Raw genomic sequence first — 115,807 nt, forward strand, 5'->3', positions numbered from 1 at the left:
GTTCAGTTACTTGAGATTGAATGGATCCAAATTATTGAGATTAACTTTGTATGGGAGAAAAGTGAGACTAATAATTGGTTGCACTATCCTGAAGTTTAATCGAATAACATCCAAGAGAATTCTAGTGAGTATCTAATATTAAATCAAACATTTACCATTAGCGAGAGTTTTAAATTTGTGATTGCTTGCTTTTTAAATAGGACAAATTATGATGTACACATTTTAATATGAACAATTATCTTTGATTGCTATTAATGTAATTTTTATATTTTCATGTATTATTTAAATGTTCCATAAAAATTATGATCAACTAAGTTTAATAATTAAAAAGGGTTCGTCACCTTAAGTTAGTCTTAAATGAATAATTTAGGATAATTCTACCTTATATAATTATTCTAGCAATGGTTAAACTATTGATTATTTAATTTCATATTAAGACCATTCATTATGTAAAGAATACGCAATACGGCAAAAAACCCTCGACTCGATTATTTTTAATTCACTGTATAACCACCGGTAGTCGATAGACCACGCAATACATAAATAATCATATTTTATAAAACTAAGGAATTTCAAGAATAAGAAAAACTCATTACACTAGAGCTAATTATATGTACAAAAAAATCCAGAAAATTGTGCTAATTATTTGCACTAATTACTGGAAAACTGGAAATGGACGCAGCAAAATTGGAAGAAGTGTTGAGGGTTTTTGATAAGGCTCTTTCTCAAATTAAATGGAGGCTTAAGCCTTCTTCTAAATCGCGGCTTCAAACCGGTAATTTCTTTCTTTTTGTTGATTTTCTGCTCAAGTTGATTGCCATTTGAAGCTCCGTGTTTTATTGAATTGATCAATTGATGGCCTGCTTGCTTTTTATTTATTTATTTAGTTGGTTTGGGGAAACTCAAAGTTACGGTTTCGTTATTGGTCCTTCGTTGTTTTTTTTGGTTTGAATTGGTGCAATTTTGTGGAATAGATGGATAATCCACTTTTCGTAATATTCATTTGCTGTTTTACATTATTAGTAGCTGAATTGAACTTGTGCTTTTTTAGTATGATTTGGAGAACGGGATATTTGGGCATGTGAGTGGTTGACTGTTGATATAATTTCTGTATGCAGATATTTTGGCTTTGTGTTCAAGAATGAGACCTTGCATCATGGTAGATTATGGTGGGAAGATGCCTGAATTGGGGAATAATCTTTGTGCATTTCTTGAACACTGCAAGAAGGTAATTCAGTGTTCTACCAGCTGATATATTTGGTTCATTCATGTGGTTACGAACTGTGATGTTCTATATTGATGTCTCCATAGAATAATTGACATATGGGAAAGATATCAATGAATGAATATTCCAGTTGAGTATTTTAGCACTGTTAACTATTGGGAAATGGCATGCCTCTTGTTTCAGCTAATTCTTGGGGCTTCTTTCAAGCTTATCGTCTTTATTTCATGTATATGCTGAACTCGCAGGAGTCCTCGATATGTAAGCTTTTGCACGTCTTGGTAGTAGATGATATGGTGTATCTGGTTGAGGCCAGAGCACTTGCAGACTTCGTCAAATCAAGTTTGGAAACTGCAGTGCTATTTGTGGACCTCGAAACTGATCCTCCAAAGGTAATATTATCTTCTGAAAAACTGTCATTTTTTTGGGTTTATCTTTTGTGGATATGGCATAACGCCCCGATTGTATGATTCCAGATGATGACACAGGCAGAGGAAAGCCCTGCAATGGTTCAGCTTCTGTCAGCTCAAAAGTTGTTCTCCTCTGTTTTTCACACGGATGGAGTAAACGGTGATCACTTTCAAAGACGAGAAACTCAGAACATTGGATCCTCTCTTGATGGACCGGCTGTTTTTGAATCTCCTGTGATGGTCGATCTAAGCCACTGCCTTCAGGAAAGTGATGTAACCATCCCAACGCTTAACGGGTAGGTAACTCTTTACTTTTATCCCTAATGTATGTTTTATCTGATTTTTATCTAATAATGCTGCCGTTTTAAGTTTATTGGTGATTCATATTTATCATATTATAAAAAAATGATTTTTAAATTACTTTACATTTTCCTGTTTAGGATGTAAAGTTGTTAGCATGATTAGCATACAAATTGCTTTTTTTTCCTACCTCCCCGTGAGTTTCATGGAGATTGTAATGCTACTACAGATGGCTGCTTGGTTACCCTGTTGTTTATTTGTTTGGGAAGGACCATATTGAGCGTGCTGTTTATAATCTCTCTTCCAAGTCTCTTCACATCTATCAAATATTTGTCACCAGGTATCGTTGTTCCCACTTTGATAATAGCTAGTTCTGAATTTTGTAAGGATACTCACTCTTCACCCAAGTAAAATTTCAGTTTCAGCACTAACTTTTGTATTTTTTATTAATATTGCAAATATAGTGAGAGCTAAGTTATGTTGTTGCCATTCATGGAAATATTGGCATAGGTCTAACTCATCAAGCAAAGGAAATCGGAAAGAAGAACTGATGAGGTGGGCGTTTTACTTTGCAATCTACATTTTGTTATATTCCCCGATGCATGAACATGATGAACTTATACCAGATTATTTTAATACAATTCCTTTGCAATCAACATTTTGTTTTATTACCCATTTTACTTTTGTTCTATTGTAGCATCACATAAGCCAATTCTCATGATGCAAGATGCTAAAAATGAGTTCTTCTTAGCTCCAGAGAGAGAGGTTCTTATGATCCTTTCTTTCTGGGACAGCACATCTCTGATTCATGAAGGCCTCAAACTTGAGTTCCTTCGAAACGTTCAGTAATTTGCCTATTTCAGTTTTACAGTGCCTTATGACTTGAGCCTGGAGGGAAGCAATGAACCATGGGCAAAGTCATTTCTGGCTGCCTTGAAGGAAAGGTGGGAGAAGTGCAAGCACATCTGGGGATCTCTACATATGGAGGTTAGTGGCTGTTATCCACAAGCAATAGCTCTTTGACAATATCACACATATTATGTATGTATTTTGCAGAAGATAGGAAGAGTTTCAGTTACTATTTACTCGTGCAACCGTTATGATAATCTAGATTTTTTAAATTGCCTATTGCATCTACCAAGGTTGGCTACTTATTGGAGATCCAAGTAAAACAGATCTTGTTGAGACACATAAAACGCAATAATGAAACTGATGAGCTTATGTTTCTTGCCTAGCAATGCCTTCTATTTTGTGCTATTTTGTGCAAAGAAGTAATCTGTCTTAGTAGTCTCTTATCTGCCTCCGAACTATAGCACTGACTTTTAGAGACGTGTTCTGCCACTATATTCGGCATTGGATGTGCTCATAATGATTACTGTACTTGTATAGTTTTATCAATCTGGTGAAGTTTGGTTGTGACATTTAAGGGCTGCTTCATGCCTTATTATCTATATAGGTATATCCTGGATTAGAATATTCTGGTATATCAAGATAACATAGAAATATTTCAGATGATAGTGATGGCTGAAACTTTGGATAAAATAATATACTCACACATATTGACAAGGACATCACTTTTGTCTTAATTGAATTACATGTGAAGTTTTTGCCTAATTAATAAAAAAAATTTAGTGACTTTTTGTCACAATTGAATTGCATGTGATGTTAGTTTGTTTATAATCAAATAATTGTAGACTAAACATCACATGATCAATGAAGCATTTTGTGTTATAATCAAATCATTGTAAAGTTTATGCAAATTCGTCTCAACTTTAAATTTATGGTATCAAAATTGTTGACAATGTAGTAGAAAAAGGCCGAAAATATATACGTTGCTACTTTTTATTTATAACTACTCACAGTTTAGGAATTGCCTCGGCATTCACTACAACGTGCGAAGTCTAAACTCAGGAATAGTAATATTGCGAAAGAGAAAATATGGTTTATGTTTAAAACCACCATTTCGAAACTCTAATAAACCAAAATGAAACTGTAATAAACAGACAGACATTCTGGTGCCTATTTTGCTCCAGTTTTGAGCACTTCAAGCACCTCAGAGTGGTTGGGGAGAGCTGGGATCGCACCCTTCTTGGTTGTGGTTATGGCACCACACGCACATGCATATTTCAACACTTCCCTCAGCTTCGCTTCATCCTGCACATGTTGCACGAGGGATGATTAGGGTCGGATCTAACTTTAGACGAGGGACGGACCTGTTATACTCGTACATATCGTGCAAGCACAATATATTGAAACAGGATTATGTAGTGGGGATTTACCTGAATGATGGAAAGATCATCAACTATCTTTGCGAGGAGGGATCCGACAAAAGAATCACCAGCGCCAGTGGTGTCAACTGCCTTGACACTAAAGCCAGGCACAGATCCTTTGAAGTTCTAATTCCCATAAAAAAGATTAAGAATTAATGATAGCAAGCGAAGTAATAATCAAGAACTAGATAAATAAATCATAATATTTCCAATATTAATGTTTATAAAGTGGCCCTTCTCATATGTAGTAATAGTCTTTGTTGAAAGGTTGAAATCAAGAATTGGGTATTGGGACATAAAATCACATGATTCACACCTTCCAAGATATGAGAAAACGAGAAGAAATATTATAGTAAACCTTCATTAATAAGTTTCAAAAACAGGGTGGCGAGTGGGACCAATATACAAAGAAAAAACCATGGCTTCTTGCATCAGTAAATTAAGTGCATTACTAGGGGCCATTTTCTCAATAATTATAAAACTATGCATAATATTCATGAGCTGCTTTTCATGTCCTTTTTAAATTGCGACAAAAGAAAACACCTACTACTTGTCTCCACAGAAAAGTGCATTATGACTAATTAATTAATTCAACTCTTAACCACGCCCACTACCAACTACATTATGAAGAAGGTTAGGTGAGAGCATACCTTTGCATAGTATTTGCAGCCCTTGTCTCCAAGTGTGATCAAAAGGAGCTTCAAGTTGGGGTGCCACAAAGACATTGCAGATTCATCATCAATCTTGCTGCTTCCGGTGAGGAACTCAAGCTCGTTGTCGCTGACCTTGATCAAATCCGCCTTGTTCCAGATGCTCAATATCTGCTCTTTGGCATACTGGGCCGAAGGCCACAGTGGCAGGCGGAGGTTGGGATCATATGAGAGAAAGGCCCCAGCTTTCTTTGCCTCCTCCATGGCCTTCATGTGGGCTGATCTGCATGGCTCCACAATCAAGCTGATTGATCCATAATGGAAAATCTTGGCCTGTACAAATCAAACACTTGCAATTAATTAGCTAGTACATCAATCAATCACACTTATAAATGAAGGATTAGGGCGGCCTAATTGGTGGAATATGGCAGTACCACAGTCACCAACTTTATCTGAGGGAAAAATTTAAAGTCTATTGCCCTTTTCAATGCTATACATAAAAGGACAAAAGGTTGAGCAATATTCTAACGCCACATATAAAGATATTCCAGAAGAATTTCATTGTCCAAGATAGTGCCCATTCTGATAAACACTGCCAAAACTAGATACAATGAACTCGGTGCTTATCTATATCATTGAAATCAGATATTTTGTGTGCAGCAATCAGATTTGAACAAAAACAGATGACAACAAATAGTTACTTATTTTCTTGGGGCAATTATGTGTGTGTGAAAAAGAGCTCACATAATCACATCACTCTTGGGCATTTTGTTACTTGTAGCCATCATGCTCTAATTCACACGCAGAGCATCGTTTTATACTTTTTTTTTTCTATTTCATTTATTCGAAGCCACATGCAGTCATGCACAAGTTCTGTATAATAGTCATGAAAATTTGAAAAGCTGTAAAATCTATAAAAATGAATAAAACAAGATTATGACTGCAGATACAAAAAGTCAGATCATGGATTAAGCTGATTTCATTCACAAAAGTAACAAAACTAGTCATTTATATTTTGTATTTACAATAACTAATGGATAAGTGGATATATTAGAACCAGAGGCACCAAATCGGTCAATAATATTCATGCCTAAAAAGGTTCACTCACGGCAAAGAAAATTGAAGAGATCTCAATTTCACCAACCAAATGTGGGCCCCATTCTTAATGTGGGTAACTAATCCAACCATTCATGGCCCAATTAATTAATACGAATGCTATTTTGGACCCTAATAAAAAGCAGTTAGTCAAAATTATGCACCGCATAGGAAAATCTGATGCGCGTGAGATTCACCTACCACCGTTACAATCCAAATCCAATACCAAAACCAAACAAAAATTGCTGGGAAATGAGATCTATTAATCCAAACAACCATGAAAAATCAAATTCAGCCAAGATCATAGCAGAAACACGTCTGTACATATAGGATGATCCAATAAATCAGATCCTTCTGATTTAATATAAAAAAAAATTGAGCATCCACATTCTCACACACACATATATTGTGTTGCAGTTAATTTGGATCAAATGAAATATACTCACAGATTTAATGAGGTTGAGATTCAACTCCTCCGGCTTGAGGAGCATGTCAGCGCTGGGATTCCTGTAGAACATGAACTCACGCTCGCCGTCGTTGCGTAGGGTCACGAACGCCAGAGCGGTGCGTGCGCCCTTGTCAAAATTGATGCCTTCGGTGCAGACCTTGTTCTCCTTGAGGATCCCGGCGAGCATTTGGCCGAACTCGTCGTCTCCGAGCTTTCCGACGAACGCGGCCTTTCCTCCGAGCCTGGTGATGGCGATGGCCACGTTGGCGGGGGCGCCGCCGGGAGCCTTGAGGAAGCCCGGCGCCTCCGCCAGCGACACGCCGGAGACCGTCGGAACGAAGTCGATCAGCATCTCGCCGAAGCTCACGATCAGTCCCTGGCCGGCACCTGATTTCGCCATTGTTCAACTGAGAGAGAGAAAATGAATATGTACGTAACTGTGTGTAATTGTACGCTAGAGTGTGTGTGTTTTAGACCGGAAAAAATGGATGTGGGAGACTGAAGAGAAATGGTTGTTTATATAGAAGGGTGTGTGGGGTAGGAGAATGAATTTTTTTTTTTAATTTATTTGTTAATGTGTTTTATTTAGATATTTGGTGGTTAATTGATTGGGTGGCGAAAAAGATGGATAATCCACTAAATATTTAATAATGGAATGTAAATTTGTGGGGTGATTTCTTGTTTATTTATCGGCTTGTGTTGCATTTCAAAAGGGTAGGAACTCCCCCAATTTTATTTTCATTTTTGGTGCAGATATTTTTCTAATTAAATGTTGACGAATGGTAATATAGTTGGGTAGTTGGTTGGAATGGAAAATCCCTTTTAATTATGTGTGTTGTCATTGACTTGTTGAATGATTTGGATAAAAAGATATAACTACGAGTTTTAGTATACCTGTATTTTCGTTTTTGAAAATATTATTTTGTCAATTTATAGAAGAAGAAAAAAAGATATCGGTATAACTAATATGGTTATACCATATCGGATAACTTTGGATAATTGGATATTTGCCTAGTCTTGCTTTAAGAAAGTTGTTATTAAGTTGAATCACTTTCTATTATTTATGGGATTGGCATTTAGAAATATTGGATACGAAGATATTCGATAAAAATATGGATTTCGTAAAGGAATGTATAGGTTATTAGGTTTAATTTGTAAAGTTGGACCTGAAGTAATAATGCTTCTTATTTTATGAATATAATTTGAATTTTATCTACTATGATATGGTGACAGGATTTTATACATGGAGACTGGAGTACCATTTATGGTAGAGATAATCATCTATAAATACACGTAATATTTACAATAATAAAATACGCACGGGTTAATTCTAGTATATCATTTTTCTGTATACTCGTTTGAAAGATTAGAAATACACTAGAACTGCCTAGTCCTTTTCAACTTGCTCTATTTTAATGAATAAAAATTGTACGAATATCCTAGTTGATTGATAATGGAGTTTTTTATGTCCACTTTATAGTACAACTAGAAATAAAATTATTCTTCTGCCATGAGCTGTTTCTGTTGGCTTATAGAAGAAGCCAATGGTTTTATTGGTTAGACAGTATTCTACTACTACAATGATTTTTAAAATATTTTGATGTCTGCTTGAAACGAATAACCCATGGAGTAATATAATTTTATTGGTTGATTATTTAACTATCAACCGGTGATGTGATAGCATACTACAACCAAACATAAAATAAAAGTTGTAGGATTAGATACCCAAAAAGAGGGCCCAATTTAGATTTGAAAACAAAATCTAAATAATACTAGTAATACTTGTAACTGTGATCTTGTTTTCAAAAAAACAGAGTAATTTTGATCTAAAAAGGTTTTATATACCCAAACATCAATTACCTACTAAAACTAAACAAAAGAAGCAATCCATGATTCAAAAAATAATCATAAATATTTCTATCACCATGCTAATTCATTTCATGTTCAAGCTGATAATCTGATGGTGATGACCTCAAACACTCAGTCATAGATCAAAACACTTGGTGATGACCTCAAACACTCAGTCATAGATCAAAACACTTATCTTGAATCGAAAATCAGTTCTCATCTGCACCTTCATCACAAGAAGTCAAATCTTCACTTAGCATGGCATCACCTTCACAATTCAAATATTGTGAAGACTCTTCGTCCTCAGACAGTTCTCGTGCAGCCAATGAAGTAGTTTTATTAGGATAACCTATGACCTTTGGAGGATCCAAGATTGATTTGGGATCTCTATCATTTGGACCACCGTAGAGTGCAACATGCCGGTAGTACAGTTCTAGCTCCTTCTCAGCAATAGCAATGAACTGTCTCACAGACTCGAGTGATTGTTCGTATTTTGATTTCTCCAGTGCCTGTTAAACATCCCATGCATTATTCTGCAAACCAGGACTTACTAAAGCAAGTAGTTCCGAGAAGCATACCCGTTTTTTTGAGAGTGTATCAATTGGTGACATAACCTTCGGCTGCACATAGTTTTTGCCACGATAGAAGATTATGGTGTTATCTTTGATGATTTGGATTGGGATTCCACCACTTAGCCTAGCGATTTCATCTGCATACTCGTGCACTTCGCCTGGCTTGCAAGGCTTGCAGATGACTTCAACAGTTTCATGTCTCTTCCAATGCATGTGCATATTTAGGATCACTCCTCCATAGACTCCTCTTCTTCCTACTTCAACATAGTTGGACCTTTTCTGGGCCATTTTCTTCATATAAAATCGCTCCTCGCCAGTCAATACCTCGGGTTTAACCATAGGTCCCTGAGCTTTGGAAACTTCATACCTTTTCAGCCTTTCAATCAACAAGGCTTCCTTGGTTCTAGCCTGAAATCAACTTTGCGTGTTATGAGATAAATAAGAAGACTTCGAGGGTGTTTTCCTGAGCTTATCGTCATTAAAATAGCTTATTAGATCTTAAAGCAACTGAGGAACAATCAAAATAGTAACACTAAATTGCTAAAATCAAATATAACAACCAAAATATTGATTCTTTAAGAAATGGTGGGCATATACTTGTTCAAGCTTGTACTTAATCCTTTCCTCAGCAGTGGCAAATTTTCTTTTTTTGTCGCCTTTGACTCCAAGCCGTCTCGGGTCTCTCTTATTGGCAGCCTTTCTCTTTTGCTTCTCTTTCATCCTTTGAAGCTTCAGTCTCTTCTTTGTCTTCCATTTCTCCTTCTTTGGGGGATCAGTTTCGTGGGTCTCAAACTTAGGCTTTCCTTCTGGTGATATTACCACGTTTACTGACCCATGAGAGATGCACCTCCGTTGCCAGCACCAAACTACGTGTTGGGAACTAATTGAGTGTGAATGCAGTTGAGATGGTTGCCTGACGAGAGTAAATATGGGTTCTTGTCTCCGAAGGATTTGCCTGATGGTTAAACAGCGATAACATAATACATGAAGAGAGCTTTTACTTATAGTGATGGAATGAATAAATATCATCAAAACAAATCCACCATTTAATTTGATGGATTGATTAATCTTGCACGTGTTCAACATCTTATCCTCAAATACTCAATCCTACATTTCATCAAAGTATCCCATCACTCATAGTAGACGCCCCCAAAGAAAACTAAGCTACAATAATCGCAGATTATAATTCGTATACATAGATTGGTGGAAAGAGAACTATACATGAAAGAAATAGTCAAGCCCAAGACTGAGGAATATACCTGAAACGGATTGAACAACGGAGAAGTGAAGATGCTCTGACGAAAGACCTGAGCACTGGTATTGCCATTTGACAGAGACATTAAGCTTTATGCCTACCGTTTCATCGCAGAATACCGAGTTTTAGTATTTGAAGAAGCCAAGGATATAAATTTTCAAGAATTCTTTAAATAGGACAGGCAGCTCGAGCTACAGAAGATATGGATCCCAAAATCATGAACTCTCCAAATACAAAAATGAGGACTAACTTAGTAGCAGGGCATTCTAACAAGCATTTCATCAAACAGTTGGTGCCCGAGACACATCATTATGAAATTATGCTACGGCTTTTCTTAACGTATTGAACTTCAAAAAATCGAAATTGACCATTTTCGAGCGTATTGAATTGAATTACGCAATCCCAAAATAACTGGATTTTGAATCAGCAAAAACATATAATCAATACAAAGCACGTTAATATTAGAGCTTAAAGGCGAAATTTGAGTCAAACCTTACAGTAACAGGATAAAGAGGGAAACGAACTTTTTTCGGTTTGTTTCTGGAAATCAATCATTTGTACTTCACGGACAATTGGGTTTGAATTAATTTTGAAGAGAGAAAGGGAGATTATTTTTCGTTTTACTAGGAGTACTATTATATATTTCAGTGCGTGCTTACATTTTATTTAATTGGATATTTTACTACTTTAACTATGACACAAATAAAGATTCTTAATTTACATAGAAATTTCAATAAAATACATCTTTATTATGCATATTTCCCCACCTTGCAGTACTTGAAAACTCAACTAGAATAAGTTAACAAAGCACATAACAATAACAATAACAATATGTACAACAAAACAAAACAAAACCATTTTACATCAAACTGCTTGTTAACGTTCGTCTAGGAGATGTTACACAGCAGCAAAAACCACTAGGATCAAATTCAAGCCACAAAAGCTGCTAATATATCCGATTACTGTCACAATATTAAGACAAAAACTAGAAATTCATTCATCAGAAACGAAAAAAAGTTGGCTACTTCTTTTTACCACCTTTTCCTCTCTTTGACTTGCCTTTATTCTTACCTTTTCCTTTTCCCTTTCCCTTGTTGCTGTGATCTGGCTTTACTTCCTCAGCTGCTGAATTCCCTTTCTTTGGCTTGTTTGTCTGCTTCTTCTTTCCTTTCCCCTTGTTGCTGGGATCAGATTCAACTTCGACAGCTGCAGAATCCTCTGTTTTACTATCTTCATCTTCAGCATCGCTGTCACAGTTTTTGTCATCGCCCTTCTCCTTGGAGCCGACAACTGCACTTTCATCGTTCCCCAATAGCAAACTTGCTAATGCATCGAGCTGAGGCCGCCTCGCCTCCATGCTCTTCAGAAGCTCCCCTATCTCTGTCATAGCTTTAGAATCAAACTCACTGCAAAACATTTAGTTTAGAGTTTATGAAATGTATCCAGCAGTAAACAAACTGCAGTAAGGTTAAATTGTTCGAAACAATTAAACACTACATACATAAAAAATGAAATGGTATTGACCAAGAATCGGCATTTCTTATTGTATGAATAATTGATGACATTACATATGACAGAGTTTGACATTCAGTCCAACAGATATCTTAAAAATGGATACTTATTATATATCCTCATGACAACTTGATCAACGGGAAGTAGTGCCACACCTGAGCTCGACTTGTCCTCGACCCTAACTTACCAGTATTAAAATTTGAGCGACCTAAGTTTTAATAGATGAATTTCTAAACTCCAAAATTTATTTGATTCAGTTAGATAAGCTATAGCAAAACTCTAAATGGCTAAATAGGATTGTCTGGTCGAGCTTGACAGTTACTCAAGTAGGCTCTAAGCTAAAGATTGGATTCGACATAACTATAACTCAACTGATTTCTTGATGCATTCAATTACTAAATGAATCAAGTATGGTTAGCTCGTCTTTTAACTGACCTTTTGCGAAACAAAGACAGAAGAGAGTATAAATCCTCGATCAAGCGGCAGGCATCTAAGGGAAAATCTTTATCTTCACCAGAATGAGAACTCTGTTCGCTTAGCCATTCAATAGCACGGGTAATCAAGCTTATATGTCCCTCGAGTTCCACCTGAAAAGTAGACTACAAATCAGCTACATGATTCACATTAGCCAAGAACTATGTGATCAAAATGAACTTCATATTACCTTCTTTCCCAGAAAAAGACTCTTCAGATTTTCATCATTCCTATTTGCACATGTCTCTAATGCTTTAGGAATCTCCCCAATAAGATCCCAGTTTATTAACAAATTCCCATATCCATTCCCTGAGCTTGAAGCAGTTGCAGAGCCTGTTTCTGAAGATTTTGCAACAATGTTCTTATCTTCATTGCTAACTGCAGGAGGCATGACTATGATGCTAGGCTCGGTCACATTTCTTTCACCCATAGTAGGTTGATCATCCGATGCTGATGTGCTTCTAGGAAACAGTGTCTTCATGATATCAGTTCTGCAAGAGAAGGATCTCAAGTCGAGTAAGACCGCATCAGGATAACTGAAGCTGCGATTGATGTCGCCCGAAACCACAACGACAAGAGGATCACCAATAAGCTTGAAAGCAGTAGCAACTGCTGAAACAAACTGAATATAACCTCGCCTTCTAGGTCGAAGAGCTTCATAGAACACCTTTGGAAGATGCTTTGTAATGTCATATCGAGACATCTTCTGATTGAATATATCAAAGCTTAAGCCCCAATTTATAGACAACATACACAGAATCATGAGCGATCTCAGAAGGAGAACAGGAAGATAAGAATTACAATTGATGCCAGATTTCGTTATCCATTCTACTGTTTCAATTCTGTTACAAAGAAATTGATCAACCACTTGGACAACAAAGTCGATCATGATACCAGGACGAGAATTGTTGTGTGTGGTCAAGCTAGTTTTTGGATTAGCATCCGGTGGCATACCTACCAAATATTCAACAAATGAAGATTTCGATGTGAAAAAGAAGCCGCTTGGATGAGGAGCCAGGATCAACATTCTTTCCACAAGATAAATGAAACAGTGTGGAGATATATAGTCATACATCCCCCACCTGATGTTATAAGTTTCTACCAAAGCTCTAAGCAGCACTTGACCCAAAGCTTCCCTTGAGCACCTAAGTTGAGATTCTTGCACACGTTGTGAATGTGATGCATTTCCAAAAGACTCGCCAGATTTAGATTCCTTGGCAGAATCTGACTCGATAGGCTGCCTGAGATTCTCGATGAATGACTTCCAAGGCGTTCCGTTTGAAAGCCTTTCAGAAATTTTATCATAGAAACCATGCTTTAGCTTGTCATTACCCAGCATTATCTTCACTACCCGTCCAATCTGCCCACTTGTAAGTTTCCCCCTTCCAGCAATATTTCTCATAACACTCTCTTCGAGTAGATTCCTGGAAAGTTCAGTTTCTCTCAAAGATATCATGTTTTCTGATAAGGACTCTCGAGGGTCCAAAGGGAAATTAAAAATGAAGTATTCAGTGCATTGCTCCACAAAACCCTGCAGCTTCTTGTTATCTCCAAAGTTCAAATGAAAGAACTTGGAATCGAGGAAGAACTTTGCAATGTCAAAAATGTATAGTAGACACATACTTTTGCAGTGCGTAGACAAGCGCTTCATCGTGGAATCATAAAGTCGTTGAAGAGCCTCCAACACTTTAAGTCCAACAAAAAATAATTCTTGTAGCCAGAATTTACAAGCCGCTGATGCACAATGACGAGCTTCTAAAGTCGCCACATTCTTGTTCCAACGAATGAAACCCTCAACAGGTTTTACCCAAGCAGCATCAGGATTCAGCAAGTGAAAGGCAAATCTGGAATTATCAAGCAACCTCAGTCCAAAGTAATGAAAACAGAAGCCAACAACACCTTGTAATTCGACGGAATCATTCTTTTCAAGTCTGTTGAGACATTCTAATATCTCTAAACTATGTACCTTCCACAAGTTCCAAAGGTAAACAAGTGATCCACCAGAGAGTTGGTTCACCCCTATTCTCTGAGAAAACGACCTTGGATCCAACAGAAGTTCATGGTTCCACTCATACTTGGTAGCATTCACTTGAAAATGTACTTCTAGAAGTTTTCGAACGACAAGAATTTCAATAATTGGAGTTTCATATTGCTTTGAAGCATTGTAAAAATGCAGCAATTCAGACAAATTCTTGTTATCATAAGACAAAAAGTTGGACTGTGCACAAATTGATGCATGATGGGTTTCAGAAACCTTTAGTGCAACTGACCTCATTCTGCTTAGAAGTTCCACTTTCTGAGGAAATGATTTTAATGGCCACCCTCGATTTCCAAATCCCCACAGGACACAAGAAATAACATAAGAAAAGGCTAATGAACAAGCATTATTAAATTGCCCCGCCTTTTCCAGCAGATCAACCTCACGCAGAGTATGTCCCAGACTCTTCGCAATCTCGGAAGCCTCATTGAAGTTTCCTAACTCTTCTTCCAGAACCAGAAGATCTTCAAGGCAATCCAATGACCTTAGAAAGTTGCGTTTGGAATCTGTGGAACAGAAGGCTCGAACAAACCTCATCAGTGATGCATCCTTTGCCTTGTGGCACTCTAAAGCACAATTTTCCAAAAACTCTTGCACAATTCTATCAATCTCCATAAATTTAGCCATTATTACGTTGTTTGACAGCGCGTCCTGCTTCCACTGCTCAATATACTGCAACCCGAGGTTAAAATGTTTCCCCCTGGAGCAAGCTGATAAGCAGTCTCTTAAGAAGTTCCCACTCTCATAAACTTTTGCAGCAAGTTCATATTTTCCAGCTAATGAGAAGCATTCACCAGCTTTTCTTAGTTCTGACTTACCACATTTGTCCCAATAGATCCTACCTGCATGGATGAATAAGCAAATATTTATCATGCCAAACAAATAGCAATATATTTTCATTGAATATTAAATTTTTACAGAACGTCCTGGTTCCATAGTCCACCAAGAGGCAAAACAGGTATTTTATTTTGGTTTTCTGTTCGTCCAGAACAGCCTGATTCCAAAATACTTTTTTAGAGAATTTAACAGCAAGAAAACATATTGCATAACCCTCAAAAAAACAAAAAAAATAACATGCTCATTGTGAATATCATCTGTAAAATACCTGCTCTTTCAAACTCCCCCAGTTCGTAGAAACATTCAGCTGCAGATTCAACTCGGTCGATTGAATCAAATATTTCTGCAGCCTCTCGAAGCACTGTAGCTGCCTCTTCAGAATTTGAACCGCGTAGACTATCAGCAACAGCTCGAAGACCAGAGGCCTTTGCCCTTTTCTCCCAAGTCTCATCACCTGCTTTTTCAAAGCACATTGTCGCCATCTCATAGTTCTTCTCCCAAAAGAGCTAGCACCAAAAATAAAAAGAGAGAAGAAAAAAAACACTTAAATACACCAATATTGAATGGTGAAGGAAGAAACAATAGATGAAAAAAGGTAAAGTACTAACTAACCTTGATACCCTGTGATTTCCACTCTTTTGGAGTGCTAGCCCTCTTCATGGCCTCCGCTAGAGAATCATCTATTTTCTTCACTTGCACAAGAGACAGCTTCCTCCAATAATCAAGCATTGGCTTGGAAACCTCTACATCGTTTTCACAAATCCATAATCTTTGCCTTGTTCGAGTTATCGCCACATATAATTGCTTCAACTCAGAGCATAGGAGATTGTGCTTTAACTGGCTAAAACTCGGGAAGGAATTCCCAGAATCCCCAGAAAGAAGATCTTTTTCATTCAAGAATCCGTACATGACTCTCCATTGGTTACTCAACGGCGAGGAGCCAAAGAAGTTATACAGTAGAACATCCTATATCCATCATAACATCAGTAAAACTAAAGGTGATTGTATTCTGACAAAATAAAGATAAAACAAATTGCTAACCTGAAACTCAAGGCCCTTGCACTCCACTATAGTCAGAATGAGAGCTTGATGACCAATGTACTCGGAAATTTCCTTCTTTGCTAAATCATCCCGTACTAGAATAACCTGGTCAGCACCAAAGCCCACCCATTTTCCACTACTCTTTCCGCTATGTCCAAAAATAGAAATGATCAAGTTATCATCACTTCCAGGCTCGAGAACAATCGGGGACTCACCATATATACGACTCGTCTCAGGGGGCAGTACATCAATAGAATGTGGGAAGAAATGGCATATAAGGTGTACAACACTTTGAGCTAACCTAAGTACTCCAGTATGGGTACGGAAATTGTAGGACAAATTAAACATATCGGATAAAAGTCCTTTCTCTTTCTTCCCTGACAAATCACGATTTTGAGATCCCATAACAAACTCTTTATAGAACAAGGATCTAATATCCTCAAACCTGAAGTCAATCCCTCTGGCAATGGTCTGTGCGGTATCACCAGAAAACATAAACCCTTCCTCAACATTGTAACAGATGTATCTGAAAAGGGAAATTTGCCTTGTTGTAAGGTCTTGAACTTCATCAATGTAGACAAAGTCCATTTTATCACCTGCGAGATCTTCTTTGTTGAGTCTGAGATGAATGTCACTCACAAAATCAGCTAGATCAAATTCACCACGTTCTAACTTCATTTTCTCGTAGTCCTCAAAAATATCATAAATTGCTTCTCTCTGTTCCACATATAAAGTGGATATCCTACTCTCAGATAATGATATGTAATCCTGTCTGCTTCGCTTGTAATCAGATGCTCCACCTTCCAGAGGACCTCCTTTAATATGTGAGATTATCTCAGTATAAACTCTTGAAGCATCCAGACTCTTTTTCAGCTTGGTATTGAAATGGGGCCAATATATAGAGGAAAATCGATCATAAGTGACCTCGTTATTCCTCAAGAAAGATTGTAGCCCCACTGATCTTCTGTCTCCGAATTGAGGGGAATCTCTTACCAAGGGAAACCTCTGAAAGTATGACTTTCCCAGACTGCCATCGAGCATCATCAGAAACTTGTGAAATGTAATGATAAGAGGGTATATTTCCTGTTGAATGCCAACAAAAGTATCTGGGATATCTTTAAATTCAGAAACCTCATCAACATCATCCATGCCAGTGAAGCTGTCATGTCCAGAGTTGTTTTCAGTAGAAATGCTGCAAAAAGTTAGACATATGTAAATCTCTCATGAGTTAAGTCTTTGAAAAAAGAATGAAGTAAATTCTGTTGCAGTGCTATTAAAAAATTGTCTTTCAGACAAAGTGCGGGGTGCTTGAACAAGGAGTCAATTTCAACAAGTTTAACTTCAAAAATTCAGGAGGATGTGTAATGTAAATGACTACTTCTCTTTTAAAAAATACATACAAGTATAGTGAAATGATATTCTGTTACACACATATATATAGGGATATATTAATATGCTAATTAATTTTAAAGTTTCAACGTACATCCAATCTCATGCTGCCACGTGGCACGAAACATGCAATATTGTAAACACTAAAGTGCAATATACAGCTCCTGTCTTCATGCCGCAAAAAAAATATGCTGCCAGTAAATGTTTTTGTACAAACTATTCATCACATGAGTGCTGTAAACAGATTGTAGCAGTGCAACTAGATGATACGGTGACAGAGTGGGATGAACACACCTTTTCATCTGAGCTACATTCTTTTTAACAGCATGACACAGTTTTGGGCTAACGGTGACAAATAGCTGGTGTAATACAGGATCTGTGGATCCACCGTGGCACGGCTCAACAGCAACTTCGTCAGTGATACTCATATTGCCACCATCATCTTCCTCTTCATCTTCATCTTCATCGGTGGTACCCACATTGTCGTCAGCTGCCACAGAATCCCGTGAAGCAACACAGTACTGCTGAAATGTCTTGTACAGCTTCATAGTTAGAATAGTCGTTTTCCCAGTGCCAGAACGACCTAATATGAAACTGCTTCTAGTAAAATGTACTATTTCCCTCTCCTCATCGGTAACTTCAAATGGAAGATCAACACATTTACCCTCATTATCCGAAAGCAAATGATTTACAGTACCACATGACAAGGAGTAGAATTTCATCAGCAACAGGCTTTCACTAACTTTTGAGTTTTCAACATAAGTTCTGCATTCAGCAGAACTAGTACTTGCACCTGAGACTGATTTCGTGCTACTAGGATTCTTAAAACGTGATGTATCACAGGAGAGTGGCCAACTCATTGGCACCTCCAAATTCCTAAACAAAAATGAAAATAACTTAAATAGGTCTAACAAAAATATGCTCATAAACAAAAATGTAATGCCACATGTACACTTGATATATTGCATAGAAATATTTCATACCACTATATATCCTACATATGCACAACCTGATGAGTTATGTACACACAAAATGCACATCATTAAATATCCTGATGGCATCCAACATCACATAACCAACTGACATACCTCTCAAATAACTTGTCATTGCAGTGGTTGATGAAAACATCTGTATACATAGAAGCTATACTGTCGATTCTTTTCAACAATTTTGTGGTGTCCGTCATAGGCAATATGTCCCACACTTTCAAAACTTGCTTATAGATCGAGTCCTTCATCACGTCAATGGAGCAAACAACATAGTATATATCAATCTTAAATTGTTTTATGATGTATGAAGAATTCTCACATTTCCAGTCCACATTTAATTTCCGAGGCCGCCAACCTCGTCCGAGTTTTAGTAACAAATTTATGACCAACTTCTTTGTACTTGAAAATCTCAGTTTCTGAAATGATTTCCTGAAGTTCTCACTGAACAAAACCTGGAGTAATGCACAACAGCAGGAAAATCAAAGGCTATAACATGGGAACATAACAGTCAGTGGCTCAGTATCAAAACCATAATTCACATTAAAAAACATATCATAGGAAAGGAAGAGCTTGAAGATCAATGCTTAACCAAGTAATAAACACCACAAATATTAATATCCAGAGAAGAGTTAGGCAGCAAGGTGTGAAAGTATGACTTATCTGAAACAATTCAACTTAAAGTAAGGAAGCTGTTTATTGATGCAATGATGCTGACATACGCAATTTCTGAAAGAGACTGACATAACGAGTAACATAAGATACTAAAGATGATATAAATAATCTAGTACCTGCCACTTTAAATTTTCGAAAAGTGTACTCTCCCCACTTAAAAGGTCATCAAGTTGATCCAACTCCTTTTTCACATCTATAATAGTTTTTCCAATGTCGCTATCATCAGCAGCATTGAAGAAACATCGCCGATTCTTGGCATCAGATACTATTTGTTCCCACACTGAATCACTTTTACACAACGTTCTCTCATTTCCTAATATCCACAGACAATGACTAGAAGAAAGGGAAAGCTTGATCATAATCTATTTTAAACAAAACGCAAAGTGACACAAAATAAGATGTAGAACCATTTTAATCCTTACCGGGCTCGTGTCAATGCAACATTGGTTCTTTTAGGACTACACAAGAAACCAATGGAACCACCTCGGTGAGACCTTACAGTTGATATAATTATAATATCTTCCTCACCACCTTGAAACCCATCAATTGACTTCACCTTTACTGTAATCCTCTCAAGGTTATCATATCTAGATCTGAGCTTATCTTGAATTGCTGCAACTTGGGCAGCATAGGGAGAAACTAAACCAATACTGAGATTTTCCTTTGAGCTATTCCATGCTGCTCATGATACATGTCAACAACAAATTGATAAGAAACAAGGATACACACATTTACATGAGACAGGTATGCTGGGGAAACAAAAAAGGAAAATAGGGTTTAATGTCACTAAAATACAGAAGGTGGTAACTCATAATCATGGAAACATCTGATATAAATTAGAGAAATGTACCTTTGAGGAGTTTCTGGACAAGCTTCACAACCACGGCGACCTCAACCATGTTTCTTTTGCTGACACCCACATCGTCTAACTCCTCTCTTCCACCACGAACATTTATAAACGAATAGGGACCAAACATTTTCCCTGGAAGATATGATCGTTCGTAGCTTTTGCTCTGCACATTAGGTCCATCAAGTATCTGGTGTTGATAAAAATTTGCATTCGGAAACCAACTTATTGACGGATGCATTCTGTACTGCACATTAAGTAGATGTTTGGGATGTCCCATTGAGCTTAATCTTTCAAACAAGCTTCTCCCAAAGCCAGCTTCTTCAGACAGCTGCATACAACCAAATCATTATCATTATTAATAAACATCCACTGAAAAAGAAATCAGTCAAGAGCAGTACAAATTATGCAATTAACAAACGAAGAAATCAATATAGAACCTTGCTTGATACAGTTGCTGGCAACTGAATCTCGTCCCCAACCAGGATAGCATGCCTCACATCTTTAATCTGAAACGCAATGGTTGTTTCACACTCCTTAACCTGAGCTGCTTCATCGATGACCAGTAACTGGAAGGGCTCCATATCAACCGAATGTAGCTTAAATGCGGATGATATAGTGCAAAATACCAGGGAAGCTTTCTGGAAGCAAAACTCTTCAGTTGAACTTTTACCAAATACTTTTGGAAAGCCAAGATTACTAAGAGAAGTCTGAAGAGATTTTATAATGAACAGACACTGGCTTCTGACACATTGTAAGGAAGTTGTATCAAGAAAGGATTCAGAACCGGTCATTATTTGTTGCATGAAGATAGTTTCTAAATCCATACATGTAATGCCATTGTTCTCAAACAGCAACTTTTCTAGCGAGTCAAGAAGAGAAAAAAGTTGCATTATCTTTTGGTGGTTCCCATTGTCAACAAAACTTCTTGGTAAATGAGTGACAACTGTCAGCATGCAATTTCTCAAAGGCGGTGCTAAACTTTTAAATCGATCTCTAGCATAATCCAGAAGTGAGTTAGTTCTAGACCGCACAGCTTCACCATCGCAATGTTCTTGGGAGTGGATCTTGTCATTTTCCACAAAGATCCTATGATGAGAGACACAGTTTTCAAGAAAATCAAGCATGGATTAAACACAATGCATCCAGCCAGTTAGTGGTACTAAGATTTCCGTAAGCCTATCAACCCGGTAATCTAAAAAGATTTCCTGGATGTCAGAGCCAACTTTAAGGCGATCATTGTTCCCAAAGAGGAGCATGCCTCCTAAAGGACAAGTCAACAAGCTCTTCCCACTTTCAGTTTTAACTGAATTTTTCAGGAGTGTCGTCACACGAGAAGCCAACTCTGTAATTGCAGTATTCGTTGGAGCACATATGAGGGTCCTCACATTCATTTCCAAGAGGATATACAGCAAGGTACTCAAAGTTGATGTCTTGCCAGTCCCAGGTGGACCCCATATCAGTTCCACAGAGGGTTGGTGATTGCATCCAATTCTGCATATGGAGGCCCGGATCGCCCCAAGTTGTGATTCATTTGACTTGGATAATAAAGTTGATCGAAATTTCTCCTCCACTTCATTGTGAAATTTTCGAGAGCACAATTCACAACTTTCCTTGGCCTGTTAAAAAACATACACACTAATTAAAACAGAGGCAAGCAGAGAAATGTAGATTTACCAAGTAGATTAATTCAATGCAGAGCTAACCAATAGAAAAACAAAATATTTAGAACAACACTATTAACATAAAGAAGCATATCTTTGTAAGAGCTCATAATGGGAGCATACTAAGAAACATCCGACATTTATAAGTGCCTGATCAGCTACTACAAAAACAGAACATCAAAGCATCAAAGATAGTTTGGAGATGAAAACAGAGACCTGAATATTGATTAAGAAAACCAAAGTACAACAAACTGCTATCACTATCATACGTGGTGTCTACTAGAAACCATACATCATTCACAGCAAATTAATTTATAAAAGGTATAATAACTTCAGAGATCCACAAAGCTTTTAGATCGGTAAAATGGCATACCAGGTCACTCTTCACTAATACTTTCTCAATGATCTTCAAATTTTGGCGTAGTCTTAATGCCATCCATATCCTTTTGTGAGTGGTTATGTTAGTCAAGTATACCACATAGAGAGACTTGCTTTTCTGATCAACTAAATCAGCCATGCATGTGGTTTTAAGTTTGAATTCACAGGATGAACTGTCACCAATCTCATCCTCAGAAATTTTAACTACGGATGCAAAAGTGTACACCGTTCCAATGCGTTGCAAGTCAGAAACACTTTCAGGTTTTGAATCCGATAGGAGTACAAGATCATTAGGCAATGTTCTGTAAGGCTCTTTTCCACGATCACTAATCTTGTTTCTCCAGCTGTCAACTTTAACATTATACAGAAGTGTGTCTGGTTTTGTCATTTTGAAAGAAACCACTTCAGCAAAAGGAGCTTTGTAAACAGTCTCCAAGGAAGTAGCGATTGCAGCCCGCATATCTTCTAACAGAGGGAAATCAAATGATGAAAGATAATGATCCACACTTTCAAAAACCTCTGGAATCTTCTCCACCTGTACATAAATAGTAAGTTAGTCAGTGAAATCAAAGGAGGTTAAAACTGAGGATTTAACATATCCATTCATCTCATGAATGTAGAGAAGCAGTATCGATCACGAGTTATATCTATTTATCAACAATCAAAAAGTGATATCATCTTCTAAGAGACAAAAAAGCAAGTAGTTAAACCTCTCTTCTTCATCCAAGCATACATGCATTCCTAGTACCGTAGTACAGCATATACAGTGCGAACCGGAGCTTCACCAGACAACAAGTTTAACCAACGTGTTTAACATGATGAGTCTTTATAAGCCAAGCAGCCATGAAAGAAGCATATTGAGAACATCAGCAAGACATAGTATCTTCTTAAGCCCTCTCATTTAGAACAATGTTTAACAACGCGAAGGACCACCCAAAAACATCCCTTTCACTAAGCACTAGCAGATTAAAATCAAACCAAAGAAAGCAAGCTCAAAAGTCTACACTAGCTGAGTAATAGTCCGATTCCGGTTATCCTGTGCTGAATACCTATTGAGAGGGCATTGACTACGAAACCAGCTCAGACTAAATACGTACTTCATACATAACTAAATCCGCTCAAAAAAAAGCAAAATTCATAATCCGTAGCTACAGAAACTCACACACCTGATGCTTGTAGAGATCCTCGTCAAAAATGTCTTTCAAGGACCACGAAAACAGCAAATCAGTAAAATCATTTTTACGCCATGAGCGCTTTTCAGTTCCCGCACTGTTTTCCTCCATTTTAGCTTCCATTTCTCAAACAGATTCTGCAGAAAATGAAGATTACCTCAGAAGACATGAACATAACACTTTTACGTGCATGAATGATAGTAGTTTTTTTTTGAAGGAAATTAGAGATAAAAACAAAATGCATTTCCTTCGTGCTGTGGAAAATGCTACCAACCAGAGAAAAGTTCCGTACGTATAGTTGGTTGAGCACGATCCTTCCACTACAAGAGTGAGAAATTGGATGGTTTTGATCATGGCTTAAAAAAAGTTGGGAAAATGAAAAGTCTGTGGAAAAGGTGAGAGAAATGTCTTGGAAAATGTAAAGGGCGGGTCTATTCAATTTCTTCTTTTTTCCACACGCGATCATGTAATTATTAGAATGTCTCCGATGCTTTTAGGCTAGTCCTAGGTCAGTCATAGGATAGTCACAAACTCCTTCTGTCACATTTTTAATACTAAAAATTTCTCCTGTCGCATCATTAGGACAAGTAATTGAACAAGCAACTAGCCACAATAAACAAAATTATAAAAAAACAAATAATTAACAATCACACAATACTGAATTAAATTTACAACAAAATTCAATAATAATATTTAAATTAAAAAAATACATTAATTAAAAAAATACATTAATTAAAAAAAATACATTAATTTTAAAAAAAAAACTCTCTTCCACACACGAGCCCCCGCCTCCGCCTCAATCCTCGTGGCTGTCGTCGTCTTCGCCGCCGTTGTCGCCGCTATTCGGGACCCCAAATCTGCGGCATCTGAGCCCCCCAACTGTACCGATGCGGCATTCAAATCGACCCGCATACTCTCGAGCATTGAGTGAAGAAACCTCTTCTCCACGGATCAGTTGCCGCCCTTCATTCCGCTAAGATCTTGTGCATTTGAGCCGGCGTTTGTTGACGCGCGAAGAAGGCAAGCTCGGTTGGCGACTTGCCAACACGGGGGGATGCCAACTGGACCTCCTGGGACCCCTAGGCGACCCCCCTCGCTACCCGTTGCGCCCGCTTTTGACCAACCAGGCGGGTGCGGCGAGTAAACGATGGAGGGGACGGGAACTCCTAAACATCCTCAGGGAGGTCGTGGGAACCACCGCTGCTGCCCCTGTAATCACCGGTATTGTTCAGTCGCTGCTTCTTCGGCCAGCCAGCATCGATACATGCCCGAAACTTCTCGGAGTCCATCAGCCCCTCATAGCAGTTCCTGTAGGTGAACTCCTTATAAAGCCCGGGCACAGGGAAGGCTTTTTCCGCTATCCTCCTGGAGTCCTCGTTAGTTTGGCCACTGGTCTACATGCCGAGGGCGTTGGTGTACAGGCCCGAAAATCGGGAGACCGCAGCCCTGATTCAGTCTCACCCCTTCCGGCACTCCTTCTCGCTGTGTGGCCTCCCCTCCGGATAAAATGCCTTGTAGGCTGCTGATATTTTAGCCCACAAGTTAACGATCCTCTGATTGTTCGAATGGAGGGGATCATCGCAAACACCCACCCAAGCCTTGGACAGCGGGACGTTCTCCGCATCCGTCCACTTCATCTGTGTCGGGCTGTCATCATCAGCCGGCTGCGACGACTCGCCGACCACCATTTTGCCCTTCCCCTTGCCCTTCTTCTTCTTTAGTGCACCCCGACCCTGATCTACTCCCCCGTTTGAATGGGAGTGTCCGCATCCTCGAGATCTATCCACAATTCCTATAAGGAGAAAGTATCATACCCAGTGAGCTGCGTCTCCGATTGGGTCAATGTGTGCGAAGAAGCAGTCAAAAAATCAAGACTGGGGCGATAGACATTGTCCCCCCCCCGGCGTCCCCTGCATCCCGGGTTGCATCTCCGGCATCATCTGCATCCCGGCTGCCCACCCCGGCATCATCTGCATCCTGGTTGCATCCCCGGTACCCCCTGCCCGCCCTGCATCCCATGCCATCCCGGCATACTACTCCCAGCTGCTATCTCGGGCATCATCTGCTGCCAAGGATACATGTTGTAGTACCCGGCCATCGGACCCCATCCACCTCCAACGGGTACCGTGGGAGTTTGAGACCCGCTCGTCACTGGAGTAGACTCGTTGTTGTTCTCCATTTTGCTTTATTGCTCTTGAATAGAAATTAAGTGAGAGAGAAAACACGTTAAAACAAGCGGTGCGAATGAAAATGACGTGCAAATCGTGTATATATAGTGTTTCGAAAAACTTTAAAAAAAAAATTAAGATGGTCGATCGCTCGCCGATCGGGAGCCTGCAATGGCGGCCAGCCGACCAACGAGCGGATCGGCCAGCGCCCGAAAATCGGCGTCGAGTCGCCGATTTTTTCGCCAAAATGGCGCTCGCCGGTTCCAATGGTTCGACGAGCGGACCGGCCATCGCCGGAAATCAGCTAGCCTGTCTGCTCGGCGCCATTGGAGATGCTCTAAAAGAGTCCATTTTGGGATAAATTATTTTATTAAAAGTGCATACAGATGATGAGATTCGTACTGTACAATTTTATTAAATCCATCTAAGAGCATTAGCAGTAGTGCGGATTCCCGACGGACATCTCCATGGACATCCAAAAAACACCTCCTGTCACGTCATACGGACATCCTACTACGGATGCCACCTCATACGGACATCCCACAATAATAAAAATTCACAAATTCACAAATTAAACAATTTCCGGAATTAAACAATTTACAGAATTAAAATTTTAACACAAATATGGAAAAAACCATTTAAAAAAAAAGTACATTTCACCAAATTGAAAAAAAAAATACATTTCAATAATTAAAAACTACATCAACGACGACCCCTCCGCTGCCATACTATAGATCGATGATGGATGGGTCGAGGTACCGCCGGCTCCAAGGCCGCTTGTTCCTCCCTATTCGCTGCCTCTTGCACACGTGCATGAATCAGCCGCATCATGTGTTCATAATGCTCACCACTACCACTACCACTACCACTACCAGCTATTACGAATATATAAAAGAAATTTAGAGAGAGATAAACTTGTTAAAACAAGTGGTGCGAATGAAATGAAGTTCAACTAGCCATATATATAGACTTTTAAACAAAAAAAAATTAAAAAATCGGGACGTACGCACGAACGTCCGTCGTGTCTCCGGAATGGCGGACGTCCGCGGAACGCCGCGGAACTCCGGTGTCCACAGCGGACGTCCGTATCCGTCTCGAAAATTTTCACTGAGCTACAAAAGAGTCAATTTTGGGATAAATAATTTTAATAGTATCCAAGTAATTTGGTTTTACACAGCTTCTAAGAATAGATCATGAAAAATGAAGTATGAGCAATGTCATTTGATCACTCTTTTACATATATTTGTTTGACTTAGTATATACTTATTATATTATATTGTGATTTTTCATCATAATTATCTCTTAGTTCAGTGATACATTATGATAAATGGAACTTTATTGAGCAAGTTGTTCCTTAGAAACTTATTAATGCCCTGTGCATTTAAGATTCTATACTGTTGACATTTAAGATTCTATTACATTTTGTTTATAAATTACGAACAACGCGCGTACATCCTAGTAAAATGATTCAATATTCTTTGTTGATGTACAATTTTTTATTGATTAAGATAGTGAAAGGGTACATAATTTATGAGTTTATTGATAATTGAGGGTATATTAATTGTTGCATGATAGTTTCAATTTCTATGCTAGTGCCTAGTGCTATGATAAAAGGAGGGATTAGTAGTATATATTTTGGTCCATGTATATTGAAAAGCATAGAAAGAGACATAACTATTTTTTCTTCACGATTAAGGAAGTTGAATATGCCTTACGAACAGTACATTCGAGCAAAGGTAAGAAAAATGGGGTGTGTTGGAAAACTCTCTTTTTAAACCTTACACCAACATTAACTATTACCTGAAATACCCAGCCATTTTTAAAATAGCACGAGTTGTAATACAAAAATTAGTAAAATAATAAAGAAATAGAAAGAAAAACGTGTTCATAGAAAATGGATCTCACCACATTAAAGAGAAAGAAAGTTTCTAAAATATAATTTTTTTATTCTTAAGGAATGGATAAAAAAAGAAGATTTTCTATTTTTAGGGTACCGAGGATATATATATTTATCTTTCGATTGAACTATAAAAATAGTTCATGAATTATGGGTTTATTTCGTCAATAGCCCATGAACTTTAAAAATATCTACAGTAGTCCCTGAACTATGAGTTTATTTCAAAATCGGTTATTTTGGCATTATTTCGCCAAAATCGGTCATTTCGGTCTACAATAGTCTCTGAACTTTAAAAAATGACCGATTTTGAAATAAACCCTTAGTTCAGGGACTACTATAGATATTTTTTAAATTCAGATACTATTGGCGAGATAAACCCATGGTACATGGACTATTTTTGTAGTTCAATCTTATTTTTCTTTCACATGCATAACCTCCAATTGAATATAACTTCTACTTTTAAAGTTACTCTAATCTAACTTAGTAAAATATTTCCTTTTAGTATAATCTCAATTATATATATGATTATAATAACTTTTAATGCGTAGTATAATAAAACTGTAACTATTATTTATAAAATATAGGAAAGAGAAGAGCATGCATTTTATAGTACTCTGTAAATTTGTATGAGGGGAAATGTCACAAGTAAAATATAGGAGTACTACATCATGATTGTATACCTTATAAATTCATCGTTTTTCAGAATGTCTGAAATTTTGACTTCGTAAATTTATGTGTATGTGTCACTAACTCGGTTTATCATATAAATACGAATTAATTTTCCTGTATCAATGATTCAATATATAGCTCGAAAAGGCCTCCTCATGTCTTTTTCACTCTACCAATGGGCCTATATAAACTTTAGCTATAGTTTAAATTACATCTTATGTAAAATTAATGTGGCCCTACAAGCCTACTACGCTGAAAGCCCAACGTTTTATTAGTACTACTACTATTATTTATTTACTATTACTCTCCCCATTTCCAATTAAAAAGACACACTTGACATGAGTTCTAAAAAATTATTTGAGTTTATAAAAAAATGAGTAAAAGTTAGTAGTATAATGTAGATTCTATTTTTATATATTATTAATTTTATAGTAAAATGTGAGTGTAATGAGTTAGGAGAGTACGAGCCTATTTATTAAAAATACTAAAAAAAAGATAGTTCTAAGAAATTATTTGACTTTATAAAAAAAATGAGTAAAAGTTAGAAGTACAATGTGGATTCCATTTTTATATATTATTAATTTTATAGTAAAATGTAAGTGTAATGAGTTAGGGGAGTATGAGTCTATTTATTAAAAATATTAAAAAAAAAGATAAATATGTTTTAAAGTAGCTAACATCTCAAAATGTTAAAATGTACGTATCAGGTTTTGATGGACGTAAAAAGCACTACTACTACTATAACTATTATTATCATTATTTATATTATTATTATGGGCAGGGTAACATGGGTTGTTCATAAAATGAATCAGAAACATAATTTTGTGTAAAAATACGAATTTTATTTGAACTATCGCCATCCGGTTAATCATTCAATCACCTCGGGTATGATGATGAAATAGCATGTAAGAAGAAGTGAACCGTTGTACATTTAAAATGTTGAAAGAAATGTGTAGAATTATCAAGCAATATCTTCAATATTTAATTTTGTTATCTAATTATAGAAATCTGATGCAACTGATGATGCATTCTATGTAGATCAATTTAGTAAAGTGACAAATAAACTCAAAAAAATTATATCTAAGATGCAAATTTAACAAATTCAACAAGGAATCCGAAAAAAGAAGTAAATTAAGCTTAATAATTTAAAGCACTTCGCGTTATAATTTTGCTTTACATGTTACGTTAATCCTTCTATGTATTGCAAATCCAAATGAGTACAAATTTGTTGGTCAACTTATGGTCAACATATTTGGCGCCGAAAAACGTTCAAGTCATGAACCAGATTATGAGACAAAGTATAGCCTATTTAAAATATTATTATCAATTATTATAAAATGAAATTTCCTATTTAAAATTTTCGAAAATTAAGACTACAAAATGGACTTTGCTTGAAAATGAGACTTTAAACTATAATAACCCTACATATAATTGATAGCTACAGTTTATTTAAAAATACGCAGAAGCAATATCTACACTACTACACTGCATTTTATCAATATATATAGTATATTGATCAATGCATTACTAATTTTAAATTCAGAAGTGAATATAGTATAAAATATTTGGGATTATGATATATAGCTACGGAGAAGATTCCAAATTCATTTGATTTTATATTTATTAGATTGATGGGAAGTTTTGTAATTCACGCGAAAGTTGTTATGGCTATTAAAACAATCGCACTCCCTCTATGTGGCGAGTTCTCAACCCTTTAGAGAACCTTGAACATGCAAGCGTTATGCATAAATAATTATTTTAAGGTCGAGATTTGGTGTTTTGAAGATTTTCTTTTGATTGCAATAATCATCTTTTTGCATTTCCAAAATGATATATTTGTTTCTTTCCTAATATTAGAAAATCTATCATGATTCATGTCTTTATATAAAAATGTAATTCTCTGCATTTTAATATATGTATTTCTATAAAGATAATTTTAAACATCCTAAATTATTCTCGCACTGTGAACAAGGATCACTACCTGGACTATGTGCTCATAGCATAGTAATATAGACTATTTTGATATCTGATAAACAGTCACGAGACGAATCTATTACAATTTGGATAATTTTACATTATTCTAACGGTTTAAATTTTTTTGTTTAATTTACAAAACAATAGGATGGAGGAATTTAAATTGTGGACGTATTGAAAGTGACACAGCATCGTTTTTGTTAATATGGAGTATATTTTACCCAAACTTTTGGTTTTTGATCTTATTAATTACTCTATATTTTTAGATCTATGCATGGAATTTTAGGACGAAGGAAGTACTATTTATCTTCCGTAACTTCTTTTGCGCTACCTTTAATCAGTTTAAATATGTACTACCAAGTAATACAAGTTTTGTACTTTAAATTTAAACTAGCTAGGCTTGATAAGGACCATAAGGTGCAACAATTTTTTTTAATTATAATAGTGGATACAATGTGAGTAGAGAAATTATCTTAATTTAGAAGATAACGATTAATGAATAATAATGTAAAATATACGATGAATCATGTTATACTAATAATAAATAAATTAAAATAGTAAAGATAATATATTTTGAGATATTATAAATGAAATGAAAAAATAAAATAATTGAGTTTGATGGTTTGTGGCGAGTCAAACGGTGGTACAAAAATTGTATATATATGTATCACTGGATTCAATTAGTTTCCATTCAAAGAAGCTTTCTTTCTCAAGGCAGCAACATTTGTTCTTCAAGCTCACTAACACATACAAATTATACAAAAAAAGCCAATGCCAGTAGCGGTTGTCTTCGTTGGTTCCTCGGTCGCCCTCCACCGCCAAGCTCCACCACGGCTAGTGATACGAGCATTATTTAGTTAGTTAAATTAGAGATTTGCGTATCTTTTCCTCCAAGGCATCTTCGCTCTCATCCTCCTCCTCGAGCTCCTCTACTTTAGCCCACTCAGGTTCCTTCTGTCTCTCCAACTCTTTCTGCCCCTGCTTCTCCTCCTCTCCCTTTCTCTCCATCTCCAATTCCTTATGTGTTGGAACACGAAGATCATCAATCTTCCCATCATATGCCCCGACGAGCACTTGCCGCGGCGGATTGTCGGTCTTGACGATCGCTTGTAGGGGCTCGTCTGGATAAGGAGAACAAACCTTGAGACTGGAAATATTGGGCAGACCACGCTGCTTCCCCGAATCAATAAACTTGCTGGACTGTTGAGGCGGGTGCGTGGCAACGGCAGACAACGGAGCTGTGCGGTGACTCAGACGTCGATCAGACTTCGAGGGCAGCAAGGTCTGAGGGCAGCGATTGTTGGGCGGATCCCCACGACTAGGCGGACCCAGTGGTGGCTGATCATAATCCGAATATCCACGCGATGGTTCCCAACAAGAGGGCTGCCACGACTGTGGTGGGTCGTAACAAGTGGCTGGCCGATTAAACTGCTGACCATACCCGCCTATTTGTTGACAATGTTGTTGATATCTTGGAGGGTCCCAACATGAACCCCTGTCATTTCTCCCCTCGCGACGATATCGATCTCTCTGCCTATCAAAATTGTGTCGCACATCTTCCAAAAATTCGTGCCACGTGACGCAGTCAATATTTGCACAATAATTAAACACCCACTCCGAAGCCGGGGGGTCGAACAACATAACCGCGTAGTGAAGGCGCTGAGCATCGGGTATCATCATATGATTAAAATAATACTGAACCCTGGGGATCCAGTTTGTCGCGTCGCTACCATCAAACCGAGGCGGCTTCATAGCGATCTGATTCTTATCAAACTCCGCAGCAGTCGATCGATAACGCTGGGGTGGATCCCAACACGACGTCTCGAATTGCTGCGGAAAACCACCGCCATGTGTACGAGCGAATCGATTTCTCGGTGCATCCCAGGCCGACGCACCCCTGGTCCTCTCTCCGCGACGTCTCCTGTCGTCCATAGACATATCGCGCATGCAAAAATTAGGGTGTCTGGCACGACCCCCTTTCTCGCTCGCTTTCTTTCGCCTAAATTCCTCATACTCCGCTTCATCTCCATCCTCAAACCCTAGAGGGGGTTCCGTCTCCCTCGGCACGATCGGATCCAGATACTCGAAGCGTCGATCCGCCTCCTCCCTCCATAGATCAAATTTATCCAACTTATCCAGTAATCGATCCAACTTCCCATTCATGTAATCGTCATGCATCGACTCGTCGTTCGGACGAATCTCCAAGTCTCCGTCATCTAACTGCGGGCGATGAGGGACCCCAAAATTGCGACGTTCAACGGGTAGTTGACGGCGCGGCACACCAGGCGTGAATGAGTCAGGGCTGTGATTCGATCGGCGTGTTGGAAGGTGAGATCTCAATGAAAGCACCAATTTGATAGGATAAACCTCCTATCGGGCTGATCGGCGTTCGTAGATCGGCGATCGATAAATGTTTGTCGCGGGCGAGTGCCCGTCGAGCACGACGGTTTTCTCACTTGGAGAAGAGAATGAACGATAATATTGATATTCTTGATTGCTTTCTCAAATGATTACAATAACTCCTATTTATAATGCTAATAACTAACTTACTTAATAAGAAAACAAAGATATGGAAAAGATACGCAAATAAACAAAGATGTGGAAAAGATACGCAAATCTCTAATTTAACTAACTAAATAATGCTCGTATCAGCTAGTTTCTCGCTCCCTCTCATATCATATCAATTTTGTTTCGTTGTTTTATGTATTATGTTGAAGTTCTATCAAAGCTACTGTGAGACTGAGTGTGTGGAGATATTCACAGTTACATGCTTGAATTCGGTATCTTGCTTAATAGTATTGTATATATGAATTGATTCGATGGATCAGTGATTAAGTGATGAACACTAGCATAAGTTAATTTGATGGATCGGTGATTAAGTGATTAAAGAAAAAAACTGATCTTATTTCCATCCATTTTCTGTTGTGCAGCTCTTAAACAAGATTTGGCTGTTTGTTGAAACCAGACACCTTTTTTAAATACTGCACATCTGATCTGGAGTGGTTTTGGTTGATATGAGATTCACTTGACACAGACTTAATTGCTATTTGCTTTGCTAACAAAAAGATGTGTGAATAAGATATGTTCGTGTTTCATGATAATGGTGTGCTCTTACTTGATCCATTATGCGGTGATGAATATTTTTTTATATTTGGCTATTTAATATCTTAAATTTATCATGTTTGCAAGTTTTACTAGAGATAAATTACACTTGTCAATATGTTTTGTGTTTCATGATGCTGGTTGCTACTATTATCAAATGACATAAGTTATGAGGGTCTTTTTAGTGAACATTTCTATATTTGGCAAAATGAGTTCTGCATCTTCCTTTTTATATGGAATATTGTTTATCTATTTATAGATACTAGTAATTTGATATACTCCTATGATTTTGTTTTGAAAATTCATATCTCTACATTTTTCTATTATTGAAATATTCAACATTATTTTGTTTTGAAAATTCAATTCTCTACATTTTTCTATTATTGAAATATTCAACCTTTTGGTTATCAGATCTTTCAACTTCTAAGTTCAGTCCAGAAGCTGCCAATTAGACTTGTCCAAGGGAATAAGTTGTGGTTTTAACCGTTTGGAAAGAGTTTGTGGTTTGGGATTGGGAGATATGGTCTCAATTTCGAGAGGATCTACACTAATAATGGGATTTTGGAAACTATCTAAAATCGGTTTCATTTTGAATGTCTCAAAAATCCTCTAACATTTGCTTGTTTCCGGATACTATTTACTCGATCGGTATTTGTAAGTTAAATGGAGGTAATTCCACGGGGCTGGATGGAAGATATGGACTTGGCACAGATGGAGGTTTTTGTGCAGACCATGAATTTGGATAATTCAGCTAATAATGTTGCTGAAGTGATGAATTTTGCTGCACAATCTCGATGGTGTGACAACTCTTGTAATTTAGTTGACCAGATGTATCCTCATCCCGTCTTGTCCCCAACTATGTCACCTTTCACTGGGTTGAACTCCAGTCCACATGATTCAGGAAATCCCATAGTGAATGGGGATATCATGGGAAGTTTATCCTATTGTAGAGATCCATTAGGGTTTCCTCCTAGTGAAAACCAATTGCCTCTTCCTACAGATTCTACTGATCACAATGCTAGTTTGATCAGAACTCGGTGCCATCAATATATAGTGGGTGATCTGGGGAATATCGCCATCCCAAGGTCTCCTATGCTATTACCACTGGCCGAGAGAATGCTCAAAGCAATGTACCTACTCAAGGAGTCGTCTACAGAGGGGACTCTAGCCCAAATTTGGGTCCCAGTTAAGAGTGGGAACAAGCACATCTTAAGCACGCGTGAACAACCTTATTTGTCAGATCACCAACTTTCTGGGTACCGTGAAGTGTCTGAGTTATTCACATTTTCAGTAGAACCAAAATTAGGTTCTTTTCTGGGGCTCCCTGGTCGTGTTTTTACATCAAGGACTCCAGAGTGGACTTCAAATGTGATGTACTACAATAAGACTGAGTACATGAGGATGAAACATGCAGTTGATCATGAGATTCGAGGGTCTATTGCCTTACCTATTTTTGAGGATGATTCACTTGGAAGGTCGTGTTGTGCAGTGTTAGAGTTGGTTACCAAGAATGAAAAGTATAGTTTTGATTTGGAAATGAAAAATATTTGCCAAGCATTAGAGGTCAGTTTATCTCACTCTCCATATATGATAATATTCCTTATATGATAACATATCATAGGATAAAGTTTTAATGGACTGATGTGTAATATCATGATTTATTATGAAAAGATAATTGAATCGTTATGATTCTTGGTACTTATTTAGCTATATGTTTTTTTCTTTTTACTATAAGAAGTTGTACTGTATTTGTTATACATGTCGAGCCTCAAAATTCCTATGGTTATAACAAAAGATGCAAGTCATAATCTAGTTAAACTTTTTTTATAATTCCCCTTTATTGATTCTACATAATTTGAGATATATGTGGTTATAATATATTGTGATTATATTTTAATACTTGCGTCCAACCTTTTACAGGCTGTGAATCTAAGGACCAAGGTGCCTCCTAAGATTTGTCCCCAGGTTTGCCTCCAACCTTTGTTTTGGTTACTCATACATTTTTTCAGAAGCATGGTGGATTAAGTTATGTAACAAAATGTTTATTCCAGGCTCTTTCCAGGGACCAAAGGGCCATTTCAGCCGAGATAAAAGATGTTTTACGTATCATTTGTCAAACGCATCAGCTTCCTCTTGCACTAACATGGATCCCATGTAGTTACATAGAAGGGACTAATGATGAAACTATGAGGATGTCTTCTAGGAGATATAGTTCAGGCCTTAATGAGAAATATGTTCTTTGCGTTGAGGATAATGCTTGTTACGTAAATGACAAAGATATGGAAAGTTTTGTACATGCATGTGCAGAACATTATCTTGAGGAAGGACAAGGCATTATTGGAAAATCCCTTCAATCAAATCAACCCTTTTTTTATCCAGATGTGAAGGAATACCATGTTAACGATTATCCACTTGTTCACCATGCTCGTAAATTTGGCCTAAATGCCGCTATAGCCATCAGAATAAGATCCATGTACACTGGTAACAATGACTATATACTTGAGATCTTTCTACCCATCAATATGAAAACAAGTGTAGAGCATCAACTCTTGCTTAGCAACCTCTCGATTACCATGCAGCAGATCAACAAGAGTTTGAGGATTGTATCGAACACTGAATTGCTCAAGACAGAGGATTCTAAAATTGAAACCTTGGATAACATGGTGGAAACTTCATCAGAAAGAACACTGTCTAGGAGTTTTGAACGACCACCTATCGACGGAAAGTCGACTTGTGTTGATGGTCTAATGGGAAATGCACATGAACCGAAAAAAGCATATTGTCCTCGTGAGAAGGTATGTTTGTATTTGATCTTCTTTCCTTTGCTTAAAGCATGTTGTGATGTTTTAGCTAGGATGATGACACATATTAAAATTGCTAAGTTAAAAAGGTTTTTTGTCATATGATTCAATTGCAAGACTTATATATTTCTTATCACGTCTTATTATTGTTGTAGCCAACTGCTCGATTGAAGAAACAGATAGAAAAGAAGAAAAGCATGGCTGAGAAACATGTCAGTTTAAGTATTCTTCAAAAATACTTCTCGGCGAGCCTTAAAGATGCTGCAAAATGTTTAGGTGGTAAGTCGTCATGTTTAGCCAGAAACATCGATAGTATGATCCAATTCACAAAGAGCAATAAGCACACACACGAACACCCAACAAAGATGTGAATTACTTGATGTATGTGTAGGACTTATTGCAACATATGCATGATTATAAGGTTGAGACTATATCTTCTTGTTTCCACAGTTTGCCCTACTACTCTCAAAAGGATATGTAGGCAATACGACATCCAAAGGTGGCCATGTCGTAAGATAAAAAAGGTGAGTCGATCTTTGAGAAAAATACAGAGTGTTCTCGGCTCTGTTGAGGGTGTGGAAGGAGGACTTAAATTTGATGCAACCACTGGAGGCCTTGTGGCAGCTGACTCAATCCTTCAGGAGGAAAAACAAGTCATACTTCAAACAAAAAATCCTCAAATTGGAAACTCAGGTTTGGTAATCCAGAATATGTTACCCTCTTGTTTGAATATAGATACGGCTACCATGGAAATGGAAGGAGAGACCAACAATCGTTTTAGAAACTACAATTCCAGATTAGCTGTGATAGAAGCCAAGCTATCGAAGAAAGAGGATCCCAAGTCACTTTTCACCTTTAAAAGCTCTAGCCCTATAGCATTTGCTGTTGACAGGGATGACATAGTCGAATATAGCAAGTCGACTTCCTCTGGTATGACAGACTCAACCAGTGGATCAGGATCCGCTTCAATTGTAAAAGGCAGTTCGTCAAGCTCCAGAATAAGACCGATCACAACAACGGATACATGCGTTGGTGATAGTTGGTCAAAAGTTACCATAAAAGCTACTTATAAAGATGATACCATTCGATTTAAATTTGAGGTTGCTTCTGGATGTTTCCATCTCTACGAGGAAGTAGCATCGAGGTTCAATCTACAAACATGGCAATTTCAGCTCAGGTATGTTGACGATGAAGATGAATTGGTGATGCTGGTGGGTGATTCTGATTTGCTCGAGTGCCTCGAAATATTCAATTTTATGGGCAAACAGAGCTTGAAGATCATGGTTCGTGACATCCCTGGCATCCCGGGGAGCTCAAGTGGTAGTACATCTTGCTAGAATCTATGAGGGGTCCGCTGATTGGAATGTTGTGCGATCGTTGATTCGACTTTTTGAAACTTGGGAGAATATGAAACTGGTGAACTTGGATTTGGTTGGATGGCTTTCTTTCGTTGTTCATGAACATTCCTTGACACTTATGTAAAGTTGGATGGTTATAGCTAATGGAATAAGATAACACTCGGTTTAGTGTCTAGCTTTGCTTAAGTTTGTTGAGCTGTTGAAGTTAAGATTGTTGAGCTGTTGACATTTTAATAGTTATCATGATAAAGTATTAGAAAATGATGAGTTTTTTGTTTTTCTTTTACTTTGAGGAAATACAAATAAAGTTTTTAGTTATGAAAATAGTTTGTCTAAGTAGAATTGATTATTTATTTGGTAGAAACGACATTAATTAGCTATGTTTTTCTTACATACTTTTTCCATTTTAATTTAAAGAAGCTTAATAATACTTCCTCCGTCGAAAGTGTGTCACACTTCTTTTCTGTACTCGTTTTATAAAAATAATAATAAATAGTTAAAGCAGAGATTAAAAAGTAAAAGAGAGAATAATGTAGAGAAAACTATTAATTAAATTATTTTCTTTCTTACTTTATACTCTCTCCATTCTAATTATTTATTACTCGTATTATTTTTACAAAATGAGTATAGAAAAGAAGTGTGACAAACTTTTAGGGACGGAGGAATATGAATTAGTTGTCTCTGTAGTTAAAAATTATTATGTAGGTAAAGATCGCTATTATTCGAATTCGTATCCGGTTAATCTTTATCAATGAACCCATGCTTTACCGTCTATAGTGTTTTATTTTTAAAAAATGTAGAATGGAATGAATAGTGAATAAAGATTTCATTTTTATATATAATTTTATTTCATTTAATTTTCATATTTATTAGAAATTTAATACTCGTAATTAATTTTAACTATAGTGAACACTTGAACTTCCAATTTTCTCGAGTCAAATAAATTGATTACGGCGGCCGGAGATCCATCTCCGGCGACATACAAAAGGTTTATCTAGTGTTTCAAAGTAATGCATTCTGTCAAGTCTGACTAACACCATTAATTCTAATTACATTATACATACAAAATGTTTCATAAATGTTTCAAACTAGTACAAAATGTTTTAAGTTTACATGAATCATATCATTAGTGTTTTAAGTTATTACATTTCGTTAAATATTTTAAACATGGTTAGTTAGTTTTGTAATCAGTCCAACTTATCAACATAATAGGAATAATAATTAGAGATTAATACAATTAATCACTCCAAAAAAATAACAGTCAATATCAATTCTTCCAGCACTTGCTCGTGGTTTAAAAAAATTTATCTCTCAATATTCAACTTTTTTTATTGTATTCTTTATAGAACATATATAAAATAAGTCCATATTTCATCTTCACCAAATGGCTAATTTGAGCTCCGAATAGTCAATAAGTAAATATTTAATTTTTACGAAAAAGAGTCAATATTCTTTTGGTTTTATTCTCCATTGTGACTTAAGAAAGCTTCAAACAATAAAATGCAATCTGCTAATTTGATGGTGAAGAGTGATGATTTTTTTCTATGTATTTTCATTTTTTTGAGTAATAACTTATAAAACTATAAAAGTAATTGTATTTGAAATAATTAATGGAATGTTATAATTTAAAATTTTGTGTACGAATGTGAAACATTGGTGAAACTTTTTGTATGTATGATATAATTGGAATTAACGGTGTTAGTAGGAACTTGACGGATATATTATTTTGAAACACTAGATAAACTTTTTTGTATGAAATAAGTGAATTTAATATTTTTTGTACTAACTTGAAATAAAGATGAAATATTTTGTATGAAACATGTAATTACCCGCTTAACGGCGCTGAAAATGAAACGCTTCTAAAACAGTTGAGGCACGTTTGATGTAATTTAATTTGTGTTTCCATTTTCCAATCTCTTATTGCTCTGATTTTCTGCTCACTATGATCTGTTTATTGACATAGTTATCATAGCCCATAAACAATTGTTCTGTGCAAAGTTGCCCATAAACAATTGTTCTGCTACTTTGCACAGAATGTGTTTGTATCTATGCCAGAAGTAGCTGTTTGTGCCTGTTGTCATTTTCAAGCTATTAAGGACGAAACATATTTTATTGTGGAGTTTTGCAAGTTTGATTGTATTATGCAAGTGAAATTCTCATGAAAGCTAATATATTTAATCAACTACAAAATTGATGCAGCTGCAGAAAGAAGTTTTTTTTATTTGGACATCGGGAAAGATTCTGTATATGGCTAGCTCCTCCATGCTTCTAAATTCCCTTTAAGGATGAGATTTCCTACCCTTTCATCGATGACAAATCTCCAAAATATTTGTCACAAAATCAAAGATACGTCATCAGTTCACAGATGGAAGGAAGTGTTTTCTCATTATAAAGAGATAAGGAAGGGTGAATTTCAACTGATAGATCACACAATCTACTCTCATGTGCTCAAGGCTTGTTTAGCTTGCTCATCTAGACTTGGAGAGTCCGTTCACTCCACATTGAGTAAGCAGGGATTTGACTCATTCAGTTCAGTGGTAAATTCAGTGATGGACTTTTACTCAAAATCTGGTGAATTGAGCTCTGCATATCGTGTTTTTAATTCCATGAAGAAAAGAGATTCTGTGTCGTGGAACATAATTCTCCATGGGCATCTAGATCAAGGTTTTCTTGAAGAAGGAGTTGATTTGTTTATTCAAGCTAGAGTATTTGGATTCGAACCCAATATCTCTACCTTGGTGCTCGTAGTTCAGGCATATCAAACCCTGCAAGCTTTTGATGATGGACAGAAGTTTCATGGGTACTTGATTCGGAGTGGTTTGTGGAGCCTAACTTCAGTTCAAAACTCTCTTTTGGGTATGTATGCAGCAATTAGGATGGACTATGCAGAAACCCTTTTTGATGAAATGCATGAGAAAGATGTGATATCATGGAGTGTGATGATCACAGATTCACAGGATATATGCATGTGGATGATAACGTATTTGCTTTGTTGTCATTTAAGAAGATGATTTCAGAGTTTGGGATTGAACCGGATGGACAAACCATGGTAAGCGTGCTTAAAGGCTGCACTCAGTTAGGAGAGTTAAAAACCGGAAAAACAATTCATGGCTTTGTGGTCTCAAGGGGTTTGAATTGTGATTTATTTGTAGGGAACACTATTATTGATTTGTATTGCAAGTGCGCAGATGTAGACTCTGCGATAGCAGCATTTTGGGAGATGCCTTATAGGAATATAGTGTCATGGAATTCTCTTCTTTCCGGGCTTGTTCGCAATGAGAAGCATGCTGAATCATTGAAATTATTTGCTTCGATGGAAAAATCAGGACTTGAGGCTGATGAGGTGACTCTAGTGAACCTACTTCTAGTATGTAAAGTCTTGGGGGATTTGCATCAGTGCAAGTTGATCCATTCTAGAATAATACGGAGAGGTTTCTATTCAAATGATATGGCTCTGAATTCTTTGATTGATACATATGCAAAATGTAATCAGATTGATCATTCGTGGAGACTATTCTGCCAAATCAAAAAACCCGATATTGTGACCTGGAGTACAATGATCTCAGCTTTCACTCGCTGTGGCTTGCCTGATGAGGCAATTTCTCTATACCGACAGATGAGGCTTTCACAAGAAAGGCCGAACCCTGTTACCCTACTAAACCTTCTTGAGGCGTGTGCACTTTCAGCTGAAATTGGAAGATCAAAATGCGCTCATGGCATTGCTATTCGAATGGGCTTGGCATCACATGTAGCAGTTGGGACATCAGTTCTCGATATGTACTCAAAATGTGGGGCAATAGAAGCATCGAGGAGGGCCTTTGACCAAATCTCACTGAAAAATGTAGTTTCCTGGAGTGCAATTATTGCAGCATATGGCTTAAATGGACTCCCACATGATGCTGTGGCTTTGCTTTCTGAAATGGAAGTCCACGGTGTAAAGCCTAATTCAGTAACAATCCTTGTGGTGTTATCTGCTTGTTGCCATGGGGGATTGGTCGCTGAGGGACTAACTCTCTTCAAGGATATAGTGAACAAGCATGGAGCTGAACTAAAGTTGGAGCATTATTCATGCCTTGTGGACTTGCTTGCCAGAGCTGGAAAACTTGAGGATGCATTTCAACTGATTAAATCCATTCCTGCTGCCATGAAGCCCGACGCCAGTGCTTGGGGTGCAATTTTGAGTGCCTGTAGGACCTATGAGAATAGAAAACTCACGGAAGGTGCACTCCCTCAGATCTTTGAATTGGAGCCATCAAGTTCGGCTGGTTATTTACTTGCATCTAACACGTTTGCTGCTGGAGGTTCATGGACAGATGCGTCTAGGATCAGATGTTTGATGAAGGAGAGAGGTGTGAAAGTTGTGGCTGGTTACAGTATGGTTCATGTGGGTAAAAACGTACGTACTTTCACCGCCGGTAATAAATGTCATTTGTTGTCTCATGACTCATATGTTCGGTCTAGCTGTTGAGCAATTGCATTCATGCATGACGATTGATCCAATGGCAAGAATACGGGTTCTCCAGGATCCAGAGTAAGAAAGTTTTACAGTCTTGGAAAGCCGGCGTCTTTATCTTTTTTGAAGGGATGCTTTCTTTGTCGGAATTAAAAATCGATTTGGTCAATGATCATCGCATTTCTATAATGACTAAGACACAAAATGATTCTCCTTTAGGTACACAGATACTGAAAAACATCACACCTTTGGGCAGGGGTCACTGGTGACCACAGGTGATGATTATTAATGTTTTCTTCTCATGCTCATTGTTTATGATACATAATAGTCAATTATAAAGGAACTTCTATAATGCCAGGCTGTTAGCGGATGCCTCCACAAAAAAAATGAAGTTGCATTCTGATTCAAGAAGATGCCTCCATGACTTAAGGAGCGTGCAATGGGTTGACACCTGATTTCTAGCTGTTGCAGGCAGGCTGAGCTGCCATCTCAAGTGTTATGATTCTATTGATAGGGCATTAAGGTAAAGAACTGAGGCTACTCACCATTTTTGTTTGAACCCATTGGCTGTGTTGACATTTTTGTGTGTTACGAAGGTCAAACAACTTGAGAATTAATCCATAGCACCTTTAGCAACTTTGACACATCATATTTGGAAAAAAAATTGCAACCCTTCCTCTGACTGTGGTAGATTAAAAAATGTCTATAACGGAACTCTAGGTTTTTTCTGTAGCGGATTCATTAGCTTTGTCTTCAACCCCCCCAAGTCCCAAATACTCTGCTGAACATACACACTTCTTGCTTTTCAACACCGAAAATTTTGATCAACTGGTAACAATCGAAAAACACGGATGAGTTCTGAAGAATTTCACGAATAAAACTATAGAAGTATAGTTGATGAATTATCTGAGTTTGTTAGAGCCCTTGGGTTTTTAACTCTATAGAAGTACTCAAGGGGTTAATATTTTTCCACTGTACTACTCTGCTTTTTTGCATTCAGCATATAAGTGAACCAAGTCTAGGGAGCTTCATTTTGCTAGAATCCTCTTGAAATTTTGTGCACACATTTTCTTTAATAGTTGTCTGTTGCTTTTGTGTAAAAAATGATACAGTTCATCCCTACTACTCTTACCAGTTATGTACATTCTATATGTTCACAATCAAAAGCATAGATTCACAATCTGAATTGAGAAAAATTTGAGTGCTAACTACTATAGCAGTAATACTGTTGACATTTGATTTCATCATCGGCTAAAAAGACTCAAATAGCATGAAAAAAATATACTCCAGTAACAAAAACTAGGTGACAAAAATCAAATCAAATCAAAAAACAAAACATAGGCCAGAAAGCCACGAATTACTAGAATGAATAAAAATGTTCCCTTTTTTTTGTTTTCCTAAACTTAAGCATCCCCACTTTGAGCCATTCATAAGAGTATCTTGCTATGAGTCCATGATCAATGCTTCACTCCCTTCTCATCTTTTTGTCTGAATGACTGCAAAATGTTGCACATACAATATACAGCTTTCTGTATTAACACTTTGTTATCAATGGATCCTTCGCAGATGGCTATGTGAAGCAACATATATCAATCTTTGGGTTCATATGATAGAAATACATATATTCTTGTGGCAGATTAATGGAGAGATAAGAAAAAACCAAGATCTATGTACACTGCAGTCTACGAAAATCACCCTGCTGAAAACGACGAGATCGAGATGGCCGCATCAGTTGCCTAATGCAACGAAGCTGCCTTCTCTCATCATCTGCTTGAACTCATTGAAGTCGACTCTTCCATCACCATCCGCATCGACCTTGGTGATCATTTTTTTGCAGTCCACAGTGCCCCTCCCTTGCTTGAGGCCGAGGGACGCCAGCACGGAGTTCAGCTCGTCAACGGTAATGAATCCATCGCCGTTCTGATCAAACACGTTGAATGCCTCTTTCATGTCCTCCTCCTCGTTGGGCTCGTCCATGATGGTCCGATACAAGGTACCAAACTCGTCAATGTCGACGCAGCCATCTCCGTTGACATCCACCCGGTCGATCATCTGGGACAGCTCGTCTCCCGGGATGAAGATTCCCATGTTCTCCAAGGAGCCGTTGAGCTCAGTCTTAGTGATCCGGCCGTCGCCGTTCCTGTCGAACATCTGGAAAACCCGTCTCAGCTCTGCAGCATCCATTCTTTGAGGAGGGCGGAAAGACGGGGAAGATGGGATGGGTGAAGAGGAGAAGGACGAAACAGGCTCGTTCTTGATATGTTGTGGTTGTTCCGTGTACGAGTACCAAGAAGCTGGGAGATACGCTCTGAGCTTCTTAGGAACCAAGTACTGGAAAACTGTGTAGAAGAGGTTGTAGATGAGGAAAATTCTCAACAAGATGGTTGGCATTGTGGTTGGAGGAGTTGGTATTACGAGTAGTAGTACTATATAGATAGAGAGAGGAAAGTTGAAATGGAGTAGGAAGTGGTGGTGCTAAATAAGTAGGCGGCCGAATTTAGAGGAAATTATTTTATGTGGGAGTTGAAAAAGAGCTGTCTTGATGCAAATGGATCTGTCAAAATAGTGGATTCTTGAATCGTGCAATAAATTAGTGGCTATTTAAATCGAAAAACGCGTTGTTATAATGAATGCATTTTAGGTTTTGCAATAAACTAATAGTGGCGGGGCCGGGCCGGGCCGGGCGGATTTGGAATTATAAAAAGGTCTTGGTGAAAAGGAGAGAGAGACCGTTGATAACGGATCTAAAACAAACGTTTAGCTTGAAAAGGCCGGCTGTTCAAAAATTATTTATGTTGCTTTTGGCCTTTGGCGTAGAATGAGTACTTACTACTCCACTAGTATTTGCTACTCCTATTTCGTTTTTCAAATTTTTACATTTAAACGAAAATGTTTCCCACCAAGTCCCAAGAGTCTGCTTCAATTGCAGCTGTGAGGTGGCTATATATCGGGGAAGAAGACATTTGAAGACCAGAAGATGAGATTTGAAGATAAAGTTTCTGAAACTGAACTAATCATTGATGGACCAAAAAACAATACCTGTGGGATCGGACATAGAGTTCTTTCTATTTTTTTACTAGTAATAAAATTCCATTTTAATGAAAGAGTGTAGTTGTCTTTCGACTTAGGGAGTGACGCATAACCATTATGCGTTTTTATTAATAAAACGCATAACTCTTATGCGTCTTTGGATAATGGCGCACAACCATTATGCGTCGATAAAGACGCATATGCGTCTTTCAGTCAGGTTTAACAGACCATGGAAGGCAGAAGCAGCGCACATAATACACTTTCAATTCCTCTCTCGGGTGTAGGCGATTTCCGGTGATTTCCGGCGATTTCCAACGTTTTCTCCATAAGATCCGGTAATTGTTCTTCAATTTAGGTACATTCATCATTATTCATGTTTATTTTGCTTTCATTTGTTAGTTTTACCCAATTTATTAAATTAGGGCTTGTAGGAAAAATGTCCATAATTGTTAGTTTTTTGAAATGTTTTTTATGCAGAAATCATGCAAGTATTTGTGAGCTTGTATTGGGGTGGTAGAGTAGTTCAACTACCACATATGGGTATTGGTTATGAACCACCTCGTGCGAGGAGCTCCATCATATTAAATTCATGTGTTTCTTATTCTGAATTGGTAGCAATGATCTGTGATGCGATGAGAATAGATATGAACCAACACACAATTGAATTATTATGGAGACAATGTATAGTCTTTGCTTCCGGTATGAGTTATACATGTTCTGTGATTTGCAATGATGAAAGTGTGATGTTTGCGTCCAGCCTCGTGTGCCTCGACAAATGACCAGCACACCAAATAAGTGTCGTACAGAAATGATGCAGTCGAATCAATGCAGTAATCGGGCATGATACAATCTGCATACGGTGTCCACAGAAACTACAAAAAAATAATATAAAAATCACAATTAATTTCATACTATAGTAAATTCATTAACTAAAACAACAAAAATAAATTTCACCTAGCCAGGACGAATCAGTGATAATTGATCACGATAATGAGCTACTGAATGTCGTGGAGCATTTCCAATTTCAGTAACTCCGTGCCACCTATACATAATATTAATGTCAAAAGTTACCAAGAAAATACATAATTAAGTGAGTTAATGTAAAAAATACATTACTTGGCTCCACACGGGGTATACGGCGTGTGCATAGGCGATATAAAAAAGGATGGCCTCAATGTGGGCATTCTTTCCCACGCCCACAGCTGCAAAAGAACCATAGGTCCACCCACATCTCTTTTCTGCCTGCCTACAGAAGCCTCGCACAAATAATGATACATAAATGCTAAAGCAGCACTACCCCAAATGATAGTAGACACTTCTTCCGGATCGTCAAAGACATTTAACCACATAAAAGGGACCTTGCACCCTGTGGTGTCTGGTATAATAAGCCCCCATAACAATATCAGAGCGTGTATACGTGCTATTTGGATGTATGCATAATCATGCAGCCCATCACCCAAAGGTATCGTCGCTTGGTGGATAAGAGATGTCATTAACAAACCGCCCTGCTTTGTTTCTGTTTCTGCGTCAGGTATCCATCCCAACACATCTCGACACTTACTGGGTCAATCTTCATATCCGATAGGGTAGTCACGGCCAGTGAAAACACGACCGTCTGCTCTCAAACCCCACATGCTTTGCACATCCTGTAAGGTTACGGTAACTTCTCCAACTGGTAGGTGGAAACAGTGTGTCTCAGGCCTCCAGCGCTCGATCAAGGCAGTATAAGCTCGTTGTCCATCCTCATCGGCCTTTCACATTCCAACACGCCTTTGAAACCCCATATATCAAGCCAATACTTCACATTTTCATGTATTGGCACTGCCCAAACCTTACTCTCCGTCCTACGAACTCTCAAAATATTTGTTGTGCCATTTGCCAACAATGAGGCTGAAATGTGTTCGTTTTGATGAAAGAGTAATGATGGATCCTTAGGTCCATAACATAACTGTTCTTCGGAACTTGCAGATGCCATCTACTTCAAAACATTCACCCAATTTTTTTTGAAATATATTGTAAAACATAACCAAGATTCAATTTTTATCATAAAAACTCAACAATCTAACTAAATTGCAACTTCAATTGAAAACGGCAAGCTATATTCCAATTTGAAAACATAATCAAGATTCAAATAGGCAACAAAAGGGGTGCAATTACAAAAACTGAATCACTTACATCTACCAATTGAATTATATGCATATGAAATACACAAATAGGCAACAAAACAACAAAAATCGACCAAAAATCCATCAATTTCTTCATAAACCCTAATTTTTCTAAATTACGGAAAACCTGCACAAATTACGCAATAAAAGATGTATTTAGCCAAATTGAAGAACAATTATCGGAATATGTTTGAAAATGATGGAAATTCGCCGGAAATTGCTGGGATTCGTCGGATGAAGTCGACCCTAGACGATTTCTGCAGGTTTGTTCGCTTGGTTCGCTGCTTCTGCTCTGTGCTGCGAAGCCTTCTGCCTGTTTTAAAACCCGACGGAAGACGCATAAGTGTTATGCGTCGCTAGGAAAAGACGCATAAGTGTTATGCGTCGTTAGGAAAAGACGCATAAGTGTTATGCGTCATTTAAGAAAGACGCACAATTGTGTTGCGTCTTTAAAGACGCATAATGCTTATGCGTTACTAAATAAAGACGCATGATGGTTATGCGTCTCTCTTTTAACGACGCATAATGGTTATGCGTCACTCCCTAAGTCGGAATACAACTAAAACCCTTTATTAAAATGGAATTCCATTAACATGCATTACCAAAAATAGAATTTTTCCGTCGGACATCAGACATCTATCCCAACTGATTGACATCTTGGTATCTTCCTTGGATCAAAAGTTAGATAAGTTGTGTGTCGTGTATATAAAAGGTTTGGTATAAATGAAGGAGCCTACACTTCTTGATTGGCGTCAAATCGAGTCCTACTTAAATTTGCAGCAAGCTAAGGGAAGCGAGTTTTGTGTGTGGGAGTTATCAAGGTGAAATTCACATAGTATCTTCTAAGCAACTTTAATCAAGTGATTTTGTTGGATGAAATATTCAGCCTGTATCTTCATGATGATGAAGTAGAAAATCTCATACTCCATTTTATATTCCATATTAGTAGTAGTAATACGGAGTAGTAGATATTTTCTCATTCACAATATATGAATTTTAATTCCCTGTTGTTAAAAAAAAAGATTTCAATTCCCTGCTTATTTTGCTTTGTTCGTTTTGGACCAACAATAATTTCCCATGTAATGATAAAATATTAATTCCAAAGAGAAATTTAGTTAATTGTCTTGTGGTTATTGGTCTTATATGTGCTCATAAATAAAATTAGTCTCATTTTCCATGTAATGATAAGATTTTAATTTTCAAGAGAAAATTTAGATAAATTATGTAACTGTCTCGTTGTTGTTGTTGTTCTAACTTCTAACATAAGCTCATTAATAAAATTAGTCTTATTTTTCACGTAATTATAAGATTTTTACTTAACAGATAAAAATATGAGCTCATTAATAAAATTAGTGCTAATTGTGTGTTAATTAGTTGGGTCAGATAGATCAAGGGCTATAAATATTGTTTTTATTCAATTTAACTTTTCAAGGCCCAAATATCTTACACTCTGCCTCTAATAATTTCGAAACAGTACTATTGTTTTTCTTGCAAAGATAAAACATAACAGTATTTTCTAATTTTTTTGATCCACGTGTCAATTTATCATGAAAATTTGTATATTAAAAAATTGGATAAATTCTGAAAGTGATTAAATTAGAAATTTGATATTAGTATTATTTTTTGACAAGAAATTAGAAGTGTAAGCACTTCAATAATTTAAAATGGTAACTAATGATATAATTAAAATAAAACAATAAGTTTGGTCTATGAAATTGACAAATTATACTACTATTCCGCATTTTCTTGATTCAAATTTCTCAACAGAAAAAGAAAAGAGAAAAAAATATAAATTTCTACAAAGAAAGTCGAGCACCTAAAAATGCATCAGGCAATTCGGCATTCCTGCAACTCAGCGTCGACCACAATGAAAACTTTCCCATTTTTGCTCTCTTAATTCCACAGCATCGATCCGCCCCACAGCTTATTATTCCCATGGTTGCTCATCATCGGAGCTTTACTATCATTTTACTATCTCTATTTATTCTTCAATTTTCTCCATCAGCTAAGGCCATCAGGTATTACGCTTTCGATTCTCGTATAATTTTATCGATTTCAGGGGTCTTGGTAACTGTAGCGTGATAAACTTTTTTAGCTGGATGAATTGTATTCAGGCTACGCTAGCTGTATAAATTTCGATTAATTTATTATCTTGCTACGGATTTGGATCTTTACTAAGCCAATTTTTTCAAGATTGTTTTATTTTTTAAATTAATTCTAGTGTTATTGTAGTTTTAGGTTTACTTCTGTTAATTTTGGTTAAATGAGGTTGATTTGTAGTTACACGGTTGCAGGAAGGATGTGAGCTTTCAGCTGAAACGGCATTGTAAAACCACGGTGCAAGGAAGATTCTACCTCGCTGATGATAATGGTAATTTAATTTCTTGAGTAAAAATGGATGTGGATATTTTTATATGTAGCTAGCCTGTGCGATATTTTTAATTCTTGATTATGATGTTTGTAAATACTAGAATAAGTATCAGATAAATTCTCATGTATAGAACAAGTGAACATTTTTTGCCTTTTTGCTTGCTTGATTGTACTAAACCATTAGTGGATTGAAGAGATTGTCGTCTAGGAAACTAACTGAGTCTGTTTTTTTGGAGAATAAGAAGTTTCTTAAAAGATCTCTAGATTCACACATAACTTTTTAAATTTAACAAATTCTATCTTGAAAAAAGGACACAGAAATTAGGTAATTTGAGGCTTTCCCGAGTCTGCTTGGTCAAAGGGACCATAATTTGTCAAAGCCTTATGATCACCAAATATAGTCTTCACGGTTTCTCATTTTCTGCAGGTTATGTATGTGATGCATTCTCAGTTGACCCACGGTCTCGTTGTTGTCCAGGAAGAGGAGATCAGTTCTCTTGTCAGTGAGTTATCTCTCTTAAGTCATTTTTTCTTTTTTCATTTTCTTGCTCTTCAAATTCAATTGTATAGGTTACTGATGTTACAGTGACATAAAAATAATACTACAAATTTAATCACAAGTCTGAAAATATTAAGTTGAAAGTATTTGCCGTCTGCTTTAAAAATAGAGTACAAGTTGAAATCAAACATTTGGAATGGTGGAGTGGGAGTGCCAATTTGCAATTTCTATTCCTAGTCATTTTATACCTTGTTTATTTTCATTGTGATTACTTGCAGGGGGTGCAATATAGTTTCTCAATGTTGCAACTCGTATGAATTCTGTGTTTCCTGCTGCTTGCATCCGCAGATGGTAATTTCATCCTGATTTTTTGCATACCTAAATAACTATTCTTTCTCACTCTGCTACGCTGTCTACTTGTTCTCTAGATTAATAAGGAACTGGCTTCAAGCGTCCAAATAGCAAAGCCCGTGACTGCTGGTAAACTCTACTCCTATTAAATAGCGATTTAAATGCAAAAAATTTGTTCATCTTTGCTGTAGGGTTCTTCTAAGTTGGTAATGATCTTAAGCTAGGTCTGTTGATATGATTCTGAATGGCTATCTTTTAAGTTATACTATATGTTTGAAGTTTGATTTGAAAAAGTTTGAGATCAGCTGATCGGCGTAATGGCTCCTTTCCCAGTGGCAAACTCTGATATAAATTTCTCAATGTTTTGGATGCATTTTATGATGAGTTCTGTAGCTTTCTCATGCAAGAATAATTATTTGACCTCATGATCTATTCACTGCCATGATGATGTTATATTTGGTCTTTGTTTGACAGGAATCTATGGAAATATTTTTGATTATTGTGCTGGGAGGTGTCGCCATAATTCTGAGAGCGTGGTATGCACTCTTTACATGAAACTATTTCTTCACTTATATTACGGCATTTTGACTGGGATTCGATGTGGTTTTCTGATCTTTCAGGTTCATGAAAATGCATATATGAGTGAATTTCATCATTGTTTTTCCATACCAACTAATTCATCAGGTTAGTGCATCATGTCCTTGCCTAGTGTAGTAGTGTATACGTCAGAACATTAATATTGTGTTATGACTTCAATGGAAGAGTTGATTTACTTGTTCTTATAGGTTCTGTTATAGAAACTGTTAAGTATATACCTAAAGATTCAATAAATCTTTTCCCATTTGGGCATATAGAGAAACAGATTTCAAAAAGACATGCATTTGATTTCGTTCACTGTCTTATACTATTTCTGCGTATAAAAATTGCCTCATGAGCAGAGATTTCCGACTTCTGGCTTGAAATTTTCTCAGTTTCAGACGATACCCACACTTGTAGACTTGTAGCACAACCCTCCTTTTTTCGGGCCAAACTATTGCTGCAGTTATCACTGATGCAATTTATGCTTCTTTTATATATCATTGTTAAATGTGAAAGTTCTCAGAAACTAAATTGACCTATGCTTAATAGTATTTCAATGACAGAATCATCAAGCACACAGCTGGAAATACTAGCCGGCATCAATGTCATTGTTGGAAGGTAAAAATATCCTGATGTTGGTCGATTTATGTTTTCAAATCATAGAAGAACCTAAAAGATAGCATATGCTAATGGATTTCTGTTATTTCCATACACATACTTAGACAAGGAGGATCTTGTGACTCCGTCTGCAAGTCTAATGGAAAATCTTGTGTGCCCAACAAGCTCTCTCTACTTAATAACTGTCAAGTGTAAGCGTTCTTACGTTCAGTGCAAGCTTTTCTTGATAGCATTGCTCGTCTCTGAATTATTTTCTTGTATAACAATTAGAATAAAAAAATACATGAGCTGCAAAGGTGCCTGTTTGTCAAGCGTCGGAGCTGACCAACCAGCTGAAGTAGTCGATGATGCTCCGACATATCTGGTACGCTTGCAATTTCAAATTTACTGAACCATCTCTGCATATAGTTAATCCATGCATTGATATTGGTGATGCTTTTAAGTCGTTCTCATCACCCAATTATAGAGTGATAGAGAAGCCTCAATATGTACAAAAAAATCTGCCAACCTACAACTCAACCCAATTATAGAGTGATAGAGAAGCCTCAATATGTACAAAAAAATCTGCCAACCTACAACTCAAATTTCTACGTTGATTGTGATGATCTCACATATTGGATGCCAGTTATTCTTTCTTAGTAACAATAAATGCCTACATATATGTAGTGTTTGGTTCAAGTAAAAACTTCTTATTGTGAGTAATGAGAACTAGGAAAACTCTTGCACTGAATCTACAAGTAAATAACAGTATTTGCTGAGTGCAATTGCTCCGAATCTATAAAGTAGCTGCACAGAATCTATATATTAATAATTAACATATGGTTGCATCGTTTATTAACTTCTCTTTCTTCACATTTTATGTATTTAGAACCCCGGAGCATGCTTGTACACGGAAAGACAATCTACACTTTCCTGCGACGGCTCTCACAGTCACACAAGGAGGCTTTGCCCCTGTGCATAAGGTTGGTTTGTAACGCCCCTCTCTCTGTGTCTGTCTCTTAAGAGCGTGATGACAATTCTATTTACTTCTGCAGCGAACATATAGTATCCATTTAGACAATCATCATACAAGAGGAAGAACAGCAAGCTATAAATGGTTGTAGATTAGTTGTTTTTCTCCTACTTTTAACAGGGATATGTGGCTTATCATTAGGTTCTTTCATTACCCTATCCCTTGAAAGAGTTTCAATGTATAATATAGTCCAAAATTTTGAATAATATACTGTAATCATCTCTAGTTTTCGATTTGTATTTTTATTGTTATAATCTTTGCACGCATTGTTTATATGCGACCATGAATACTAATTATTCGTTCAACAAAGAACATTGTTGATATTTTTATTTTAAAATTCTAATTTTTGGTTAATAATTTAAAATTTTCTCTATCTGTATAATTTCATCTCGTACATTGATCAAATGTGTACGAATTAGTGGAGAAATTAACTTCAAATATGACGCTTATGAAAGGTACAATTAAGAGTAAAATTTATGTTTATTTTTCAATAAGAAAAAGAGTAAAATTTTGATAAAAGCTTTTATTTTATGAGACAACTATTTCTTTTCTGCGACTCTGATAAATCTGGTAGTACTTCCGTGGTGCAAATTGGTTAGAATTTGGAAGTCACAAAACGTTACTAATATTGCAATTATTGCGCCAATAAATGAAATTGCTTTTTTTGTGAGATCTAATATAAATATGCTCGTGTCTTAGTTAATTACTATAGTACTAAGCAAATTATTTGTCCGTTCATATGATTTATTGTTGATAAATTTATAATAGATGAATTAATAGGGGATGTTTACAGTATAGAGTTAATACTAGTATATAAGTAGTTTAATTTGGGATAATATAGAATTAATAATAGTAGTATATGATTAAATAGATCTAATTTGGTATGATGATATTTAAATCACAATTTTTCACGAATCAAAATAAAAAATTGATATGAAAAACAAAACTTTTCATGAATCAAAATAATGCATATAATATTAATGACTGCGTTTTAAACGTTGATTAAATAACCTACTATTGTTTATACAAAACGATGTCTTTTACCACATCAATTTGATTTTGACCACAATGCGACAATTACAAAATAAATTAAAATACTTAAAAACTTTTTATTTATAAATACAAACTATCCCAATTTTATACTCCCTTCCATTCCGCGGTAGCGGTAGTTGAGTCATTTTTTACACTCATTTTAGAAAAATAATAATAAATAATTAAAGCAGAAAAATAGAAAAGTAAAAGAGATAATAATGTAGATAACTATTTATTATTATTATTTCCAAAACAAAATGAAATGACTCGATTACGGTGGAATAGAGGGAGTATCAAATATATCTTGATAAAGATAAATATCAGAAATTACTTCAGATTATAAATATCAAAGCTTCCCTAACATGACCACAAAAGTCCGACACTGAAAGCATCAAAAGTAGCTTCACTGAATGTTTGCATTTGCGAATGACAAAAAGTAGGGAACACTGAAAAATCTCTATTTAATAGTGTAGTAGAAGTAAAACAGAACAAGGTGAAACTCTAACGACAACTTGATTAGCAATGGTACAAAACTTTTACTACTTGCAAAAATGCCACCAGGGTGTCAACTTGACTTCTCCAAAATGCGAATAAAGATACCTCTGCAAAACAAGCACATAAAATTAGGTACAAAGAAATTAATACTCCGCATAATACAAGATTGGCTCTCATGCAGCTCATTAGTCTGACTCCTTTTCAAATGTGTATGTGTGTGCGAGGATTGTTCTGAATCTTTTTCTAAGGTGTCTGTGTGAGAGGATTGAATCTTGCTCCATATAAAGGAAAAGCAGTCTGTGCAGATAGGTTGAATCATCTCTAAATAAGCACATAACAAAATTAGATAAAAATAAATGAAAATAATAGTACAAGAACAGCTCTCACTCAATTCCATATTCTGAAGCCTTTCTAATCTGTTTCTGTCTGAGAAGTGAGGATTATACTGAACTTTTTTGTAATGTGTGTCTGTATGGAGGAGAATCTTGCTCCATACAAAGGAAAAGTAGTTTGTGCATAAAATTTAGGTTGAATCATGTACTTGGATTTATGAGTGTCTACTCATTTATACTATATATCTTAAACTACAGTTTTATTTTGTAAATGAATATGCAACCAAATTGATACAAACAGTTGCTCAAATTGAAAGAGGAACAACTTAATATCAAAGTGCAATAAAGGCTTAAACTAGAGCTCATAACTCAAAACCAAAATATGCTCAAAACTGTCATGATGATTCTCGATAACTTACATGCTAGTTCAGTGAAACTCTACTATTCAAATCATGGCTATAATGCTAAACACAATCTTACCGACATAAGTAATACAACAAAAAAGAGCTAAAAATAAGTTTAGTACCTTAAATGTTGCTAGGATACATCATCACCCTCACTCTAGCACCCTGTTTAACAAACAGAGTTGACAGTCATCACGCATACTTAAACCATCAACATGAACAGCGAAAACAATGAATTGAAAGATAAACGCACCATAGATTTTGGGGGAAGATTGGACTTGAACTTGGCGCGGACAACACCGCTGTTACCATGCGGCCGCGTAACCTTTCCCCAAATGCAACGGTAGTGGGAACTGTTCTTCTTCACCTTCGCTTTGTAAATGTATGCCATGCGCTTCCCGAGGTACCACGCCACTTCCTCTTGAGTGTTGACGCCCTCAATCTGAATCAACGACGTGTTTGGGTACTGATTCGACTTCGACCTATATAATTCACACAACACACACACTGAATCACCTATTTTTCTCCATCAACACATCAACCGAACACAAAATTGTAGCTAAGTCTTACCTCTTGTACCCCAATATAGTCCCACGGACGTATAGCCTGCGTTAAAACGATCCAAACAGCCAGAAAAGTTTAGAACATAAATCAAAATTGAGCTAGTAATCGATGTTGGATTCAGACAGAATTAGGCACACATGGAGAGATAACCTGACACGCTCCCCCTGGCGGCCTTTCACCATTGTCGCTGACTGAAAGCTAGCTTCGGCCGATGGCTGCGAGTGTGTGAGAGAGTCCAAAATGCTAAGAGAGAGCCCTAGATTGAGGTTTATAGGTAGTGAAAAATGCTTCGTGGGCCGAATATTGGGTCGATTTTGGGTTGTTGGAGTGCGGGCTCAATATATTTACGAATAATAATGTCAATGGCCATAGTCACTACTCTTTCTTATATTATTCACTTTCTTATCTTTACTATTTCTACATTTTAATTATTTATTATTATATACAGAAAAGTAACCGGACTTCTAATAACGAACAAGGGGGAGTAGTATTTTATATGCAGACATCATTTTCTTGTATTAAGAGATATTTTAAGATTATATGTATCACATTTTTTCACATATAAAGACATAAACTCTATGAAATAATATAAAATTGTTTTATAAAACGGAATAAATGAAAACAATTAATTAAATGGCCTAATTCATTATAAAACTCTCAAATTGCAATGCAATTATAATGGGCCCAAGTTAATTACAAAAAAATACTACATCCAATTTTAATTTATCAGACAAAACCTAAATACCCCAGTCCAGAGCAGCTCCGCTCCAACAACTCTTTCCGGTCGCCCTCCGCTACAATTCCCGCCGCCGCTCTGCCAAAAGTACTTTCCGACGCGGTCGTTGATCGCTTATAATCATAATATAGGTGACGTATCTTTGTTAATGTGATTTTGTAAGGAAACCGGGAAATGAAACAGAGTGGGAATCGAGTAATGTATAAGACCATTTTATGTTTATATCTTCTTATTTGTAGGAAAATGTGAGTATAACTCCCCAGAATTCGGAGTCTACTTTTGAATTCTAGCTGTTAAAGTGGCTAAAGTAGAAAAGCTGGTTTCGTGAATTTTAATTTTAAAATACAACCGATTCAGATGGTTTCTGTATTGCATTATATTTCCGGTTTTAAGCATTTGCATTTTCTGTTCATTGCTTAGAGGATACGTGTAAGTGAACACTTGAACAATGTGGTAGAGCAATTGTTTATTTGTGGTGTTATGTACGTCGATTACTGATTCTATAATGTGTTTGTTCTCATTCAATTATTCAAATCATACAGTAATGCTTACAATTTTGTTTTACAGATTAACAACTAAGAACATGGCTGCTGCGAGTGGAACCAATGATTTATCATCAGAGATGGAACTTGATGCTTTTCGACGTCTTTTTCCTCTACGTTTTCACGAACGACATCTCCTTGAATCTATAAGGCCAGATGGGCGTCCCCTTGGTAGAGCTAGAGACACTTCGCTTAGTTTTGGTTTGTCACACTGTTTTCTTACCTCTTGTTTGTTATATTACTGATAACTGATTGCTGAATATCCAACATTTGAAAGTATAGGAGCTGTTGCATCTGCTAATGGATCAGCTCTAGCAAAGATAGGATGCACTGTAAGTGTGTGCTTCTTAGGGATTAAACTATTTGTGTTCTTTGTAAGCACTGACTAAAAGTTCACATTATCCTCAGACTATGTTGGCTGCCATTAAATTGGAAGTCATGACTCCAACTGTAGAGGCACCTGATGAAGGATGCATAGGTAAAATATTTCTGTATTAGATTAACGCATTTGAAATGTTCTTATTGTCTAGTAATGTCAGTATATTAATACTACTTATTCTTTGCAGCCATTGACTTTCACATGCCTCCGATTTGTTCTCCACTAATTCGCCCCGGCAAGCCTGCAGAGGTGGCTCCAGTGATATCTAAGCAATTATCTGACACCATCTTGAGGCAAGAGTTCACATGACACTATTTTGGCATCATTAATTCAAGCATGATTTGTTTTTTGAGCATTTAAATATTCATTTTGTGCTCACTGTGCAAATACACTCAATGCACACAAAATTGATTATACTCTATAGTTGTTATGATCATATATGTATTTTTGTTATCATAACAACTACAACATGAGAACTTAAGTTGTAGCATTCAATTCTGTCTCGACTCTTGATTAAAAAAAGAGCATTTAGAATGATATGTTAATCAGTAACATTTGCACGTACGTTTTGAATGATGCCTAATGATCTATGGGTTTCTAAAGTATGTATGGTTATTTTTGTTAGGTTCATATTTTGATAGGTTGTAATCTGTATGATTATGTGTTGCCATGTCATCAGCCGTGCATCATGTGCTTAGTATTTTTTAATTCCCTCATTTGTTTCAACTTAATGCAGATTTTCCTTTTGACATGGAGTACAATAATTGTTCCATAGAATTACAATTAATGTTAGTATTAAAAAATTAGCTTTCTAGGAATTCATATTTTTTTTCTTAGAGATGCAGCAGCAGCCTGTTTTGTCTACTTTAGTTAAAATTCATTGCATCTCTGGGTTAAAAGGAAGAAATTAAAGAAAAGTAGGTAAGTATCTCTAACATGGCCATCATTTTTTAACATTCACTCTGGGAAATACCCCAAAGTGGCCTTGTCTCAACTGAAGCTCCATGTGTTATGGGATATTTAGTTACTTAGCAAACACAATTTTAAAACCCTATGTTGATATTTTCTCTTGCTGTGCATTCTTCTTCGGTTTTAATTCCTCCCAGTGGCAGATTTATTCTTTCAGCATTATATTGGGGGACAGTATTTTCTTTTAACTGAAAAGTCAACATATGTTTCATAACATCAAAATCTCTAGTTTTGTTGTGCTACTCACTGTCTAAATTGTATAGGTCTGGCATGATTGATCTCAAAGAGTTATGCTTGGTCAGCGGCAAGGCTGCTTGGATGGCCTATCTGGTAAAATATATTTAATTATTCATTTCTTCACCAGCTGAATTTTGGTTTCATGCCTTGACTATCACCACCTAACACCATAAGAATTGACTCTTGCAGGACATATACTGTTTGGATGCTGATGGCGCCCTTTTTGATGCAGCATTGCTTTCCGCGGTGGCTGCCTTCTCACATTGTAAGTTATGCCTGGAGACTGCACTCAATAAAGTCTACCTTCCTCTCTTTGATTCTCAACATTCTAAAGTAACTCCACATTGCAGTGCAAATTCCTGTAGTCTCTCTCAATGATGACGGGAGAATAGTTCTTGTGTCTGAGGAGAACGGTGGATCAATGAAGGAAAAGGAACCTGTCAACAAGGAGAAGATAAAGCTTAAGATGAGCAGTCAGCCGTTCTCCTTAACATGCATACTTCACAAGAACTACATTCTAGCAGATCCAACCTCTGAGGAAGAGTCCATCATGGAAACGTACCTGACAGTTGTGCTGGATACTAACTATCAGCTTGCGTCTCTCAATAAACCAGGTGGACCAGGTCTAGCAAGCACATCATCAATCCAGGTGAATTTTTCCTTCTTTTTCTCCTCCTGTGATTTCTTCACTTTTATATCAGAATATTATCATTTGGATGAAAAAACTTACTGATGGTGCTAAAAGATCTGACAGTTCCAGCATTGATGCCGTGTAAATTAAGATCATTTCTTTCTGACAGCAGTTTCCAGTTTGCAATGACAAACATGCATGTATATGTAGAAGATCCCTGTTCGACTTGTCATTGTCTGGACCAATCTATCCAGCATGTTTAAGCTTGATATTTATTTAATCTATCAAGCTTGTTTAATCTTAATATTTGTTCATGTAGCAATGCTTATTGCAATAGTTGGACTTACATTTCTAAATAAGAAATGTTGTTGCCTGCAGGATTGCATAGTATTAGCACGGAAACGAGTGAAAGAACTTCAGCAGATCTTGGGTGAAGCAATTTCTGATATGGAAGTTGACTGAGATTTGCTGAACTGGATTGTAGTTTTCTATATTTTTAAAAAATTCTGAGTTTTGATATATTTTGCTTTTTTCTGTATGTTTTTTTTGTTGTAGCTGTAGAAGAGAAATTAGTAACCTGAGATTAGAAATGAGTTCATACGATACAATGAAGTGATTTTCGCTGTGAAGTTCTATGAACTTCTTTACACTGTTTGTGATGAATCTGATGGTGGGAATGTTATATGTTTCCAGGCAAATTGCACCTTAAAGCTTAGTTTTAATGTTTTGTTTATTTTGATGCAAGTTTACAGACAAATTGCTTATCTAGCAAATCTAACACCACCTATAAATCAATCTCTCACTAAGAAATGAGAACTAGTATGATTTTAAATACCAAAAATTAGCAGAAATTATGTATTAATGTTATATGTTTCAAGGATTTCTTGGTTTTCCCTATTTAAGTGTAATTATATCAGAGGAATAGAGAAGATATGTACATTCAACTTTTTGAAGGGCAGCAAATGTCGCAATCTCATGTCTGATATTAAGAGATATGAACTATGTATTTTAAATATGTTAGCAAATTCCACAATTCAAAAATGAATATATAGAAAATGAATGTATGTGCCCAAAAGTTTTGACTCAATTTAGGTGAAACGGAGAAAGTATTAAGGTCAACCAGTTGTCTTGCACAAAGCACCACAACCATCCTGTTTGATTTCGCACAATGCTTTATTTGCATTGGTGACCAATGTACATAATCTTGAGTTCATTGAGGTGTAGCGAGCCCAACATCAACCACCGACGAGGTCTCCTTTCCGGCCACCGTCTAACAAAACATACCACAATACATGAGAGTCACAATGCAGCCATCAAGTTTAAACGATCGAGGATTGGGATACTTGGACAATGATTGAATATTTGACAAGTCTAAGAACACCCACAACCGTGCTCTTGCCAACGAGCATGGTTGTGGGCCCGGCGCCACTATTCCTGCCTGCTCTTAGGCAAGAGCACAACACCCACAGCTATGCTCTTCCGCAAGGACGAGCACAATTCATTTTAAATAAAAACATTTCCATAACATTAAAATTCATTAAAAAAACCGAAATAATATTACAAATTACAAATAAAATAAAAAAGACATAATTAAAATCCTAAAAAATAAAAATTACATAATTAAAATCCTAAAAATTAAAAATTACATAATTAAAATACTAAAAATTAAAAATTACATAATTAAAGCTAAAAATATCCCCGTGGAAGACTACTCATCCGGCGGCACTACCCCTAATTGTTTTTGGAGGCCCAATATCATGGCCTCGTGCGATCGAAGTTGCGAGGGGGTCATAGTTGACCTATCGGCCATATTGAGTTGGGCCAAAAGGGTCTACAACGAGTTGGTGGGGGTGGAGGTGGCGCATAGGGAACGAGAAAGGGAGCGGGGTCGGGAGCATCGCCAGATGGAGTCGCGGCGCGACGGCGGTTTGCCGCCCCCTTCTTCCTTCCTTGCGGTCGGCGTTGGGAACCGCTCGGGCTGGCGTCGGGGCTACCCAAGTTAGCTCCGGCGAGTTGGCTAACCACGTCTTCGGAGCCGGAGTCTGATAGAGATACCGACCTTGACCGTTTGGAGGAGCCGCTAAAGGAGGATGTTACGCCTCCCCTATACTTCGAATGCGACCGCGTCTCCTGCCAAATGTTGAGGTACCTGAACGCCTTGTAGTTCATGGATTGGTAGGTCGACATGGCAGAACTGATGATGTCGACCTCGCTTCGGCTGCTCCCCGCCGACCGCTCTTCCTGGAGGTAATACCCGTGGAACTTGTTAATTTCTTCGTTGGCTCGGTAGATGGCGTTGCGCACCATACTCTCGTTGCGCTCGATTGTTCCCTCCGGCCGGTTTTCATTGTACCGGCGACAGATGCGCCACCAAAAGTGATCGCCAGATTGGTTCGTGCCAACCTCCGGATCTTCAGAGATTGACAAATACGCCTTGAACAATTGCTCCATCTCTGCCGGCGAGTACAGTGTGCGGACACCGCAAGTAGGAGGAGTCGGAGTTAGGGAGGGGGCGGTCGACCTCGCTCTAGGCTCGGGTGTCCACCCGTATCGCCCTTCGGGGGCATCTTGGTCGTCGATTGGGTATGGCCGGTAGCCACCCGGAACGCCTGAACTTTGGGTTTGAGGAGGGGCTGAATATTCCGTTTCCAGACTAGGAAACGGTTGTGAACCGAACCAATCGGGGTTCCAACCGTGAGAGCCCGGAGGGTGATCGCCTTGGCCGGACATTGTTATGTTGTACGTGTGGAAGAAATGGAGATGAGAGAATGTAGATGAGAATGGAAATGAGAGAATGTAGATGAGAATGGAAATGAGAGAATGTGGTGTGAATTTTTGGGTGTGAAAGTGAGGGTATTTATAGATGAAAATGTGTATTTTTGGGGAAAAAAATTAATAAAAAGTGGTAGAAAAGCGGCGAACGTGCCAGCGGCGCGAGCGCAACGCCGTCCGTCCACTGTTGCAGATGCTCTAATGTGTAGAGATGATACAAGTTGATAAGAAATGAAAATAGAGTAATAGACTAATAATGTGGAGGTAGAAGAATAGATACAATATCATATTATTTTGAATTGCAACTTGTTGGTGATAAAAGAATAGATAGTACTAGTGCGGACCCCATACATAGACCGAATTTGTTAAACCCTGTTCAATACTCCTTGGAGCATCTGCTGGCCGCTGCACTCTTGCCGCTAGCGCAGCGCTGCTCGATGCATCGAGCACGTCCGTGCCAGCGAACAGCACATGTGTCAACGCCTGATTAGCCAACGGCAATGCCGTTGGAATTTCTTTTTCTTTTTTATAAAAAATCAGATTTTAATTAAAAAATCCGATTAAAAATAATAAAAAAAAATATATTTTCCCAATTCCCAAAAAATTATATCCGTTTTCTCCATACTTTTAATTTATTTTTCAATTTTTTTCCCAAAAAATTCACATTTTCATCTATAAATACCCTCACTTTCACACAAAAAATTTCACACCTCACTACACAATTCTCATCTAAATTCTCTCATTTTCATTCTTACAATTTTCAATCTTTATTTCACTTTTACGACAAAAAAATGTCCGGCTCCGGCGATCACCCCTCCGACTCCCGCGGTTGGAACCACGAATGGTTCGGCTCGCAACCATTTCCTAGTCCGGAAAAGGAATTTTTGGCCCTTCCTCAAACCCAAAGTTAGCAAGCTCCGGATGGCTATCGGCCTTACCAGGTGGATGACCAAGATGCCCCGAATGGGCAATACAGGTGGGCACCCGAACCACCCGTACCTAGAGCGGGGGGGGGGGGGAGCAGCAGCTCTCAAACTCCTCATCTTCCTACTCGTGGTGTCCGCACCCCGTACACTCCGGGGGAGATGGATCAATTATTCAAAGCGTTTTTGTCTATCTCAAAGATCCGGAGATTGACACGAACCAATCCAGGGACCATTTTTATGGCGCGTCTGTCGCCGCTACAATCAAAACCGGCCGGCTGGAACAATAGAGCGCAACGAGATTATGGTGCGCAATGCCATATACAGAGCCAACGAAGAAATCTAAAAGTTCCAGGGGTATTATCTCCAGGAAGAGCGGTCGGCGGGGAGCGGCAGAAGCGAGGTCGACATCATCAGTGCCGCGTTGGCGACCTACCAATCCCAACACTACAAACCGTTCAAGTACCTCAATGTTTGGCAGGAGGTGCGTGTGCATCCGAAGTATAGGGGAGGCGTATCTGTTGTGGTAATGAGATATACAAATCTTGCCGGGCGAAAAATACACGGAAATAAAAATAAGGAAATTACACGGAAACAACTGAAACAAAAAATTACACGAAAAACTTGTGGAAAGTGGTAAGCCGAGTCGAGGAATCCTCTTTCCACAAGACGAGATACGCTCCGGTAGTGCTCACGGTTTGGCGTGTCGTCCCCAAAGATAAAACGGCTTCGTCTTTGAAGTAGCAACACCGCTAGCAGCAGAGCTCCGGCGAATGGGAGTAAGGCGGGGGCAGAGCTTCTACGGGAAGACTATGCAAAGAGGGAGAGAGCGTGTATGCAAGAATGCTTGTGTATGTTCTGTGTAGAAAGCAATGGATGTAGGCCAAGTCCACCTGCACGTCATTGATGGAGTCAATAACCATTATGTGTGCCATGATGGCTTGACTGTAACCGCCGGGGGTTATTGACTGGCGCACTAGCCAGTGGGAGCTGAAGAGACACGACGCACCTGGACATACTACACGACGGGATACACCATGGACCGTCGGGGTCCATCGGGGACCTTTTGTCTCCCGTTATGCGTCGGGGTCCAGCGGGAACCTTTTGTCTCCCGTTGTGCGTCGGGGTCCAGCGGGAACCTTTTGTCTCCTGTCATGCGTCGGGGTCCAGCGGGACCATGACGTGGACCAGGACCCGTCGGGGATAGCGTGGAGTTTGAGGTGGTCTAAAAAGAACAAGCGGGGCTCGAACCACACTCAACGACCACCTCCAAAGAACAACCCAAAGACCACCCAAAGACCAATTGCCAAGATCCAAGGCACCAGGCACCAGGCACCCGGTGCACGCGTGTGGGCTCTGTCACCCGTCTTATTCCACGATAATTATTACACATGATAATTCATCTGATTAAATACTTCATCAAGGAAGTTTATAATCCCCGATGTGGGATAATTAACACCTAGTTAATTAATCCCTTAGTCTTTTCACATAGCTCATTTCTAGCATTATTGTGACTAACTTTAATATATTATTTCTCACTCACCGGGAATTGGATTTGAGAAAATGAATATACTATGGTCTTCTACTCGGAACGTAGATCGACGTTATTGCATTTAATTTTACAAAATTAAATTTCTTATAATATTTATTATTAGTCAAAAATCATTTGACCAAGCACGATTCCAACAAACCCCCACATGAGTGGAAATTGCCAAATGTGTATGTATGCAGACACAAGCTCAACCCTCAAGAGGTATGTAAGCATAAGGATAGGTAAGTATTTAGCTTTGAACCATCCATAGTCAATAGGTAAGCATAAGTCTTTTGGTGTTTTTGATATAGACAGGTTGGGGGTCCGCCTTAACCCCTCGCCGTGATGGTGTTTGAGAAAAAAAAAAAAAAAAAAAAAAACCATCCATAGTCAACACCATCGGATACACAAGCGGACTAGTAGCGTGATGCTTTGAACTATTCCTCCACGGCGTGCACCGAGACAATGATATTAACACTTAAACACCTCAACCTCATCCGTTCTCACGTTTTTGTGTCCATTTCAGGCCTTGGACACCTATTTGGATTTATAAGTGAATTGTTTGAAGCGACCCCACTTCACACTTACATAGGTGATTCCTCGTTAAGTATCTTGCCATACTCGGTCTCCTTGAGAACTTCATCTCAACGAGATCCTTTAGGGATCATTAAAAGTCATAGACTTAACCTCACCACTAGGCAAGTTTTACAACACTCTATTGCTCTCTAGGGAATAGATATAGATGAGTGTTTCATACGCACTCTCATAGCTTAGTTTTCTTATTGAACCAAGTTCTTGGGATCTCCAGTCATCATGGTTGGGTTACCACTATGACAATTCTTTAGTTTGTGGATTTCAAACCCATTCCCTCTAGCAATTTATTCATTTGATCACGATTTAACCCTTTGGTTAGCGGATCCGCTAGATTATCCAATGACTTCACGTAGTCAATTGTAATCACCCCTGTTGTGATCAAATGTCTCATGGTATTATGTCGTCGACGAATGTGTCGAGACTTACCATTGTACAAGCCATTGTTTGCCCTCCCAATAGCGGCTTGGCTATCACAGTGAGTTAACACTGGAGGCACAGGCTTTGACCAACATGGAATATCTTCAAGGAAGTTTTTAAGCCATTCGGCTTCTTCCGTGGCTTTATCTAAAGCTATGAATTCAGATTCCATAGTGGATCGGGCTATACATGTCTGTTTCGTGGATTTCCACGAGACAGCACCACCCCCAATAGTAAAGACATATCCACTTGTTGAAAGTGAGTCTTTGTTATCGGATATCCAATTTGCATCGCAATACCCTTCAAGTACCGGGGGTATCTTGAAAAGTGTAGCCCATGATTTTGAGTATACTTGAGATACCTCAAAACTCTTACTAGAGCTTTCCAATGCTCTTTGCTTGGATTGCTCGTATAACGACTCAACTTGTTCACGGCACAAGCAATATCAGGTCGAGTGCAATTAGTATGATACATAATGCATCCAATGACCCGTGCATAATCTTCTTGTGCAACGGGCTAACCCCGGTTCTTGCTCAAGTGAACATTGAGCTCTATAGGTGTCTTAGCCGGGATGCCATCATAGGCATTGAACCTCTTTAATACTTTCTCAACATAATGAGATTGTGTTAATGTGATTCCTTCATATGTTCTTAGAATTTTCATTCCAAGAATTACATCGGCTAGACCCATACCCTTCATGTCGAAGTTTCTCTTTAACATGGCTTTCGTGTCGCTAATCACTTGGGTGTTACTACCCATGATTAACATATCATCAACGTAGAGACACACTATAACGTATCCATTATCAGTGTTCTTAATGTAGACACATTTGTCACATTCGTTGATTTTAAATCCATTTGATAATATCACGTTATCAAATTTCAAGTGCCACTACAACGGCGCTTGTTTCAATCCATAGAGGGATTTAACCAGCTTGCATACCTTTTTCTCTTGTCCAGGTACTACAAAACCTTCAGGTTGTTCCATATAGATTTCATCTTCAAGGTCACCATTTAGAAACGCAGACTTAACATCCATTTGATAAATCTCAAGACTGTGTACAACAGCAATCGCGAGAAGCACTCGAATTGATGTAATCCTCGTTACAGGTGAGTAGGTATCGAAGAAATCATACCCTTCATTTTGTTTAAAGCCTTTGACTACCAGTCTAGCTTTATACTTGTCCACTGTTCCATCGGCCTTAAACTCTCTTTTAAGGACCCATTTGCATCCTAAAGGTTTAGCACCTTCAGGTAGATCAACCAACACCCATGCGTGGTTTAGCAAAATTGAATCAATTTCTCTTTGAACAGCTTCTTTCCAATGCAACCCTTCTGGCCCAGCAAAGGCTACTTTTATCGATGTTGGTTCTTCATCCAACATAAATGCAATATAGTCAGGACCAAATGTCTTTGGTGTTTTGACCCTGCTACCACGTCTTAGTACCGCATCGTTTGGATCATGCCTTGTTCGCTTGCGCGATTCAGGCTCTTCATCAACTGATTTAGAACTAGTGGCTTCATCCTCAATTCTCGTCTCAGAATTGGGTGCAATATTTTCCTTGTCTTTGCGAGGAAATATATTTTCAAGAAATACAACATTTCTTGACTCGATTGTTGTTCCCACGGTCACAATCGGTATTTCAGACTTGTGGACAACGAATCGATATGCACTACTATTAAGTGCATACCCAATAAAGAAACAATCAACCGTTTTAGGACCGATTGTAACTTCTTTAGGCGGAGGAACCATTACCTTAGCCAAACACCCCCACAATTTGAGGTATTTGTAGGATGGCTTCCTTCCCTTCCACAGCTCATAAGGAGTAACGTCCTTACCTTTGCGTGGGATTTTGTTTAGGATGTAGTTGGCTGTCAAAACAGATTCCCCCCACATGTTCTGGGGCATCCCCGAACTGATTAGTAAAGCATTCATCATCTCTTTGAGAGTTCGATTCTTGCGTTCTGCAACACCATTAGATTGTGGTGAATATGGTGCAGTCATTTGGTGAATTATACCACTTGCGTTGCATAATTCCTCAAACGGGGCTACGTATTCACCCCCTCTATCACTTCGAATCATTTTGATTTTACATCCAAGTTGATTCTCGACTTCGTTCTTATAATTTTTGAACGCTTCTATTGCTTTGTCTTTACTTCTTAAAAGATAGACATAACAATATCGTGTGCAATCATCTATGAATGTTATAAAGTATTTTTTACCACCTCTCGTTTGCACCAATTTTAAGTCACATACGTCCGTGTGAATTAATTCAAGGGGTTTTGTGTTCCGTTCAACCGAATGAAACGGTAACTTAGCTATTTTCGCCTCAAGACTTGTTTCACATTTGTTTTGAGTTTCTACTTCATTTGCCTTTAGTAAATCTAAACTTACTAATCTTTTAATGACATTTGGATTTACATGTCCCAATCTATTGTGCCACAAGTTAGAACAATCAGCCAAGTAAGAAGAAGTAGATGCATTCTTATTATTAGCCAACGGCTTAGGGACATGGCGTACATCTACACTAAGCTTGAAAAGTCCGTCGGTTACAAAGCCTTTTCCAAGTGACTTTCCAAACTTGTACAAAGAAAACCTATCAGATTCAAATACAAGTTTAAACCACGTATTCACTAGTATTGATCCTGACACTAGGTTCTTGCGGATGTCCGGGACGTGCAACACATCCTTCAAAGTGATGATGACGCCGGGCGTCATCATGAGAATCACGTCTCCAATGCCGAGGACTTGAGACGAGGCTTGATTCCCCATATTGATCTTCCTCCCTTCAACTGCAGTGTAGGAGACGAACTTGCTCTTATCGGCACAAACGTGGGCAATAGCTCCAGTGTCGATATACCAGCCACCTTTGTTATCAACAAGGTTGACTTCTTCCGTGACCACAGCAACAATGTCACTTTCATCCCAGTCCTTGAACTCTTTTTCAACAACGTGGGCAGCCGACTTTTTCTTCAGCTTGCAGCAGTCCTTGGAAAAGTGGCCAGGTTTGCCACAGTTGTAGTAGTTGCCTTCAACCTTCCTCGCAGGCTGCTTCTTCTTGCCCTTGTCCTTTGCAATTGGACGGGAGCGTTTGTTGGAGGGACCACCACGCTCCAACAGATTGGCCTTTGCAACATTTGGGCCATGGCCCTTAGCCAATTCATCGCGTTTGAGCACGTCTGACTCGATGCGCAGCTTTACGATCAAGTCTTCAAGATTCATCTCCTTTCGCTTATGCTTAAGGTAGCTCTTGAAGTCCTTCTAGTCGAGTGGAAGTTTTTCAATGACCGTGCTCGCCGTGAAAGCTTCAGGCAGGGCCATTCCTTCGGCGGTGAGGTCGTGAATGATGAGCTGGAACTCTTGCACTTGGTCCATTATTGGTCGGGAGTCGACCATTTTGTAGTCCAAGTACTTGGCTATTACAAATTTCTTAGTACCCGCATCATCACTACGATACTTCTTATCTAGCATTTCCCACACTTGTTTTGATGTGGGAATAATGCAATACATGTTGTAGAGACTATCATCTAAAGCACTTAAAATAAAGTTTTTACAAAGATAGTCTCCTTTGCGCCAAGCGTCATACTCGACGTACATCTCGACACGTGCCTCGTCCTCGCTTGGCGGGGTTGGCTCGTTCTCCTTGAAGAAGTTCACGACGCCCAACGTTGTTAGGTAGAACAATATTTTCTGTTGCCATCTCTTGAAATCCGTTCCCGTGAACTTCGATGGCTTCTCGACGGGTGGCATCATCCTTGGTGCCATTGGTGCCGAGCTTGTCCCATGGAAAGGACCAAATCCGTTGCCCCCGTAGGAGCTAACAATTGGGTGGGACATAGTACCACCATAGTTGCGTGGAGCATGGAGGCCCCCGCATTTGTGCCGACCCCGAAGGATCCAACACCCGTGCCGACCCCGATGGATCCAGCACCCGTGCCGACTGATAGACTAGTTTTCGTCACTCGGATTTGATCACTTTTCGCACTTATTAGTTGAATATTTGCATGAGAAGATGATATTTTGGCAGGGAATGGATCATTAAGTTCGGAAGCTACTTAATGAAGGCACGAAGAGGAAAACATGCAAGAAAGAGGGAAAAATAACAAGGAATTGAAGAAAGTGAAGAAAGAAGGCAAAAAAGACCCAAACTACCCAAGCTGTTGGACTGGCCAGTTTGAACCCGACGGGAAAATAGTTAAAGCCACTTCCACACACTTATCAAGGACAGCTCTCACTTGCTAAACACGCCCATATCAGCCCTTGGGGAGTAAAAAAGAAGGGGAAATATCTTTTATTGGATATATGTATTAAAAGTACTTAACCTTCCAAGGACACCAACAACTTTATCACTCACTTTAGTTTAGTTTAGTTTAGTTTTATTTATCTCTCTATGAACTTTTCTCTCTTCCTTAAGAAGAGAGATTTCAAACTCAAGGCTGCGAAGATCATTGTTCACCATGGGTTGAAGTAGTAGTAATTTAGTTGTAGTGTTTATTTTCTCTAGTTGCTTGTTTTTAACTTTTGTAGTTCTTTTGCATCAATCTCACTCTTAGTTATTATTGTTGGACTTGTTTTAAAAGCTTATTTCAAGTTGTTATTTCTCTAAGTGTTTGTGTATTTAATGTGCTTTAAGTTTAGCTCTTGTTTGATTTCCGGTTTTAGCTTGTTGTTTAGTTTAGTGTTGGTTATGTTCTTGTTTAATTAAAATTTCTTTCCAAGATTTTAAATCAGTTTCTCAAGTATTTTCTTAGTTAGTTTATGGTTAAATTACGTGGAAAAGGAGTTAGAAAAGTTTCAAAAAAATCAGCCATGTGTTGTGTGTTTTCGGCACGTCGCCGGGTGTCATTTTCGTATGATTTTACATAGTTTGATGAGCTCGGTTCTTGAGTGTTCTTTTACCATGTTTCTATGTTCTTAAGCTTTCTTTATCTTCTTCAATGAGTATTTAAGTTTCAGCTTTTAATTTGGTGTTTTCAATGCATGATTAGGTAGTTTACTTGTAGATCTTGTGTTTCTCTAGCATAGGTAAGTGTGTAGCAGCCATTTAGTCTTTTCTTTACTCATCTTTTAGTAGGCTTTTAGATCCCACCTTTTAGATCCCACCTTTTAAATATGCTTTTAGATAGCTAGTAAAGTAGGCTTTTAGATCCCACCTTTTAAATGTCTATTTTCTAGTAAAAATAGCTTCTCTTTCATTTAAGTGTAAACACTTAGAATTTAATTAGCACCCTTCTACTTGGTTCTTTTGCTTCTTTTACTTAGTAATTTTCGTGACAAAAGCTGATTTCTATCCTCTTGTTCATTTTATTCCTGAAAATGTTATTTTACGAAGTTCTCGCCACTGCTCTGATCTTGCTGCTAAGTTGCCCAGTTTATTTACTTGCCCAGTTTACGTGTCGGTTTATATGCTTTCTTCCAAATGCTTTTTATTCTCACTCGTAGTTCCCACATTAGTTTAAGTGTTATTTATATTTCGTAGTTTAGTTCCCACCCCCAATTTAGAGCGTGGCGACATCGCCAAAATCTTTCTAAGTGTGGAAATACATAACGGATGCTACCGTTCTTCGTGGGTTCGACACCCTAACTTACCATATGCTAATTAATAGTATTTTGGAAAGTGGGAACTTATAAATCTTGTTGAATAGGAAGGGACATGCGCCTACGACACCCGTGCAAAATCCAGTCCTTTTACCGACCCCGGAGGGTCCAGCACCCGTGCTGCCCCCGAAGGAGCTAGCACCCGTGCCGACCCCGGAGGATCCAGCACTCGTGGTGCCCCCGAAGGAGCTAGCACTCGAAGGATCCAACATCTATGCCGTGCCCGAAGGCCCCGACACTCGACCCAATGAAGGATCCAATGGAACCACTGAAAGTGGAACTGACCGATCTACTCGAGGGGAATCTAGAAACCGTCCCGAATGGGTTGTCAAACACCCACGGGGCTGTTGAGAAAGAGGTTGAGAAGCCAGGAGTCGAGATCATCGTTATGTCCGACGACGTGTTGACGGGAGCGACGGGGGACACAGTGGATGGAATGGTGGCAGCGGCGGTAGACGGGTCAGTCGACATCTCCAAGCAAAGGTGTTGATTTAAGTTCAGTTGGTGTGTAAACTCCTTTAGTGGCAAGAATATCTCATCTTGCGATTGTTCTGGTAACGAGATATACAAATCTTGCCGGGCGAAAAATACACGGAAATAAAAACAAGGAAATTACACGAAAACAACTGAAACAAAAAATTACACGGAAAACTTGTGGAAAGTGGTAAGCCGAGTCGAGGAGTCCTCTTTCTGCAACACGAGATACGCCCCGGTAGTGCTCACGGTTTGGCGTGTCGTCCCCAAAGATAAAACGGCTTCGTCTCTGAAGTAGCAGCACCGCTAGCAGCAAAGCTCCGACGAACGGGAGTAAGGCGGGGGCAGAGCTTCGACGGGAAGACTATGCAAAGAGGGAGAGAGCGTGTATGCAAGAATGCTTGTGTATGTTATGTGTAGAATGCAATGGTTGCATGCCTATTTATAGGCCAAGTCCACCTGCAGGGCATTGATGGAGTCAACAGCCATTATGTGTGTCATGATAGCTTGACTGTAACCGCCGAGGGTTATTGACTGGTGCACTAGCCAGTGGGAGCTGAAGGGACACGACGCACCTGGACATGCTATACGACGGGATACACCATGGACCGTCGGGGTCCATCGGGGACCTTTTGTCTCCCGTTATGCGTCGGGGTCCAGCGGGGACCTTTTATCTCCTGTTGTGCGTCGGGGTCCAGCGGGAACCTTTTGTCTCCTGTTGTGCGTCGGGCGGCTGCGACGCGCGCGTGTGGGCTCTGTGACTCGTCTTTTTCCACAATAATTATTACACATGATAATTCATTTGATTAAATACTTCATCAAAGTTTATCATCCCCGATGTGGGATAATAACACCTAGTTAATTAATCCCTTAGTTTTTTCACATAGCTCATTTCTAGCTTTATTGTGACCAACTTTAATATATTATATCTCACTCACCGGGAATCGGATTTGAGAAAATGAATATACTACGGTCATCTACTCGGAACGTAAATCGACGTTATTGCATTTAATTTCATAAAATTAAATGTCTTGTAACATTTATTATTAGTCAAAAATTATTTGACCAAGCACGATTTCAACAATATCATCCTCCTCTAGCTCCTCCAGCAAACGGTCGAGGTCGGTATCCCTATCCGACGCCGGCTCCGATGAGGTGTCCACCCAGCTCGCCGGAGCTAACTTGGGTAGCCCCGACGCCGGCCCGAGTAGTTCCCAACGCCGGCCGCAAAGGAAGGAAGAAGTCGACGGCCAACCGCCGTCGCACCGCGACTCCATCCGCCCCCGATCCTGCTCCCGCTCTCGCTCCCGTTCCCTTTGTGCCACCTCAACCCCCACCAACTCGTTGTGGGTGGTTTTGGCCCAACTCAATTTGCCCGATAGGTCAACTATGACCCCCGAGCAACTTCGATCGCATGTGACAATGATACGAGGTCTCCAAAGAACATTGGAGGTAGAGCCGGATGAATAGTCTTTCACGAGGGTATTTTTAGCCTTTAATTATGTAATTTTTATTTTTTAGGAGTTTAATTATGTAATTTTTAATTTTTAGGATTTTAATTATGTAATTTTTAATTTTTAGAATTTTAATTATGCAATTTTTATTTTTTTTATTATTTGTAATAGTGTTCCGGGTAATTTTAATGCATTTTAATATTGTGGAAATGTTTTTATTTAAATTGAATAATAGAATGGTGGGATCCTTGATCTTGTCCTTGCGGAAGAGCACGAATGTGGGTGTTGTACTCTTGGCTAAGGACATGGAGTAAGGGCATCCACAATAGGGCGCCCTAAGGCGCGCCCTATGGCGCGTCACGTCAGCAGTTTTATCCTCCTACCTCCCACCTGCAATGGGACGCCCTAAGGCACGTCATATGACGCGCCCTATGCATTTTATTTTATTTGAATATTTAAATAACAAAAAAGTGGGAAAAAACTTCATTTCATATATAAAAATTAATACATTACAATACGAATTAAAAAAAATCCGCTAACTCAACGACGGCGGTTACGAGCTCACACTTCTTCAATCATGTCGTTCATGAGTTGCGCATGGTCTTGTTGGTTGCGCATTGAGGCATGTCTAGCTAGAACCTCGTCGAAGTCCGACGGCAATCCTCTAGTGGGGGGCTCGGTCGCCGTGCTGGACGAGCTAGATGCACCGTCATCATCGTTCCACTCGGTGATGCTCCAACCTTCATGCTCGACTATCATGTTGTGCATGATAATGCCCGCATACATGACGCCGACGATGATTTCCTTGAACCAAAGACGAGACTGCCCTCTCACAACGACCCACCGTGATCGGAGCACACCAAATGTCCACTCGACATCCTTCCGCGTCGACTCTTGCTTTTGCGCAAATAAAACCCTCTTCTCACCCATTGGGCAACTGATCGTCTTCAGAAAAACAGGCCACCGTAGGTATATGCCATCGGCCAAGTAGTACCCCATGTGATATCGGCGCCTGTTGGCAGTGAACTCGATGGCCGGGCCGTTGCCGTTGCATTGCTCGGCGAAGAGGGTGGAGGAGTTGAGGACGTTGATGTCGTTGTTCGACCCGACTACGCCGAAGTACGCATGCCAAATCCAGAGCCAATGGTCAGCGACGGCTTCGAGGATCAAAGTCGGGTGGCTGCCCTTGTATTCACTAGTGAATTGGCCTCTCCACACCGTCGGACAATTCTTCCACTCCCAGTGCATACAGTCGATGCTCCCTAGCATCCCAGGAAAGCCGTGCACCGTCTCGTGCATCTTTATCTTGCCCAGGCAATCAGCGGCAGTAGGCTTGCGCAAATATGTGTCGTCGTAGGCCTCCACAACTCCACTATAAAATCTCTTCAAACACTCTCATCCTGTTATCTCCCCGACGTGGAGGTACTAGTCGAAAATGTCCGTCGTGGTGCCGTATGCCAACTGACGGAGTGCAGCCGTGCACTTTTGCAACGGTGTAAGACCGGGTCTGCCGATGCCGTCTTCCCGATAGGTGAAGTATTCATCACGTGACGACAACGTCCGGGCAATGCTGAGAAATAGGTAACGCGGCATTCTAAACCGCCGGCGGAAAACAGTCGGTCCCCACCGTGGTTGATCGGCAAAATAGTCTTCAACCAGACGTTGGTGAACTGCCGCGTGGTCGCGTCGGACAGACGTCCGACGTCGAATAGGCCTGCTGATCTGCTCCGCTGCCGCCACCTCCTCCTCGCGCTGCAGTTCGAGTAAGCATTCCGCCATGGCCTCTTCAACGGCTGCATCTAAGGCTGCCGAGGTCTCTGAGTGCGAACTACCCGACTTCGAGGAGCTAGAACTAGTAGTGTCATCGTCGTAGTTCATTTTGGTATGTGAGATAGGTAGAAATGTGAGAGAGGAGCGAAACGAGAGATGCGAGATGTTCGTATGAACAAGTGAATGAGAAACGAGGTTTAAATAGAAAAAAAACGCGTGGCATCGTCCGCCGATCCCGCAAGGGGGCACCCGATGGCGCGGACGATGGCCTATCGTCCGCACCCATCGTCCGCCGAGCCCACAATGGCACGGACGATAGGCCATCATCCGCGCTTCAACCGCGGACGATGCATAGGGCGTGGGCGTAGGGCGCGGACGATGGCGCCCGCGGACGATGACACGCATCGGGCGTCCCATTGTGGATGCCCTAAAAGTGAGTTCAGACCCACATCCATGCTTGTTGACAAGAGCACGGATGACGATGGTCCTAGGTTTCTTTCAACTGATAATCTGTCTGTCTATACAAATTCTATCCTTCACCTCCCACATTCAACAATGGCGTCTTCGATTTGCAAGCACGCAGCCATCGCACCATCTCCTACCACCTTCCGCTGCAATAGAATCCCTATCCACCGGGTCTACCTCATCAGAAATGGCCGTCCAGCCGCCGTCCGATGCTCCCTCCTCCGCCCTGAGTACATCCCCAACCACATACCGGACCCCAAGTACGTCCGCATCTTCGACACCACCCTCCGCGACGGCGAGCAGTCCCCCGGAGCCACCATGACCACCAAGGAGAAGCTCGACATCGCGCGGCAGCTCGCGCGCCTCGGCGTTGACATCATTGAAGCCGGATTCCCGGCCTCTTCCGACGCTGACTTCGAAGCCGTCGAATTGATCGCACGCGAGTTCGCCAACGTGGATTCCGACCATGTTCCGGTGATTTGTGGTCTGGCGAGGTGTAATAAGAGGGATATTGAGCGGTCGTGGGCGGCGGTGAAGCATGCGAGGAAGCCACGGATTCACACCTTTATCGCCACAAGTGAGATTCATATGCAATTCAAGCTGAAGATGACGCCGGAGCAAGTGGTTGAAAAGGCGAGGACTATGGTGGCTTATGCTCGGAGTTTGGGATGTGAAGATGTTGAGTTTAGCCCGGAAGATGCCGGAAGGTGGGGCAGATTGATTTACTTCTAAAATTAGTTACAGTAATTAATTCTTTGATAATGATTAATGAAATTGGAAAAATAATGGAGAAGCTTTGTATGAATACTCTCAAATAAAAAATTTCTCAAGTTTTTTGGAATAACTAAAACAAAAACAACAATCAAAGTATGAACTCGTTCTGTTATTTAGTATCTGGATGGGATCGAACATTTCCTATATAGTCTTTCATGATTTCGCTTCTCCCAGATGGAAATATGTTTTGAATAAGAGAAAACATATTACTATCTGATTTGTTTTATATCTGCAGTGGAGATGCTTCTTTTTTTGTTTTTATTTTCTTTCTGTTGTTTCTTGGCTATTGAAAGATTGGATTCTTATTCAGTAAACTCGCATTTCTATTGTTTCTGACCAACAGTAAAACATGCAGTGTTTTGCTATGCACCTGCAACCGGGTACCAGATCACCATCTAAATATGCTTCGCCCCCCCCCCCTCTGGTTGTTTCTTCATTGTATGAATTGGCTTAACTCATTTCCAATCTCTAAAGAAAGTTGTAGCTGTGGTGTTTTTATAGTTTTAACTTGAATTGGATTTTGGTGGCTGGCTGGGATGGGTTGGGTGTTGATCACCTTGACGTTCATAAAGTGGCAATTGTTGCACTGTATGAATTCTGAAAAGTTTCTGATTGGAACAGATTTTTCAAGGTTTTGAATTGCTATCGACTTAGGGAAAGGAGTGTCTGTAGATTTTGCGGCCAAATGCAATCTTGTTAATTTGTTAACGCGTCTTTCTTTTCTTTGGATTCTTACAGATCTGACCGAGAATTCCTCTATCAAATTCTGGGAGAGGTTATTAAGGCTGGGGCAACAACTCTTAACATCCCTGATACAGTAGGCTACACTTTGCCCTCTGAATTTGGACAGCTAATTGCAGACATAAAAGCAAACACCCCTGGAATTGAGAAAGTCATTATCTCAACACACTGCCAGAATGACCTTGGACTTTCTACTGCTAATACTTTAGCGGTATGTGTTTCATATGCTTGGAGTGCTGAACAACTAAACTCAGGTTGGATTGACACTGGTGCTTTTCTCAACTTCAGGGGGCATATGCTGGTGCGAGGCAAGTAGAGGTTACCATTAACGGGATTGGTGAAAGAGCTGGTAATGCATCACTGGAGGAGGTGTGTTCTCCTACTCTTTAATTTTGTTGGGGGTGGAGGGGGACCTTACATATCTATCTATACTTTCTAAATTTACCTGCAGTGAGAATTCTCTTTGCTTGGAATGAAAGACGGAAAGTAATGTGATCATCATATAGACATTTGAAAGCTAGCTTCTTGTATTTCAAGTGGTTAGTTTTTAGTCTTAATCATTAAAACTTAAGCAAACATAGTAGTAGATCATATGGGGTTCTTAGTGGGTTCTTCTGGTTTGGTACACCATAATTTAAATTCTCTTTGCATCAAATCACAGTTATCTTTTGGCTAAAGGACTATTTAAGTCCCTATTATCCTCTAAATGGAAGCATGTCTCTCTTTCTGATCTGCTGCAGGTTGTAATGGCCATAAAATGCCGCGGAGAGCAAGCTCTAGATGGTCTTTACACAGGGATCAATACTCAACATATTGTCATGGCAAGCAAGATGGTACACTATTCTCTGCATCATTTAAGATTTTTGAAAATTTCTTACAATACATAGTCCCATTCTTATACGTATGCATAGTCTCACATTGTTGAACACCGTGTTTCCAGGTAGAAGAATATAGTGGGCTGCGTATCCAGCCACACAAAGCAATTGTTGGAGCTAATGCTTTTGCTCATGAAAGTGGAATTCATCAGGTTGGTCTTTGATGGTTCTCTTTTATGCATGTGTCTTCTGCATTTACGTCGAACGTAGCTTTGATTGATTGTTTTTATCTACCTTTTTCCTTTAATTGCAAATATTGAATTTGTAAATCTACGTCTTACAATGATTAAAAAAAGAGACTGTCTTACCTCTTGTTTTGCAAGTGGTGACTGAGAGCACTATGAAAACAATATAATGAAATTTGGAAATTTTTAAGATTTCCTATCTTGAAAAGCTATGCACTAGTTTTATGGATCTTCACCTTATAATTAGTGGACTTGCCCGCTGAAGTTTTCAAAGAATATCTGACCCATTGAATTTTAAATGTGTAAAAACAAAAAAATCATTATAATATTATTAAGTAATGAGTAATAATGAAAAAATCATGTTTATACATTTTATCCAATCTCTATTTGCAGGATGGAATGCTGAAACATAAAAACACCTATGAGATTATATCTCCCGAAGATATTGGACTTCTTCGTTCTAATGAATCTGGTATCGTGCTTGGAAAACTCAGGTGCATGCTTTACTACTCTCTTGCAACCATTTCTGCATCTTCATTGTTGTCCTATGGTTGCGACTATCAAGTCTTTTGTGACACTTATTCTCTCTTACAACTGTTAATAAGATGCATTAACTAAAATGCTATTATTCTGTGGCCTATTCCAATTTATATTAGTACTGTAAACTTACAGTAGATTGTCACCTAGGTTAAGATTCATGCACAAACATGGGTACGGTAACACTGAATATTTGGCATCTTTTTAACTTATTCTAGGGGAAGTTGAAATGAACAAAATACATTTTCCACTGTGTAGTTTGCAGTTTCCCATTATTACTAAATAATCACAATAAACAAACGTAAGTAAATATCATATGTATGACAAATTAAGAAGTGCGTGGAATAGATCTAATGGGGGCTTGGTCGCAAGACGTCAGGAAGAGGCACAACAAATATACCATAAAAGTCATTGTCATCTATTCGACCTGAATCCACCAAGCCAAGTGGTCACAATTCCTATAGGATAACTCATGGTCAAGCCTATGATATCAGAGCTAGTAGGCATGTCTCATTAGCTCTAGAAACATGAGGATCTCTCAATCCTTGTTGTTAAGTCTATCTTAGTTAGTTACTTTGTAGATCATTGTTGTTTTCATGATGATCATCAACATATCCTAGGTCATGATATACCCAGAGTATTTATTGTAATGTCTATTCTTTTTTTTTCCTGAATTATTTTTCAGTGGACGCCATGCTTTGAAAGCCAAAATGTTAGAGGTAAATTGCAATCTTTGAGCTTATTCTTAACTATTATAGTAGCTTCTGCAAATGTTCCACCAATGCATCAATGTTTACTCTAAATGAATCTGCAGCTTGGGTATGATATTGATGGAAAGGAACTTGATGATCTATTTTCACGCTTCAAAGCTGTAGCTGGAAATAAAAAGGTACTGTCTTATCTGCTAAGACAGATGTAGAAGACTAGAATAATGTGTTTAATATTACAAAACTATTTCCCACATGTTTCTATTCCGTTGATGTTCCAGAATATCAGCGATGATGACCTAGTAGCCCTAGTCTCAGATGAAGTTTTCCAGCCACAAACTGTTTGGAAACTTGAAGATGTACAGGCATGTTTATGCCCAACATTCTAGATAGTTGTTAATCACTATATAAATGTGGTACATTAAGATAGTTCATTCAATTACCATCCTTGTACCTTGCCCGCAGGTCACATGTGGATCTCTTGGCCTTTCAACCGCAACAGTCAAACTCATTCATGCAAATGGCGATGAACATATTTCTTGTTCGGTTGGGACTGGGCCTGTTGATGCAGCATATAAGGCAGTTGACCTTGTTGTTAAGGTTAGAAACTTCAAAACATTTCAGCTGTTGTACACTGTATTGCCCTTTTAAGTTGATTCAGGGACATATTTGAAATTGGTGTATTCTGCTGCTATTAGTGAATATAATTGTAGACACATGTATAATTCATTAAATTAGTTGCTTTGAGTTTCTGTTTCTAACTTCTTTCTGCAACCAAATTGGTTCATAGTTTGTTTTCTTGTGAATATCACATCTTTGGGCTGTGAATTAGGGATCCCAAACATGTACTCCCTCCGTCCCACTGCAGTTGGATCATATTCTTTTTTGTTTTTTTGGTTGTCCCTCTATAGTTGAGTGATATCCCCCCGTCCCTAAAGAATATGCACTTTGGGTTCGACATGGGTTTTAATGCAAAATTGGTAAAGTAAGAGAGAAGTAGAGAGAAAAAGTAATTAAAGTATTCTTAGTGGGGAATGAGTCCCACCTCATTAGGAGAAAAGAGTTTCCAAAATTGGAAAGTGCATATTCTTGTGGGATGGACTAAAAAGGAAGAGTGCATATTCTTGTGGGACGGAGGGAGTATCATTTTTCTGCAAAAAACAACACATTTAATCTCTCACTTTATTCTCTCTTTTCACTTATCTGAGTACTATATTGTCCTCTCTACTTTATTTGTCATCATTGACTATTGGGGTTTAGGGGTCTAATGACTCTAATCTCATTGGACAACACCCGAGCCTTGATGTTTGTACCTCAAGATTCTCATACTAGTTCTATATGAAACAAGCTTGTTTACAGTTTTGCATGCTCACAGGTTCCTGTAACACTTCTCGAGTATTCCTTGAATGGTGTCACTGAAGGCATTGATGCTATAGCCACTACACGGGTTCTAATTCGTGGCGAAGATAGTGTAATAGCTACCCATGCTTATACAGGAGAATCTGTCAATCGCGCATTCTGGTACTGAGTACTTTGCATCTTTCAGAAATTTGTCTAAATGATGTTAGAACAGACAAATTTTGATTCATTGAATTTTCGTTTTTCTGTACCACAATCATCTTCTATATAACCAGTGGGACTGGTGCATCCATGGACATCGTCATCTCAAGTGTTCGAGCTTATGTTAATGCACTCAACAAGCTCCTAGGCTTCAAGAACCGTCTAAAAACTGAAGACCCCAACGAAAGCAAGGTAATACATACATTGTAAGTGAAGAAATAGCACTTGATGTAGCTTAAGGGTGAGGAGCATTATCTTCTTCTTGAGTTGCCAGTCGATATTCAGTTTGTTCTTGTTTGGTTTCTCTTTTGGTAGTGGAACGGTGATGGGCGAAAACGCCTTTGCTATATCTTGTATGTATTGGAACTTCGAAACTTAGTTGAAGTTGCTGATCAACTGATGCGTGTGATTTGTGTAACATTTTTGCAGTAACTTGTAGTAGTATTGATTTGTGCTTAGCAAAAAATGAGATTGTGCTGCGGGTTGTATTCATCAACTGGTACACGTTCCACTAGATTGCAAAGTCATAGTATTTAATTTGACTGGATTATAAAACGTGGTAATATCTATGACAAGTAAGTGTGTTTTTGTAGTTCCTGTAGTCTATATGAACCTAGTTCCTTTAAATCTTGATTTGTGCTAAAACAATGTTTTTATAGCATGGACGTGGGTTCGGACCCACTTTTATTCATTTTTTACTCCATACTCCATGCTCAGGCCTGAATGAATGAGTTGCTGACTTACACAATTCTTTGCTTGTTAGATAGCTAAGCTCACTAGCATTCTGTATTATAGGGCATTAGAATTGGTGAAGGAACTGTTTCTTTTATCAATCAGATCCAAGATTACGAGTTGAACTTCAGAGTGACTTTGATGCACTTTTCTTGTCTTGTTTACTTTCCTTTTCTATCAAACAAGATGAGAATAACAATAATCAAACACCCCCACAACAAAAAAATTAATCAAACGTAAAAGAGTCCTCGAGTAGGAACTGAAAATTTTAGATTGAAGTATAACAGTATTACAACTTAACAATACACTAGCAACGCAATAAATTTGAATTAACAAAACCTGTGTATGAAGCAATAACAGTCGACATATTACAAATTCAATAATCACACAAATACATGAGAGGTGCCTGTCCCCCAACACAAATCTTATTGTAAGAGAGATTCAGATAGAAATTCAAGGGTTTTCAAGTCGATGATTTGGTAGTAGCGGGATTGAATGGAAGCTGTTCAGCGCAGGAGAGTACTTCATTGGGTCCTGCTTGCTCTCGACCGACGCCCAACAAGTCAAGATAATAGAGGTAGTGAGAGATGATGTTGTTCATGGGATCAATGTCACCCTGCCCACAAGTGAGCTCACCATATAAAAGATTCATGGTGCTTCCAAATCCAGGAACTCGTTTTGCTAATGTATCATTCTTGGTGGGTTTCCAGTTCCCAACAAAGACGTCGTGAGCAGATGGCTGTTTCCTTTTCACGGGAGTCATCCACCTATAGATTGCAGCCTGGAAGGCAATAGTGGCATTTTGTTCAACGTATTCGGGATGGTTCAACAAATCCTGATTGATGCCTTTACCAATTGCTCCGTAGTTGTAGTTCCTGGAGCGATTTCAGAACAAAACATGATTTCTTATTTTTACACGATGTTAGCAGATTCACGGGCATACAAGATTAAAACAAAAAACTAAATGACATCGAATAAAGACTACACATAGCCATGGCAAGTAGGCAGTAACAAGGTACACATATAAACATTGTTGCCTATAAAACACTATGCATGATTCCTAATATTAGTCTTACTACCAACAGGGGATTAGTACTGGGTACATGCTTGCATCAGTCTATTCTCTACCACCAAAATAAGTCTAGAAGTTGATATATAGCCGAGCAAGGTTAACCAAAACTCGAGGAGATTTATTCTTGAGAAGAAGGAAAATAGATTGCGAGAAAGATAAAAAAAGTACCAGTAGATTGGAATAGCCCCACGGCCATAGTATTCAGCTCCAGGAGCACATGGATACTCGTATTTGTAGAAGTCATCACAATATTTTTGGCTGGGACTCATTTCCTTGTTAAAGCATAGACCCCATGCTAGAGGTCCACCCGTAGCCACTCCATAACCACCTGCATCATTTCCACACTGATAACTCTGCTAGAACGAAGGAAGACAAACAATTCACCTGATAGATGTTTATTATAAAGTGGCAGAGGATAGATATTTTTGCAAGTAAAAAGACAAGAATCTATATCGTGTCTACCATATTGTTTTCCATAGGCAGTTCAGTAACCGGATTCACCAGCTCAGCCACAATCCTACTTCTGTACGTGTCTCAAATTTTCCAGAAGTTTACAATATCAAAGACTGTGGTAGTAACTAATAATTGCAACATAAATCTACATTTTTCCAAAGCAAGGCTGTCAGGATTCTACACAGTTTTAACATCAAGACTCTTTAGCCAAGACTAAAGGCAAGAGCCAATAATGAGAAATTGCCAAGATTCTGAAATACTTAACAATCATACAAGCTTTTCCTTTGATTGTAACGAAATTAATATGTCAACATGCATATGGGAGTAGCTACGACAAATAAACTAACTCCTGACAGTTATGGATATTATTTGACAGTAAACAATCAAATCCATATCACTTACATACATAAACAGCATTATAATCACCAAAACATACAGAAAAGAACTAAAATATGCAGCAAGAGCATTTACAAACTAACCAACAAAGTAACAAGGTATAAATAAAGGTCACACTTTGGACTGCAGTGAACATAGATTATTACACCAACAGACTTATATAAATCCCCAAAAGGAATCAGTCAATTCAACTACATGTAACACGTAAAAATGACTGAAGAACCACTCTAACTTAGGGAAAATTACCAAGTCAACCTCATTTGAGAATGGAAATGTTTTCCCTCATAACTAAAATCATCAAAAGAATCGAACAACTTTACCAATAAATTCAAAAAAGAGAGGGAAGCCATCAGCTACAAGCTCAAATGAACACCAACAATCTAGATCCACAGCACATAATAATCACACTACAAATTTAACACTTTGATGAATCAATACTTACAAATTTCTACTCAGATTTAAAAATTCCAATTCCCAAACTTCCAAATTTAATAAAATCAAACACAACTAAAAGAAAGTAAAAAGTAGAAAAAACTCACACGAAGTTTTGCAGCCGACGTGGCCTAGGAATGCGGCGATCTCCTTCATCTGCATGAGCTTGCCGCCGGTGGTCCCGAATCCGAGGTGCTCAAACGTGGAGGCGGCGAGGATGAAGGACCGGTAATCCCAGAAGCCAACGGCGTTCGCCACCGGTGAGTTCCTATTGGAGAAGAGATTCTCGAACTGGTAGGTCTGGAAGACATCGGAGATAGTGAGATTGCAGCAGTATTTGGACCAACCCTTGCACTCCCATCCTTGGTCGCACACCTTCTCCCCCTTCACAGTCTTCACTTTGATTTCTTTGTCTGCCGCACCCGCCAAGCACGCTGCCATTGCCATCACGCAGATCGCCAAACCGATCTTCGCCTCCATTTTCTGCTAAATCACCCAAAAATATCAGAAATTATAGGCGTTTTGCTGAAATTGAAGAAGGAATCGATGTATTTTAGAAGAAATAGGGGGAGCTTTTTATGAGTGATTGACTAATCATGGATTTGACACAAATGCATTGAAGATTAATGGAAGCGAGAGAAAGTGAAGGGCTAACCACTACTTACACACAGTCGGTATAATTTCAAGATACTTCTTGGTTGGAAAATAATAAATTCAGAGAACGGAGGAAAGAATGAAACAATAGTGGAAAATCAAGATTTATTTTGCTTGGATGAAATACGAAGAGAATCAGAGAAGAGATGCCCACCGACGACAGACTGTGTTAGCTCAGCTGTCGCTTTCACGGTCTTCCTTTTTACTATTTTTCTTTACTTTCATAGTTTTTATATTCTAGTTCTAGTTCTAATTCTAATTAATTATGATATATTTTTGCGTACTAATTAAAATATGTATTAAAATACACCTCAAATAACCTATTTTGTTGTCATGGTATATTTTATTTTACTATATTAATTTTTATCAAAATCTATAATGTTATAAAATAGGAGTAGAAAATTTTACTTAAAATTTTATTTTTTAATTTTAAAAATTATGAGAATAACAAGAAATAACGAAGTATTATATAATTTAAAATATTATTGTCGAAGGTAAGTATGTACTTTGTAGCTTGAAATGGTATGTATTTAAGAAAATACCCTCACAATATAGATGATTGATGAGACGGGACCGACGACTAAAATCGAAGGCTGTGATGAGTTCAATGTTTTAAAAATCGGACCGGCCGGTTCGACCGGTCGTACCGCGAACTGGTAGGTAGTCCGGTCCAGTTCACCCCTTTAAACCACCACTGCATTGAATCGCCGTGAACCGGTGGAACCGACCGATCGGACCGGTTGGACCGTGAACCGGAAACCGGTTTTCAATTTTTTTTTCAAATTTTTTAAAATTTGTTGTTGGTAGAGGTTGAACTCATGACCTCTCATGGTTAAGAAGACCTCTACCACTCCACCACATGGGCTCATTGAACAATTTGAACATTAAATATTTTTATACATTAACTATTAATTTTATCTACAAAAACTAATAATTCATTTTAATTTTATTATTCTTTAATATAATTGTTAATTATAATATATATAATTATCATCCTTTATATTTTAATGATGCTCTACTTACCACATATATTATTATTAGTACCATATAAGATTCATTATTTACTATAAATAAATTTTTTATATTACATACTTAATTTATATACCCTAGTTATTGACATTAATGAATAATCTTATCTAAACTAATTAATAAGTACTTAATTCGTATTTAATTATATATTATTTTACGAAATAAATTTTCTTAAATTAATATAAACATTATCTATTTTAATACATGAAATATTAAATTTTTTATCTAGACTAACTAATATTAAATATATATATCTGAATATATTTACTAAATTTTAATATTATTTATATTTATATATCACTAATTATCTATAAGGTTTAATGTTTTGAGATATATTATTAATTTTAAATCATTTACTAAATTTAATATATTTTTATATATATTTGCAACAGTAAAACGGTTAGACTGTTGGTTCGACCGGTTGGATCGGTTGAACCGTAAACCAATAACGTCGTCGGTTCGCTCATTTGGTAAGGGTGGGCTGACTGAGAATAAATATATCCATGGAATGAGGTGGTACTCATAACTAGACATGCCCACGGTTCGTAAATCGGCGGTTCCGGTTTTGAGAAATGTGGAACCGGAACCGAACCGTGAGGCTATTTCACGGTTCCGGTTTCGATTTGAAAAACGGCGGTTCCGATTCCAAATCGCCGGTTTTCCGGCGGTTTTTTACGGTTTTCACGGTTTCGAACCGCCGGTTCCGGCGTTTTTTCGTGGTTCCGACTAGATTTCACGATTTTTCGACGGTTTTTCACGGTTCCAATTTGGAATCGTCCAGAACCGCCGGTTCCGGCACGGTTTCAGTTCGTAAAATTTGGAACCGAAACCGGCACACGGTTCAAAATATGGCGGTTCCGGTTCAAGAAAAAAGTCACGGTTCCGGTACGGAATCGGAACCGGTGATTACGGTTCCGCAGTTAACCGCCGGAACCGAAAACCTTGGGTATTTTTATTCATAACTGGATGAATTTATAACACCAAGAAATGGCTAGATAGTTACCATATTACCCCTTATATTTGACATTTTAACTTCAAAAACTGTGGGAGGTGGTTTTATATCTTGGGTGGGAGGTGGTTTTATATCTTGGAACATTCCTGACATCAAGAATTGAGGGAGATTTTATATCTTGGGTATCTTGGGTGGGAGGTGGTTTTATATCTTGGAACAGTCATGACATTTTAACTATGGCTACATAGTTACCATAGCCGTTTCCAAATATTGGGTAGGAGGTGGTTTTATATCTTGGAACAGTCCTGACATCAAGAATTGAGGGCGATTTTACCCCCCTCATTTTCCTTCCCCACAAAAAAGACGTGACTTCCCCAAATTATTTCCAATCGAAAACCCCTAAACCCAATTCTTGACCAATTTTATTTCTTACCCAAAACAAAGAGTCCCGATATTTTATTTCTGAAGCTGAATTTGTATTAACCAAACGCACGAATATACACTTTCGTTGTTGGGCCCATACGCCGTAAGTCTGCAGCAAATTAATCCCTAAACTAATTGGTTCTTGATTCTAACCCAGGTTTTCGGTTAGAATTGAGAACCGCCTAAACTCTAGACCCACTAACCGAAATTGAACTTTGATCTTATTTTTTTGGTTCTTGGTTAACCGAGAATGCATTTAAATTCAGAAATGCAGCCCAAATCTTGGCCCTAGGATTAGATGATCTAATGGTCAATAATTAACCAAAAACATGGAAGGTCATAATTAAGCAATTTTAGGTCATATTATAATATTTGGGCTTAATGTCATGCTAAGATCATTTTAGGTCGTGCTTTGTTAGCATGACCTAAAAATTAACTAACTATGACCTAAAAGTGCCCTACGTATGATATTGTTTTGCGTTTCTGTATTTAAATATAGTTTTGCATAGATCAAAACCCTATTTACATAAATGTCATTTTAATTAAAAGTTATTTATTGATTAAAATTATTTATTAATAATAGATTTTTTAGATGTTGCAGTTATATGAACGTGATTTGAAAGGGTAAAAAACTGCTATAAGCTATTTATTGATTAAAATTATTAATAATAACAGTTATATGAACGTGATTTGAAAGGGTAAAAAACTCCAATAAGCTATTTATTGATTAAAATTATTATTAATAATAGATTTTCAAGATATTGCAGTTATATGAACGTGATTTGAAAGGGTAACAAATTGCTATAAGACATTCATTATGATTTAATTTAAATACAACTATTTTTTTGTTGACTAAATTGTAGTAGTAAATATTAATCGCTTGTTTGTGTGGCCTCTCAATTGGTGGGATATGTGGACTCTTCCTATATCGTTAACTGCCTTTCACTACATTTCATCATTTCGCATGTCGCACATATTTTGCAAGCCTACGTGGAGTGAGTGGGAGGTTTTACAAGGGTTACGTGCATAAGGCCACCTGCAACGCGTCACGCGGGTGGCCCGTGTTTCGTTCCGCAGTGACAGAACCAGGGCGGGATGCGTTGCAGCGTCTCGTCCCGTCACCAGCCCGTCACCAGGGCGGGATGGCTCGCCACGTGCCGAGGCGACGTGGCGCGCTCCCAGGCCACGTGTCACGCCCGCATTTTATAAGGATAGAAAACATGGTTGATCTTGACTAGGGGAGGATTAAAGAAGCGGGGAAGAAAGGGGAAAACTACACAACTCGACCATAGCTCGAAACATATGGGAATAGCTTGAATAAAATCAGAGTTTCTCAACAATCAACAACTCAAAACAAATATTATCTCAACAATATTTGGCGAAAGAAACAATATTCAGCGGAAGCATTTCGAGAGTAGAATAATGCTATGTATGAAGACACAACATATTCTAGACATTTGATAGACATTCTTCACTTTTATGCTCAACACCCACCGCGCTCGTCACAGCTCAACCTGCACATTTTTAAAATGAAATGCAGGGCTGAGTACTTGATGCACTCAGTGGACTCATGTCGAAAACATTTTCAATAAAAATATTTATCATGCCATTAACGAGTGACCTCGGGGTTTTAACTTTGAAAGAGCCCGATTCACTAAAACATTTCACTAACATCATCACCGCCATCAACCTCAACATCATCAACATTACCATACCATATCTGAACATACATGACAAGGAATGTGGCCACATTCCAAGCCACTAGACCGGCCAACTCAAAGAGATAGCGCGTGATCTACGGGGTGTACACTAGCCTGAGTAGGGACTCACTGCCTAGTCAGACCCGAATTCGATTAACCATACATGGCAAAAGCCACTTCAGATAGGTCCCATAGCAACACAAAAATATGGCATGACAAACATATTTTGCAAAAACAAATATACTTAGGACATAGTCCTTATTTAAAAAGAAAGCCCACCTCAATCGTTTAACTCATCAACTTGTACTTCCATTCCGTTCTCAAATAGCATGCCAAAAATGATCCCCTTTTGAAAGAACATAATATGCTACAAATTAGACTCTAGGAGAAATAAATTGAATTCAAACAAAGCATGCATTTCTACGTGATGCTAAATCTTACCCTTCGATCTTTCTGGAGAAATTCGGAAATTCTCGCGTGTTACTCATAAATTTAGCCCACATCACATATCCAGCTTGCCCAATTAATTTAATACACGAACAGATTTGAAATCCTTTAGCCCAACTATTTCACTTGACCCAAAACATTTAAATATAACAAGGCCCAAAACTTGTTTAACTTTTGTCACCTTACGTGACGAGTGGAGTTTCCAAAAAATGGGATTTGAAGTCCCCTTCTTGAGCCAGCTCCCCCCCTCCGTCTGGCTTTCTTCAGCTCTATCTCCGATCCAAAATCAAAAAGAGAACTCAACGTTGCCCCAGCTCTCTCTCTCTCTCTCTCTCTCTCTTACTCTGCCCGTAAGCAGGATTCGCAGCGCCGTCGCTGCTCGTCTTGGCCGCTGATCCAGAACGTCGCGCCTCGCCATTTCTATCTCCTTCGCGCCTTCTTGTGTCGAATCCACCGCGCCTCCGTCTCCGTCATCTCCTCCCTCTCTTTCTTCCACAATTTCACACTCATCTTCTTCTCTAGACTCTCTCAACTCTCTAAATCTTCCTTCTCCAATCTTTCACAAAATTAGAGGCTCACTTGTTGAGAAAACCGGGTAATTTTCTCTCAAATAGTGAAATGAACCGATTGAGTAATTTCAGAGTTAACCCAATGGGGTCTACTCGATAAAATTACTTTTCCAAATAAATTCTTTGGAAAGACTGGCGGGGACACTGTCCCTCTTAAATACCAGATTCCTAACAGAATTTATCAGTCGGTGTATATATCACAATATAAAAACACCCAACAGAACCGTACAAAACACTACTACCAAACCCGCAAATAATATTGAATACAATATCCCAACAGAGAATAAAGCCAGAAATAAATGCGGAACAAAATAAATAATAAAGAAAGAACACACCCGAAATTTTGATAACGGAGTTCGGCCAAATTGCCTACGTCTCCGAGCACCCTCTGCAGAGCCCGCTTATATTTAGACGGAGAAGAGAATACAATATTTGAGTTACATTACAAATGAGGGAGGAGTGCCCCTTTTATAGGTAGCCACTCCCCCCAATTTCCTAATGCCCACCGATGTGGGACAAAATATTTGTCAAATTTCAACAAATCTCCACCTTGACAAAATATCAAATCCCACCGAACATAAATCTTCTCCATCCAAACAAACGACTCGCGGTGCTTTCATATTGGCGCAGTCAAGCGCCAGCTCCAAATCGCAGAATATTAACCAAGTCCAAACAATGTTCAAACTTGGCTCTCGTTACCACCTTGGTCAACATATCTGCAGGATTCTCCAAAGTCGGAACCTTTCTGATGACAATTTCCTCTTCTTCGAGAATTTCCCGCACAAAATGATAGCGAACATCAACGTGCTTCGTCCTTGCATGAAAGACTTGATTCTTTGCTAAATGAATAGCACTCTGGCTGTCAGAATATACTTCAAGTTGTTTCTGACCAACACCCAATTCTTTCAGCAATCCATGAAGCCAAATCGCCTCCTTCACAGCTTCAGTAATGGCCATGTACTCTGCCTCTGTCGTAGACAAAGCTACCGTTGACTGCAAGGTAGACTTCGAACTAATTGGCGCACTCGCTAAAGTGAACAAATAGCCCGTAGTAGATCTTCGCTTATCCAAATCACCAGCATAGTCGGAATCACAATATCCAACTGCAAAATGACCAAGTGATTTATCCCGCTCAAACAACAAACCAATATCTACAGTACCTTTGATATACCACAGAATCCATTTCACAGCTTGCCAATGACCCTTTCCTGGATCATGCATGTATCTGCTCACAGTACCAACGGCCTGTGAAATGTCTGGTCTTGTACACACCATTGCATACATCAAGCTTCCAACTGCGTTAGCATAGGGAACCTTCGCCATATATTCTCGCTCATCTTCCGTATTTGGAGATAACTGAGAACTAAGTTTCAAATGAGGAGCAAGTGGGGTACTTACAGGTTTGGAATCGTCATTTATACCAAAACGCTATAGTACTTTGGTCAAATACTGCTTCTGTGTCAGCCAATGCTTGCCTCCTTCTCTATCCCTTGTAATCTCCATACCGAGAATCTTCTTGGCTTCTCCCAAATCCTTCATCTCGAACTCTTTACTCAACTGAGCCTTCAATCTGTCAATTTCAACTTGGCTCTTTGATGCTATCAGCATATCATCAACGTATAAGAGTAGGTAGATGTAGGAACCATCTTGAAGTCTGCGCAAATACATACAGTGGTCGTATTTGCTTCTTGTGTACATCTGATCCTTCATAAACTTGTCAAACCGTTTGTACCACTGTCTTGAAGACTGCTTCAATCCGTACAACGATTTGTTCAACTTGCAAACCCAATTTTCTTTACCAGCAACCTTGAATCCCTCCGGTTGGGTCATATAGATTTCCTCCTTCAGATCACCGTGTAAAAACGCGGTCTTCACGTCAAGTTGAGCTAGCTCTAAATTCAACTGCGCTACTAAAGCCAACAAAATTCTAATTGAGGAATGTTTAAGAACAGGAGAAAATACCTCATTGTAATCAATTCCCTCCTTCTGGGCGTAGCCTTTTGCTACCAATCTTGCTTTGTAGCGAACATCATCTTTGTCAGGAAATCCCTATTTCTTTGCAAAAACCCATTTACATCCAATTGCCTTCTTGCCTTTCGGCAATGGCATCAGCTTCAACGTCTTGTTCTTCCGAAGAGATTGCAACTCTTCTTCCAAAGCACCTTTCCAACCATCGCTTTCTGAACTTTCAATAGCTTTCGAAAAGATACATGGAACATCATCAACAACTGGAAGCGCATATGCTACCATATCCGCAAATCGAGCAGGTTTCTTATTTTCCCGCCTCGTTCGCCTAACTGCAATTGGCTCTGATTGCTGCGAAGGTTCTTGGGGTGGAACCTCTTCATCATCTGACTCTTCTTCTTCCGTAGAAGAGTCATTTGTGGTGTTCGTAGTTGGGATCACAACTGCTTCTTCGAACTCCACCTGCTTCGGTGTATACTCCACCTGCTGCGAAGTATCACTACTATTTGGATTTACCTTATTCAACATGGAAGATTCATCAAAGGTAACATCCCTACTTACAATCGTCTTCTTAGACTCCAAACACCATAACCGATATCCTTTAACACCAGCACTGAAACCCATAAACAAAGTCTTCTTTGCACGTGGATCCAACTTTGATTCAGTCACATGCTAATATGCAATAGAACCAAAAATATGCAAAGAATCATAATCAGTTGCAGGTTTACCGGACCATACCTCTAAAGGAGTCTTGCCATCAATGGCAGAACATGGCAAACGATTGACAATGTGTTGAGCGTATGTGATGGCCTCAGCCTAAAATTTTCTGTCTAGCCCAGCATTAGACAGCATACAACGAACTTTCTCCACTAGTGTTCGATTCATACGCTCTGACACTCCATTCTGCTGTGGTGTATTTCTCACTGTGAAGTGCCGAACTATGCCACACTCTTGGCATGCATCTTGGAAAGGATCACTCTTGTATTCTCCACCGTTGTTAGATCGGAGAACCTTGATCTTCCTCCCCATCTGATTTTCAACTTGAGCTTTCCATTTCAGAAAAATCCCAAGGACTTCATTTTTGCTCTTCATAGTGTACACCCAAACTCTCCTGGAAAAATCATCAACAAAAGTGACAAAATAGTGTCTACCTCCAAGTGACGGAGTCTTGGCAGGTCCCCACACATCTGAGTGCACGTAATCCAGAATTCCCTTCGTATTATGGATTGCAGTGCCAAATTTCACTCTTCGTTGTTTTCCCAGAACACAATGCTCGCAAAACTCTAATTTGCAAGACTTCGTACCTTTCAATAATCCTTGCTTGGCGAGAATTTGCAATGATCTCTCACCAGCATGTCCCAATCGCAAATGCCAAAGCTTCGTCGCCTCTGCATCCTTCTTATTACTCGAAGTTGCAGTTGCTACTGTCCCAACAACTGTACTACCTTGGTAGTAATACAAATTGTTCTTCCTCACACCTTTCAGCATCACCAATGCTCCTGAAGTTGCTTTAAGAATTCCATCTCGCATCATCACAACTAGGCCTTTAGATTCTAAGGCCCCCAATGAGATGAGATTCTTCTTCAACTGGGGCACGTACCGCACATCCTTCAAAATTCTAGTGGATCCATCCTGATTCCGTAGCTTGATTGAGCCTATCCCGGCTGTCTTCGAAATCAAAGAACCACTCCCTTATGGGACACATATGATAGGTGCAACCTGAATCCAATATCCACTCATCTGGATGCGATGTTGAAGGTGAAACCGTCAAAGAACAATCTGACTCCGCATCATTTTTGCATTCAGCAACATTTGCATCTTGCGAAGCCTTTTCTTTCTTCTTCAACTTTGGGTAGTCTTTCTTCCAATGTCCTTTCTCATAACAGAAAGCACACTCATCTTTGGCAACTCCCCTTTTCGATTTGGACCTTCCTCTTCTCTCTTTTGATCGGCCTTGTTGACAACCTCTTGCCACTAATGCTTCATCTGTAACTGCTTTGCCTTTCATTTTATCTGCCTTTCGCAATTCATGACTATACAAAGCAGAACATACAGTATCTAAAGACACATTCTCTTTACCGTGGAGTAATGTGGTCTCCAGATGTTCAAATTCATCAGGTAGAGACGACAACAACATCAATGCCAGATCCTCATCCTCAAATTTCACATCTAAATTTAGTAGGTCTGCTACTAATTGGTTAAACAAAGTAATGTGTTCATTCATAGTGGTACCTGATCGGTATTCAAATCGGAACAACCTTTTCTTCATAAGGAGCTTATTCTGACCACTCTTCTTCAGAAATTTGTCCTCCAGTGTCTTCCACAATCTATGTGCAGAAGTCTCATTCTTGACAGCATACTTCTGCTCCCTGGATAGACACGACCGAATTGTTCCACAAGCTAACTGATTTATGGTACTCCAATCTTTATCATCTATATCTTCTGGTTTCTTTTCTTCAATGGCAATGTCAAGACCTTGCTGGAAAAGAGAGTCTAGAACCTCCCCCTGCCACATACCAAAATGGCCAGTACCGTCAAATATCTCCACCGTCAATTTCATATTTGACAGTGGAAACCTCGACCACGATGACGAAGAACTAGCCTTGTTTTCTTGATCATTACCCACCATTACAGACTCAAAATAAAGTATTCAATATTACAAACAAATAGAACCAAGGACGAACCTTGGCTCTGATACCACTTGTTGAGAAAACCGGGTAATTTTCTCTCAAATAGTGAAATAAACCGATTGAGTAATTTCAGAGTTAACCCAATGGGGTCTACTCGATAAAATTACTTCTCCAAATAAATTCTTTGGAAAGACTGGCGGGGACACTGTCCCTCTTAAATACCAGATTCCTAACAGAATTTATCAGTCGGTGTATATATCACAATATAAAAACACCCAACAGAACCGTACAAAACACTACTACCAAACCCGCAAATAATATTGAATACAATATCCCAACAGAGAATAAAGCCAGAAATAAATGCGGAACAAAATAAATAATAAAGAAAGAACACACCCGAAACTTTGATAACGGAGTTCGGCCAAATTGCCTACGTCTCCGAGCACCCTCTGCAGAGCCCGCTTATATTTAGACGGAGAAGAGAATACAATATTTGAGGTACATTACAAATGAGGGAGGAGTGCCCCTTTTATAGGTAGCCACTCCCCCCAATTTCCTAATGCCCACCGATGTGGGACAAAATATTTGTCAAATTTCAACATCACTCATGTCTCCAATCTCTCGGCATAACTTGGCACCGCCGCCACTGTTCTTCGCTGATTTGCCGACGTGAGCTGCTGTCCGCCACTGCACTTCCGCTGCACGGCTGTTGTCCTTCGCGCAGCTACTGCCCCTCTGTTCCCAATCTCGCTCTCTCTGCCCTCCGATCTGTACTCCGTCGTCACTATCGGCGAGCTCGAAGGCTCAGCTCTCCGCCTATCTCCTTCTCTCATCGCCGCTGCAATATTTCCGAGTCACCACCACCGTTGCTGGATCGTTGCCGCCCCGCTGCAGCCGCTGATCGGATGTCGTAATTGACTCAAAAACAAGTTGGAAACTTGTAACTGTCACTACCTAAATATAAACATATATATTCAACAAACTCCAAATTAAAAGGGGTTGAATTCTTGATCAACACATAACATCCTTGAGAAGCTTATACCTTTAGATTGCTTGCCGCAGAGAAGATACTTTTCCGGCGGCCTTTCCCGCAGGAGATCCTCCTTTCTTGCCGCCGGAGCTGCTTAATTCCGCCGATGATGAATTCCTTTTCTCGCATTGGCACCAATCGCATACTTGAATACTCTCTCCATACTCACCGTAGTAATTACTACAATATCTAATTAATCATCCAAATTGGGTAAGTTACGAATGTAGCAACGGTGGCGGCAGTGAGAGCATCGGAAAAGCTTGTCGGAGAAGCCCACGTCGCCGCACAAACAACAAAACGTGAAATCCGTCGAAGGCTTGAAATTTGTGAAAATAAAAAGAAGTTGATTGGGAGTGATGAACGTGGGATCATGGGAAACCGATTTCATGGAATGGGGAGTAGAGACCGATTTGTTCTCTTCTTCCGGATTTTATGGAACAGATTTGACAAACAAACACACGACTAAATCAGGAAATTAATTGGACTGATTTGTAGAAAATAATGAAGTTGAATTAGGGCTCAAAAGAATAAATGGGCTTCCTCGAGAAAATCAGTTGGACTTGTAAAAGAATAAATTTAATAGGTCCAAATATGTATTTTTTTTTTCAATAAGGAAACAAAGGCGAGAATTTTTCAGGTGTACAAACGACGTCCTTTCAAGAATAAATAAAACGGTAGAAAAAGTCGGGGTATTACACCATGCGTGAAGCCCACTCGCCGTCCCGCGAGTGGGCATCGTCACGCTGACGCAATAATTCATTTTTAAAAAAAATCGGATTAAATAAAAAAAATGTTAAACGGTAATATTACCGTTAATAGAGCCGTTTTTCCTTTTTTATTTTTATTTTTTTACTCTATAAATACTCCTATTTCATCCTCATTTCACACAGAACTACACATCTATTCTTCCCAATTCATCTCCATTTCCTCTCCAATTTTCATCTAACATCTCATCACAAAATGTCCGGCGACGAAAACTCCGGCGGTGGCGGCTCCGGCGCGTGGGATCTAAACGCGTTCGGCGACTAGGGGAGCATGTACAACACATTGGGTGGTTCCAGTTCGTCGACGCCGGGCACCCAGGGTTCGGGCATGCCGGGGGGGTACCAACCACCCAATTTTGATGTTGATGCATACCCCCGTCTCTCCGCCCCGCGGTATTCGCAGGAATTATCCCAGATTCGGGAGGATTATCCGGTTCAACCCACTCCGGAAGAAGGCCGAGGCGGGGGAGGCTCCAGGGCGGAGGAGGAGGAGGATCTAGGCCGGCATCTGTACGGCCCCAAAGAAACGCTGGCGGTGTACAACGCCTGGATCAGCGTCTCGTACGATCCCATCGTCGGGAATCAATGGTGTGTAATTTTCGAGCTTTTATATTAATGGATTAAGACACACAAGTTTAATAAATTAGCTCTAAAATTACAACCTATCTGCAAGAGTACAGATGTAGTTGTAGTAAAAGAGTGTCGAACCACAGGGAGGCGTAGGTTATTTAATTTGAGATTAATAAACTAAAATTTGATAAAGAGAAGATAAAACACAAAAAGATAAACAAAAATACAAAACTTAGAAAATAGAGGAAAAGAAGAAATCATTGCTCCAATATGTCTCGGGCTTATGAATTGGGATACTTCGATGGACTACTATGATCAAGACTATGTTTAAGAGGATTAAGTTTGTTACGCTCCCTATCCGCTGAACACTTCAAGAGAATTGTAAACCTAGGATAAGCTGAACACGTCTCCCAAGTTCTACTCACTAACCTATCACCACCACTAGGTCGCGTAGCAAGCTTTAGATTAGTTTCTTCAATTGTCAAACACGATAATTAAATCATATTAACTTAATGTCCCCGCGGAAGCGCAGTAGACACCAAACCAAATTTACATATAAAACTATCGATCCACTCGAGACTATCTCTCTGAACAAGAATCACATCTCAAGTTCCTTGCATATGAGTACGGGCCAAAATCTATGCTAAAGAGGCAATAGAATAATGGCTACAAAATTCTACCTATCCAGACGTCTCAAGATTAGTAGAAGAATTAAACAATTCATAAACAAAAATCACACATAAATTGAACCATAAAAGTCATCAAAGTATCCGCAATTCACCCTACAACATATTCGGAGCAACGAAGGAAATCTAGCCAAACATACTAAAATGAATTACACCAAAAGAACCGTGAACCGTGAACTCTGTGGTGTTCTCCAACTCTAGATGATGAATGATCTCCTCCGGGATGGAGTTTGGATCGTGGCTTCCTCCTTTCTTTTTCTTTCTTCCTTCTCCAATTCCCCCTTTTTTTCTTACTGTCACCACTGACACCTTTTCCTTTAATCCTATCAGTCTTGTTGAATAAAAATATTGCCCTCCAGATTCGTTGTCTTTTTTAATCACCTCCCCTTTTTTAATCATTCCTCTCTCTTCCTCTTTTCTCCAAAACCGTCCCATCCACTCTCTCTCTCCATTCTTTTCTTCTGCCACAAAACCGGCCGAAAAACTGCTGATTTGCAGTTGAGATTGAAAACGCCCGATCGGGCGTTTCGCAACTTCAAAACGCCCGACCGGGCGAAGTTTCTGGACTCCTCTGGTGTAAAATATTTCACCCGGCCGGGAGACTCATTTTGTGGGCTATCTGGATTCCGACGCCTTTTGCACCACCTTTTCATCACCCGAGCTTCTTTCCTACACCATAAACATCTTTTGCAAGCATCAAACTATATAAATCATGTAAAGTTAGGGGAATAAAAATGTACAATTTGATTCACATCAAATACCCCCACACTTAATTGCTTGCTCGTCCTCGAGCAAGATCACATAAAACACAACACTTTGAAGCTCAACTCACAAAAGTTTTTCCAAAAGTTTTCATGAGATTGAATCACGTAGAGACATGAATGACAAAATCTAAACCACCAACAATTCCAATCAAGATGTCCCACTCTCATGAACCATCACTTATCAACCTAGAACTTCAAGTCAAGGTGCATTCCAAAGTAAGTCCAAACATGTGGTCATACAACTCAAACCGTCATCATTGACTCGTCAAGCATTACTTACCAAATAGACTCGCGGATTTCAAATCAGACTTCATTAACTCTACCAAGTTATTTACAAAACATCCACAAGCGTCAACAATAAGGTCCAAGGTCTTAATTCAAGGTTGTAATGGGGCTAGGGATGAGGTAAGATAAATATGGATAGTGAGCTCGAAGGCTACACATTTGAGTGCCAAATTCTTCCCTCCTACAACTTCCTTCCAAAGATCAAACATCAAAATATTACAACCAAACTCTCACTCCCCCAAACTTGAGATCATTCTAGACAAGATAACATCGTAAAAAAAAAAGCTCTATTTATTTCACAAACTTTTTCTTCTTTTTTTTTTCTTTTCTTTTTTTTTTCCTTATTTTGATAAGACCTTGACTTTTGCAAATTTGGAGGTCGTCTTTTTCTTTCTTTTTGTTTCTTTTTTTTTCTCTAAGAACTTCATTCTTTTCACCTATACATTACATCAAGTCTAAAAATGTCTACACTTTACAATTCACCACCCAACACTCAAAACTCAAATCACCAAAGCTCAAACTTGTCTTTAGCACCCAAATAGTAGCAAGGTCTATTAATGAGGCTAAAATGCGGCTTATTTAAGTGACTAAGTGATTGGCTAAGTGTTTACACAAATAATAGGGAATTAAGCTCAAAGTGGCTTCTAGGGGATCATTAGATGGACTAGGCATGTGATCATTTGGCCATGGAGTTCATCCTAGTGCCTTATCCTCCCAAATCATTGACACAAATGAATACAAGCGGTTCACTCGATAAAGCAAATCAATCCAAGATAATTTCCACAAGACATATGACTTTCATACTCTCCTCAACTCAAGAAATCGGATGTAGTCACAACATGCTCTTTCAAATAAATCATGCACAAATTCCATTCATCCTAGGCTTCAAAGATCAAGAAAAATCAAGTAAGAATTCCCAACCAGAAAGCCGAAGATCTAGCATGCATCCGTCAATTTCATGATTCACAACACTTTAGCAAACAATACACCCAAAAACATGCATCATGCATAAAAATGATTCAACTTCAAACAACCCCCCCAAACTTGAATGCGTCATTGTCCTCAATGCATGCAAAGAAGAACATAAAAAGTAAAGGGACAGAGTACTCCCCCAAACTTGGCATGATATCCATAGTGCATTCGGGTGGGTGGGTGTAAAAATCATCTGCGGGTGTGCTTCCTCCTAAGCTCCAATGTGAATCCTTTCTCCACGTTGCTCCTACAAAAAGAAAAATTAAAACAACAAAAAGAAAACAAAATACTCAATTCATAAAAATACATCGAAGGAAAGAATTGAGCGAACAAAACCCTCGATTTATTAAGAGAAAAAAAAAAAAAACTAAAAACTCATTGGGTTGCCTCCCAACTAGCGCCTTTGTTTAAAGTCGTTGGCTCGACTTAGTCTTCTAGCTACAACTCTGAAACAAAAAATAAAATGTTAGAAGACTATACAAAAATGAAAACAAAAAGAATCCTAATTAAATAACCAGCTGCCTCCCCGGCAACGGCGCCAAAACTTGGTGTGTAATTTTCGAGCTTTTATATTAATGGATTAAGACACACAAGTTTAATAAATTAGCTCTAAAATTACAACCTATCTGCAAGAGTACAGATGTAGTTGTAGTAAAAGAGTGTCGAACCACAGGGAGGCGTAGGTTATTTAATTTGAGATTAATAAACTAAAATTTGATAAAGAGAAGATAAAACACAAAAAGATAAACAAAAATACAAAACTTAGAAAATAGAGGAAAAGAAGAAATCATTGCTCCAATATGTCTCGGGCTTATGAATTGGGATACTTCGATGGACTACTATGATCAAGACTATGTTTAAGAGGATTAAGTTTGTTACGCTCCCTATCCGCTGAACACTTCAAGAGAATTGTAAACCTAGGATAAGCTGAACACGTCTCCCAAGTTCTACTCACTAACCTATCACCACCACTAGGTCGCGTAGCAAGCTTTAGATTAGTTTCTTCAATTGTCAAACACGAGAATTAAATCATATTAACTTAATGTCCCCGCGGAAGCGCAGTAGACACCAAACCAAATTTACAGATAAAACTATCGATCCACTCGAGACTATCTCTCTGAACAAGAATCACATCTCAAGTTCCTTGCATATGAGTACGGGCCAAAATCTATGCTAAAGAGGCAATAGAATAATGGCTACAAAATTCTACCTATCCAGACGTCTCAAGATTAGTAGAAGAATTAAACAATTCATAAACAAAAATCACACATAAATTGAACCATAAAAGTCATCAAAGTATCCGCAATTCACCCTACAACATATTCGGAGCAACGAAGGAAATCTAGCCAAACATACTAAAATGAATTACACCAAAAGAACCGTGAACCGTGAACTCTGTGGTGTTCTCCAACTCTAGATGATGAATGATCTCCTCCGGGATGGAGTTTGGATCGTGGCTTCCTCCTTTCTTTTTCTTTCTTCCTTCTCCAATTCCCCTTTTTTTCTTACTGTCACCACTGACACCTTTTCCTTTAATCCTATCAGTCTTGTTGAATAAAAATATTGCCCTCCAGATTCGTTGTCTTTTTTAATCACCTCCCCTTTTTTAATCATTCCTCTCTCTTCCTCTTTTCTCCAAAACCGTCCCATCCACTCTCTCTCTCCATTCTTTTCTTCTGCCACAAAACCGGCCGAAAAACTGCTGATTTGCAGTTGAGATTGAAAACGCCCGATCGGGCGTTTCGCAACTTCAAAACGCCCGACCGGGCGAAGTTTCTGGACTCCTCTGGTGTAAAATATTTCACCCGGCCGGGAGACTCATTTTGTGGGCTATCTGGATTCCGACGCCTTTTGCACCACCTTTTCATCACCCGAGCTTCTTTCCTACACCATAAACATCTTTTGCAAGCATCAAACTATATAAATCATGTAAAGTTAGGGGAATAAAAATGTACAATTTGATTCACATCAAATACCCCCACACTTAATTGCTTGCTCGTCCTCGAGCAAGATCACATAAAACACAACACTTTGAAGCTCAACTCACAAAAGTTTTTCCAAAAGTTTTCATGAGATTGAATCACGTAGAGACATGAATGACAAAATCTAAACCACCAACAATTCCAATCAAGATGTCCCACTCTCATGAACCATCACTTATCAACCTAGAACTTCAAGTCAAGGTGCATTCCAAAGTAAGTCCAAACATGTGGTCATACAACTCAAACCGTCATCATTGACTCGTCAAGCATTACTTACCAAATAGACTCGCGGATTTCAAATCAGACTTCATTAACTCTACCAAGTTATTTACAAAACATCCACAAGCGTCAACAATAAGGTCCAAGGTCTTAATTCAAGGTTGTAATGGGGCTAGGGATGAGGTAAGATAAATATGGATAGTGAGCTCGAAGGCTACACATTTGAGTGCCAAATTCTTCCCTCCTACAACTTCCTTCCAAAGATCAAACATCAAAATATTACAACCAAACTCTCACTCCCCCAAACTTGAGATCATTCTAGACAAGATAACATCGTAAAAAAAAAAGCTCTATTTATTTCACAAACTTTTTCTTCTTTTTTTTTTCTTTTCTTTTTTTTTTCCTTATTTTGATAAGACCTTGACTTTTGCAAATTTGGAGGTCGTCTTTTTCTTTCTTTTTGTTTCTTTTTTTTTCTCTAAGAACTTCATTCTTTTCACCTATACATTACATCAAGTCTAAAAATGTCTACACTTTACAATTCACCACCCAACACTCAAAACTCAAATCACCAAAGCTCAAACTTGTCTTTAGCACCCAAATAGTAGCAAGGTCTATTAATGAGGCTAAAATGCGGCTTATTTAAGTGACTAAGTGATTGGCTAAGTGTTTACACAAATAATAGGGAATTAAGCTCAAAGTGGCTTCTAGGGGATCATTAGATGGACTAGGCATGTGATCATTTGGCCATGGAGTTCATCCTAGTGCCTTATCCTCCCAAATCATTGACACAAATGAATACAAGCGGTTCACTCGATAAAGCAAATCAATCCAAGATAATTTCCACAAGACATATGACTTTCATACTCTCCTCAACTCAAGAAATCGGATGTAGTCACAACATGCTCTTTCAAATAAATCATGCACAAATTCCATTCATCCTAGGCTTCAAAGATCAAGAAAAATCAAGTAAGAATTCCCAACCAGAAAGCCGAAGATCTAGCATGCATCCGTCAATTTCATGATTCACAACACTTTAGCAAACAATACACCCAAAAACATGCATCATGCATAAAAATGATTCAACTTCAAACAACCCCCCCAAACTTGAATGCGTCATTGTCCTCAATGCATGCAAAGAAGAACATAAAAAGTAAAGGGACAGAGTACTCCCCCAAACTTGGCATGATATCCATAGTGCATTCGGGTGGGTGGGTGTAAAAATCATCTGCGGGTGTGCTTCCTCCTAAGCTCCAATGTGAATCCTTTCTCCACGTTGCTCCTACAAAAAGAAAAATTAAAACAACAAAAAGAAAACAAAATACTCAATTCATAAAAATACATCGAAGGAAAGAATTGAGCGAACAAAACCCTCGATTTATTAAGAGAAAAAAAAAAAACTAAAAACTCATTGGGTTGCCTCCCAACTAGCGCCTTTGTTTAAAGTCGTTGGCTCGACTTAGTCTTCTAGCTACAACTCTGAAACAAAAAATAAAATGTTAGAAGACTATACAAAAATGAAAACAAAAAGAATCCTAATTAAATAACCAGCTGCCTCCCCGGCAACGGCGCCAAAACTTGGTGTGTAATTTTCGAGCTTTTATATTAATGGATTAAGACACACAAGTTTAATAAATTAGCTCTAAAATTACAACCTATCTGCAAGAGTACAGATGTAGTTGTAGTAAAAGAGTGTCGAACCACAGGGAGGCGTAGGTTATTTAATTTGAGATTAATAAACTAAAATTTGATAAAGAGAAGATAAAACACAAAAAGATAAACAAAAATACAAAACTTAGAAAATAGAGGAAAAGAAGAAATCATTGCTCCAATATGTCTCGGGCTTATGAATTGGGATACTTCGATGGACTACTATGATCAAGACTATGTTTAAGAGGATTAAGTTTGTTACGCTCCCTATCCGCTGAACACTTCAAGAGAATTGTAAACCTAGGATAAGCTGAACACGTCTCCCAAGTTCTACTCACTAACCTATCACCACCACTAGGTCGCGTAGCAAGCTTTAGATTAGTTTCTTCAATTGTCAAACACGAGAATTAAATCATATTAACTTAATGTCCCCGCGGAAGCGCAGTAGACACCAAACCAAATTTACAGATAAAACTATCGATCCACTCGAGACTATCTCTCTGAACAAGAATCACATCTCAAGTTCCTTGCATATGAGTACGGGCCAAAATCTATGCTAAAGAGGCAATAGAATAATGGCTACAAAATTCTACCTATCCAGACGTCTCAAGATTAGTAGAAGAATTAAACAATTCATAAACAAAAATCACACATAAATTGAACCATAAAAGTCATCAAAGTATCCGCAATTCACCCTACAACATATTCGGAGCAACGAAGGAAATCTAGCCAAACATACTAAAATGAATTACACCAAAAGAACCGTGAACCGTGAACTCTGTGGTGTTCTCCAACTCTAGATGATGAATGATCTCCTCCGGGATGGAGTTTGGATCGTGGCTTCCTCCTTTCTTTTTCTTTCTTCCTTCTCCAATTCCCCTTTTTTTCTTACTGTCACCACTGACACCTTTTCCTTTAATCCTATCAGTCTTGTTGAATAAAAATATTGCCCTCCAGATTCGTTGTCTTTTTTAATCACCTCCCCTTTTTTAATCATTCCTCTCTCTTCCTCTTTTCTCCAAAACCGTCCCATCCACTCTCTCTCTCCATTCTTTTCTTCTGCCACAAAACCGGCCGAAAAACTGCTGATTTGCAGTTGAGATTGAAAACGCCCGATCGGGCGTTTCGCAACTTCAAAACGCCCGACCGGGCGAAGTTTCTGGACTCCTCTGGTGTAAAATATTTCACCCGGCCGGGAGACTCATTTTGTGGGCTATCTGGATTCCGACGCCTTTTGCACCACCTTTTCATCACCCGAGCTTCTTTCCTACACCATAAACATCTTTTGCAAGCATCAAACTATATAAATCATGTAAAGTTAGGGGAATAAAAATGTACAATTTGATTCACATCAATCAACAACCCCGAAAGTACTTCTGGGAAAAGGTCACCGAGGCCTACCACGAGATTAAGCCGAAAAAGACCCTCCGCCGCACATATAAGATGCTCCGCGCTCACTTTGACCGAGTCGACAGAGAGGTCAAACGATTCTGTGGCATTTACAAGAATGAAGCGGCTCAGTACCAAAGCGAAGCCACGGGAGCCGACATTCTGAGGTCGGCTTTGCGGGTCTACTACGAAGACACCGGCAAACAATTCAAATATGCCGATGTTTGGGAGTCGTCAGGGATGAGGAAAGGTGGGCCGGCGGTGTGCGGTCCAGCTCAGGCTCGACCTCGAAGTGCACGAAGCACACGACGAGTGGCTAATACTCGTCTGGTGAGGGCGGTTCGGGCATCGGGCCACAAGAGTTTGCCTCGCAGGAGGAGGAGACCCCGGCAGACGATACCGGGGGGTCCTCCCGTGGGCGCCATCGGCTGCAAGGGAGAAATGCGGCGAAGGCGGCTAGAGAGAGGAGGGGCCGAGCCGAATAAAGCCAGACGGGCTCGGGCTCATGCTCGGAGGGACCCTCGAACTCCCTTATGTCCATGTACATGACCACCACAATGGCGGACACTTCCCGCTTTACGCCCCAATACGAAGCCTGGCTTAACGGAGTCCTGTTTATGGCGGCACAACTTGGTATCCCGCCTCCAAGTGGCCTTAGGGTACCTCCACCGCCTTCGGGGGATGATTCGCCGGCGGAGTAGTTTTTTTTATTTTCTATAAAATTATATTTTAAATTATGTCATTTTTATTTTTTTAGGATTTTAATAATGTCTTTTTAATTTTTTTGAATGTTAAGTTGTATTTTTATTTTATTTTGTAATGTTATTTTATTTTTAATGAAGTGTATTTTTTATTAATTGAATTTGGCGAAAAAAAAATAAAAAAATGAAATTGAATGAATAGTAATTCAAGGGACGGTTTAAGGGACGGAGGGTTGCAGGTTCCGTCCCTTAGTTAAGGGATGAAGTAAAAAAGTACAGTGAGGCCCGCAAATAGTGTTTTAAGGGACAGTTAAGAGACGATATAGTGACAGCGTTGTGGATGGCCTAATCTTTTAGCAAAGTACGTTGCCTTCGTGTTTTTTGACACAACCACTGCTGGAGAAAAAACCATTGTGATCAGCAAACAACGTGTTTTACAAGATCGTGCAGTACGTTATTTTGTTGGTCGTTGAATATTTATTTGCAAAGTAATAGTATATCATAAATTCTGTACTTTTCCTACAGGGCGTTAAAATCCAGGCTACTTTTCCACGAGCTTTGCACGCACGGTTTGGTTGAATACTTAAGGAAAGGGGTGGAAGGACCTCGAGAGGGGGCGCGAATAGAGTGTGGATCAAGTTATATGAAAGATAACCGAACCGGTTGGATCAGTTAGCAAATGTCGTTGCCACTTGATCAATGCAATCTCACCCTTACTCGTTTCCTACCAAAGTAATTTATAAACTCCCAATTTTGCACTGCTTTAACAGTAAAGCGGCAAGTTCGGGGTCGATCCCACATAGAAGCTAGTGTATCAAGTGTGTGAGTAGTGAACAGGGGTTGGCTGCTGCCGCGCTTTAACTTTGGGAGTTTTTACCTACTGATTTTACTCTAGACATAATTTAACTTACTAACTTGATCAAGGAAATTTTAACTACTGGGTCAAGTGAATTTCAAAATGAAATGAAAATTAACTACGTGAAACAGTAAACACCACGATGAAAATGAAAGCAACTTTGATTAAAACTAAACTCAGAACAGTACAATGTGAAATTTAAACTAAGCTAACACTTCGGAAAATACGAAAGCAAGTAAAACCGAGGAGATCCTCAGCGGGAAACTTAAGAATACGCCGACAGATATCAAGTATTCTGCAGCGCTCCTTCGATCACCCTTTCTAACTAAGCATTACTTTATCTAAGCTATCTAGAGAACTGAACTAAACTAGAGAGCTAAACTAAACTAAACTAAACTAAAGACGGAAAGTAAAGGATCGGATCTCGTTAATGTGGTGGCACATCCTCTATTTATAGGCACGACCTCCAGCTGGATAACGATCTTGGCAGGGAATATTCGCTCACGCTGAGTGTGAGCGACTCATCGATTGCTACGTGCTCTCCTTCTAGAATGACGACGCTTTTCAATAACAGATTCATGACTCAGCTCCGTCCTTGCGTCTCATATATCAGCACGTGTCCCCTTCTTGAACGTTGTCCTTGCTAACAGAATGATGCGCACCATCCAGCTCATTGCCTCGCGTGTCCTTCTTCTGGAAGCATGTGGTCCCCTCTTTGCCTGCTTGGTTACTCTGGCCTCTTTTCGCCTACTGTACTTGCTTGATCAGTTTGGCCTTGTTGCTTTGGTCAAGCGGCATTCCTGCACATTCAACACTTACTTTGCGCGATAAACCGATCAAGTAGCGTACATTTTACCCCTAAACCGATGCATGAAATGAGCTTTATCAGGGGGTTTTCCGTATACACAATTTTCTTGTGAAGTAAAATAGTCTTCGCAATCCCTTAACAAATCATGCATTTCGGCTGGTTATGTTTTCAAAGACACAAATGTTTGAAGTGAATGAACCACAGTTTACAAAGAAGTTTTTCAGAAGATATGAATTACTGTTTTGTAATTTAATCTATGTTTGAAGTGAATGAACCATAGTTTACAAATAAGTTTTTCAGGAAATATGAATTACTGTTTTGTAATTTAATCTATAGTAATTTATTTTTATTTACCAATTATGTTTTATTGCTGAACTATATATGACTTTTTGCGCCATGTTGTCAACGTGTGTTCACAATTTATTTATTATAGATTCAATAAATTTTACCCACAATTTATGCATAAGCTTTAGTAAATAATTAGAAATATTATCTATGTTAGATAATTTTACCCATCATATTATACTTTTTAAATAATTCAATGTTCCGTGCATAGCACGGGTGAGATACTAGTTCAAATAAAAACGAACATAACAATATAAGTAGTGCATCATAATTTGTATGGTTATTTTGTGGTATCTTTCAAATTATGGAGTAGTTGATTATTTTGCTTTGTTTAAATATAAATGGGTAGCGTATCACATATACTCCCTCCGTCCCAATAAATATGCAACATTTTCTTTTCGGCACGAGATTTTATGCAGTATTGTTTTGAGAGTTAATGAAGAGAGAGTAAAATAAGAGAGAAGAAAAAGTAGAGATAGTATTGTTTCCATTTTAGGAAACGTTTCATTTTTATTAGGACAACCCAAAAAGGAAAACGTTTCATTTCTCATGAGACTGAGGGAGTACATTTTTCCAGAAATAGTCTCATACGTGACTTTACATGAACTACAAATTTAATCATGTTGGATTTTTTGGCTCACAATACATTTTTATTATAGACGTTGATTAGTTGAGTTGGTGTACCTAAATCAACCACATCGGATCAAGATTTGCGTTGGGCATTGAGGGAGTATATAAGTTCTCATTTCAACTTCGGATGACTCATGACACGCACACACACTTTCAGCTACTATTTAATTGAGGAAGGGTTCTATCAGAGGCGATTAAATGGATCAAATGCAGCTAATAGTTAGTAGATCAGAGAGCATCGATTAGTTGTTCTTCCAATTGAGGTTTTGGTTGATTCAAACTTGTATAGATATTTGGATTGTGATCTTTGTATTGTATCTGTATTGGTTCATTGTTCATGGACGTTCGTCTACTAGATTTCAGCTCTAGCACGTAGGCACATTGCTAAACCACGTAATTATTGCGTTCTTGGTTTATGTCTATGTTCTTCATTTTGTTCTTTCGATTTACCGTGGATATTTGTAATTACAAATTGGCATCCTATGCGGGAATTACGATCTGATTGCAATGTCTACGACGCGATTCGAGATTGAGAAATTTAGTGGGGAAAATGATTTTGGCCCTTGGAAGATTAATATGCGAGCTATGTTGATACAATCTCATTACACAGAACACTCACAATAGGGGCACCGAACACTTCATTTTATTCACAATTCTTATTCTCTCGACTACAAATTTTCTTTCTCTAGTAATAGAATGAATCCCGATAGCGATTCCTCGCACTCCGACAAATCACAATATCCAAGCGACGGGTCCAGGGTTTGGAGGCGACGGCGGTTCCTCGTCACCAGTGGTGGCGGCGGCGGGTCGGGGTTTGGGGACAATGTATATCGGCTCAATATGGATGGTTGGCCGTTTTAGCGAATGATCCCGTCCCAGCGACCAATGAATTCTTCACCAGTGAAGAGTTCTCGCTTTTGGATTTAGATATTTCTCCGATTAGTATGGAGAACCCTGAGCCGACGAGTTGTCACAGTCTGTTGGAGGACCCCGTTATGTTGAATGATCAGACAAGGGAAGGGTTGTGGAATCGTATTGTGGAGGGATACGAAAGAATAAAGACGCGGGGTGCGAAGTACCACAATGGGGTCCAGTTCCGCAAACATTTTGATCGAATGAAGACCGATGTTTCAAAATTCAACAACATCTACGAGAACAACCTCCGGATGATGAGCAACGGCTAGTCTGGCTGACGTGAAAGAGCGGTCGATGTGAGAGTTCTCCCAAAACGACATCTTTCCAGTTTTCAAGTTATAGGATGTCTGGCAGATCCTGAAGGAGTCCCCCAAATTCCAGGAGGGGTTGCAGTCGGGCACCATGAAGAGGACGAAGCTTGGGGTCCCAACACCTATAGTAGCAGCACCGGCGGTACCTCCATCGACATCAAAGAAGATGCCAATCTGGAGCCTTTGCCTGTTCCCCAGCCCTAGCGTCTGATGGGCTATAAAAAGGCCATGCGGAAGCCGAAAGCAGCATCCAGCAAGTTCTCAGAAGTTCGATCGAGCTCGGCCGTTACAGATCTGACCCAAAGAGTCATGATCCAAGGGACGGAGGCGTTGTTTGACATGGTCTCATGTTGGGCCATCGTAACTGACCCCACCGTGAAGAAGTAGCACACGTTTCTCATCCGAGAGATGAAGCGCACTTTGAGGTAGTCTACTGATGGGGATGTTGAGGGTGCTGGGTGATGAATCGGCGAATTTTTGATGTTAGTGAATGCAGGAAGATGCAGATCACGACACAGAGATTTTTACGTGGTTCGATTTACTGAGGTAAATCTACGTCCACGGGAAGAAATGAGGGCCGAGTTGTATTGCTTGATCTGTTTTCTTACAGCTTACAATACAGACTAGCTATTTTGTATTTTTATCTCTAGAAAGCGAGAGAGTCTATTTAGAACCTCCTATCTATCTGATCTAGGTTCTATTTATACATTGAACCTAGATCGTGGCATGCAGCCGTTTACTAGGTAGTGGATGTCGTGGAGATCGTGGCGATCTTGCATGGGTCCACTATCCTGCATGAGTTAATGACTGCTTGACACCACTAAATAGATCGTGGGTGGTGGAGGTGGAAATCCTGCATGAGTCCACTATCTCCTAGTTCGGTCGAATACTGAGACCGAACTGCTGAATTATGGCCGAGCAGCTTTTGCCGATCTGAGAGTAGAGCTTGATGCCGACTTGAGAGCAGAGTTTGATTGGTTGGCTTTTACCGAGCTGTAGGCTGGGGCCGAACTCTTTGGTTGTGCCGAACTGAACTCTGATACTCTTTAGTCATGCCGAACTGATACTCTTTCTTGGGCTTTAGGCTGATGGGCTTTACTGCTGTTGGGCTTGTTTAGTACGTACTCCATCACTACCCCCCCCCGGAAAGCGAAGTGAATCACTTCGGCATTCTGGATAAAGGTACGGGGTAAGTTGATGTTTGTCCTCGGTCTGATGAAGTGAACTCTTCTTTGACCGGACTTGGTTTGCGTCCTAATTTGGCGAGGTTTATCGCTCGGATCGAACTTTCCGTTGTCCTAATTTGGGGATCGGACTTTCCCTTGTCCTAATTCGGCGAGTTTTATCGCGTGGATCGGACTTTCCCTTGTCCTAATTCAGGCAAGTTTTATCGCGTGAATCGGACTTTTGTTGCAGTTCGTTTCAGACGAAGTGCTTGATTTTTAAGCCGAATTGTGGTCTTGTATCCTCTGTAGAAGCTTTGACTCGCAATCGTTGGCTTGTTGCAGCTCGTTTCAGACGAACTGCTTGTTTAAGCTGAATTGTGGTCTTGTATCTTCTGTAGAAGCTTTGACTCACAATCGTTGGCTTGTTGCAGCTCGTTTCAGACGAACTGCTTGTTTAAGCTGGATTGTGGTCTTGTATCTTCTGTAGAAGCTTTGACTCACAATCGTTGGCTTGTTTATGTTCTAAAAAGGGGATCAGCCTTCGAAGAACAAGATACCTCAGTAACATTTGTAAGAGACGACACGCACATAGACAGACAACACATATAGACAAATAAAAAGCACATAGAGACAAACAAAGACCAAGTAAACCAAATAAAGCACATTGACTGAACAGGACGCAAGACTGACTGACCGGACTGTCTCTTACAAATGGAACTTTTTGAGGTTGGAAATGTGCCATGTTCGGGGTACCTGTTCTCCTGACATGTGAGCCAATTTGTAAGACCCTTTGCCGAGGACTTCTGACACCCGATACGGACCTTCCCATGTGGGTTCGAGCTTGCCCAGCTTTTCTGCTCGGCTTACTTCGTTGTTTCTCAAGATGAGATCTCCCACTTGAAATTGCAGCTTCTTCACCCTTTGGTTGTAATACCGGGCTACTTGCTCCTTGTACTTGGCTGCTTTTATGCATGCCAATTCTCTTCTTTCTTCGGCAAGATCTAGCTCGGCTCTCAGTCCGTCGTCATTCATTTCTGAGGAGAAATTTAGAGTTCGGGGACTGGGTACGCCGATCTCCACCGGAATTACGGCTTCAGTGCCGTACACCAGACTGTACGGAGTTTCACCGTTGGAGGTTGTGGGTGTAGTTCGGTAGGACCATAGGACTTGAGGGAGATTTTCTACCCATTGTCCTTTGGCTTGTTCTAACCGAGCTTTTAACCCTTTCACCAAGATACGATTTGTTACCTCCGTTTGTCCGTTTGCTTGTGGATGAGAGACCGAAGTGAACCGCTGTTGAATATTCAGCTCTTGGCACCAATTCTTGAACGTCTTGTCGGTGAACTGAGTCCCGTTATCCGAGATGAGGATGTGGGGTATGCCAAATCGGCACACTATGTTCTTCCAGACGAAGTCCAATGCCTTTGAGCTCGTTATCGCAGCTAATGGTTCAGCTTCCACCCACTTCGTGAAGTAGTCCACGGCAACGATTAGGAATTTCATTTGCCGAGGAGCTTGAGGAAGTGGTCCCACTATGTCTATGCCCCATTGCATGAAAGGCCAAGGGCTCTGCATAGTGGATAGATCGGTCTGCGGCATCCTTGGGATATTTGCATGGATTTGGCACTTCGGGCAGGTCTTGACGAGCTGCACTGCTTCTTGTACCAAGGTTGGCCAATAATATCCCCATCTTAGAACTTTTTTAGCTAAAGCTCTAGCTCCGATGTGGCTGCCGCACGATCCTTCATGAACTTCTCTGAGGATGTAGTCCGTCTCTTTTGGTCCTACGCACCGCAATAACGGCTGGAGGTAAGACTTTCTAAAGAGGACTCCTTCATGAAGTTCGTACCGAAGTGCTCGGCACGTGATCTTCCGAGCTTCTCTCTTATCCTCGGGCAATTGTCCTTGATCCAGATACTGCAAGATTGGCGTCATCCAGTTCGGCGAGCTGGATACTGAACGTACCTCGGCTTCATCAATGCTTCGATGCATTAATTCTTCCGCCTTTGAGCTCGGATCTGAAGCCAACTTACTTAAGGTATCTGCTCGGCTATTTTCCGCTCTGGGAATGCGGATTATCCGAAAATAGGAGAAACTTCGGCTGATGCTTTGCGCTTTGTCCAAATACTTCTTCATTCTCTCGTCACGAGCTTCACTTGTACCCAACATGTGATTTACTATGACTTGTGAATCACAATGGACTTTGAGAGATTTGACGAGCAGACTTTGCGCTAACTGGAGTCCGGCCAGGAGGGCTTCGTATTCGGCTTCATTATTAGTAGTGGGGAATAGGAACTGAAGTGAGTAGGTTACCTCGTGTCCGTCGGGAGCGACCAGTAAAATACCAGCTCCACTTCCCGTTTTATTCGAAGCTCCATCTACGAATCCGCTCCAGCAGTCCGGCGGCTCTTCTTCGGATTCCAAGGGCTGAGCTAGTTCGGCATTGGCAGAATTTTTCTGTTCGGCAATGACAGGGATTGCTTTATCGAACTTGGCCTCTGCAAGAAAATCTGCCAAGGCTTGTCCCTTGATGGCTTTCCGCGGTAGGTACTCGATTGAGTGTTCTCCCAGCTCGATGGCCCATTTGGCGATTCTGCCTGATGCTTCTGGCTTGGTCAAAACTTGCCGAAGAGGCAGATCGGTTAAGACGCATACCTTGTGAGCATAGAAGTATGGCCGCAGTCTCCTTGCTGCATTTACTAACGCCAGAGCAATTTTCTCCAGAGGTTGATACCTTGTTTCTGGACCTCTTAATGCTCGGCTTGTAAAGTAGATGGGAAACTGCTTTAGGCCTTCTTCTCGTACAAGCACCGCGCTAATGGTTTGATCGGATGCCGCTAAGTATAAGAAAATTACTTCGGCTTCGGTTGGAGCAGAGAGAATAGGAAGCTCGGCTAGATAACTTTTGAGCTCGTCAAAGGCCTTTTTCTGCTCGGCTCCCCACTCGAACTTTGGTGCCTTTTTCAACACCTTGAAGAACGGCAGTTGCTTTTCGGCTGCTTGGGAAAGGAATCGATTCAGTGCGGCTAGACATCCGGTTAGCCTTTGTACGTCATGTATGGACTTCGGCATTGCCATGTTCTGAACGACTTGAACTTTTGAGGGGTTTGCCTTGAGTCCGTCCTTTGAAACCAAACAACCCAGAAACTTTCCCGAATCTACCAAAAAGGTACATTTTTGGGGGTTGAGTTTGAGGTTGGCTTTTCGGAGCACGTTGAGAGTGGATTTGAGGTTGTCTTCGTACTCCGAAGTGCTTTTGCTTTTGACAACTATGTCGTCGACATACACTTCAACCTGTTTTCCGATTAGGTGCCGAAAAAGCTTGTCTACCATCCTTTGATAAGTGGCTCCGGCATTCTTTAAACCGAATGGCATCTTTTTATAAGCGAAAATGCCGAAATCGGTAATGAAAGCTGTTTTCGGAGCGTCACTCTCATCCATCAACACTTGGTGATATCCTTTGTATAAATCAAGAAAACAGAAAATTTCGAAGCCGATCAAAGCTTCTACTTTTTTATCTATATTCGGAAGGGGATAGCAATCTTTAGGACAGTGCTTGTTTAGATCGGTAAAATCTATGCACATCCGCCATCCTCCTCCTTTTTTCTTGATCATCACAGGATTGGCCACCCAAGAAGGATATTTCACCTCGAATAGTACATCCGCTTTTAGTAATTGGCGGACTTCGTCATGAATGACTTGGCTTCTTTCTGCCGCAAAGAGTCTTTGCTTCTGTTTTACTGGCCGGATTGAAGGATCAATATTTAACCGATGAGTGATTACCTTGGGGGGCACTCCGGTCATGTCCAACGGAGACCATGCAAAGACATCTTTGTACTCCTTGAGGAGCTGAATGGTCTTTTCCCGGAGTAGAGGCGTTCCTGCGAAGCCGATCTTGACCGCTCTGGATGGATCATCTTCGTATAACTGAACGGTCATTGAGTTCGGCTCTGAAGTGACTTCGGTCATCTCGCTTGCCTCTGACTCCGGTTGCTGTGATTGCTATGCTTGATGGTGCCGAACTGATTGCTCGGCACTTTTAAGCGCAATCTGCAGACATTCTTTTGCTCTCTTTTGATCACCTCGAATGACCGCTATCCCACCTTTAGTGGGGATCTTGATGGTGAGGTGATAAGTAGAGCAAACGGCCCGAACTGTGTTGAGCCAGTCTCTCCCCAGGATGATGTTGTACGGGGACCGAGCTTTCACCACAAAGAACTCGATCATCGTATTGGAGCTTGTAGGCGCTTTTCCCACCGTGATCGGAAGGCTGATAATACCTTCAGGGCGGGTGTCCTCCTGGGCGAAACTTTTCAGAGGAAATGGAGCCGGACTGAGCCGAGCTGGATCCACTTCCATTTTATCGAAACATTCTTTAAAAAGAATGCTGACTGACGCTCCTGTATCCACAAATACTCTGTGGATCAGTTTGTTTGCCACTCCGGCTTGAATGACAATAGCGTCTTGGTGAGGAGAGATGGCTGGGACGGGATCGGCATCTGAAAATGTAATCACTTCGTCTTTCTTCAGCCTTTTATGTGTTGGCTCCTCTTGATTGGAACCTCTGCGTTCTGCTTTTAGGGACGACTTAGTCTTTCCGGCAGGGAGTGCATCAATAGTCTGGATTACTCCATCATATTGCGGCTCGTCGTCGTCTTCGGGATCCTCATGCTTTTTCGGATCCTGAGGATTGCAGTTCGCACCTCTCTGCCTTTTGTTCTTTTTCGGCTGCTTGCTTTGGTATTTTTTTAACGTTCCTGTTTTCACAAGAACATCAATACCTGCAGCCAAATCTCGGCACTCCTCGGTATCGTGTCCGTGGGCTTGATGGAAGGAGCAATATTGATCCTGAGGTCGCCGCGCGGCCGATTTCGTCATCCGCCTTGGTTTTTCGAACATATCGGAATGTAGTTCGAAAATTTCCGCTCTTGACTTGTTTAAGGGTACGAACTGAGCGGGCGGCTTCTCAGGATTGAGACGTGGTCCCAATCTGCCTTGTACCGGTGCCCTTTGAATTCTTTCAAAAGGAGTTCGGTGAGGAAACCTCTGATCGCTATGATCGGGCTTCTTTTCGTCTCCTCTAGATGAGCTGTCTAAAGACCGTTTTCGACGGTCTGCCTCATCGGCACGGGAGAACTGGTCCGCAATGTCCCACATCTCTTGAGCTGTTTGCGGACTGCATTCCACGAGCTTTCTGTAGAGAGCTCCGGGCAGGATTCCATTTTGGAATGCTGAAATGACAAGTAGATCATTGAGATCATCTACTTGTAGGCATTCCTTGTGGAATCTCGTCAAAAAGTCGCTGATCTTTTCGTCGCGACCTTGACGTATAGAAAGCAGCTGAGCCGAAGTGATCCGGGCTTCCGCTTTCTGAAAGAACCTCCTGTGGAAAGCATCCATTAGATCTCGGTAGGATCTAATGCTGCCTTGAGGAAGGCTGTCGAACCACCTTCTGGCGTTCCCGATGAGCAGCTCGGGGAACAGCTTGCACATATGGACCTCATTGAGACCCTGGTTCGCCATATTATACTGATAGCGTCCCAAGAAGTCATGAGGATCCACTAGCCCGTCATAAGTCATTGACGGTGTCCGGTAGTTCCGCGGCAAAGGAGTTCGGGTGATATCGTCCGAGAACGGAGTCTTTAATGCTCCGTACATGGCGAACCCGATATTTCTTCGGTACGGAGGAGATGGAGTTCTCCTGTGGTTCCGGTACCGAGGAGGAACAGGAACATGTCGGGGTTGAGGATTCTTTCTCCTGGAAGACACGTCACTACTGCGGTAGTGACTTTCATGTCTGGATGAGGAGGGAGAATCCGCCGTTGTCTTCTCCGGCTGTTGGCTCTTCTGCAGGAAGGTTAAGAACTCCTCCTGCTTCTCGGCCAAGAACAGCTTGACAGCTTCATTTAAATCGGGCTGCTGGGAAGACTCGGTGCGATGACTCCTGGAGTGGCTTGTTCCTCCTTCGTGAGAACCGGAGGTAGATGTCTCCCGAGGCCGTTTTTCAGACCTGCGAGCTGGACTAGCTTCCTCACGGTGATCACGAACGGTATTACGGGTGGTATGTGATCTGGTATGCATTTTTTTTTTTTTGGGGTGGAAAAAGGGTCAAAAATTCGCTTTATCACAAATTTTGTTCTTCGTTTCCCACAGACGGCGCCAGTGATGAATCGGCGAATTTTTGATGTTAGTGAATGCAGGAAGATGCAGATCACGACACAGAGATTTTTACGTGGTTCGATTTACTGAGGTAAATCTACGTCCACGGGAAGAAATGAGGGCCGAGTTGTATTGCTTGATCTGTTTTCTTACAGCTTACAATACAGACTAGCTATTTTGTATTTTTATCTCTAGAAAGCGAGAGAGTCTATTTAGAACCTCCTATCTATCTGATCTAGGTTCTATTTATACATTGAACCTAGATCGTGGCATGCAGCCGTTTACTAGGTAGTGGATGTCGTGGAGATCGTGGCGATCTTGCAT

At 39.3% G+C, this 115,807-nt stretch overlaps 11 protein-coding genes and 1 pseudogene across 20 annotated transcripts; 6 read left to right on the top strand and 6 right to left on the bottom strand.

Moving 5' to 3' along the window:
* The first annotated feature begins 561 nt into the window (after positions 1-561).
* Positions 562-3,585, top strand: LOC121777053. Of its 2 annotated transcripts, none has more exons than XM_042174179.1 (8): positions 562-775; positions 1,119-1,228; positions 1,471-1,614; positions 1,699-1,928; positions 2,162-2,272; positions 2,443-2,487; positions 2,796-2,919; positions 3,075-3,585. In XM_042174179.1, exons 1-8 carry the CDS (start codon positions 673-675, stop codon positions 3,165-3,167), a joined length of 960 nt encoding a protein of 319 aa, XP_042030113.1. In that variant the 5' UTR covers positions 562-672; the 3' UTR covers positions 3,168-3,585. The 2 variants fall into 2 exon arrangements, with proteins under 2 accessions (XP_042030113.1, XP_042030112.1); XM_042174178.1 differs by having other exon boundaries at positions 2,989-3,166.
* Positions 3,586-3,747: 162 nt separating this feature from the next.
* Positions 3,748-6,893, bottom strand: LOC121777052 (fructokinase-2-like). Its single transcript, XM_042174177.1, has 4 exons — positions 6,394-6,893; positions 4,853-5,185; positions 4,212-4,328; positions 3,748-4,086 (listed from the first exon to the last, which is right to left on the bottom strand). Exons 1-4 carry the CDS (start codon positions 6,793-6,795, stop codon positions 3,952-3,954), a joined length of 987 nt encoding a protein of 328 aa, XP_042030111.1. The 5' UTR covers positions 6,796-6,893; the 3' UTR covers positions 3,748-3,951.
* Positions 6,894-8,158: 1,265 nt separating this feature from the next.
* On the bottom strand, positions 8,159-10,710 carry LOC121775901 (uncharacterized CRM domain-containing protein At3g25440, chloroplastic-like). Of its 3 annotated transcripts, none has more exons than XM_042172984.1 (5): positions 10,563-10,710; positions 10,075-10,167; positions 9,413-9,770; positions 8,822-9,223; positions 8,159-8,752 (listed from the first exon to the last, which is right to left on the bottom strand). In XM_042172984.1, the coding sequence occupies exons 2-5, from the start codon at positions 10,140-10,142 to the stop codon at positions 8,453-8,455; spliced, it is 1,128 nt and encodes a 375-aa protein (XP_042028918.1). In that variant the 5' UTR covers positions 10,143-10,167; positions 10,563-10,710; the 3' UTR covers positions 8,159-8,452. The 3 variants fall into 3 exon arrangements, with proteins under 3 accessions (XP_042028918.1, XP_042028919.1, XP_042028920.1); XM_042172985.1 differs by having other exon boundaries at positions 10,075-10,261; positions 10,563-10,697; XM_042172986.1 differs by having other exon boundaries at positions 10,568-10,685.
* Positions 10,711-10,865: 155 nt separating this feature from the next.
* On the bottom strand, positions 10,866-23,506 carry LOC121775899. 3 transcript variants are annotated; one of them, XM_042172983.1, is made up of 15 exons: positions 23,376-23,506; positions 23,078-23,220; positions 21,907-22,446; positions 20,310-21,488; positions 19,873-20,200; positions 19,445-19,700; positions 19,139-19,355; positions 18,450-18,802; positions 17,656-18,237; positions 15,973-17,164; positions 15,544-15,897; positions 15,200-15,437; positions 12,247-14,936; positions 12,018-12,169; positions 10,866-11,476 (listed from the first exon to the last, which is right to left on the bottom strand). In XM_042172983.1, exons 4-15 carry the CDS (start codon positions 20,994-20,996, stop codon positions 11,092-11,094), a joined length of 7,434 nt encoding a protein of 2,477 aa, XP_042028917.1. In that variant the 5' UTR covers positions 20,997-21,488; positions 21,907-22,446; positions 23,078-23,220; positions 23,376-23,506; the 3' UTR covers positions 10,866-11,091. The 3 variants fall into 3 exon arrangements, with proteins under 3 accessions (XP_042028917.1, XP_042028916.1, XP_042028915.1); XM_042172982.1 differs by having other exon boundaries at positions 23,358-23,449; XM_042172981.1 differs by lacking the exon at positions 23,376-23,506 and having other exon boundaries at positions 23,078-23,312.
* Positions 23,507-33,556: 10,050 nt separating this feature from the next.
* LOC121777000 (protein NLP9-like) lies at positions 33,557-37,196 on the top strand. Its single transcript, XM_042174132.1, has 5 exons — positions 33,557-34,456; positions 34,814-34,858; positions 34,945-35,688; positions 35,850-35,973; positions 36,145-37,196. The coding sequence occupies exons 1-5, from the start codon at positions 33,557-33,559 to the stop codon at positions 37,029-37,031; spliced, it is 2,700 nt and encodes an 899-aa protein (XP_042030066.1). The 3' UTR covers positions 37,032-37,196.
* Positions 37,197-39,269: 2,073 nt separating this feature from the next.
* Positions 39,270-42,022, top strand: LOC121776369 (annotated as a pseudogene).
* Positions 42,023-42,959: 937 nt separating this feature from the next.
* LOC121775839 (calmodulin-like protein 3) lies at positions 42,960-44,068 on the bottom strand. Its single transcript, XM_042172912.1, has one exon. The coding sequence runs from the start codon at positions 43,894-43,896 to the stop codon at positions 43,234-43,236; it is 663 nt and encodes a 220-aa protein (XP_042028846.1). The 5' UTR covers positions 43,897-44,068; the 3' UTR covers positions 42,960-43,233.
* A 4,404-nt stretch (positions 44,069-48,472) lies between these two features.
* LOC121777547 lies at positions 48,473-52,395 on the top strand. Its single transcript, XM_042174837.1, has 12 exons — positions 48,473-48,718; positions 48,995-49,071; positions 49,498-49,573; positions 49,848-49,920; positions 49,998-50,049; positions 50,395-50,456; positions 50,541-50,604; positions 51,063-51,117; positions 51,222-51,308; positions 51,388-51,481; positions 51,986-52,079; positions 52,152-52,395. Exons 1-11 carry the CDS (start codon positions 48,636-48,638, stop codon positions 52,076-52,078), a joined length of 816 nt encoding a protein of 271 aa, XP_042030771.1. The 5' UTR covers positions 48,473-48,635; the 3' UTR covers position 52,079; positions 52,152-52,395.
* Positions 52,396-53,479: 1,084 nt separating this feature from the next.
* LOC121777980 (60S ribosomal protein L35a-3-like) lies at positions 53,480-55,254 on the bottom strand. The gene is made up of 5 exons (XM_042175326.1): positions 55,107-55,254; positions 54,963-54,998; positions 54,646-54,874; positions 54,515-54,557; positions 53,480-53,763 (listed from the first exon to the last, which is right to left on the bottom strand). The coding sequence occupies exons 1-4, from the start codon at positions 55,136-55,138 to the stop codon at positions 54,516-54,518; spliced, it is 339 nt and encodes a 112-aa protein (XP_042031260.1). The 5' UTR covers positions 55,139-55,254; the 3' UTR covers positions 53,480-53,763; position 54,515.
* A 392-nt stretch (positions 55,255-55,646) lies between these two features.
* LOC121777801 (exosome complex component RRP43-like) lies at positions 55,647-59,148 on the top strand. Of its 2 annotated transcripts, none has more exons than XM_042175156.1 (9): positions 55,647-55,823; positions 56,260-56,405; positions 56,517-56,566; positions 56,643-56,712; positions 56,801-56,906; positions 57,846-57,912; positions 58,009-58,084; positions 58,170-58,468; positions 58,829-59,148. In XM_042175156.1, exons 2-9 carry the CDS (start codon positions 56,276-56,278, stop codon positions 58,910-58,912), a joined length of 882 nt encoding a protein of 293 aa, XP_042031090.1. In that variant the 5' UTR covers positions 55,647-55,823; positions 56,260-56,275; the 3' UTR covers positions 58,913-59,148. The 2 variants fall into 2 exon arrangements, with proteins under 2 accessions (XP_042031090.1, XP_042031089.1); XM_042175155.1 differs by having other exon boundaries at positions 55,649-55,823; positions 56,260-56,435; positions 58,829-58,947.
* A 15,356-nt stretch (positions 59,149-74,504) lies between these two features.
* LOC121776273 (2-isopropylmalate synthase A-like) lies at positions 74,505-80,223 on the top strand. Its single transcript, XM_042173435.1, has 12 exons — positions 74,505-75,155; positions 75,961-76,174; positions 76,252-76,332; positions 76,704-76,796; positions 76,904-76,990; positions 77,417-77,517; positions 78,246-78,279; positions 78,375-78,449; positions 78,549-78,632; positions 78,733-78,867; positions 79,643-79,788; positions 79,902-80,223. Exons 1-12 carry the CDS (start codon positions 74,539-74,541, stop codon positions 80,035-80,037), a joined length of 1,803 nt encoding a protein of 600 aa, XP_042029369.1. The 5' UTR covers positions 74,505-74,538; the 3' UTR covers positions 80,038-80,223.
* Positions 80,224-80,812: 589 nt separating this feature from the next.
* Positions 80,813-83,736, bottom strand: LOC121776274 (chitinase-like protein 1). Of its 4 annotated transcripts, none has more exons than XM_042173437.1 (4): positions 83,578-83,736; positions 83,020-83,395; positions 81,800-81,959; positions 80,813-81,434 (listed from the first exon to the last, which is right to left on the bottom strand). In XM_042173437.1, the coding sequence occupies exons 2-4, from the start codon at positions 83,390-83,392 to the stop codon at positions 81,023-81,025; spliced, it is 945 nt and encodes a 314-aa protein (XP_042029371.1). In that variant the 5' UTR covers positions 83,393-83,395; positions 83,578-83,736; the 3' UTR covers positions 80,813-81,022. The 4 variants fall into 4 exon arrangements, with proteins under 4 accessions (XP_042029371.1, XP_042029370.1, XP_042029373.1 ...); XM_042173436.1 differs by having other exon boundaries at positions 83,568-83,723; XM_042173439.1 differs by having other exon boundaries at positions 83,020-83,398; positions 83,578-83,719.
* Positions 83,737-115,807: the final 32,071 nt, after the last annotated feature.

This window comes from Salvia splendens, chromosome 18 (genome assembly GCF_004379255.2).
Source record: "Salvia splendens isolate huo1 chromosome 18, SspV2, whole genome shotgun sequence".
NCBI classification, from domain to species: Eukaryota; Viridiplantae; Streptophyta; class Magnoliopsida; order Lamiales; family Lamiaceae; genus Salvia; species Salvia splendens.

Coding starts and splice junctions, on each gene's coding strand:
- LOC121777053 (XM_042174178.1), top strand. CDS start 673: ATGGACGCAGCAAAATTGGAAGAAGTGTTGAGGGTTTTTGATAAGGCT. Junction 1,229..1,470: donor TTCTTGAACACTGCAAGAAG/GTAATTCAGTGT, acceptor CTGAACTCGCAG/GAGTCCTCGATATGTAAGCT. Junction 2,488..2,795: donor CGGAAAGAAGAACTGATGAG/GTGGGCGTTTTA, acceptor TGCCTATTTCAG/TTTTACAGTGCCTTATGACT.
- LOC121777052 (XM_042174177.1), bottom strand. CDS start 6,795: ATGGCGAAATCAGGTGCCGGCCAGGGACTGATCGTGAGCTTCGGCGAG. Junction 4,329..4,852: donor GCTGCAAATACTATGCAAAG/GTATGCTCTCAC, acceptor TATGGGAATTAG/AACTTCAAAGGATCTGTGCC. Junction 4,087..4,211: donor ATGATCTTTCCATCATTCAG/GTAAATCCCCAC, acceptor CAACATGTGCAG/GATGAAGCGAAGCTGAGGGA.
- LOC121775901 (XM_042172984.1), bottom strand. CDS start 10,142: ATGGCAATACCAGTGCTCAGGTCTTTCGTCAGAGCATCTTCACTTCTC. Junction 9,771..10,074: donor CGTTGTTCAATCCGTTTCAG/GTATATTCCTCA, acceptor TTTAACCATCAG/GCAAATCCTTCGGAGACAAG. Junction 9,224..9,412: donor TTAAGTACAAGCTTGAACAA/GTATATGCCCAC, acceptor AGTTGATTTCAG/GCTAGAACCAAGGAAGCCTT.
- LOC121775899 (XM_042172983.1), bottom strand. CDS start 20,996: ATGCTTGATTTTCTTGAAAACTGTGTCTCTCATCATAGGATCTTTGTG. Junction 20,201..20,309: donor CAGCAACTGTATCAAGCAAG/GTTCTATATTGA, acceptor GGTTGTATGCAG/CTGTCTGAAGAAGCTGGCTT. Junction 12,170..12,246: donor GTCTTTTTCTGGGAAAGAAG/GTAATATGAAGT, acceptor TCTACTTTTCAG/GTGGAACTCGAGGGACATAT.
- LOC121777000 (XM_042174132.1), top strand. CDS start 33,557: ATGGAGGTAATTCCACGGGGCTGGATGGAAGATATGGACTTGGCACAG. Junction 34,457..34,813: donor ATATTTGCCAAGCATTAGAG/GTCAGTTTATCT, acceptor AACCTTTTACAG/GCTGTGAATCTAAGGACCAA. Junction 35,689..35,849: donor CATATTGTCCTCGTGAGAAG/GTATGTTTGTAT, acceptor TTATTGTTGTAG/CCAACTGCTCGATTGAAGAA.
- LOC121775839 (XM_042172912.1), bottom strand. CDS start 43,896: ATGCCAACCATCTTGTTGAGAATTTTCCTCATCTACAACCTCTTCTAC.
- LOC121777547 (XM_042174837.1), top strand. CDS start 48,636: ATGGTTGCTCATCATCGGAGCTTTACTATCATTTTACTATCTCTATTT. Junction 51,118..51,221: donor ATCAATGTCATTGTTGGAAG/GTAAAAATATCC, acceptor ACACATACTTAG/ACAAGGAGGATCTTGTGACT. Junction 51,309..51,387: donor CTACTTAATAACTGTCAAGT/GTAAGCGTTCTT, acceptor TATAACAATTAG/AATAAAAAAATACATGAGCT.
- LOC121777980 (XM_042175326.1), bottom strand. CDS start 55,138: ATGGTGAAAGGCCGCCAGGGGGAGCGTGTCAG. Junction 54,999..55,106: donor CGCCAGGGGGAGCGTGTCAG/GTTATCTCTCCA, acceptor GTTTTAACGCAG/GCTATACGTCCGTGGGACTA. Junction 54,558..54,645: donor ATCTTCCCCCAAAATCTATG/GTGCGTTTATCT, acceptor TTTGTTAAACAG/GGTGCTAGAGTGAGGGTGAT.
- LOC121777801 (XM_042175155.1), top strand. CDS start 56,276: ATGGCTGCTGCGAGTGGAACCAATGATTTATCATCAGAGATGGAACTT. Junction 56,907..57,845: donor TTATCTGACACCATCTTGAG/GCAAGAGTTCAC, acceptor TAAATTGTATAG/GTCTGGCATGATTGATCTCA. Junction 58,469..58,828: donor CAAGCACATCATCAATCCAG/GTGAATTTTTCC, acceptor TGTTGCCTGCAG/GATTGCATAGTATTAGCACG.
- LOC121776273 (XM_042173435.1), top strand. CDS start 74,539: ATGGCGTCTTCGATTTGCAAGCACGCAGCCATCGCACCATCTCCTACC. Junction 76,991..77,416: donor ATGAAAGTGGAATTCATCAG/GTTGGTCTTTGA, acceptor CTCTATTTGCAG/GATGGAATGCTGAAACATAA. Junction 78,450..78,548: donor CTGTAGCTGGAAATAAAAAG/GTACTGTCTTAT, acceptor TTGATGTTCCAG/AATATCAGCGATGATGACCT.
- LOC121776274 (XM_042173437.1), bottom strand. CDS start 83,392: ATGGAGGCGAAGATCGGTTTGGCGATCTGCGTGATGGCAATGGCAGCG. Junction 81,960..83,019: donor CGTCGGCTGCAAAACTTCGT/GTGAGTTTTTTC, acceptor GAAATGATGCAG/GTGGTTATGGAGTGGCTACG. Junction 81,435..81,799: donor GGGGCTATTCCAATCTACTG/GTACTTTTTTTA, acceptor AAATCGCTCCAG/GAACTACAACTACGGAGCAA.